General features: G+C 37.6%; 16 protein-coding genes, 2 long non-coding RNA genes and 1 other non-coding gene across 24 annotated transcripts in view; 9 read left to right on the forward strand and 10 right to left on the reverse strand.

Moving 5' to 3' along the window:
* nsd1a (nuclear receptor binding SET domain protein 1a) overlaps positions 1-3,824 on the reverse strand; it is a 23,205-nt gene extending 19,381 nt beyond the window's left edge. The window contains exons 1-3 of the mRNA XM_056262419.1: positions 3,477-3,824; positions 1,833-2,716; positions 1-90 (exon numbers count right to left, since the gene is read on the reverse strand). The exon at positions 1-90 is cut by the window's left edge and continues 52 nt beyond it. Coding sequence (XP_056118394.1) covers positions 1-90; positions 1,833-2,699 — 957 coding nt within the window. The 5' untranslated portion in view covers positions 2,700-2,716; positions 3,477-3,824. The remainder of the gene's footprint in view (positions 91-1,832; positions 2,717-3,476) is intronic.
* A 1,799-nt stretch (positions 3,825-5,623) lies between these two features.
* Positions 5,624-7,854, reverse strand: si:ch1073-44g3.1 (uncharacterized protein LOC797133 homolog). The gene is made up of 2 exons (XM_056262422.1): positions 7,606-7,854; positions 5,624-7,101 (listed from the first exon to the last, which is right to left on the reverse strand). The coding sequence occupies exons 1-2, from the start codon at positions 7,645-7,647 to the stop codon at positions 6,496-6,498; spliced, it is 648 nt and encodes a 215-aa protein (XP_056118397.1). The 5' UTR covers positions 7,648-7,854; the 3' UTR covers positions 5,624-6,495.
* An 884-nt stretch (positions 7,855-8,738) lies between these two features.
* ppp2caa (protein phosphatase 2 catalytic subunit alpha a) lies at positions 8,739-13,255 on the forward strand. The gene is made up of 7 exons (XM_056262423.1): positions 8,739-9,139; positions 10,395-10,604; positions 10,711-10,884; positions 11,020-11,109; positions 11,227-11,388; positions 12,240-12,358; positions 12,445-13,255. The coding sequence occupies exons 1-7, from the start codon at positions 9,038-9,040 to the stop codon at positions 12,515-12,517; spliced, it is 930 nt and encodes a 309-aa protein (XP_056118398.1). The 5' UTR covers positions 8,739-9,037; the 3' UTR covers positions 12,518-13,255.
* A 1,365-nt stretch (positions 13,256-14,620) lies between these two features.
* sfxn1 (sideroflexin 1) lies at positions 14,621-22,062 on the forward strand. The gene is made up of 11 exons (XM_056262427.1): positions 14,621-14,721; positions 17,684-17,853; positions 17,973-18,143; positions 18,294-18,392; positions 18,497-18,572; positions 18,885-18,970; positions 19,300-19,427; positions 21,295-21,344; positions 21,532-21,581; positions 21,685-21,732; positions 21,856-22,062. Exons 2-11 carry the CDS (start codon positions 17,690-17,692, stop codon positions 21,950-21,952), a joined length of 969 nt encoding a protein of 322 aa, XP_056118402.1. The 5' UTR covers positions 14,621-14,721; positions 17,684-17,689; the 3' UTR covers positions 21,953-22,062.
* Positions 22,063-25,044: 2,982 nt separating this feature from the next.
* septin8b (septin 8b) lies at positions 25,045-32,638 on the forward strand. 2 transcript variants are annotated; one of them, XM_056262426.1, is made up of 9 exons: positions 25,045-25,148; positions 27,147-27,261; positions 27,343-27,538; positions 27,638-27,824; positions 29,234-29,395; positions 29,491-29,587; positions 30,704-30,872; positions 31,069-31,201; positions 31,799-32,371. In XM_056262426.1, the coding sequence occupies exons 1-9, from the start codon at positions 25,119-25,121 to the stop codon at positions 31,979-31,981; spliced, it is 1,272 nt and encodes a 423-aa protein (XP_056118401.1). In that variant the 5' UTR covers positions 25,045-25,118; the 3' UTR covers positions 31,982-32,371. The 2 variants fall into 2 exon arrangements, with proteins under 2 accessions (XP_056118401.1, XP_056118400.1); XM_056262425.1 differs by lacking the exon at positions 25,045-25,148 and adding an exon at positions 32,424-32,638 and having other exon boundaries at positions 27,114-27,261; positions 31,799-31,977.
* A 2,733-nt stretch (positions 32,639-35,371) lies between these two features.
* zdhhc5b (zinc finger DHHC-type palmitoyltransferase 5b) lies at positions 35,372-44,364 on the reverse strand. 2 transcript variants are annotated; one of them, XR_008808146.1, is made up of 12 exons: positions 43,637-44,364; positions 43,433-43,554; positions 42,539-42,696; positions 42,241-42,413; positions 42,044-42,146; positions 41,825-41,916; positions 41,610-41,724; positions 40,739-40,847; positions 40,535-40,641; positions 38,876-39,624; positions 37,037-37,809; positions 35,372-37,004 (listed from the first exon to the last, which is right to left on the reverse strand). XR_008808146.1 is itself a non-coding variant. In XM_056262424.1 (11 exons), exons 1-11 carry the CDS (start codon positions 43,771-43,773, stop codon positions 37,698-37,700), a joined length of 1,977 nt encoding a protein of 658 aa, XP_056118399.1. In that variant the 5' UTR covers positions 43,774-44,364; the 3' UTR covers positions 35,372-37,697. The 2 variants fall into 2 exon arrangements, 1 of the variants encoding a protein (XP_056118399.1); XM_056262424.1 differs by having other exon boundaries at positions 35,372-37,809.
* A 2,436-nt stretch (positions 44,365-46,800) lies between these two features.
* clp1 (cleavage factor polyribonucleotide kinase subunit 1) lies at positions 46,801-54,052 on the reverse strand. 3 transcript variants are annotated; one of them, XM_056262428.1, is made up of 6 exons: positions 54,005-54,052; positions 53,402-53,679; positions 53,209-53,316; positions 52,038-52,157; positions 51,802-51,939; positions 46,801-47,656 (listed from the first exon to the last, which is right to left on the reverse strand). In XM_056262428.1, exons 1-6 carry the CDS (start codon positions 54,045-54,047, stop codon positions 46,961-46,963), a joined length of 1,383 nt encoding a protein of 460 aa, XP_056118403.1. In that variant the 5' UTR covers positions 54,048-54,052; the 3' UTR covers positions 46,801-46,960. The 3 variants fall into 3 exon arrangements, with proteins under 3 accessions (XP_056118403.1, XP_056118405.1, XP_056118404.1); XM_056262430.1 differs by having other exon boundaries at positions 53,402-53,696; positions 53,768-54,047; XM_056262429.1 differs by having other exon boundaries at positions 53,768-54,046.
* A 2,200-nt stretch (positions 54,053-56,252) lies between these two features.
* On the forward strand, positions 56,253-58,153 carry selenoh (selenoprotein H). Its single transcript, XM_056262535.1, has 5 exons — positions 56,253-56,363; positions 56,921-57,047; positions 57,372-57,514; positions 57,654-57,777; positions 57,882-58,153. Exons 1-4 carry the CDS (start codon positions 56,342-56,344, stop codon positions 57,758-57,760), a joined length of 399 nt encoding a protein of 132 aa, XP_056118510.1. The 5' UTR covers positions 56,253-56,341; the 3' UTR covers positions 57,761-57,777; positions 57,882-58,153.
* A 398-nt stretch (positions 58,154-58,551) lies between these two features.
* On the reverse strand, positions 58,552-59,981 carry mif (macrophage migration inhibitory factor). The gene is made up of 3 exons (XM_056262536.1): positions 59,771-59,981; positions 58,993-59,165; positions 58,552-58,770 (listed from the first exon to the last, which is right to left on the reverse strand). Exons 1-3 carry the CDS (start codon positions 59,876-59,878, stop codon positions 58,704-58,706), a joined length of 348 nt encoding a protein of 115 aa, XP_056118511.1. The 5' UTR covers positions 59,879-59,981; the 3' UTR covers positions 58,552-58,703.
* A 427-nt stretch (positions 59,982-60,408) lies between these two features.
* si:dkeyp-121d2.7 (zinc finger protein 696) lies at positions 60,409-64,368 on the forward strand. The gene is made up of 4 exons (XM_056262431.1): positions 60,409-61,176; positions 61,369-61,553; positions 62,204-62,300; positions 62,926-64,368. The coding sequence occupies exons 1-4, from the start codon at positions 60,882-60,884 to the stop codon at positions 63,771-63,773; spliced, it is 1,425 nt and encodes a 474-aa protein (XP_056118406.1). The 5' UTR covers positions 60,409-60,881; the 3' UTR covers positions 63,774-64,368.
* Positions 64,369-65,124: 756 nt separating this feature from the next.
* scocb (short coiled-coil protein b) lies at positions 65,125-67,576 on the forward strand. The gene is made up of 4 exons (XM_056262432.1): positions 65,125-65,217; positions 65,631-65,732; positions 66,313-66,393; positions 66,486-67,576. Exons 2-4 carry the CDS (start codon positions 65,714-65,716, stop codon positions 66,626-66,628), a joined length of 243 nt encoding a protein of 80 aa, XP_056118407.1. The 5' UTR covers positions 65,125-65,217; positions 65,631-65,713; the 3' UTR covers positions 66,629-67,576.
* Positions 67,577-68,399: 823 nt separating this feature from the next.
* On the reverse strand, positions 68,400-85,307 carry zgc:154054 (Alpha-1,3-mannosyl-glycoprotein 4-beta-N-acetylglucosaminyltransferase B-like). Its single transcript, XM_056262434.1, has 15 exons — positions 85,220-85,307; positions 81,603-81,755; positions 81,399-81,530; positions 80,503-80,636; positions 79,138-79,184; positions 78,925-79,038; positions 78,757-78,832; positions 78,549-78,663; positions 77,916-78,046; positions 77,722-77,829; positions 74,741-74,937; positions 73,841-73,919; positions 72,894-72,969; positions 70,602-70,714; positions 68,400-68,472 (listed from the first exon to the last, which is right to left on the reverse strand). The coding sequence occupies exons 1-15, from the start codon at positions 85,305-85,307 to the stop codon at positions 68,455-68,457; spliced, it is 1,581 nt and encodes a 526-aa protein (XP_056118409.1). The 3' UTR covers positions 68,400-68,454.
* LOC130095686 (uncharacterized) lies at positions 85,297-94,834 on the forward strand. Of its 2 annotated transcripts, none has more exons than XR_008808149.1 (4): positions 85,297-85,382; positions 89,656-89,778; positions 90,964-91,084; positions 94,751-94,834. It is a non-coding gene; the product is annotated as an uncharacterized LOC130095686 (long non-coding RNA). The 2 variants fall into 2 exon arrangements; XR_008808148.1 differs by having other exon boundaries at positions 90,964-91,090; positions 94,751-94,830.
* LOC130095685 (saxitoxin and tetrodotoxin-binding protein 2) lies at positions 87,474-88,508 on the reverse strand. The gene is made up of 5 exons (XM_056262435.1): positions 88,344-88,508; positions 88,102-88,250; positions 87,954-88,018; positions 87,758-87,868; positions 87,474-87,664 (listed from the first exon to the last, which is right to left on the reverse strand). The coding sequence occupies exons 1-5, from the start codon at positions 88,458-88,460 to the stop codon at positions 87,507-87,509; spliced, it is 600 nt and encodes a 199-aa protein (XP_056118410.1). The 5' UTR covers positions 88,461-88,508; the 3' UTR covers positions 87,474-87,506.
* mmp17b (matrix metallopeptidase 17b) lies at positions 88,804-98,239 on the reverse strand. The gene is made up of 12 exons (XM_056262433.1): positions 98,080-98,239; positions 96,414-96,697; positions 95,520-95,652; positions 95,283-95,436; positions 95,001-95,109; positions 94,720-94,891; positions 92,140-92,316; positions 91,863-91,989; positions 91,283-91,353; positions 90,924-91,073; positions 89,931-90,200; positions 88,804-89,825 (listed from the first exon to the last, which is right to left on the reverse strand). Exons 2-12 carry the CDS (start codon positions 96,576-96,578, stop codon positions 89,491-89,493), a joined length of 1,863 nt encoding a protein of 620 aa, XP_056118408.1. The 5' UTR covers positions 96,579-96,697; positions 98,080-98,239; the 3' UTR covers positions 88,804-89,490.
* A 5,883-nt stretch (positions 98,240-104,122) lies between these two features.
* trnaa-ugc (transfer RNA alanine (anticodon UGC)) lies at positions 104,123-104,194 on the reverse strand. The gene has a single exon. It is a non-coding gene; the product is annotated as a tRNA-Ala (tRNA).
* A 265-nt stretch (positions 104,195-104,459) lies between these two features.
* Positions 104,460-112,896, forward strand: simc1 (SUMO interacting motifs containing 1). Its single transcript, XM_056262437.1, has 10 exons — positions 104,460-104,779; positions 106,134-107,429; positions 109,166-109,419; positions 109,702-109,771; positions 109,867-110,030; positions 110,143-110,235; positions 111,909-112,040; positions 112,140-112,296; positions 112,395-112,479; positions 112,633-112,896. The coding sequence occupies exons 1-10, from the start codon at positions 104,651-104,653 to the stop codon at positions 112,854-112,856; spliced, it is 2,604 nt and encodes an 867-aa protein (XP_056118412.1). The 5' UTR covers positions 104,460-104,650; the 3' UTR covers positions 112,857-112,896.
* Positions 112,897-113,770: 874 nt separating this feature from the next.
* On the forward strand, positions 113,771-133,601 carry cnot6b (CCR4-NOT transcription complex, subunit 6b). The gene is made up of 12 exons (XM_056262436.1): positions 113,771-113,928; positions 118,823-118,944; positions 122,938-123,124; positions 125,818-125,903; positions 125,995-126,099; positions 130,406-130,474; positions 130,561-130,718; positions 131,108-131,262; positions 131,378-131,526; positions 132,090-132,323; positions 132,691-132,893; positions 133,254-133,601. The coding sequence occupies exons 2-12, from the start codon at positions 118,833-118,835 to the stop codon at positions 133,464-133,466; spliced, it is 1,671 nt and encodes a 556-aa protein (XP_056118411.1). The 5' UTR covers positions 113,771-113,928; positions 118,823-118,832; the 3' UTR covers positions 133,467-133,601.
* On the reverse strand, positions 114,995-115,802 carry LOC130095689 (uncharacterized). The gene is made up of 2 exons (XR_008808150.1): positions 115,745-115,802; positions 114,995-115,619 (listed from the first exon to the last, which is right to left on the reverse strand). It is a non-coding gene; the product is annotated as an uncharacterized LOC130095689 (long non-coding RNA).
* Positions 133,602-139,599: the final 5,998 nt, after the last annotated feature.

Genomic DNA, 139,599 nt, shown 5'->3' on the forward strand with positions numbered 1-139,599 from the left:
CCACCAGGGTCTGCGGTTGAATTTGGCCCACACAACATCTCCATCAGAGTACTTTACACCTGGGAGCTGCTTCTTCTTTGGGCTGTTGGACTTTGGGTTAAAATAAAAAAATAAAAATTTCAATCATCATTCATTAAACATCAATCACATGAGACAAGGCTGCTTAAATTGTTTGTTTAGGCTACTCTTTTAGTATTTAAGATACTCTCACCTTTGAAAAAGAGCAGTTTGTGGGTGACAACTTAACTGCAACCCACACGAATAAGTAAAATACAGGTCTAGTGCATACACGGCCTTTGTCCTAACTGTGACAAAGATCGAGGCCAAATAAAGTAAAAAAAATAAGTATCAGCCAACAAGCGCTGGGGAAAAAAATTAAGTTGAGCTACTAGTCAACAATTCAATGCAATTTTGTGGTTCAGCTTAAGGTAAGGTAATACAAATGACTTCTGTCTATGACAACTTGCAATTTAAAAACAACTGGGCAATACCAAGTAAAAATAAACATACCTCAGCAGCCTACACGTAGCAAATGTGCTGAGGCCAAGTTATATATAGTCAATATAGAATTGCAAAAATAATGAATAATAATTGAAAAAAAAAAAAATGTTTGTTTTCAAACAAGTGACCTACACACTCCCACTGTGTGCTACTGGTCAAATATTCACACTATTGGTTCAGACAATTTTGCAGTGGCAAAGCAATGTTGGATAAAGCCATTGTCAACACTTTTAAACATTTTAATGATAGACTAACAAATTGGAAAATTAATTTTTTTTAATTATCTGCATTAGCCTGTTACTGCAGTTAATTGACAGAAGTTTTTCTGACTGGTGTCGGTTTAAAAATTTATTGAGATTTGTTATACTGCACATTGGGTTTTCTGAAATATTTGTGTCAATAGTGTGCAAATTAAGTTTAATGCAATTTAAATAAGTAATGCATACAGTGGGGTCCAAAACTACCAGTGGAATTGTTTCTATTCAGCATTTTTCTGATTGCATACAATTATTTTTTTTTGTCAATTATAAACTAACTTTATTTTGGTTTAGTAACAGCAGCACTCAAGGTGCCCCAAACATTTGTGTAAAACCTGATGATCAAGATCATGTTCTTCAGCATGATTTGAGATGATCTTAAAAAGTGTCATAACATTTCTTTGAATTTAATGTTTATTTCAAGGTTTAAATATAATTTTGAAACACATTTTTAGTGTGGTTTCAGACCTTTGGATCCCACTATGTGTGCATGAATATGTATAAATACACACTGCATACATTTTAGGGGTGCACCGAAATTTCAGCTATTCAATGTCCACAAACTCGTAAATGTAGAGAAGAGCATTTTGCTAAATATCTGCACTACATGTTCATTTTATTTTTACTAGTGATGTCTTCATTATTTAATATATGTTGGAATAAATCAGTCATGAAAACAAGTTATTACAGTTTACTGCCATTTAAATGTTTATATTTCACCAAGAACCTGAGAAGTAATTCTGTTATTTGATATAAAAACTGCCTTGTGTGCAATTTAAATGTTTTTACAACTGAGTTTTAGCTATTTGAACGTTGACTGTTAAATAACTTTGATTAATTAATTGATTCATTATTTTCGGCTTCGGTTGCATCCTGAATTTTCGGTTTTGGCCCAGGATTTTCATTCTGGTGCATCCCTTTGGTGCATATATTTATAAATGGATTTCCTTTTACTAAACAGCAGCATAATCTTAAGTGGAAACTCTTTAACAAAATATCGCTGTTGTACACCTGTTAGGGCAAAACCACAATCAAGACAACAAACCAAGTCAGCTGAATATAAAAACATCTTACAGGATTTGAATGGGAGTCACTAGGTGAATTTGCTCTTTTAGAGAGACCAGAGTTAAATATTGAAGCGCTGTTCCCAGTGCTGGGTAGATCACAGTCACTGTCTGAATAATCATCCATACTATCAAAATCCTCCATCATGACCTCAACAGGCAAATGCGATGGACTAGCAGGAGGGTCAGACTTCACTGTATTTTTAGCAACAAGGTTACAACTTCCATGTTTGTTTGTACTTAGGTCTAGCCTGTGGCTACTTTGAGACTTTGTATTTGCCAGATTTCGTTTCTGGCATTTCTTTGACGCGTCTTTAAACTTTGCCACTGCTTCTCCCCCAACATCCACATCCTCGTCATTATCCTTGCTGTCCCCACTGTCAAACAGTGTTGACTCAAAATGCAAAAATCCATTTGGGATGGATGGAAAGTGTTCCAAGCTATCAGAGCTTACTGGTGAGAAACCATTTTTGTCCAGATCCTGAATAGTAGTCCTGTCAGTGTTTCCTTGCGAATTGGACGTGTGATAAAGGCCTATTCCGAACTCACTGGCACCGATGGGATTGTGCATGAGCAATTTATTTCGCCCGTGAAAATCCTTGTCCTGCAAACTCATGTCCGCATGGTTCACCATAGTGGTCAGGTCCTGAAGTTTCCTCAGCGGGCTGTAGTTGGAGGTGGATTCTCTCTGATTGTACGCGAACGGTGATGCGGAGAGCTTGTAGCCAGAGTTCAAGAAATGCATGGCAGACCCCTGGTCCCCCTGTCGCTTTGTGCTCTGGTGTCCACAGGAGCGGCTATCAAGTGCCTTGGACTCCTGTGGATTGCCACGACACTCCGAGCCATCCCTGCCAGCCACTTTGTAGGACTGATTCATGTTGTCATGGCTCCATCCTGTAACAAAATAAACAGGAGATGTATAATAAAAAACCCGTAGAATTATAACTCAGGGTTTTCTGAACTTCTAAGGGGTTTGTCGCAACTGGCCGCAGAACACTATTGAGTTGTGCATTAAAACAAATGTTTCAAAACAATTAAGCACCAAAGATGATTTCACATTAATGACATTTCTTAAAAGCAAAAACTCTAATACTGTAATATTGCAAAACACCAGCATGCAAATTCCTGCTGAAAATACAGCTGAAGCTGTTAGCTGGAGCGAGTTGGAAGACCACCTCAGACCAGCAATAAACCAGATGCCAGTTTAAGGTGGTCAAGATGGTTTATTGGAGCATGGTAGCCGGTCGACCTGCTACTGACAATCTTACACCGGATAGAAACCAGCTATCATGTTAAAGTGTATCATCACAGCTAGCATCTTAAAGTGGATTTTGTAACAGGGTACTCGGGTTTAAGCCGCAACCCTCGTAGGCCGTCTTGTCAAGAATCCATCAAGACAAAGATAAGAATGCTTGAAAAACTCAACATGAATCGCTATGTCGAAGACACTTTGATATGCCCATACTGGACTGTTTAAAGATGACCTCTGCCGCGATTTCAGTGTGAAAACGCTGGTAAAGTATGTATGTTACATTATCATCATGTGCATCAACAGTTCCCATACAGTCGTACAGCAGTAAAGTCACCCACGACGGTAAGATAAAAAAACGCAACAAATACAGAAGGTACAGGAGAGAAATCGCCGGTTTCTTACCATTTACGACTCGGTCACGACAAAATCACTGGAAAGCCCTTCAAATTCGAGCATGTAGCGTTACTTTTGGTCAATTTGTGAAAGCGGATCTGCAAAATCCCAGCAGCATTTGCACCAGTAGGCCCGGCCTCGGCACTCATTTCTCTCCAACATCAAAAATGGAGATGAATAAATAAACGAGACTGAAACTGAGCGCCTGTCACTTTCCCCCGAAGCACCACGTCAATACATCGAAAGCACGTTTCTCAGCGGCCACGATTTCTATTGAAATACATGATTGTTTGCCTCGCTTGCCGAGTGCCCCTGGTTGTATGTGTGTGTGTGTGTGTGTGTGTTAAAACAAGCCCTGACTGACTGCCTGTATGTGTGTGTGTGCTGGTGAGAGCGACCAATCGGCACAGCACACCCAACCCCCAGTCAGTATACATTCACATCCACTTAACCCGATTCACTATTTCCCAGGTACATCTCTCTCACACGATGTTTAAATGCATGTGGACAATGTGCAAGCAAACGCAAGTTTAACTTTGTCCAAAACGCGTCATGCATACAGTCATAGTCGACGCGGTGCTTGATGGGTGCATGGAACGATACAACAGTGAACATTTGCTTTTTAACCCTCACGCCATTTGTTTCCTTGTGCTAACAAAGGCGTAACTTCCTCCATTTTAGAGAGACGGTCCGTGCTTTGCAAGGTAGCCGAGCACACGAAGTCATGTGAGGAGAAAACACTATTTATTGGTCTCGATTAAAATACACAAGCTCCAGCATGCTTAATTTTCTAAGTTTTCTTTGCGCATTTTGTGGGTGGTTGGAAATTAGGCCATGCCACGCATAAGTGTAATATGTCAGACAGTTATGGCAAGCGGGATTAACATTTAAGGGTACCTTTCTACTAGTAACTATTGTTGCCTTCACGAGCTAGCGGAAATCTCTTACTTCCCACTTCTGAAGTCATGATTAGAGCTCATCACATCCGAATTTTGAATTTAGCCATTCATATTCATGTGCAATTTTTTTAAACTACTTATAATAATTCCGATAGAGCGTGAAGGCAGCATTACGACCTTTTAATGTTATTACTTATTTGTACTGTTATATGCCTAGTTATTAGTCTATGTTCCAACTGTATGCATTATTACTAGTAATATTTTTAATTACTATAAATTAGCTGGGCTGACATATGGCAAGTAAATAGTTAGATAAGAAATATTACTTCTATAGAAAATGGTGTCTCATAGGTAGGCTACTAATATCCTATTTTTAAATACTAATAAACCTGAATTAGATAGGGAAACTGCAAAGCATACTAGTGAATTGTCCCCACAGCATTCAATGGCAAAACAAATTGTAGCCTAATTAATTTCTGTAACAATAGAATAGTTGTCAGTATTAGAATAGTAGCAAATAAATAAATGTTGGTATCCAGTGAATAAATAATATCTCATTCAAATTAAAATAAATTAAAAATGATAAATAAAAAGATCAAATAAAAAACTATAGCCTATTAATCGTTACTGGATTAGTCAATTGTAATTAAAAAACGCTACTGTGTACTACTAACATAGAAACCGATGGCAGTTAGATTAAGGGAATAATGTTAAAATGGCTTGCCACAGACATCAGTCAACCTCTATTGTGTCATGAGATAAAATCCAACTCATTTTTAGACCTATTACCGTACGAAATACGGTAGAAATAGAAGTGGCAATATATTTCCACTAAAAAAACTATAGCCTACTAATTTGTCAACTTTCCCTTTTTCAGAATTTGGTCGTTATAGCTTATCCGCAGTCAGTGTTTGTAAAGACACTGATTTAAAACCAGAACAAAGACAGTAGGAGAGAACCCATAATTTGGCTGCTGTTTCCATAAAATTTTAGTAAATTGAACAAGAATGTAAAAACATGATTGATTAACGTTTTAGGCAGTAGTTATGTGTTTTGTCTTAGAATATTTTTTGAATAGTTTCCTATCCAGCCAATGCAATTTTAAAAAAAATTGTCTACATATATTTTATTATTGAAACAGTTAGTCATACATTAATACTAGAGTCACATCATAAAAGAGAAATTTTAATACCAACTCAATTGGTATTTAAAAATTTTGTAAATCATCTTTTTTTGTTCAGCAGTTTTTCCACACAATTTATATTTTTGGAGTGATAATTGTTTATTTTTATCAGATCAGGTGTATTCAATTACACAAAACTGAGACTTGTTTTATCCCAGTGATTAAAAAAACAACAACATTAACATGGTATTTTAAATTGGATTAATAATCAGCAAAACAATTTTGGGTGGAACAGTGGACACTGGCTGATATAAACTCACAGTTATATTTACAAGAGCACGTGTAAAGGTTATGCCATTGCTGAAATCTGTCATTTGACTTTTTATCAAAAAGCCACATCATCCTCTGTCTTAAAAGGGCACCAGACAGTTCATAAATACAACAACAACAACAACAAAAAAGATAAACATATTGTTAGACATTACAAACAGAGCACTTTCACATACACATCAGGGGAACAGAGGAATTATTACTGCTGATCAGATTTTTCAAGTCAAATGCTATGCATGTCCTAAAATCTAGAGTGAAACAAACCAGGTGTGATGAAGACTGTACCTTTACATCAAAACCTTTATGGAAAAGGTAAAGTTAAATGTAAAACAACACAATTGAAGTTCCTCTACATTTCACTTGAGCAAAGTCTAAGGACCAAAAAGATTAATATGTGTGCAATACTGTAACTTTATTTCACAATACTACCGTCATGCACATCTGTACAATAGGATAACGTACGTCTAGCGAGAAAGGTAATGCTAATGGTCTTTGGAAAAAGATACACAAAAGGATAACACTGCACATACACATGAGTTTAGGTATCAAAATCCATCTTTTTTTTTCTTCTTTTTTTGTTCCTTGCAAGAGTTTGACATTGCAAACACAATTCACTGTGACTTTGGACATGCACCCACATCCCTAGTCCCTCCTTGCAATAAATAAAAAACGGTTTTCACTCTGTAGTGTCTTTCTCTTTCACAGCGGCTTCGCACAAGGCCCTCTTCTGCATCATGGTGTAAGGGAACGGTGCACCATTGCAGGCGCCATAGTCCAGTTTATTAAGCCTTGATAGTGTTTTGATGCTGCCTGGAGGCCTACCTGGGCTCACCTTGTAGCCTGCCGCTTTGGTAGTGCCCAGTGGCCTTCCTGGGCTGGTTTTAAAACCTGCTGCTCTGGTGGTCCCAGGCGGTCGTCCCGTACTTGTCCTGTAGCCTGCAGACTTAGTGGTACCCGAGGGCCTGCCTCGTCGTCCGGACTTCCCAAGGCCCTTCTTTTTCTTAGAGCTCTCTGGAGCATCTGCACCCCTCATTCGAACGGTTTGGGAGTGAAATTCATTCTGGGAGTCTTGCATCTGGCAAGACATGGGCTTGATCATGCTCTGTGGCAAGGGGGGCAAGTTTGGGAGTGGCAGTTGTAGCGAGGGAGGTGGGACAGTGGGGTAAAATTTGTTGGACTGTGAACTGCACAACTCAAAATGACTGGCTGGGTGTTGCCCATCATCCCCAATGCTACCCAGACCATAGTCGTTGCTGTTGCTGGCTACTTGGTGCATCATTTTCTGTTCAAATAAAATATTTTAAAACGTTAGATTGGAAAAAGATACAGTGGTTAGTAAAATGTTTATTTGTATTGTAAAATAGCAACCGAATATAGAAGTATTGCAATTTATACTTTCCAAACATCTTACAACGAGCGCGCGCATCGCAACTGAGTGATTGACGACGTCAATCAAAAAGAAAACAACAGGCCTGTTCAATTAACCATGGAAAGTTATGCAGAGAGAGTCGAACTATGGAAATAGTCAAACTATAAGTATGTCACAATGTACAGCTGGATAAGCAAACACAATGTTTTATCACAAAAAGCCAGGGACCGCAGAATATCTCTTATGCAAGTCCATCGTTGTCCTGTCATTCTGCACGTTTGGTATCTTTTTTTTCCCGGCGCTATTCGGTTGTTAATATATAATAGTCTTTCAATTGCTGTAAATAAAATAAAATGAAATGTAATATAAATTAGATGCAATTTTGCGTTAAATAATGCAATGAAGAAAGTACTTTACCTCATCTGGAACGCGGATCACGGAATGTAATGGGTTAAACATGAAACAGATCTATCTTCCATTCTTGAAAGCAAAAGTATCATTTTATTAACGCAGTAATATGCACATTCTTGAAGCGCAAGATGCTTCTTTCCGAACGATCGTGCAGATTCTGGTTTAAGGGATGGATATTTTTTTCCCTGAACCGCTGAGGTTTAAAGCTGAAAGGCAGCCATTTTCACTAGAAAAAATAATAAAATAGTATGAATAGCTTATACGCATGCGTCAGCTGCTGATGGGAATTTTTTACTGTTCTTCAGCAAATACCAGAAGGCCCTGGTGTCAGCTCACGCGCCACTTTTGTCCTCGATATTTATTCATTTATATACATTTATTTGGTGCTGACATTTGAAAATATCACCATGCACATTGTCTTATGTGTTTTGTTGTGGATCTTTTAAAAATTATTATTTCGATTAATTTAAGTCAGATTTGTGTTTAATGAAAAGCTCATTTATTGCGAGAGCTTACAGAGAAGAAAGCGCAGTCAGTTCGCCGTCACAGAAATAAAACATAGATATATGAGAAAATATATATATTTTAACATAACCACATTAATTATATGGATATCATTAAAATAATTTAATGATAGGATATCATTAAATCAGTATATGAATAATAAAGTGTAAATAAAGAATGTTTAAGAAAAACTATAATAGCTGCTTCACTTTCCAGCAACAGAGCATAACATTATTATTATTGTTATAAATTAAAGAAAGATCCTTCAATTTCCAGCAACTAGCATAATAATAATAATAATACATTATTATGATTATTTAAACCAGACAAACCAGTTATCAAATTACTGTCATTCCCCTTGTACATCAGTTGGCGGCACTAAACGCACAAGAGACAAAACAATAGATCTGCGACAAATGCTACTATGGCGAAAACTGACCTGGTCAATATTAATAAGGTCAGGCTGACGTTCATTGATAGCCTTCCTATCGCGAACGCCTAATTTATAAATATGAATTAGGTCATAAAGATGCGGCATCGTAATCTACCAATGGAACAGGCTTGACTGCTTAATATTAAGAATCAAGCCTTCGCGGTAGTAGGATTCGTCATTTTGAATGCGGATTAGGTGACGTCAAGCTACATGAGCGGATTCTTCGTCGCTGCTGCGCATCATAACCAGAGTCTGACAGAATTCAAAGGAGCTTTCAGGCTGTAGTTTTAATCGTTTGCTGCTTACAAAGAGTTGCAATCATCGTTTTATTCTTGAGGGAGTAAAAGTTTCAGGCCATTTGCAAGTAATCAAGGGGTCGACAGCTTCATTTTAAACTGGGATTGATTACTTTGACGCATGACGCCAAACCCATATAAAGCATTTTGACTCGTTTCACCTTATTTTTTAACATTACTTGCATGCTTTAAGGAAGTGTCGAGAATGGACGAGAAGGTATTCACGAAAGAACTGGACCAATGGATCGAGCAACTGAACGAGTGCAAACAACTATCGGAAAACCAAGTGAAAATTTTATGCGAGAAGGTGAGTGACGATCATCGTCACCTGTGTCAGTGTTGCATTGTATGTTAAGGTTGGTTAAAACACGTGTTATGACAGGCGGCCCGTGGGTGCAGTAGCAGACTATCTAAATTTGTTATCGGCGGCTCAGATACAGTTGCAGTGCGCCCTTCCCACTGGCAATCCGAAGATGGCGGTGCCGAATTATTCTATTATTGGCCGTCTGTGCGCCATGAATGTGACTATTGGTTGTCGGCTGTGCAGCGCAGTTAGCAACCAGAGCTCTTCAGGTTATGCCCACTTTTGTTATTCGTTGTCAGGCAGAGTTTGGGGTTTGTCTTTGCTTTCTAAGCCAACATGGGAGGGACGGTAAAGGTTCAGATACCTCAGTGGGGGAAACAAAAAAAACAACAAAAAAAACTAATTTTGTGTTGTATGTAACTTATGTTGTTTTAATGTGTTGAAAACAAAGCCATATTCTTGTTGCTTAGCAATATTATAATTGCCCTTTATTTCATTAGTCCACATGCATTAATCAGTATGTCCTTATTCTGTTAAACCATTTTTTATGTTCTGCTATAAGTTTTCCCCCCACAATGTAAAAAAAATGAAAATGCACACTTGTTTCCTTAAATAGTTGACCTAAAAATGAAATTCTGTCGTCAAGTACTCACCCACACAATGTTCCAAACCTGCATGATTTTTTTTTTCTGTGAAGCACAAAGGGAGATCTGCCATAGTTTGTATTCTGGAAATAAAATCTATATTTTCATGTTAAAATAAATGAATAACGATATCAGTTATTATAATTACAAATTAATTTAAATACTACTTAAAGCACATTTGGTAACTCTTTATTTTACACATTGTTACCTTGTTACACATTACATAATAGTGACTGTACTATTAACTATAATATATGCATAATTACAAGCAACTAACCCTAAACCAAACCCCAATCTTAACTCTAACCCTTTAGTAAGTACATGTAATTAATTATGAATATTAAGTACTTAAATATATAATTACACTGTAACACAGACACCTTAAAATAAAGTGTCACTGCACATTTTAAGGCTGCTAGACAAACATTGTTTAGTGTATTTACTAGTCCCTCTTAATTTATTTCCAATAACACATGCCATTATTAATAATATAATATAATCACTGATCCGTGTCTACATTGCCTCCCACAGTTTGTTAGAAATTTTAAATGTACTTTAGGTTAATAGTTGAAACCATTTCTTGTTGTCTAAGCTGCTTGTTTTATCTATTGCAGGCTAAAGAAATTTTATCTAAAGAGTCAAACGTCCAGGAAGTGCGTTGCCCTGTCACAGTATGCGGAGATGTACATGGCCAATTTCACGATCTTATGGAACTCTTTAAGATTGGGGGTAAATCACCAGATACTAATTATCTATTTATGGGAGACTACGTGGATAGAGGTTACTATTCAGTCGAGACAGTCTCACTGCTGGTGTCTTTAAAGGTATGTGAATAGACACAGCTTTAACATTGATCTGAAGTTACTAATACAAGAAAATGTGAATTTGCATTGTGTTAATGGCTTGTTTTTGTAACTGTAAATCCTGCAGGTTCGATATCGAGAGAGAATCACCATCCTCCGCGGAAACCATGAAAGCAGACAAATCACACAAGTTTATGGCTTTTATGACGAGTGCCTGAGAAAATATGGAAATGCAAATGTTTGGAAATATTTCACAGACCTTTTTGACTACCTTCCTCTTACAGCCCTCGTGGACACACAGGTAAATTGGTTAGTGATTAACAGTTACAGTATTTCATCCATTGTAATTGTCTTATGACATTTACATCAAAACAAAAAGCTGTTTGCACAGTAATTTGAGTGCGCATAAAGCTTAAACCTAACTCTGTTTGCACAGATTTTCTGTCTCCATGGAGGATTGTCACCTTCAATTGACACACTGGATCACATTCGCGCATTGGACCGGATCCAAGAAGTTCCCCATGAGGTATAAATTCCACCTGTGAATATCAGAAAGATGTATAGTGTTTCTTTCATATTCAACATTATTAAGAGTCCCAGCTGTGAATACTACTCACAGAAGCTTATGAAATCTTGTTGGCAGGGTCCCATGTGTGATTTGCTGTGGTCCGATCCAGATGACCGTGGAGGTTGGGGGATTTCCCCCAGGGGGGCTGGGTACACGTTTGGCCAGGACATCTCGGAAACATTTAACCATGCCAACTGCTTGACTCTGGTCTCAAGAGCCCACCAGTTAGTGATGGAGGTAAAAGAGAGGTTGATTACCAATGTTTATGTATTGTTTATATAAGAGAAATACATAAACATTACAATACAATCTAATATTTGTCTGTGTACAGTACTGTGCAAAAGTCTTAGGCAAGGGGTTTTAAACCAGTTATTTATATATTTTGCTTTAGTGTGTAAGTGGGAAATTTCAGTTTACATTTCCAAACATTCATTTTGCCATTAATTGCAATAATCCAGTGAGATTTTTGTATGCGTAAAGAGTCCGACTGCTCCGCACGGAGATCTGGTCTCACCATCATATATATATATATATAGAGAGAGAGATAGAGAGAGAGAGAGAGAAAGACAGAAAGCAGCATTATTATATTATATAGAGATACTACATGAACTATATAGACATACTATTATAGTTTTTATTTTTAGATTTTCCAGTTTAATTATTATACAATTGAATTATTTTTAGTTAAAATGTTAGTAATTTTGTTGTATGTTTTTGACATTTTTATTGTCATTTATTGACATTTTTATTTCAGTTTTAATTGTAGTTATTTTAGTTCATTAAGTTAAACTAAATGAAAGTAAGAAATATTGGCTTGGCAGTTATCTGAAATAAAATACGTTTATATATATATATATATATATATATATATATATATATATATATATATATATATATATATATATATATATATATTTAATTTTATTTCAGTTAACGACATATTTTTTTATGGTTTTGGTTTAAGTTAACTATAATAACCCTGGGACAAAGTTATTACATTTTTTGAATTTGTAGCACATGGATAATAATAGACCTACTATTTGTTGATAAGCTACAGGCTAATATATTTTTTAAAAACATTTTCACAGGGTTATAACTGGTGTCATGAACGTAATGTGGTAACGATCTTCAGCGCACCCAATTATTGCTACCGATGTGGTAACCAGGCTGCGATCATGGAACTTGATGACACGCTGAAGTACTCCTTGTATGTATATGACAAACAAAGCATATTTTTTTTATTGATGATTTTACAATTATAAACATTTATATTAACAGAATGATTTCCTTTAGTTTACAGTTTGACCCGGCACCACGTAGAGGAGAGCCTCATGTCACTCGTCGCACTCCAGATTATTTTCTGTAAAATGGGAAGGCTTTTTTTAAATTACAGTATTGCAGCACTATCAGTGGACTATCATACTACCAGTGGACAATGATTATTCATAGAAGACATGCTCATCTGTTAAAATTTTCTAACACAAACCCCTGTCCTTGGACCAAAACGTGCCATATCTAGTACAGCAACAAGCTAAATGCAGTAATCTCAACAAACACACAAAATGCAACAGTACTCTCTCATCTCCATCATGTACTTTTCTCTCTTCTGTACTAAAAACAGTTGTGTTTTTGATCAGGATGTAAGGGTTTCATCAGACTAAGGGGTTTTTGTGCATTCTTCTGAAGCGCTGTGTTTTGGAATAACAATATTTGAATTTACACACTAAATGCTTATGACTGGATAATGTACACGTTGTGATGAGCTTAAAATAGTGCTGTGTATTATAGCTGCATTTTCATGCTGCATGGCCTCGGGTTCACAATGAGCTGTCATCTGGCAAATGTCCGATTGCTGTTTTAACTGATTGCCTACTGCAATGTTTGTTGCAGGTTGGTATGAAACACTTTAGGTTTAGTCTCTTTTCAATGTCCTCTAAGCACTTTTTCAATACAGTATTTGTTATTGTACTTAGTTTACAGAGCAGTAGTTTTGTTTGTTTCTGCTTTTGTATGTTACTGCATTATTTCCCAATACTTTGTAATTTAATCAGAGCACAATTAAATAGGGATTTGAACAGCAATAAAAACTCATGCTATTTATCTATGTTAAGTCTGTTTCTTTTTAGAAAACAGCTGTAATGTTTGTCCTCTGTTGTAGGATACTGCAAAATGTTATCAGTGTTGCTGATTGATTTTAATTGTTAGGTCATTCCTGTTATGCAGTACAGTTGAGCACTGTAACTATAATTTATTTTTCTTTCTTTTTTTAAATGTATTGGAATTTAAGGAAGGTTATAATACAATACAGCAGACTTTCAAATAATGCTCTGGCCAAGCTCAGGTAACAATAAATGAATAAGATGGGACCTAATGGGAAGGGAATAAAGTGCTAAAGTTAACCATTACTAAGTGAGAGTTTGCTAACATTACGGTGGAATATTTTTGAAATTTAATAGCATGCCATTTTCAATAATTTTATTTTATAGGATAGAACATTTTAAAGGAAGACTTAATATAATCTAGTGCCGTTTAACTTTCAAACGAAAAATATCTCAAAAAAATATTTATTAAAAATATTTTTTATTTAAAATTCACACCTATGTTCACTTAATTTCGATTAAAAAGCAATATTTACATGTTAAAAATGTGTGAGTTTAATACTTAACATTCCAGACATGCCGACATGACAATGCAATACATAACAGGAATGACTTGGTTGGTGTTTAATATCCGCTAGATGGAGCTATTTTCTTAAATCTAACTCTTGTTAATTATTGTCATTAGACGGGTTTTGCTTAGCTAAAAAGCTTTACATGGCTCCAAGTTAATGGCATTTCGAAAATATTTTTTGAAAGGAATTAAATTCGTCTCTTTCTGCAGAGAATCGATCCATAAATTGACACTAGGTTAAAGTGTTAATTAATTGTCATCATTCTGTATTACATAGAAATGTAACGTTACTTGTAAATTGAGTTAAGAAATGTCAAATGGTAGTTAACTTAGTGCATTTACTTCGGTATGAGTGTCTATTTACACAGATTTAAACTAAGTGCAAATAGCCCGTTATTTTGGTGAATACAACATTCATAAAAAGATGAATGATTTACGTTTTAGTTTTAGACAGACAACCAACAGTTAAAAATTAATGAAATAAAAAATTACTTGCCCAAGGCTTATTAGACCTAATATTGCGTGTTTGAAGATATTACATTTCATAATCAAAATATTTTATATCATTAGATTTCATAGTAAACGTCCTTACGTCGACTGACTAATGTATTGTATTTAACTCGGTAAACGTAAGAAACTAAAATTCCGTTGCTCACTGTTTATTTTTTTTTACCAATGTCTTGGATCACGACATAAATGTAAGAATCTCATGTTACAAATATTTCCCAAGATATTTGAAACTTTTATTTTGAAATATCAGCAGCGCCGCTGGTGGGTGGTGCTTTTACTGCAGCGTACTTCACATTCATTCGTAAATACCAAATTAGCCTCGGTGCGCGAGACTGATATCTGCAGCGGAGAGCTCGTGGTGTGATTTTGTCTGACGGCGGGCTTTGCACTGTAAGTAACAGGACCTTTCGCATTTTTTTCCACGGATGTCATTTTCAAGATATATTTCTTCTTCTTCTTTTTTTTTTTACTGGATGCATTAGAATGTAAAACCTTATGCTGCCAGTAAGGGGATTTGTGATGTGGCATCCAGAGGTTGATAAAGAGGTGCACAGCTGGAGTTGTACAGATGGTTTTAAAGATAAAACTAAAACGTATTAAGATATTTATCATATGGAGCAACCCTCCAATATTTATTTTACCATAATATTTAAACATATTATAATTCATATTTAGGACATATTGAAAGCCCCAATGGAAGCCACCCAACCGGTACCGACTGGTTTTGAACCATTCTTTGCCAATGGGCTACAATGATGATATTCTAACAATTGATTTCAAAACAAGACACAATTTAAATCATTCCATTTATCCCATGTTTTGCTCTTTAAAGAGCATCAATGTTTTAACACATCAAATAAAGCATTAAGATGAGTGAATGCATATTATTTCTAGATTGTTGAAATAATACACAGTAATAATACAGTCATGAAAGCACACTATTGGGCAACAAATGGGTTGTTTAGGGAAAGTGTCATAAACGTCTCTGTTCAAAGTTCATTTCGGATCAAGAGGCCCGTGTATCGGTCAGTATCTTATCTGTCCAATCCATAGTGTGGACTAAATGTTTTCATGTTTGGAAAGCACGATATGAATTTTTGCTTTGCAGCGATGTCCGATTCGTGAATGAATTGTTCTTTTGAGTCGGATCTTTACTTAATGAATCGGTTGCACAAGCAGTCAGAACAATTTGTTCACGAAATTGACTGAACGATTCGTTTACGATTCAGTCCGAATCAACGAGAATCGTCCCTTTTAATTTGTAATGAGACGTAAAACGACAGAATGAGCATTCGCGTAGACAAGCGGAGCAGAAAGTAACTTACTTCATTGGCAAAAGCAGAAATATTACAAATAAAATGTTTACAATTTAAGAGAATTGTTTTGATCAGTAGTACGCATATGAAATTGAGTTGGTTTTCTAAATTGCTTGAAATTTTAAACCACATCATTATTTAAAAAAAAAAAAAAAAGTAATTAAAAAAGCTATGTATGCCTAGTTGGCTACAAACCAAACGTTTCTGAACCTGATGTCAGTGACCACGTGATGGCGTATCGCTGAATCCCTGAAATGTTTTGAACTGGTTCTTTGAAACGAACTGTTCAAAAGAACCGATTAGCGAAAATGAGTCAGACTTTCTTTCACTAGTGAAAAACGCGTTTTAAAAGGGAAGCAGCGCAAACCAAAACATCAGGCTCGAGCAGACTCAAGTGATCTCGTGCAAAACACTTGAACCACTATTTGATTTAAAGAGACACAGACCCACTTTTGTAGCCGTGTTTAAGTGAAACGCGTGATTTATTGTCCTCCCTTTATCTGTCTTTGGTGTCTTCAAAACACTCTATTTTCAAAATAAAATTTCACCACGCTGTACATTTAGAGCGTGTGGTTTATTTAATTGATTTAATTTGGCCTTTGTGAATGCCTATTCTTGGAATATGCTCATGCAAATAAATGGTTAAATCTTGTTTATGCCTGTTTAAGTTAACAATCGCAAGGACAGTAAAATCCCCCCCAAAATACTACCCTCGTATAATTTAAAACCCTTATAGCTTTCTTTCTTCAGTACAAAACAAAAAGTCTTGCAGTACAGTAATCTTCACTTTCATTGTATGGAAAATGATGCAATGAAAGTGAAGGATGACTGAGACTGTCAGTTCTTCACAGTCTGCTGTTATTTTATTTATCTTCCACATAAGAAAGTCATAGAGAGCTAAATTGTGAAAGATTTTTTTGAGTGCACTCCCCTTTTAAATTCATCAACCCCCTCTCCTGTGACTAAATGTCTAATCTTATACTTTTTAGAATTGTTTATAGAAACACAGGCCATATATACACATAGGTGCTGCTTTACATGGGGACTAGCAGAACCAAATGTAATTTTCAGAGTGACTGATGTTCCAGCCTTTCTTTGCTTGGCTGGTCCGCTGTGTCTTTAGAAACTACATGCTGATTCAGCGGTAGCCTAATCAGGGGGAGGAATGTCATGTGCAAGCATTATTCAGGTTTTTTTTTTTTCTTGCTGGAAAAACGTACAGTGTTTTCTCCATATAAGAAATAAAAACTTACTGTTCACCAAGAAATTAAAATTCTCTTTTTACATTTTCTATCAAAAGTCTGGGGGCAAGTAATTATTATTATTATTATTTTGGGAGAAATCAATACTTTTATTCAGCAAGGATGCATAAAATTGATTAAAAGGTAAAAACATTTATAGTGTTATAAGTGATTACCATTTCAAATTAATGCTGTTCTTTTGATCTTTCCATTTATCAAAGAATACTAGAATAAAGTATCACAGTGTCCACAAAAATATTAAGCAGCACAACTGGTTTCAACATTGATAACAAGAAATGTTTCTTGAGCACCAAAGCAAAATGATTTCTGAAGGATCATGTGACACTGAAGACTGGAGTAATGATGCTGAAAATTCAGTTTTGCCATCACAGGAATAAATTACAATTAATAAATTAGATTTTAAAATATATTAAAATAGAAAATAGCTGTTTTACTTTTAAATGGTAATACCATTTGACCATATTAACGTTCTTACTGTATTTTTGAGCAAATAAATGCAGCCTTTGAGACTTCTTTCAAAAACATTTAAAAAAATCGTTGAACGTTTGAACGTTAGTGTACTCGCCATTATTCCAAACCTGCATGTTGTAATTCTTCTGTGGAACAGAACAGAAGTAGTTTTTTTAAGAATCTTTCTTCGGCTTCTTGCTATACCAGTCATGGTACCACCATAATGTTTTAAAAATAACTTGTTTTCAAAGACATTTACACTGTTGTGTGTTAAAAGATTAAGTGAAGTCTATCCAAGGTTTTAACAGTGTAATATGTTCACAGTGTACCATGGCAGCCGTGCTCTCCACCTCCATAAACATTAAAGAGCCACGCTGGGATCAGGGAACATTTGTGGGTCGCGCAAAGCATTTCTTCACTGTCACAGACCCTAGAAACATCCTCCTGTCGAATGAACAATTAGAAAATGCACGTCAGATTATTCAGGATTACAAGTAAGTCTCTACTCTGCATTTATTTACAGCATGTGCTTTTGTATAGGATTCATTGTTACATATGCTGAGTTTGCCAGATACCAAGTGCGCCATCATTTTCCATTCTCTTATCCCTGAAGAAAAGGGGTGGTATCACCGGGTCTCACAGAAGATGAGCTATGGAGGGCGAAGTATGTTTTTGACTCGGCATTCCATCCAGACACAGGCGAGAAAATGCTCCTGATTGGTCGCATGTCTGCTCAGGTTCCTATGAACATGACCATCACTGGATGCATGATGACGTTCTACAGGTAAATCATGCTGGGTTTTGCTGTATAATCCATTATTATAGTGGCTACAGTGTAGCTATAAGACTTGGTGGATTTTCTCTGGATAATAAACCATTTCACCACATATAATGCTGAATATTTATACTCTCTCTCTCTCTCTCTTGCTTTTAGAACGACTCCAGCAGTTCTGTTTTGGCAGTGGATCAATCAGTCTTTCAATGCAATAGTCAATTACACCAACAGGAGTGGAGACGCTCCCATCACAGTAAAGTGAGAGGATTTAGATCATGCATATGAATATTTGTTTCACTTTATGCATTTCTTCTTTCAACTAATTTGCAATATCCCTAAATTCCTAATATATGTCCTTGCAGCCAGCTTGGCACAGCATATGTATCAGCCACCACAGGGGCCGTGGCTACTGCTTTAGGACTAAATGCATTAGCAAAGGTAATGGTCTGTCATCGCCAGTGCTCGAAGTGGACCAGTACCGGCACTTCTATATTTAAACCTGTAGCGTACCCTCACTTTTTCTTGTGTACCGGCACTTCTCACATGTTGCCGGTACTCTGACCGCCCTGCCTCCAGAACGCGATTTAAACCCTCAGGAGTAATGCCACTTTTTTCCCCCCACTTCGATCACTGGTTATCGCTTACTAATAAGTTTTAACTCTTTCACATCAAAGTATTAAATATTATGCTCAGTGCTCACTATGTGTTCATGTAATAATTAGTAATTATGTTTAATTTTCTGTCTTTCAGCATGTGTCCCCACTCATAGGACGCTTTGTGCCATTCGCTGCTGTAGCTGCTGCTAACTGTATCAATATTCCACTCATGAGACAACGGTAAATAATTATCTAGAGCAAATCGTTTGCATAAAGAGGTTTGACCTGATTTTACTCTGAATTGGTTGTTCGGTAGTCATGGAATTTTGTAATCACAAAAAGATTCTCAATGCATATTTTGTAACATTATAAATTGTCTACTGTCACTATTGATCAATTTAATGCATCCTGGCTGAATAAAATTATTTCCTTAAAAAAAGAAAATCGACTGACCCCAAACCGTCAGCAGTGGTTCAAAACAGTAATGTAATATTGTGTGTTGCTGTTCATTTATAATAGACATGAAGTGAGTATATCATATGGAGCGCATCTTTCCTTTTGTTTCTCAGGGAACTCAAACATGGCATTCCAGTAACAGATGAGAATGACAATCGGTTAGGAGAATCTTCAAATGCAGCTCAACAGGCCATTACACAAGTGGTGGTTTCCAGAATCCTCATGGCCTCTCCGGGAATGGGTTTGTTTACTCTAAAAGTCTTGAGATTGTCTTTTATTAATTAAGATGACTTTTCACCTATGCTCATTAAAGGTGCAGTTAGTGATTTCTGGATTGAAAGTAGATCTGACTAAAACACACTTGTAGCCAATCAGCAGTATACAGTATACACTCATGATAGGGGAGGAGAGAGAGAGTGAGCAAGAGGGAGCTTTGAAAAAAGACTGTAGAAAGAGAGATGGCTGAGAGACATTACAAAGGAGAAAAGGTTAGAGGAATATTACTGGAAAAAGAAGGGTTATGATGAGAGCTTTAGGACCTATCCTGCGTAGTGTTGTCAAAATATTCGGTACTTCGGTACCAAGTCGGTACTAAAAAAATTTAAACGTCACGGTACCAAGTACCGGTGGTACCGAGTACCCTGTCAAACCCGGTTCTGGATGCGCATACATGCACGAAGGGTGTGAAGTTGCGTCCGCTTCATGAAAGCGCTGAGACATGGCGACCGGCGGCGCTGCTGATGTGGTGTCTGTGTATATTACACTGCAAAAAGACTATTTAAATATTTTCCCTGCATGTTTTGCTTGTCTCTGTGTGAATGAACGCGCGGTTTCATTTAACGTTACCTCACACACACACACACACACACACACACACACACTAAAGCACGAGTGACATTCACGCTGTTTTCAGTCTCTGCTGCCTCACGATATGATGACATGATTCAATTCATCTCCGAGAGTCACTTCATGAGCATTTTACCGTTTCATTTGAGAAAAACTATCGTCATATCATACACGCACAGAAACTCAAAGGTCTTCACGGCAACCCGTCAAAATAAAAGTTCGGTTTAACTTAAAGAAATTGACAGAAATAATTATATTAGGCCACTGTACAATAGATTTAACTACGTCTCCATTAATTAAAAATACTACTACTAATAATAATAATGTGTGCATAGAAGGTTGCTTATTTTTCACTTGATTTTTTTTATAAGCAATATTTCTCAATATCATCAATATTTTCGTTTAATCAGCATGTAGCCTTCAATGCTTTCATACATTTACCGTCATAAATAACAAAGTCATTGAATTGAATTGAATTTTTTTTTTCAAATAGTTAAATTGGAAAAATAGTTCAAACTGGTTTTGCTGTGGTACCGAAATTGGTACCGAGAACCGTAAAATTTTAATGGTATCGGTACCGACTAATGGAATTTTGGTACCGTGACATCCCTGCGTTAATATTGAAAAAGTTTGCTAGCGCTGGAGAGACATTAGAGAACGGGAAGACTTGAAAATAGATGCTGAGGTTGCTTTGTATCTACTTCATATGTGAGTAACATTGGTTTTGCTATGTTTCACAGAACAAAGATATGCTGTTGTAGTAAATATTAGCTAGTAACAGGACAGTTTTCAATGTCATTGTTTGTCTTGAGCTGCTGTGCTGCTGGCGACTAACAACCAACTCTTGTTTGTATATACTATTGTTTACTGTATGTAAAAATAAAATAAAAATGTATGTACATTTTTTTTGTATTTTTGTCCATTCGTCATCTTCGCTTTATTTTCCGCGAAGCATTATTTTGCTTCACTCCACTCATGTTTGTGCATTTTGGGGGTGGAGCAATAAAGGAGGGTGTGTGTTTGTTTGGGTTGATTTCAAATATCAAATATGTTTCTCAAAAATTGCTTACTGCACCTTTAAACCCAGAAATTAAGTCTAAGGATTTTATATAATAAAATATATGATATTAAAAATATCAGGTTTTTCACGATTTTCTCAAACTTTCATCCCCACTGTCTTATGCAGACGCAATGTTGCATATCTGGTTATGGGACAGTGTAATTGCAAGCAAGAAATATAACTAATTGTTTTCGTCCTGTAGCAATCCCTCCATTTTTAATGAACTCTTTGGAAAAGAAGGCCTTCCTCAAGGTAATTTCAAAATTGCATTATAAATGTTTTGTTTACATGACTGAAAATCTTAATGAAAATTGTTCAGCCTTAACACATACCCGTCTACAGTGTCCAGTCTGCTTGAATGCTCTATCCCTTACAATGGCCCCATAGAATCATGGGCTTTGTTGCCAGGTTGATTCCCCCCCCCTCTTTATTTTTTCAGAGGTTTCCGTGGATGAGTGCACCCATTCAAGTTGGCTTGGTTGGGTTTTGGTGAGTTGCCAAAGATAGATTTATGGTCTAATAAACTGTTATCTTCTGAAAGACATTCAAGAATTTGTGACCCATTCTTTTGTACTTTCTTTCTTCTTCTTAGCCTTGTGTTTGCAACCCCATTGTGTTGTGCGTTATTCCCACAAAAGAGGTGAGAACGTTCTCAAAACTAAATGCCTGTATGATTTTGGAATCTTTTGAATCATTTCAGAATGACTCATTTTGCTTTGTAAATCATTCTGTTGCACTTCATAATTCCAATTTGTTCATACAGCTCTATGGCAGTGAGCCGCTTGGAACCAGAACTGCAGGAGAAGATTCGAGCCAGTCATCCTGGAATAGAGACGGTCTACTTCAACAAAGGACTGTAAAGACAAACGTTGGTGAATCTCCTCTCTACTGTAATGGTTTCACGTACCATCTTAAACATCTTTTGTGTGCCAAAGTTCACCCGTTCCTCTCCAGGACATACCAACTCAGTCATTTTAATTGTTTTTAAGCTAAATCCTTATTGTCGTTGCCAATTTGTGCCGGTCTTTTGTCTGACATGTGTATATACTCACTACTGTATATACATTTAGTATTTTTTTTTAATTTCTGAAATAATTCAGTTTGCTGCCAGATTATTGAAATTTATTATTCCATGTGCCACTCAATGTCATTTTCAGTAAGGATCAAAGATGGCAGATGTTGACCTTGTTTTTTTTATTAGTCTGCATTGCATTGTTGTCAGTATTTCGTGTTTATCTCTTCATGATGGTTGCAGTTTATACAGTACTGCCAAATTTAATTTAATTTCAGTTACAAGAAAAGTCAAGGGACGTCTTTATGACAATAGTGCAATCCGTTTAAAACGTTGCCAAATACAAACCTCTGCTGCAAATTTCCTTAGATGCAGGTTTAATAAACCGATAAACTACAGCATGAGTTTTAAGAAGAGTTTTATCTATTTTACTATCCTCAGTATTTGAGTTTCACTCTTAGGGTGTTATACAAGAATAGTGCGTATGTTCATATAATTTCTTCTGCCTGTCGACGGTGCATGAACAAACTTTTTGTAAGTGAAAATAGTGTGAGGTTAAAGTTCAACGTATTCTCATTGACTGTTCCAAAGTCTATTCCTCTAGCAGTTCAAGGAAATGCATTGTTTTTCTACACAATCCTGTCAAACCTCACCTGTTTTCTGTTTAATGAATGGCCATTTACTTTGGTTCACCCTCGAAAAATTCTCATGTGCCATATTTTGTTACATATGTTAAAGTCCTCACACAAAACAATCTACATGAAACCTTGTAGAACAACTAATAGAATGCTAATGTACTAGTCTAATTTTCTGTATCCTTTCCCACCAATTTTGAGAAAGGACACAATCCATATAGCGATTTTATATATATAAAAAAATCTAGTGTAAATTTTCCATTTATGAAGTGCACCATTGCCTTTCCATAAATCCTGTTCCTATTTTCCATCTACACTACATGGCCAAAAGTTTGTGGACAGCTCCTCGAATGAACAGGTTTGCCATTTCAGTAATTTCTGAGGCCAAATCTTAATGCAACTGCATACAGTGACATTCTAGAGAACTGTATTTTAATCTTTATGCCCAAGATCCATAAAGAACTGACTTACCATTTTTTGAACTATGTTGATTGGTCTGCAAAAATCACTGTTCTTTAGGATGAATTGTAACACCGACTGTGAGCCCTGTCCCATCGATGGATCAAACACACTCGTAGAAAGCCTTCCTAGATGAGTGAAATGTGGTATATTAGCAAACGGATCAGTTAATGTTTCATATTTTGAAATTAGGAGTTTAAAAATTGCGTATTGTGTACGGGTGTCCATATACTTTTGGCTATGTTATATATTTTTAGAATTAATGATGTTAATCTTTGTGAACTTTCCATTAAATTGACTAAGTCTTCATGTGTTGAGGTATTTAAATATGTTTAATGTTTAATACGTAGCATACTAAGAGAGTGTAACAGCCTATGGATAGCTGTGTGTTGAGCGCTCGGATTATTGTTGTTGTGAGACTGTTTTTGTGCTACATTTGTTCAGTTCATGAATGTAGTGTTGGCAGTAATGAAATCAAACTAAGAGCACATGCCATTTCTGTGAATATGCTGGTGGTTATATTGGTAACCACTATTTGTTTTTGTTCTAATTGTGAAAAACAGTCCTTGTTCTTGTTCTGATTTGACATAAAACTGCTCAAGGACTGCTGGTTTGTTCAGGAGAATCACTTTAGACAGTAAATTACAGCACACCTTCTTTTTTAACTTTATGAGGTTGTTGACTTTATTAATTATATATTAAGTGAAATGCAAATTAATACGTTCCCTTGTGCATTAAACACAGCATACCACTGTTTATTTCCTGATCCCATCATCAATAACTTAATTCAAGGCGTCTGCATACTTGGAACAAAACGGAATACTCTGGGGTGGCAGGTGTGACTCAAGCCTACTCTTTAAATGAACAAGTTGCTCTGATTCGTACAATAATTTGTTTACAGTGAATGAGATGGGTGTAAGATTTTCAAGATGAATATTTAAAAAATGTTTCTTATTTTACAGTGAATTGGGAAATTGTACTGTGAAGACTACACTGTACTGTGTGGATTACCTAAATAAAGAGTATTATAAAGCAATGGATCGTTTTTGCAGGTTGTCCTTATTTAGTTCACCTTTTAGTGTAACGTTATCACACTAATTAGATTTTAGAGCTGTGTCTTTTCTTGCAGTTTTTCAACAATATTAATGAACAGATACTATTAGTTCACTTACCGTCAGTTGGCTGTGGTGCGATTCAAAATGTATGAATGTCATTTAAAAGTTATAAAAAATAATGTTAAAAAACTGACTTATAAATCGTACTCTAAAATCACCTTAAAAGTAGCTATTTGTGGTATGTCAAGTCCGTTCTAAGAAAAGCTAATACCGGTATATTTATATATATATATATTGCAGGTGTCACTTGATCAAATATTTTGTTTTGAAATTTTATTATTTTTTAAACGTTCCATCCTGAGTGTCCAAATATCTCCTCCTAGTGGCTGATTGACATTGTAGGTAAGGTGTAAATAAAACGGATAAAGGGCGACACCTGCTGGACGTGTTTGAACGTCAAATTGCGTCCACTTAATGTGGTTTACTTACACTAAAGTTGCTAAACTATACAGATAATTATTTAATACATAAATAAATTAAGTCATTTTGAAGCCAATGGGTTTTTCATTTTAGTTGTCTCCTGGTAGGTTAGCTAGCAATAGGGATCTGTGGAGTATCTTGACCAGCACTGATAATTGGACACTTGAGAGAAAAATAAACAAGTCTTTTCTGAAACAAGTGCGTTTGTAAGTGCAGTAGAGTGTAGAGAGTTAACGTGGGGCAACACGGACAGCATTTTAATTCAGCCGAGGGGTGTTTCCATCAAGTGCCCATGTTGGAAAGAGAGAGAGAGAGAGAGAGAGAGAGAGAGAGAGAGAGAGAGCAATAATTGAGAGCATACTGTCAGTGTCAGTAGCCTATCTGCATGGCTGCCACAGATGTAAACATCTATTCTGTAAGTTATTTACATCTTTTATTTACGGCACATATTATTCACAGTTTAACATGCATGTTTACTTTTTGATAAAGTTGCAATGTGTGCATCGAGAGGTATGACGACTGGATTAGTTGGTCAAGAATATTTAACTTTTTGCACATTTCATAATTTCCCTATGTTTATGTGCTAATATGTGCAAGATGTTGTTATATGCAACGTGTTAAGATGTTGGTTGCAATGGAGAAAAGCGTGAGCTTGAATTTTATTCGAGTTGGACTTCATCCTCAAATTTGGTCCTACTCTAAATCACTGTTGTGATTCTTCACAATGCATGTCTGTTATAGGCTACTATTAAAAAAGCATTCATATGCTTGTAGTTTATATTTATAGTTTAACATTAGGGTCTAAATCCATTGTCAAAGTCATTTAAAGCTGATTAGTTCTTGTAAGCAGATCAGCATTGCCGCTTCAGTCAGCATGTATCCCAATGTCCCTTATGAAGTTTGTGATGTTTTTACATTTGTGCTAGAGTATCATCCTACTACTGTTCATTTATGCTTTTAAAATAAATAATATGTTTTTAACCCTGCACTTAAAGGATGTTTCTCAGGGCAATGGCAGTGGAAACCTTCAGTATGCTGAGAAACACAGGCTGCATAAAGAGCCCTTTGTGCCCCAGTGTGTGTGTTAAGAAAACTGGGGCAGTGGAACAGATGAAGGCTGTGTGAAACACTTCCTTGTGTTTGTACAGAGTGAGGATCTCTGAATACCTCAGCATGCTGCTTTTCTCTGTGATCGAGACTCAAACCCTGGTCCATGCATACCAATATGCTTAGTTACAAAATGACATGGGTCTGCGTCTCCGCTTTGATCACTATCTCCATATATTAATAGAAATATTAGGGAGAACAATTCAAAAGCGGGCCAGTATTTGCCTGTGATGGAGCGCTGATAATATTGTGAGATATTATTCAATTTAAAATAACTGTTTTTATTTTAAAACATTTTAAAATGAAATTTATTCCTGTGAGGGCAAAGCTGAATTTTCAGCATCATTACTCCAGTCTCCAGTGTTACATGACCCTTCAGAAATCCTTCTGATATTCTGATTTACTGCTGTAGCAAACAGTTGTGCTGCTTACTATTTTTGTGGAGACCGTGACACATTATTTCAGGATTATTTAGTAAGTGAGTAAGTAAGAAAACTTTATAATTCCCTCCCTGTAAGGGGAAACTCATTCGCCACCATTGCACATTACAGACACCACAAACAAATAAACATTAAAAAACAACAACAATCGCTACAAGAAATTACACAAATTCATTAAACAACCTAACTGCATTCGGAATAAAAGACCTTCTAAATCGCTCTGTAGAACACAGAGGCATTACCAATCTTCCACTAAATGAGCTCCTAAGTCCACTAAAGGTACAATGTAGTGGATGACCTTTGTAACACATAATAATTTTTAATTTTGCCCTTGTTCTCTTTTCCACAGTAATCTCAATTGAATCAATCATTTGATGAGTAGAAAATACAATACAAAAGAACAGTATTTATTTGACAGAAATTGTTTGTAACAAATGTCTTTACGGTCACTATAGTTTTGATCAATTTAATCAATTGCTTAATAAAAGTAATATATAATACAAATATTATATTTTATTATTATAATATATAATAATAAAAGTCTTTCTTACCCCAACTATATGCAAATGTATTATTACATTTACTTGTATCTTACTTGTATTACTTGTAATAAACGTCTATACATTATAGAACATTATATTAGTATTAATTTACAGATTAATTGATTATTAAACCATTATTATTATTGAAGAAAACAATAAACGTTTTGTTAGATGTTATTAGCTTGATTACATTCACTCTAATGTCATTTTGCGTTTTTTTTTTTTTTTTTTTTACAAAGACTTTTGTGCCAATTATTCATCATGTTACTATCAATGTTTTCCTGGTATGTCATGTCAAACTTTCTTGATGTTGTAATTTCTCAGTGTGAGGAGATGAGGACTCTCTCTCTCAGCGGTCATGTCGGTTTTGACAGTCTTCCTGATCAGCTGGTCAGCAAATCAGTGAGCCAAGGATTCAGCTTCAACATCCTCTGCGTAGGTGAGGAAGAAGTGCTTTTAAAACCAGGCAGAGCTGGCATTTAAATATTAAGATTGTTGCAAGATTGCTTCGTTTCTACAGGTGAAACTGGGATAGGCAAATCCACTTTAATGAACACACTTTTTAACACATCGTTCGAAAATGAAGAGGCGAGCCACTTCCAGAACGGCGTGCATTTACGCCCCAGAACGTACAACCTACAGGAAAGCAATGTGGATTTGCAGCTGACCATTGTAGACACTGTGGGATTTGGTGACCAGATTAATAAAGAAGAAAGGTAATGCTTATATGCACTGAAAGGTATATGAATGATATATATAATGAAATGTCAGGAGGATCAAATCAAAATCTTAGACCTTTCATTGTTTCTCTGCAGTTATAAACCTATTGTGGACTACATTGATGCCCAGTTTGAAAACTTCCTTGAAGAAGAGCTTAAAATTAAACGTTCCCTTTATAACTATCATGATTCACGCATCCATATCTGCCTCTACTTTATTGCTCCCACTGGACATTCACTGAAATCTCTGGACTTAGTCACCATGAAGAAACTGGACAGCAAGGTATCGTATTCAGAACGTGTTTGTCATTTATTGCCTTTTAATAATGGGCTATAAATTGTGCATTTATTGTATATATATATAATGTATATATATATATATATATATATATATATATATATACACTCACCTAAAGGATTATAGGAACACCATACTAACACTGTGTTTGACCCCCTTTCGCCTTCAGAACTGCCTTAATTCTACGTGGCATTGATTCAACAAGGTGCTGAAAGCATTCTTTAGAAATGTTGCCCCATATTGATAGGGATAGCATCTTGCAGTTGATGGAGATTTGTGGGATGCACATCCAGGGCACGAAGCTCCCGTTCCACCACATCCCAAAGATGCTCTATTGGGTTAAGATCTGGTGACTGTGGGGGCCATTTTAGTACAGTGAACTCATTGTCATGTTCAAGAAACCAATTTGAAATGATTCGAGCTTTGTGACATGGTGCATTATCCTGCTGGAAGTAGCCATCAGAGGATGGGTACATGTTGGCCATAAAGGGATTATGGACATGGTCAGAAACAATGCTCAGGTAGGCCATGGCATTTAAACGATGCCCAATTGGCACTAAGGGGCCTAAAGTGTGCCAAGAAAACATCCCCCACACCATTACACCACCACCACCAGCCTGCACAGTGGTAACAAGGCATGATGGATCCATGTTCTCATTCTGTTTACGCCAAATTCTGACTCCACCATCTGAATGTCTCAACAGAAATCGAGACTCATCAGACCAGGCAACATTTTTCCAGTCTTCAACTGTCCAATTTTGGTGAGCTCTTGCAAATTGTAGCCTCTTTTTCCTATTTGTAGTGGAATATCAGTGGTACCCGGTGGGGTCTTCTGCTGTTGTAGCCCATCCGCCTCAAGGTTGTGCGTGTTTTGGCTTCACAAATGCTTTGCTGCATACCTCGGTTGTAACGAGTGGTTATTTCAGTCAAAGTTGCTCTTCTATCAGCTTGAATCAGTCGGCCCATTCTCCTCTGACCTCTAGCATCAACAAGGCATTTTCGCCCACAGGACTGCCACATACTGGATGTTTTTCCCTTTAAACACCATTCTTTGTAAACCCTAGAAATGGTTGTGCGTGAAAATCCCAGTAACTGAGCAGATTGTGAAATACTCAGACCGGCCCGTCTGGCACCAACAACCATGCCACGCTCAAAATTGCTTAAATCACCTTTCTTTCCCATTCTGACATTCAGTTTGGAGTTCAGGAGATTGTCTTGACCAGGACCACACCCCTAAATGCATTGAAGCAACTGCCATGTGATTGGTTGATTAGATAATTGCATTAATGAGAAATTGAACAGGTGTTCCTAATAATCCTTTAGGTGAGTGTATATATACATTTTAAAGAGAATTATATTATTCATGTATATCCATATATTTCCTTCCCAACCAGGTCAACATTATTCCCATCATTGCAAAGGCAGACACTATTTCCAAGAGTGAGCTTCAAAAATTTAAGATCAAGATCATGAGTGAACTGGTCAGCAATGGTGTTCAGATCTACCAGTTCCCAACAGATGATGAAGCTGTGACTGAAATAAACTCTTCTATGAATGTAACAGGAACCTGAGAAAATATACATATACAACAGATACAGACTATGTTCCTATAGTGGCACCTTTAATGTTGAGCCAGTGACTTGTGTTGCAGGCGCATCTGCCTTTTGCTGTGATTGGAAGCAGTGAAGAGGTTCAAATTGGGAACAAAATGGTGCGAGCCAGACAGTATCCATGGGGAGTGGTACAGGGTAGGTACTGCTGCTAGCAGATAAAGGTATTATCATTGTCTTACTTTAGGTTAGAAAAAAATTAAAAAATTACATTTTTCTCTCTTTTTTATTTACTGTTAAAAACAGGAAATGTTTTAGTGCAAATGAACAGCAAATGATGCAATTACTTTACTTTGTATATTATGCTTCTTGTCCAGCCACAGGGAATTATGTAGATTTAAAATATATATATATATTAATACATTACTTTTATTCATCAAGGATGCTTTAAATTGATCAAATCTGACAGTAAAGATTAAAGATTTCTATTAATGGCTGACAGTATAACCACAGCTTATCTTAAACATAGTTTGTCAACATTAATGCAAAACAACAAGCAAAGTCTTGATTGCAGAATACATCATGAGAACTACACCAGAGATTATTAAAGTCGGCATGGTAGTTGTGACGTGTATATCAGAGTGAAACGGCTTCTTGTACAAGAAAAAATAAGGCGGGACTTGATTTTGTCTATCAGGAATTGATTGGACCATTGGATGGTTGTGGTTGTGCTATTGGTCGATCTCATGTGAGTGACAGGTTGTCCCGCCCTTACACCGAAAAACACATCAGCTGCATCCGAAATCACATACTCTCTTTTATAGGTACTTCATTTGAATAAGTAATTACTTTGCGACCACTAAAAAAGTATGTTCTGTGTAGTATGAGTGAGTGTAGTATGAATGTAATCTGGACGTACTACATTCGCCATGTTGTCATTATCATGTTACCTACAAGTGTCAGTTACGTCGCTTCTCTGACTGGAAGAATGTCATCGGGTACTTTTTGCCTCCTCTTTTATGAGTACTGTAACTTCAGTCATACTATTCTTGTCACATAGGCCTAACGTTACTGTTTTTCGCTTGCTATAGGCTATAGTAGGCCATTTCAAATGCAGCCATCATCAGAGATGTCACTGCAAGAGGGAGGGGATTTAAAAAAAAAAAGATTACAAGGCAAAATATATTTTAAAAAAAAAGATGTCCACGGATAAATCATTTATAATACTGTAATGTTCCATAAAAAAATAAGGACTGTCAATTTTGATTTCATGGTGACTTTAATGAAATTACGATGTCTGGGCTTTGTCCTCAGTGGAGAACGAGAGTCACTGTGACTTTGTAAAGCTGAGAGAGATGCTAATCCGTGTCAACATGTTGGACCTGAGGGAACAGACCCACGCCAGACACTATGAGCTGTACCGCCGCTGCAAACTGGAGGAGATGGGCTTTAAAGACACGGACCCTGACAGCGAACCCTTCAGGTACTGACACTTCTACAACGAATTGCTAACTTGTACTAGTTAGTCTTAGTCTTGCTGTAAAAAAAATCAGTAAATTGATTTAAGACGCATACTATGATCATGGAAACATTACATACATTACATACACATTCATTGCATCAAGTGCAATGAAATGTCTGTTAATGCTTCTCTTCTTACTATCTGTCCTCACAATCAGTCTACAGGAGACATACGTGGCCAAGAGGAGAGAATTTATCGGCGAGCTACAACTCAAGGAGGAGCAGATGAGACAGATGTTTGTCAACAAAGTGAAGGAGACAGAAGCAGAGCTAAAAGAGAAGGAGAGAGAGGTATAAACCACTGGTTTTAACTGGAAAACATGTTAAATTTTTTTTGCCATAATTTCAGGAGAGTATTATATGTGTACTAGTGTTAGTTTAATATAAATGGTCATGTAAAACTACATTTTAACTGCTTTTGGTGCAGACACTGCCTTAGAGTAGAATAAATAATGAAATAAATCACTTTTTATAAAATAATAAAATAAGCATAAGATTCTAAATACTTCAAATTAAATCATAAAATAAAATCTTTAAATGCTTTTCACCTTTTAAATATAAAAAAAATATTTTTATTAAATAAAATAAAGTCTTTAAATAATAGTAACTTTTTATTAAATCATACAATATCTAAATACATGTCAACATTTATATTTATAGAATAAAACAACCTTTTCATAAACTTAAATAAAAAAATACAAAACTAAAAAAAATATAAATAAAACAAAATTGCGAGCATCTCAGCACTGAACTAGGCGTGTTAATCTATTAAACATTAACAGAATTATTTAAATGATACGCTCATAATAAACAATTTAATTTATTGCAAAAATGAAATAAAATAAAAGCGAGTATCTCATTAAATGAACTTTTGTTTTGTATTCCCAGCTTCATGAAAGATTTGAGATGCTGAAACGCACACATCAGGAGGAGAAGAGGAACCTGGAGGAGAAGCGTAGAGATTTAGAAGAGGAGATGAACACCTTCAACAGGAGGAAAGTGGCTGCAGAAACCCTACAGTCTCTTCAAGGCTCCTCTGGCATGAAAAAAGACAAAGAGAAGAAAACGTAAGCCTTCTCCTCCTCCCTCTGAGACTATCTGTTCCCATCTCTGGTAGTCACCGTCTGTGAATGAGCCTGATCTGTGTCTGCATTCACAAGCCTCTGAGGTCTTTTTGTTTGTCTGTGTTGGCTGGGCTCTGATGCCAGGGCAGAGGATTCTGGGATAGGAGAGCTTCAATGCTGTAATATTGGAGCACACTGGCAGATGGGGTTTTGGCATGTTTAAGGATAGAGAGACAGATGATGACACTAGTTGCCTGGTACTGCCAGCTGCGGGATCAGCATGCATTTACGCCCCATGATTAAGTGTGTTTGCCACTTTTTGCATGCACTCTGAATAAAATGAGTGCTTGATCCCTGAAATATGTGTTAGTGCTCTGTTTTTTGGCTGGTTAAACATGCATTTTTAATCTAGCTGATATTATTAATGTCTATAAATATTTTCTTTTCAGTTGATTGGCGACCCAAGAAAGCATCAGCATCATCACTGCTCAGTAACTATGTGATGATCCACTGATGTGTACCTGATTCTTCTGGAATTTACATTTTTATTAAAGGGATAGTTCACCTAAAATGTCAATTTTGTCATCATTTATCATTCCAAACCTACCCTCTTTTGTGGAACATGAGATATTTTTGTTCATACAATGGAAGTCAATGGTAACCATAACTGTTTGGTTACCAACATTCTTCAAAATATATATATTTTTTGTGAGCCATGCACAGAAGAAGAAAAAAAAAGGCATACAGGTTTGGAACATCAGCAAGGTGAGATAATTTATATTTTTGGGTCAATTAACCTTTTAAAGTAAACATGAAGCTGTTTAACTTTGAATTGGTTTGATTAAAACCAGTTAACTTTGTCATTGTCTTATATTCATACAGAACTGGACTGTTAACATATCATTTAGAGTACTGTACTGTACTGTTTTATTATTAAGCAGCATAATGATGATATTTTTAAATGTTAAATATCTCTACTGATGTTATGGCTTACCTCTTCTACACAAATGCAACTGCATATTTTTGAATTTTGAAATAAAAAAAATACTTTTAGTTTTTGATCTTTATTTTATTACTCGCCTCTCTATAAGAATGGAGATAAATATAGAAAAAATATATTTTATTTTATTTAAATAAAAATAAAGAGAAATCAATGCACAAATAAATAAAATATAAAGTTAAAAATAAAAATAACATTAAAATAAATACAAAAAAGTAATACAATAATTAATTCAGGACTAAACTTGGTATTGTAATTGTATTCATTTTATCAAGTCATATATTCCTTTATTTATTTTCCTATTATCACACTTAATTATTTTTAATTTGTTCAGGTTTGGGACTCCATATACAGGTCCTTCTCAAAAAATTAGCATATTGTGATAAAGTTCATTATTTTCCATAATGTAATGATAAAAATTAAACTTTCATATATTTTAGATTCATTGCACACCAACTGAAACATTTCAGGTCTTTTATTGTTTTAATACTGATGATTTTGGCATACAGCTCATGAAAACCCAAAATTCCTGTCTCAAAAAATTAGTATATTTCATCCGAAAAATATATATATATTTCAAAAAAAAAAAGTCAACCTTCAAATAATTATGTTCAGTTATGCACTCAATAGTCAATACTTGGTCGGGAATCCTTTTGCAGAAATGACTGCTTCAATGCGGCGTGGCATGGAGGCAATCAGCCTGTGGCACTGCTGAGGTGTTATGGAGGCCCAGGATGCTTCGATAGCGGCCTTAAGCTCATCCAGAGTGTTGGGTCTTGCGTCTCTCAACTTTCTCTTCTCAATACCCCACAGATTCTCTATGGGGTTCAGGTCAGGAGAGTTGGCAGGCCAATTGAGCACAGTAAAACCATGGTCAGTAAACCATTTACCAGTGGTTTTGGCACTGTGAGCAGGTGCCAGGTCGTGCTGAAAAATGAAATCTTCATCTCCATAAAGCTTTTCAGCAGATGGAAGCATGAAGTTCTCTAAAATCTCCCGATAGCTAGCTGCATTGACCCTGCCCTTGATAAAACACAGTGGACCAACACCAGCAGCTGACATGGCACCCCAGACCATCACTGACTGTGGGTACTTGACACTGGACTTCAGGCATTTGGGCATTTCCTTCTCCCCAGTCTTCCTCCAGACTCTGGCACCTTGATTTCCGAATGACATGCAAAACTGAGCAACAGTCCAGTGCTGCTTCTCTGTAGCCCAGGTCAGGCGCTTCTGCCGCTGTTTCTGGTTCAAAAGTGGCTTGACCTGGGGAGTGCGGCACCTGTAGCCCTGGCTCTGGATGTTTCTACTCCAGACTCAGTCCACTGCTTCCGCAGGTCCCCCAAGGTCTGGAATCGGTCCTTCTCCACAATCTTCCTCAGGGTCCGGTCACCTCTTCTCGTTGTGCAGCGTTTTTTGCCACACTTTTTCCTTCCCACAGACTTCCCACTGAGGTGCCTTGATACAGCACTCTGGGAACAGCCTATTTGTTCAGAAATGTCTTTCTGTCTTACCCTCTTGCTTGAGGGTGTCAATGATGGCCTTCTGGACAGCAGTCAGGTCGGCAGTCTTACCCATGATTGCGGTTTTGAGTAATGAAACAGGCTGGGAGTTTTTAAAAGCCTCAGGAATCTTTTGCAGGTGTTTAGAGTTAATTAGTTGATTCAGATGATTAGGTTAATAGCTCCTTTAGAGACCCTTTTCATGATATGCTAATTTTTTGAGACAGGAATTTTGGGTTTTCATGAGCTGTATGCCAAAATCATCAGTATTAAAACAATAAAAGACCTGAAATATTTCAGTTGGTGTGCAATGAATCTAAAATATATAAAAGTTTAATTTTTATCATTACATTATGGAAAATAATGAACTTGATCACAATATGCTAATTTTTTGAGAAGGACCTGTACAAGAACCACTCAATAATAAATATAAAGAAAATGTTTTATTTTATGCACGACCAATTCAATTAAGAGTAAACTACAAGGCTTTTCTTCGAGAGAATTTGAAAAAAATATTAGTTTTGATTGGTGCCTGCTGCTGCCACAAAGTTTGGAGTCCTTCCTTTAATTTCCTTTAGTCAATTTTTTTTTAGCTTATTTAGTCTTCCGTCTGCATATTCTCTGACCTTAGAAAGGTATTGAACTAGAAGATTTGTGTCAGCCTTAGTGGCTTTTGCTAAAGGATTACCACGTGTACTTAACCAAATCCCAAAAGCACTTAAACCACCAGTTACTTGCTGAATTCTCCGGAGCAAGAGATGCATTTCCAGATGGTGTTTGTTATTAGTGAAGCAGGTGTCTGAACTGATTCTTTACACCTCAATCACCTACTGATATGCATTATACATCATGACAAAATGGTATAAAAACATTGCAATGTAAAATGAGGAAACTTAGCTTATGTTCACTCTTGAATCATTTATTGTTCTGTTGAAAATGTGTTGCTCATATGACTCAGAGTCAGCGGCATTAAAGGAATACAGAAGGGTTAAAAAGAGTCTGCATTCTTCCCCAAAACTCAACACAACAATCTAACCGTCATCTCAGATCCAGTATACAGACTGAAATACCCTTGATAACAGTTAAAAAGGCATCATAAGGCCATGGTGGAAATGACAAAAGATTAAAAAAACCTTGCATGTGTCTCTGCATAAGCGGCTTTTATATCTTACACTGACCGGCCGCTGGTCCTCAGACCTCAAAAGCCAGACAAAAGACGTGAATGACCTCTGATCTGAACCAAAAGGATAGCTGGAATGTGCTCTTGTACAACAGTCAGGTAAGTTAAACTAAAATTTCACACTCATTCTCTCACATAGACGAATACAATCAAACTTATACATCTATGAGGAAATAACTGGACTCTGGTTGTTTATTTTAACCAATGTCCAGTTTAAAAAAAACCCAACTAAAAACATAAAAGAATGAAATTTCAAAATCAATGTCCCCATCCATATGATGGTGCATCCAGCATGTACTTGCACTGGCCTCCTCTGGCTGAATAAATAAACTCTCTTGTGATTGGCTGACCATGTGTCAAGAGAGTATCTCCCTTGATTGGTGGACACGCTGACACAAAGTTACGATTTGCATACAATATCTTCAGTACTTAATCTAAATGACCTTTCGATTAAAATGTTGTGCTCTAGTAACTTGTGTCTTTACAGATACATTCGCTCCTACTTGCCGAGTGTGCTATCTGTCATCTAGGAGTCTCTTTGGCTGAGAATTTCATCTGGCTGATGCAGCCATATAAATCTGACAAACACCTTCCCACCTGAAACAAACAATCATACATCATATATGCCTGCATTTTAATATTATCTTCTTTTTCAAACGTAATACTTATAATATACATCTGTACCTGTATAAAATAACAAACAAAGAAAAGAACTAAGAAATAAATTAAAGGAATAGTTCACCCAAAAATTACAATTCTGTGATAAGCACACATGCACATTTCAAATGTCAACACCAATAAATGCAATTCTTGCATTTTGTGCTCGAAGTTTGAATATGCATATGCGAAAATTCAATTTGAGAGTTGTGACTGATGGCAGAATTTGCAGTTAATAATGACTTTTGTGAGGAACAGATTTATTCCTAGGGATGCACCGATATAAAAACTTTGGGCAATACCGATAATTCTTTATATTTGAGAGCCGATAACCGATATATTGGCCGATAAATCTAAATCCAAATTTTTATATAATTTTTGAGAGCCTGATTACAAAAACAAAAGTCTCACCATTAAAATACATGTCCCAAGCACACAATTATAATGTTCTCATTATAATTGTATGTAGCCTATATGACAGGCAGTTTGTTGCACTTAACTGTATTTTCCTTTTTTGAAGTGATTCCAATCATATTTCAAGCAATTCAAAACCATCTTGGCGAACTGAAGTGTCTCAGCTGAAGGGGGAAAAAATCCATTATTTATAGGCTTTAATATATCTGCCAAATTTTATTATCGGGCCGATAACGATGACATTAACAATGAACGTATATATATGATATATCGTGCATCCCTACTTATCACTTTAGAACTCGTATGGACCACCTTTATGGTGCTCTTTTTGTATTTGCTGACACTGGACACATTTGTCTGGAAAAGAGCATTTGTTAAAATATCTTTTTATGTGTTCCACAGAAAATAGAAAGTCAAACTGGCTTGAAACAACATGAGGTTGTTAAAGGATGACAGAGTTTTAATTTTTAGGTGAACTATCCCTTCAAGGGTTTGAAACTGTGGAATATGCACGATTGAACAGTGATTCATGTCCTAAATGTTTCAAATGCTTATTGGCTGACTGCTGAGAGGTTTGTGGTTTCTGTTGACGTCATTCTGGGCGAGACAGCAGTGTGTCTCACATGGTCCCGCCTACTAAGGCTGAATGTCCAGTGTTCATGTGTACAAATCGATAGGTAATACATTGAAGTACCAAATGATTCTTTAAATAACTATGAAAGTCTGTGTTATTTGTGTACCATATTGATATTCAAAAAAACAAACGCTGTAAGACCCGTCTTCACTGGTCCACGTTCTCAGTGTATGTCCTCCACAGTGACTGATGAAGTTTGACTGGGAAACACTTACGATTTGTGTTTGTAGTCCTTTATATGCTTTTTTGCATGTGTGGTTGAGCAGCTTTACACATATCTGATCGAGGCTCAGGGGGCAAAAACCGCAGACTGAATCCTGATTCTTTCTTGTCAGTAGTTCATACTGAAATCTCATAGGTTGTTCCTCCAACACCAGTCACTTTCTTCACCCCTCCTGCAGGTTTGTGTGAGTGGGCGTGATGATTGGCCACGTTTTGTTTAAAAGTCGAGCTGAATGGTTGGTGGGAGGGGGAAAAAAAGAGAGAAATGTAAAAAAAATTAGATAGGATGCATGTGGAAAAGGTAATAATTAAGCCAAAAACACCTTAGATGCACTGAAAGTGTTGTAGGAATATATGTATTAAATGCAACAGAGACAAAGCAAGCAAGACACATTCACAAACAAGGTTTCAAGTCAATATTAAATCACAAGCCAATTTTTACCATAATAGCTTAATGGTGACGTTGAAGTCACGTGACCATGGTGTAGTTCATTTACAGTCTACGTTTAGCCTTTTACTTCTGGCGATTGTATTATTTAGGCTTAAAAATTCATAAAAGTTGTGCTCATTTGTGAAGATTATCATGATGAACAAAATGTGTATGAATCAGAAACCTTTGTTGTACACAGCTTATTTCTGCAATAATCCAAAAGCCAATGAAAAATTCCTATTGTGTTTTTGGCAAGGGAACCAGGGTGACACTAACTTCCGTGCTGCCTACAAAAATACATCATCCCTGCAGAACTCTATATTATATAATATTCAGAAATTGCTGCATTAAAAATGTAATGCTGCGTTTGGGCATTTTAGAAAAGCTATTTGAACTACAACAGCAGTCTAATCCGCCTTGGTAATGTCAGGCAAAAAGGAAGTTGGTTCAGAGGTAGAAATGTTAAATATTACGGTTTTCCAATATGTTGACTTTTAAGACATAAAAATGAGCAAAATAAGACGAACCTTAGCACAGAGACATAGTCATCCTTATGGCCACAAGGCAGGAGGAGGGAGGGCAGAGGAGAGCAGACGAACGTAAAGAAAGAGAACAGAGAAGGAAAAAGGACAGAGAAAGATGGAGGGTGCGTACAGAAATTCGAGGGACAGTAGAGTGGCCATGGGTTGCAGGAAGAAAGAGACAGTGTTACTGAACAAAGAGAAGAAGAGAGACCAAACCAAATGAATACAATCACGAACACTGGACCTCAATGTTCTACTTGACCATCACACACACAGGCGTGCAGGTTTTTTTGAGGGGCGGGGAAAGAGAGAGACGGCTAAAATCTGCAGGCATTACTCACTTCGGCATCGGAGTCCCGCCCCCTGATGTCGAGGGGCGGTGCTGTAATTCGGCGCCACCTCCGTAGGACAGTGATTTGCCCAGAGGTGTATGGCCAGGGGCAGGGCCAGGAGGAGGGGAGCCCAATGAGCGAGCGCGAGGAGAAAGGGGTGGAGCTCGAGAAGGGGGTGAGCTTGTTGGGCGCAGGAAAGCTCTGTTGGGGGAGGGTCTTAGGGGGGCAGGGCAGGCCTGGAGAGAGCCCTCCCTCTGCTGAGCAGACAGGAAAGGGGACGTGTACCCCAAAATAGGCGGGGGCCCCGGTACTGTGCTAAGAGAGTTCGGAGGGTGCGGTCTGGGTGGGGACAGCTCATGAGCAGCAGACTCAAACTCTGGACTTTCGGAGGGCGTCAGCAGGCTTTCGTATGACAAGCTGCCGTTGCGCGTCTGATTGGCTAAACTCTTGTAGCTAGTGGAGGTCGTACCCTCAGAGATGAGGGGCCCAAGGGCATTGTGGGCCGTTTGGGCAGAGCGAAGGCTTGAGGAGCAAGAGGCTGCTGCTGATTGGAGGAGGGTGTCTGTAAAAGAAGGGTAAGATCGCCCGCCAAACGCAGAGGCCCCACCCAGCCCCCCAGAGCCTGCTCTACCCCCCTCCCCTCCCCCACGGCACCCTGCACCCCCTCGGCTTGACAAACTGGGGTCAGAGAGGTAGCTGGGCTGCCCAGTGGTGACGGGGATAGAGGGAGACTCGGTCATACTGTTCCCTCGACTCATCTGAGAGGAAATAGAAAGACAGAAAGTGTACACCAAACGTTCCTGACAGCTGAAGCATCACCGAAGAGATGAAGGATTACACACAACTGAAAGTTTGAGCAAACCACACTGTATAAAAGGGACGTACGGAGCCCCTAAAGGGACATTGGAGATTGTAGAAAAAAATCTATTTAAATGCTTTTACATTTGCTTGAAAAAACTTTTGCATTCTTGTGCAAAGTTTTACGTTCGACCACATTGAAAAGCATAGAAAAACTATATTTCAGAGCTTTTGAGAACAGACCGTTAATCTCAAAATAAATCAATTTACTTAATTAAACAGACTGGGGCAAAATACTGTCACTGCAAGTTTAAAATACTCAAAATAGCACATTATAAAATGCAAAAGTTTTGCCAGCGAATGCAAAGTGTCTCAGCAAAATGCAAAGGTTTTTGTGAGCGAACGCAGAAGTGCTGAAAAGGTTTTTCTTCCCATCACCATGTCCCCTTGGGGGCTCCGTAGGATCGTATGGAGGCACAAGAATTATGTTTAAAACATCAAGGAGAATTTGACACTAGATTCATGCCATTTTTTACAGAATGGATGAAGGAAAGGAGTCAAGTTATGCTTAAGAATGAGGAAAACGGCAACAGGAAAGAGTCCAGCTTGAATAAAACGCAACAACTGCAGAGTCAAAATGACAAAACACAAGAGCAAGGTGCAAAACACACCATAACAACAGACGACTCACATCTAAACTTACTCGCTCACTGACTGCCAGTGATTTCAGATAATCAAGAAAAATAATAAAAGAAAGGATTATCAAAAAAGGGGGAAAATGCAATCCAAAGTGCATCATGGTTGTCTTAAACTAAAAAAATATTTGACAGTTTCTGTACCTGAACTTATGTGTACTCCACTTAGACTTACCTTGCTGGAATGTGTGGAGGCCGTGTGGTTTTTTCCTGGGCTGCTGTAGGCCGGCCTATATTTATACAATGAAGGTGTTTGTGGAGTCTCATTCAGCAAGCTGCACTCTGATTGAAAGAAAAGATTGTTATAAAAATATCTTATTTTTTCCTTTTATCTTTACTTGACCTCATGATCTGACATCTATGATGCATGTGCACTAACCTTCATTTTGTGTGTGAGGCAGCCCAGGGTATCTGTGCTCTGGTTTGGGTGGTGGAGGTGGATCAGCATCAGTGGACTGACTCTCCATTATCTCCAGACTACTTTTAGACTGAAGTACACACACACACAGAGCAACTCTTATCAAAAATAGCCTGTTAGTCTAAAGGGTTTTTATGAACCTACTCTAAACAGAGATCTTTAGCATTGTACGTCAATTACTTTTAAAAGCAAGTTGATCATTTCAGCTGTAGTGATAGCTGAAACGAAAACACCAGAGCATGACAAATACTAAATAGTGTCAAGTTTGGAGGTAAGAATGGAAAAGGGTGACTGATATTGATTTTTTAATATATTATTTTTGTGTTTAAATGTTAGAAGAGCAGAACCAATATTTAATATTTTTGTATTCATGATTTTTTTTTTTGCACAGCAGTATCCAAATAATTACTAGGCTACAACAATTACATATCAAATTCATTGTGAATATTTTAATTATTATAATGCATTAAATAAGCAATTTAACGACCACTTATTGGCGGTCCAACAATAATAAAAACAACTAATTTAATATAAAAGTTCAAATATGGCTCAAAAACACTGCTCAAATTATTATCAATCAATGTCTAATTATGTTTCGCTTTATGTTTTGAACCTACAACCTTTCTGTTACCAGCACAAATCTCTAAGTTGATCTATTATAGTTTATCTATTATATTATATTTATTACATTATCTTTATGTATTTACTGAATCAATTTACACTGCGCAAAAACAAAAAACTACCATTACAGACCTACTCCATTTGGAAAGCACTGCAGCTGCAAACCATGAATGTTAGCATGATGAAAAAAGGTATGATAAGATGTTTGTACCTGCTGGATGCCATTATCCAGGACTTTAGCAGCTAGCTGGGCTTCAGATAGAGGTGGCCGCAAAAATGGTGGCTGGACCTGAACAGAACGAGGCTTTCGTAAGCGACCAAGATACCTGCCCCAAAAAAAAAACATTTACATACAATTAGAACTTCATTTTCAACAAAATCTGCAAAACACATTTTTATTTTTGTAAGGAAACACGATTTTTTAACCTGGGAGCCTGCGAACTACACAGCACGTATGCAATGTTTTTCAAACATCCGTTTGTGAAGGGGTTAACGCCACCTCTGAACTTCCCGGTCACCTGAGGGTGAAGAGAGGAATATTGAAAACTCGCCCATGGAAATCAGGCAGAAAAATAACATCATTCTGTTCGACTAAACACATACAATGTGGACAAAAGACACACCCGAACACACACACAGACACACCTGTTCATTGGTCGTTCTCCCTCTGGCTACAAGAACAACATGGAACCCAGTGAGTCCCGCAACCGGGACAAAAAACAGACCAGCTACACACATCACTGCCATACTGAGTAGCGTGTTAAGGATACCAACAGAACAGAACAGGTTTATGTGTATTTATGTGCACATGCATATGTGAGTGCATTATGTGTAAAGGATACGTGACTCCAGCGTGGACCTGGTCCAGTTGTTTAGTGTGATGGAGGATGTATAGCAGACTGAAGCCAAACACATCCATAATGTGAATAGTGAGCGAGAACAGGAACAGAAAGAAATAACGATAGTTCCGCCTCCCAATGCAGTTATTCACCCATGGGCAGTGATGGTCAAACTCCTAAACACAGACACACATGCATACACACATTTAGACAATAAAAAAGAAAAAGAAAAAAAAGTCAAGACCATAACCGAAACACTGAAGACTTTGTTTAGTGTGAAACTACACGAATATGTGGGTACCTCCACACAGTTGTCACACACGGAGCAGTGTGAACAGCGCGGTGGTCTGTAAAAGCGGCACGTGGAGCACCACTTCATCCGCACCTGAATGCCCCTCACCTCCACCGTCTTATAAAGTGGAGCCCGGAAATCATCCTCTTTATCCTCATCTTCCTCAGCTGTAAGACATGTGCGCACACTTCACAGGTCAAACACAATAAATACTGTCCAGGTCATATTTTCCCATTTTGCTTATGACACATGATATTATATATATATATATATATATATCAGCCACCATATTGGTATCGGCCTATATATGTTCATTTTTAATGTTATAATTATCAGCCCGATAAGACATTTTGGCCGATATATTAAAGCCGATTATTTCCTTCAGCTGAGACACTTTAGATGTGTGCGCACTGTTCGCCATGATGGTTTTGAATTGCTTGAAATATGATTGGAATGGCTACATAAAATTATCATGAGAAAATTATAATTGTGTGCTTGGGACATGGCCTTTAATGGTGAGACTTTTGTTTTCGTAATCAGGCTCTCAAAAATTCAATAAAAATTTGGATTTAGATTTATCGGCCAATATATCGGTTATCGGCTTTCAATTATAAATAATTATCGGTTATCGGTGTCGATATTTTCATATCGGTGCATGCCTAGTTAAAAGCTTGGGGTAATAAGAATTTGTTAAATGTTTTTGAAAGAAGTCTTACCAAGACTGCATTTATTTAATTAAAAATACAGTAACAACAGTAATATTGTTAAATATTTAGCCCCAACCCCTTTAATCGTGAAAGTGAAAGTGCCCTTTTGGTCTTATTGAGGTGCCCCTTATATCCAGATCCACCCACCTTCACACAACTTAATGTAAATTACATACAAATAAACTGAAGTGCGTACCTCTAGGAAAGATGCCAGGGTCCATGAATGTGGCCATACAGAAATTGGCCAGTGTGAAGAGGAAGACCACAGCATTATAGAGCGGAATGGTGGAGGAGATCCGCTCTGACAGCCACGGACACCTGCACAGAGATTTCTCTCATTACACGTACAGTAATACTGAGACACTGAGTTTCTGTATTAATGCATTTAGGTTCTACTTACGTGAAACAGAGAAACAGTGTAGTGGCCCCCACAAGGAAGGCGGTTGCTGCGGACACAGGCACATAACGACTGGGGCGGAATGGGCGGGATGGGGAGGGGTCTCCAAGAGCCCCGCCCACACTGAGACCCACAGGCATTTGGAGGAGTAAAAAAAAAAAACTGGGGAACAGGGGAAGCTGTCAGAGAGAGAAGAAAGCCTGTCTCTCACCTGAGTGAAGATGGTGTGTAGCTATGGCCATAATAACTTTAGTGAAACTGATATAAACAGAATTATGTTCTCACAAACCAAGGTGCATTCCTTTCCTAAATCAAATGTTAACGTAAAATAGTGCTGATGCTTTTTTGTATACGTCTGTGCTGACACATAAAAAATAGACTCAATTCATATACACATAATTTGCGATACTACGACTACTGTAATACAAAAATAGCTCTAGTTTAATCAAAAATAAGTTCATATGGCTTGAATGTAACAAGATTTGGTCATTAAAAGGAAAATCAAGTGACAGCAAAGCTCTTTTAGTGCAAATCTCTGGTAAGCCTCATGTTACACCAAAAAGAGCTCAAAGGAAGCAGCAATTTGAGTTCAGCCATTCATACAGTATATCGCTCAGAGACCAATCTCATATTTCTTAAAGCATCACAGCATATGAGCGCATGCGAGTATGATGTCAGACTACAGAAAGGAAAAAAGTTTTGGTGGGAGGTATACAATGAAACAAAAAGTATAAGGAAAAAAAATATATACTACAAGAAAGAAAAAAAAGACTTTCTTTCTACAATCTCAATGGGAGTCTGGATTCCCCCTGGAGCAGTCCGTCTAAGAAAAGATTGTAATTACTGGGAAAACAGAGCTCTTGATGTCTTGTGCCCTAAATGAGAGCTCATTCTCCACTTTTCTGGGGTGATCTATTCTCACACTTCGATAAGAGACAAACTGGCCGAAAAGCGAGCAGAAACACACAGTTTCCCAGGTCGCAATCACACGAATCTTGCAAGTTTAGATATCCACATGATAACGTGGCAGAGTTGTTTTTCAGAGGTTCATATGAAAAAAAGCAACGCCCGCAGCTGAGTGCGTGTCCACCACAGCAATTGCACGCAATCCGTATATGTCCAGGGTTGAAAACTCCAAGTCTTGGTGACGTGAGTGTGCAAAACCATTTTACCACTGCATAGTGTCCCATGAGGCCTTTCTTTCCTCACATGGATGACACTGATGAGTCTAGAATGCTGCCCTGCTCCTTTCTGATTCCTTAACAGGCCTGAGCGGTATCTATAAGAAGAGGAGATAATAAAACACGTAAGATGTGAACTCATAACCAGATCTTACAGATTCTTGACAGTCTCCATACCGGTTCCATTTCATTTACAAGCAGCCCGTATCTCCATTTAATTTATAAGCAGCTTGTATCAAACGAATGATCACATGAACAAAGCGAAACATAAAGCAATGAATTGTGAAACCTACATGTGTACACACATCGTGTTGAAACCTGATCATGCTTTTGCTGCTCTGTGTCACAACTTCTGACTCACCAGGAAAGGGTGTGCCTCTTTTTTCCTGTATTCTCCACCAGGTTTTTTGTATACAATTCCCCCCAAACCCATCCCCCTTTTACAATCCCCTTTTTCCTTGGCTTTGCTGTCCCACTGACCACGCAGTGACCTTGAGCCTTGCAAACACAAGCCTTATTACACGACTCATAATCTTCTTTTCTTGCAGCTACTTCTGCTTGTCTTCATTCACAGTAACACCTGAAAACTGATTCAGTTCAGAATCATATGGGAATTATATCTTGATTTGATTAATTAATAAACATGTTAGATCATATCTGACCATCAACTTTTAATCAATAATGAACTGGATGATGGATGTCAGATTATATCTGACCAGACCACATAATCAATAATTAACTGGAAAATTATATTAGGATGTCACTGACCTACAACGGTCAGTTTAACAATTAAATAGTATTGTAGAACACAGTGACTACAATGGTTTTTCACCGGCTAGCTGTAATGTTTACAAGACAGGTCCAGTTTACTATAGACGCACTTTGAGGAAGAGAAAATCTACATTTAAAATAGTTTTGAGCTGTCCATCTACCTATACATTTCTTGGCTTTATATTGCACACGTTTGAATAGAACTATAAAGCATAAAAACGCTGTCTAGGTAGGCAACTCATTAGCGGACGCAGTCATTCACTACAGCAAAAACACAAACCAAACTGGTGAATTGAGTCCCAATATTACTTGAATATCAAAACAAACAATTTCAAACATAAAAGCAAAATTCAGAGTAAAACCCCCTACGGTTTTGTCCCGTGTTCGTAAGCTTATCACCCCAGCTAAGAATATAGTCTTTCACCAAAATACTACCTTACACAGTAAAACAAGACTTCAAAACACAGAACGAATGCATATTGATTAAGTAGTAGCACAAATAACTTATAAACCACAGTAAAATACGATCATTTAACTTTTCACATCGTGTTTTGCCTTCTGTTTAACTAGGCCGCAAAGTCAAGCCTGGGACTCCATTTGTTACAGTCTCGACTGAAGGAAACTGAAACGCGGTGCTATTGAACCGATTTCAAAACAGAGCAAAAGCAAATAGCAACTTGAGCCTAAACGCTTTTAAATAAATAACACATCTATTATGAATGACATCCACTGGTATGTACTCACTCTGTGTCGTATATCCCCACTTTAAGTACTTTAAATGGATGGCGTTTATTCACACATCCTGTGATTTGTAGATTCGGTTTCTCTTCGGCATCCTGGCCCGGGTTAGTGGTAATATCTGATGGTAGAGGAGCTTCAGCTCTCTCTATCCGCTCTCTCCCTTAATCTCCGTGTCTTTCTACGGCCGGGGAAACGGCTTTTGATCTGTGTATACGCCCGGGGCTGAAAACTCCCCAAGTCGTTTATCCGATGCAGAGTCTGATAAGCCAAAAAGAAAACCCTTAACAAGGCATCATCATCATCATCTTCGTCCCCAGCATCATTTCGGGACAACGGCATAGGACATCCAGACTGAGATCTGGAAGAGATTCGTGTCTACACACTATGTAGCATGTCAAAATAATAATTGCTCAATTTGTTTGCTCAAAGGATGTAATTTCACAGAAGAAAAAAATGGCATGCAGAATAACGTAGTCAAACTGGTTTGGGTTTGTTTTATTGTATGTTCAGAAGGACATATAAAATTGCAATTGAATTTATTAAAAAATAAAATAACAGCATCTTTTACAAATGTACAAAAATATTAAAATTAGCCCTTTGAAAACCAAACATTGCTACAAATACTTGTATGCTTCTATTTAAGGTCTATGAAGCGAATGTCCATGATGAGCAGAGTGTGTCGTGGCAGCGGTCTGGGCGCCGGTGAGAGTACCGTCATCACTTGAGCTTGTGTGTCCACCGCTGTCACCACTATAAAGCCACACACCGGACTCTCTAGAATCCCTCTGCTCTGACCCGCACCCACCTCGGTTTCATCCTCCACCGAACTCACACTCAGCACGTGGTGGGTCAAATCCCTGCCGGGGCTGACTGGGACGAGTTTGAGCTGGGTGTCGTCCTGAGACATACCCAGGGGGAGACAGGAGTCTGGGATAGAGGGCGCACCAATCTTGTAAATGCGCACATCTGAAAAGCGCACATCAAAGGCGTGAGGGTAAAAAGAAGTTCCACGGAAACCATAGAAGTATTCCCGGATCTTTTCGTCCCGTGACTCTCGCCGGCAGTCCTTGGAGCGTTCCACCACGCCACCAGATTTTGGCAGAAGGACGACACGTACAAAGTGTGGCAGGTCACGTTTAAGCTCATTGTAGAGACGCTCCTGGTCCAGGACTAGAACAACATCCACCTGGAAGGCTGAAGCACAGTGGACCAGTGCCTGGTAGCCTGAACCTTTGACCCAGCCACATGTGTTGATTATACAGCCACCCACACTAGCTTTGCGGTTCACTTCGCAGCGCTGGGAAAACACTTCTGCAAGGCTTGAAGTCAGCTACACACAAAGAGAAAAAGAGAGACATTCATTATAACACATTCTTTTCATTTGTCTGGATGATGCATAGTGAAGTCAACATGAAACAGCATTCACAACCTGTTACTTCAGTAATCTGACATACACTGTCCATTTTGGGGTCTGTAAGATTTTTTTATGTTTTTGAAAGAACTCTCTAATGCTCACACAGACTGAATATTATAACATAACTATTAATTAAATATTTATTCCTGTGATGGCATAGCTGAATTTTCAGCATCATTACTCCAGTCTTCAGTGTCACACGATCCTTCAGATATCATTTTAATATGCTGATTTTCTGCTCAAGAAACATATCTTACTATTATAAATGTTGAAAACAGTAGTGCTGGTTAATATTTTTGTGGAAACAGTGATACATTTGTCTGGATTCTTTAATAAATATAAAGAAAGGTTTTAGAAAGAATAGAATAGAAAAAATAGGGGGAAAAAAAGGTTTTTGCAAACATGTAAAAGTCCCGTGTCAATTTTGATCAATTGAATGCATCCTTGCTAAATAAAAATAATATGCTAAATATAATAATTTCTTTAAATAAAAAACATTACTGACCCCAAACTTTTGAACAGTACTGGATTACAATCAGACAGTATTTAATAGGGGTGCACGATTCAGAAAATGTCACGATTCGATACCGATTTTTTGTCTCAAGATTCGATTCAAAATCGATTTTCGATTCAAAAACGATTCTCGATTCAAAAAACGATTCGCAGTATATAAATGTAGTTTACTTTTTCCTATGTGATTGATTGCAGTAGACACAATTTAAAAGAAAAAACAACAACAAATTAAATGTAGTTTGATATTACTTTATATGTTTTCATACAAAAATAAAAACTTTTGCAACTAAAAAGTGCAAAGTGCCAAGCTTTGGCCAGCTTTCAAGTACATTTAATTCAAGTTTAAAATAAAACTTAAATAAAAAGCTTTTACATTTAGCTTTAAAGTGCTGTAGTCAGATTGTTGCTAAATGTGGTTTAAGGACTACTTTAGCTACCAGGCTGACTGTTGAAATGTGAACTCGACTGGGCACATTGAACTTCCTAAAAATATATACTAATGTCATAAAACCCTTGCGAAATTATTTTAAATAGATTTTAAAAAGCCACCGCTACTGGTAACATCTATGGTTAGATTGATTTGTTTAGATCCAGTGAAGTCGTTCATAGGCGTAATTTGCGGGTATCTCCAGTTAACTAGCAGAGCATTCATTTAGTTCGCTATTAAATAAGAGATCTGTTGTTTTTGAAATCAAGCTGCGCGCTCGTTGCCGCTGCTATGTGTCATGAGCCCCTTTCACACAGCGCTTTGAACCCGGCAAATTGCCAGAGTGCCTTCTGTGTGAACGCAAACACGACCCGGGATTGATGCCGGGATCGATGCCGGGTTGGGGACCTAGTAACATTGCCGTGTTCAGACCCGGAACGCGCGCTGTGTGAACAAAAGCCAGAACCAATGCCGTATAAGGGGTGTGTCGTAGTGAGGATTCACGAGCCTTTGCAATGACGTAGTTATCGTGCGGCTCAGTTACTCTAGAAGAAAGTTTGTGTTCGTCAACGATACAAGAAAGAACGAAAAAATGTCTGCAAACTGGACTGAAGTAGAGACCCGTCACATCCAACGTCACGCGTCTTTCCGGAACATACACGGGTTGTGTGTGAATTCCGGCAAATCACTGGCAGTGTAAATAAAGCAAAATCAAACAAACCCGGGTCAAATCCCGGGTCACTTTATCCGTGTATTTTCCGGAATCTCTGTGTGAAAGGGGCTATGGATACAGTGTTCTCTGTGGCTCGCGCAGTCTTCACTCGGACACGCGCTTCAATCTATCGCCGTTGTGGAGACTCCGGTGAAATCACAAAATAAAATGCACACAAACGTGATGAACATATTGGGTTTTGATGAGAGAAAAAACTATACGAGTGCGGTTTAGAACCCGTAACCTCTGACACGCTTGGCAAAAGATCTACAGAACTCAAACATAAGATCTGCGGATCGATGCATTTATTTACGGGTTCAGCAGAGAGGCTGCAGTTTGACCAGCGGGCGGCAAGAACTTGCAATGTAACTATTTATCAGACCGGCCCTCGCGGCCTCGAAACACTACCGGACCACCGGTAAAAGTCCTGACTCACCCGATTGCCACTCCGCCCGTGCACGCCATTAAAAAAAATATATATGAATCGATTTTTGGAATTCTATGAATCGATTCTGAATCGGTAAAGATTGAATCGCGATTCAAATGTGAATCGATTTTTTTGCACACCCCTAGTATTTAACAAGAAAAATATCACACAAATATATTAATACAAATATTTAAAAAAGAGAAAGAAACAGAAACAGATGGACCAAGCACCATAAACAAGGAATGTACATTAAACAAGTTAATGGGTTAACCATTTGATTTCATGTTTTCTTTAACAGTCCTACTACTCAAAGCTAAGATGATTCTTTTAACTAAACTCTTTCACCCTAGTAATACTGACACTGTTTCTCTGAAATAATTTTTAAAATGAGCACAATGTCACAATGCAAGCAATGAGTACAACTTTTCCCTCAGTTACTGCTACAAAAACTGTTTTTGCTGTTTCTGCATCAACAATTACAGAAGAAGAGTGAGACTTTATAGCTGCGTTTAAGTGAAAGATAAATGCATTTCTTCTCGTTATTATTGATTAAACAGTGCCAGGATAGTTTGGGGCCAAGATCAATCTGCTCCAATAATTTATGGCCCAAAGCTCAGTGTATCACTGAAGTATAAAGACAAAACGTCCCTTAAGTGCAACTTTGCCATTACCAGTGTTGAGCATGTTACTTAAAAAAAGTAATTAGTTATAGTTACTAGTTACTTCTCCCAAATAGTAACTGAGTTACATCATTATAAAAGTAACTAATTACCAGAGAAAGTAACTATTCCGTTACTTAAAAAAAAAAAAAATTTTAAATAGGCCTATGTCAAATAATTTGGATGCCCCCAGTATTAAATATGTTAAATTAATGAAATGGACACTTAATAGTGTAGATTAGTGTTTAATGTTTTATAATAATAATTTATTCTATTGCTGTGGGACAATGTGAGAGACGCCTATTAAATTCAATATATTATTCTAAATATTAGCTTTACTATAGTAGAACAATAAAACATTATAGATGGTTTATACTTAATATCGCAGAATCGCACAGACCCCAACTGGCCAACAAATAAGTTTAAAAATAAATTATGCTTCTTAAGAAATGTACCAAAAATGAATAAATAATAATAAAAAATATACATACTCTTTGCGCATATTAAAATGATAAAACTGTTACACAACTTCACAACTAGACATACTGTAGCCTAAGTATTTTCTTCCTAACAAAAGTAAACAGTTTAACAAGTGCTCTCTCAATATAATACTGAACAATTTAGCAAAAAAATGTATAATACTAAAATATAATATTTTGGGGGTTTATTTTTATAACCTATAGCGAACGTCATCATCAGAGGTTATTTAAGCCAAATTCTAGACATTTTGCCGCACGTGTTTACAACCGGTCAAACAAAGATGTTTTCTGTGAATGTTCCCTGCAGGTTATTTTCGGGTTTATTTTATAACCTAAACAGAACGTTCCCTGAAGGTAATTTTTTAGATTATATTTGTATAACCATATAAATAAATGACACATATCTGCAACGTTAATTAATTTACAAACAAACTATATAATGCTCGGACACCCTCGGTCTCTCTTGCGCAACTGTTGAGCGCGCTCTCGGACACATTCGGTCTCTCTCGCGCATTGAGCGCGCTCGCGCCGTTCGCTTCGCTTTTGTCCACTCCGGAGCCTCATAAACACACACACACACACACACACACACACACACACACACACACACACACACACACAGAGAAAAAAACTTTGCAGGTCATATGGCGGAGAGAGAGCCTATTCGGATGAAAACCGCTTCAGTGAGTTCAATTATAGTAACGCCACATTTTTTTGTCAGTAACGGTAACTGTGTTGTAACGGGGGAAACAGTAATTCGTTTGATTACTCGTTACTGAAAAAGATAACGCCGTTAGTAACGCCGTTTATTTATAACGCCGTTATTCCCATCACTGGCCATTACCTTGTTGTAAAGTTTGATGTTCGTTCCTGGTGTGGTGGAGCCAAAGTGAAAGACAAGCGGAGCCTGTACAGAGAAGCCTTCTTCTACATCAGCAGGACGCTCAATGCACAGAGCTGCCATAGTTCCAGGCACAGAGACCTAAAGACAAGAACAATTAAACATGCAAGCGTTTCATTTCTTACAATTCTGTAATGTTTAGCAGATCTGCATTGATCCTTCAGGCATCCTTTACTCACGCTGCTCTGGCCGACATCCAATTCTACCAGCGTAGGTCTTCGTCCCAGCCGCACAGCACAGTTCAACAACACTCGACATACTGTTGTCTTTCCCACATCAGTTGGTCCGACTACCATTACCTATGACAACAAACCCTGTTTAACCACAACATAAATACATATATAGTCACACAGTGGGAAAAAAGGAAATCCTGTATAGAAAATAAAACATGCATCCAGATGCATTGATTACCGTTTTATCATTATCACATTGCAGCCCTCTGAATCGTAATTGTAATCCAATCAAATTGCGAGGTACCTAAATATTCCCACCCCTAATATATACACTACAATTGTAGTGCCTTTGTCGCCTTTGGCTTGCTTAGTTGGGGACAGTTAATATTCAACTATATTTTTGATCTGCCTGCACTGACACCATTATATGAGAACTGAACTGGACGATGACATCACTGTTTTCTCCAGAGTGCTATATAAGAAGTATTATGAACTAAATTAATAAAAAAAAATGACAACAAAAATTAACCATCACTGAACTGACTTAAGCTGGACTACGATGCTATTTTCTTCTAGATCTGCTGTGCAGTCGAAACAGACTTTGTTGCATTATTTTCCTGTTATCACTGTAAAGCTGCTTTGAAACAATCTGTATTGTAAAAAGCGCTATATAAATAAAGGTGACTTAACTATTCAAAAGAGGTTTTTTTTATTTAAATATATTTTTGAAAAAGTCTCTTTTCTTTATTTGATCAAAAATACAGAAAAACAGAAACATTGTGAAATATTATTACAATTAAAAAAAAAACTGTTTTCTGTGATGCAAAGCTGAATTTTCAGCATAATTACTCCAGTCTTCAGTGTCACATGATCCTTCAGAAATCATTCTAATATACTGATTTGTTGCTCAAGAAACATTTATTATTATCATCGATGTTGAAAACAGCTGTACTGCTTATTATTTTTGTGGAAACTGTGATACTTTTTTTTTTTAGGATTTTCTGATGAACTGTTTTCAAAAGAAAATCATTCATTTGAAATATAAATCTTTGGTAACATTGACTTTACTGTAATTTTTGATCAATTTAATTATTTTTTGCTGAGTAAAAGTATTAATTTCTTTCAAATAAAACCTTACTGACCCCAAACTTTTGAAATAAATTGCCTGTTAACATACCCGAGGGCCTCTCTCATTGTCTTTCTCCGCTTGACGTCTCATCTGCTCTAGAGCTGCATGGGTGTTGAGATACAGCATCATGGGTGTATCTTTGGACACATAAGCCACCTATATTTATGGAAGACAGACATGTTTGAATTGATTCTTAGTTCCTTGCCATTATAGCCTCTGACATCATGTTAACCTCTCTCACCTCTGTCTTGCCTGAAAGTGCCACAGTGCAGCCATGCCAGGTGAACACAGCAATCTTAGAGCCTGGCCCGAACGTGTACCTCTTATTTCGGTTCAGCTCGGATCCGAACACCTCTGCCATACCGGAAAACAGCTCGAGTTGGACTCGTTCTCCTGCTTCGACCTCAAAACGCAATTCTGTTTCTCTCTCCAAGTCGAATCGTGTGCCTGAAATCCCAGCACTGCCCGACGAGCTCAGGCCCTCCTCGGCTGACTTTTCTGGGGCTTCTGCAGTCATGGCTGTGACAGAGAAAGAACTAGAATGTTTAACATTTGCGAGCTACTTGTATTCTTAAACCTGAGAAGATAAGAAATTATTGTGCTATACCTGTGTGAATTCGTCTCCTCTGTGAAATATTTAGGCAAAAACCGTGTTTTATTTGAATTATGTCACACTGAATTAGCTTGTCACCGTTAGCCCGTTGGGCTTTTGCAAATACTATTTTTAATATATCGTAACGTGTCTACACTATTCCAAACGCCCACTGTTCAAACTACAATTCGTTATTTACAAATACTCCCTTATATCTTCTCTGCAGACCAGAGTGTTGTCAAACCAACATACCACACTGATGAAGCCGTGCCGTGTCGCGTGTAGATGATGTCATGCGATGATTGACCAATGACCAACATTCTCACTGCACAGATTATTTACTGACCAGTAATGTTTTACAGTCTATGATTTTGACTTAATTTTTTAATTATATGACTGTGTTCCGTAAATTTCATATAAATAAAGAATAGAAAAATCGGACTATTCTAAAACACGTGTTCAGTATGCTTCCATTTACAAGGAATTGACATGGTGATAGAAGTAAAAAAAAAAGAAAAAAAAAAGTAAAACATAATGGGCAATTTGTCTCTGGTGATTTTAACGTGCCTTTTGTATACAGGATTAAAATAAAAAAGATTGGTTGCTGGTGGTTCGTCACTGTATGCTACTGAGGATTTATTAATTAATATGTGTCAGAATTAAAGTGGTCCTGATAACGGTTTTCTTTTACTGTTTACAAGATAGTTTACATCCTTGGTTATTCCAGATTCTACTAAACTTCTAATCCCACATAAAACGTCAATCTAAACAAAAAACAAAATAAAAAAATTGGACCATTTTAGAATAAAAATAGCAAAATAATCTAAAATGTAAAAAACAACAACAACAAAAAACAGTCTAAACAAAAAAAAGATAGAAAGAAAAACAAACTCAGAAAGACTGTAAGAATTGTTTAATTAATGTAGCCCAATGACCAAATGTAATTTCTTAATTTAATTTGCATTATTTATAGTCTTAATGTATTTGGTTGATACTAATTATAAATTCCCTATACTTTGTCTTTTACTGCGTTATGACGTGTGTCAGTTTAGAATGCTCAATTTAGAACCAGCGCGCGCGTTCTATAATAACAGAATTTGCTGCTGCGAAGATCAAGTGCTTTAAGTAGGCTAGTTCTCCCAAACGACAACATTAGAAAGTCTTTACACAGATTTATTTATACGTTCTTCTTCTTATTTGTTTTAGGTATTTTATCTCTAGGCTAATTATAGCCCATTGGCCTATTGTATTTTTAAATTTGGGATCGCCAGTTAACAGCTGGATTTGAAGATGGACCTCAACAGGATATTTGCTGGTACGAAATTACATACCACCCAACTTAGACAATACATTTATAACAATTATATTTTCAAGCGAACAGACTGTAAATTAGGTTCAAATGTCAGTTTTTAAAAAAAATTAATCTTTGATACTCGACTGAGAACAGTTACCAAAACATTGGTAATACTGTGCTGATTTTTATACACACCACCAAGACATTTTAAACGAATAAACTCCAGATAAACTCAAGACTTGAATGAAGCACAGGTAAAGATAATAATTTCAGCTATTAGTTAGGCGATGTTGTCATGTTGACCTCTGCTGGTGATCTGAAGTAACTTTGCTTAAAATGTATCTTAAAGGGATACTCCACTTTTTTTGGAAATAGGCTCATTTTACAACTATACTCTCATTCCTGCGTAATAATCAAGAAACTTCACTGCCGTACCATGAGTGCAGCAGGCGTAATGATATGACGCAGCGCCTGAAAATAGGCCACCTTCCGTCAACACAACGGAACTATTTTCAGGCGCTGCGTCATATCGTTACGCCTGCTGCTCTCATGGTACGGCAGTGAAGTTTCTTGATTATTACGCAGGAATGAGAGTATAGTTCCTAGCCATATCAGCCTAGAAAATCGCAACTTTACATTTTCCGTCGGTCTTAGTGCACGATGTAACTACAGAAGAGTCAAGTTTTAAATAGGAAAAATATCGAAACTCTTGATGTATGCTAAGCTATGCTAAAAGTCGTACCGCCAGAACCGGAGATCGGCTGAATGGATTCAAAAACGGTAAAACTCAACAGTTTAACTCTGGGGGAGTTGTAAAATGAGCCTATTTCCAAAAAAAGTGGAGTATCCCTTTAACAGTGACATTGTGTGGTTTCTTTCAAATAATTAATGATGATCAAAGCTGACAAATATACGAAATTTGTGGCAGCTTATTTGATGTGTTCTATTGTAAAATCTGAAGTTTGACATGTGATGTTCATTGTCCATCATCATCATTGTGTGCAAGCCAAGGATGCCACTGGTAAATAAATTGTATATATATATATATATATATATATATATATATATATAATGAATCCTATATAACACATGACACCCTTTTACCGGGACATTTTCAATGTTTTTAAGCACCAACTTCAAAAAATACCTCGACTGCACGACTGTCAAGACTTTCCACACCAAAAGGCGGCACTGTCCGTCTAACTTTCACAGAATTATTCAACACTTTTTCTGCAACAACATACAACCCCGACCCGCCAAACTCTTCAGTCTTCACATGTTGCAGGCTAGCGGCAATGGCGACTCGGGCCAAATCAGGTGCGTAACACTGAAAACGTTTAAATGTGGTCTTGAAACTAGAACAGATTACTTAAATATTTTGTGCAGCGCTTCACATTAGCAGGTTATGAGTTTTCGTGTTTGTCAGGTTCTGTATTTTGAGTAGGAGTCAAGGTGGTTAGTGTGAGGTCACGTGAGGCTATCTCTTATACAATCCCTCAAATTTAAGATCGGCTAATTAACTTGCGAAAGAATATGAATGCATATCTTGTATAACCCAAGAACTAGCATAGGTTGACTGCTTGGTTTGTTCACAACTGATGGGATGCAGATTTAAATGTCCTAAGTTACCTATATCCAGAACAGCTTGTTAAATCGCTTTATTTTTTAAACCGTTATAGTTTACAACTATTATATAAATTAGTATTATATGTAATGTTTTAATGACAATAAGTAGTATGCATAGTGGGTTTGTGATCAAAATGGTCACAAATAAATTTTTTGTCTTTGTTTAGGCTCAATTTTATATATAACCTTGATTTCCAGTTTATTATGATGTGCAAACTAAAAACACTGTGATCCACCTAAATATGCAGGTCGTGGTCGGAAGCGTAAGACTGATGTAGATTCAGAAGCAGCTGCAGTGGAAGAGAAAAAAGAAAAGCTTGATGGAGTAGAGAAAAAAGATGAAGAAACAGGACAAAGGGTAGTCATCGAGCATTGGTGAGAACACATGGCTAGTTATTTAAAATTACTTCATGCTGTTTACACTGTGTGATAATATTTTGTGCGTTATTTACAGGTGCTTTGTTTTGCTACTTTGATTTTATAGCCATATAAAAAGAATAAATATATTCAATCAATTGTAGGGTTTTACATATATTGTTTGTGTCCTCTTATTGTTAGAAAAAAGAAACTCCCTCAAAAAGGTCAAATTGACCCTTAAAAATGACTTGCAGGTGGCAGATATTGCCCTTTAATAATTAAAAAAGAAGTTCTTACACCGTTATATATGAGTCATGTGTTTATATTCTTGCTGTTTTACAGTAAAAGCTGACGAGTCTACGGGCGGAATGCGGAAGGTGTGCGTGAGGCACTTGCGGCTTCGCACCCTGAACTTCACGTGGTCCTCAATCCAGAGAAACCTCGGCGGAACAGCTTTGAGGTCACACTGATGGAGGGAGATAAAGGTAAGACTGCCAACCAGTATCCATACATGTCTTTTTCTGATTCTGATGCCATTGAGTAACAAGATTGTACAGCCACAATCTATGGATGTCCAAAGAATTATTTACACATGCTACCTCTGTATTTCTTTCTCCTGAACAGAGATTGTTTTGTGGTCTGGCATTAAGAAGGGTCCTCCACGCAAACTGAAGTTCCCCGATCCTGCTGAAGTGGTGTCTGCCCTTAAAGAAGTGCTGAAGAGCAAGTAGAAGTTATAAGGAGACAGGTCAGAAGATGCCAATTTTTTTTGCTATTAACTTGTTTTTAACATATTCTAGCTTTGTAAATAACAATAAAGTGATCTTTTCCTAATTTATTTTCTCCCTCTAGTCAGTCGTCTTTGTTCCTGGACATTGGATGCATAATGATGTTAATGGACTAATGGGAAAATCTCCCCGTCTGTTTTCTGATGATCAGCTCTTTTGTTCTGACTGGATAATTGACCTTGCCTGGTTTCCTCTGTTAAGCTCTTAAACTCTTCTTCATGTTCTGTTTTGACATGACTAGTTTCTAGATTGCTTTTACCTGTCTCTCTATAGACTTTTTTTGTTCTCTTTCTTTCTTTTTTACTGTTTGAATACAAATAAATCTTGCTTGATCTCCCTTTAATCTGCATCATCATTATGTTAATCCACATTGGGGAAAGTTACTTTTAAAGAAATGTTACAATATTGCATTACTCCCTAAAAAAGTAACTAGTTACTTTTTATGAAAAAATAATGCATTACATTACTAGTAACTAATACTAATAACAGAACTAATGAGTACTAATAAGTTATTTTTTTAGCAAATGTTAAGGCCCTTTCACACCAAAAGTGAAATGAATAAGCCTCAGGCTGAAGGAAATGTCAATCACAATCTGGACCTAGTTTTAGAAAAATATATTGTATTTAAAGATTTTTATCTGGACCATAACTTATACAATGCCTTTATCAGCATTATGACATCCTGAGCATTTGTGCTTTCAAGAAGCATGTATAACAAAAACACAGCATCTCAATACAGTTTAAAGAGAACTTTATTGTCAAAAGATGGTGTCTGCTGTAAGTTAAGACTAAATCGACTAAAGACATTATGCTCCCAACTGCTCCTCTCCCAAGTAAAGCTGGAGTAGAAACCGCAGCCTTATATCAAGCCATACATCCCTTTTCTTTATCCGAAGGTGGTGCTGTTCCAAGCCACGTTGGCTCCATCCATATCAACGAAGTTTATATAGATCCTGAAAAGCAATAGTTTCATTAAACAAACAAACACTACACTAAATTTGACATGTACTAATCATTCACAATATGAAGAGCAGATATTAAATTGAATATATTGAATTGAATATAACAAAAATTAATTTGAAGTTTGGAAGCTAAAGTTTTATTTTTGCACAACATTATGTTGAATGTTCTTCTGGTAAAAGAGAGACCGCTATATTGTGTGGATTTACAGGTACCTGTCAGGTGAAATGCCAAGGTGTTTGTTGAGCAAGCCCATAAGAAGTTTGGAGTATTGCTTATTTTGCACACCCCCAATCTTTCCAATGCTGGTGAGGGAGCAGAGCGCGCACGGATCTCCTTTTCCACCGAACATCATCATCTGATCTGGGATGATGTGTATGGCAATATACTATCACATATCAATACGAAGACAGACAAGATTAAACAGTTAATAATTCAGTTCTTTTGAAAAAAATGAAATACTTTTAGTATCATGTGATTTAAATGCATATTTGGTTTATTATAATGTTGCAGCAAAACACTGAACTGAAATACACAGTAATTTAATACGAGGGATCGTATTAGTAAATCTTGATAAACAGCTAAAAGTGCCAACAAATGGATTTATTGGAACTTTTTAGATTCATGATGTGATGTCACTGAGGTAACGCGATGCGTCATGACGTAAAAGAATCACTGAATCGGGTTGTTTGAACTGGTTCTTTGAAACGTTCGACAGTATGATTTAAGGAAATGAGTCTGACCCATCACTATACTAGCTTTAATCTAAACAATCAATAATGATACATAGGCTGGCTACATATCTTTAGGGTTAAAACAATTTTAATCCAATGACATGAGTTACAGCTAAGAGGATAACAGAGTCTCGTCTATGTTTCGTTGACTCGTAACAGTATTTAGTCCCTCATTCCATGCAGACTGATATACAAAGTCAATGCATATGCGATATGTTTTTTGTTTTGTTTTTTAACGAGAAAAATGCAGTCTGCTCACCTGCGCGGGTTTGCCCATCGCTTTGGCGAGCTCTTGCGTGGCCTCCGACAGCAGCTCAGCAGGAACCGAGTCCTTTGCTACATTTGTGTTCACCACAAACATCGGCATGACTGCAACGGAGAGAAGGCAGCACGTACTGCTAAATAGTGCAAGGTAGAAGGACCAACGCCTTCGGGAATGTGTCCAGATGTGAGCTCTGGATGAATACAACAAGTAACCACGATGCCAGTACTTCTTACGCTACCGTAAAACACCGTATGACACTGTGTAGATCCGTTGCATTCCTCATCTTTTCTTTTTGGGTATAATTAAAAGTTTAAAATAACTTTTTATTTATCAATTTTATTTATTGTTTATATTTTTATCAAATGCTGAAACATCTGTTTTAATAATAATAAACTTTATTTTTAATAGCATATTTTATACTAGGAATGCAGATCAAAGTGCTTTGCAAAAAAAGGGACAATTTTCAGTATTTCAGTTTTTTCTCTTTTATGTGTTTTAATGTTGTATGCATAATTGTCAATATGTTTATTCAATGTAGAAAAAAGACTACTAGCAGGGGCTATAGCTGCCAAAGCTAACCAGCCATACCTTGACCCTTCGTTGGTCCATTTTTTTCGGGTAATTACGGTAGCTCTGTACATGCGCAGAACGCGACATCCGGAAATAATAATTGTAGGCGAGAATTAAAACCTCTTGAGTTGAGAGGGGTGGTCGCGACTGGGTGAAATTGTCCCGCTGATAGCGCATAAACACCGGTAAAACATGAACACAGATCTTTTTTAGCCGACCACGATATTTGTGCGGTCATCTGGAGTGGAATTTCATCTTTGAGGGTTTGATTTGTGTGGTCGCTGGCTTAAAGAAAGAGGAACAGGGTTCATTCCATTGGCTGTGTACAAAGTTACGGGTGACAGCCGTTGCCACTGTTGATGTCGGATTATTTTAACTACATGCGCATTTAAATTAAGTGTTGTTGTTGTTGTAAAGCGGATGTTTAAAAACATGAAGTATAACTGGTGCTGATATATGGCGTAACAGGGATTCGTTGATAGTTTTTTGGGCTCAACTTTATTTATTATATGTGCGACTGAACACTAGTAAAGCTATGGCGGAATCGGTCAAGACCTTTCAAGCACATCTGACCGCTGTCATGGACAGTTTGGTCCGCGCATCCGTGTGCGAGATCACCAAACTCTTCCAGGACACGGTGAACGACTACCTGGTGGAAATCTCTCTTAACAGAAAAGAGAACGAAGCGCTGAAATTGAGACTGAGGCTGACAGAGAATAAATTGAGAAACGAACGCAAATATGGCATGGGCTGGGCGGCCAGTCGGCGCGCGTCTGGTCTGCTTGGCGCTGACGACACCGTGCGCAAAGCGCGAAGAACGGATCTCCAAAGTAAGCGCACTGGCCAACTCGGATTCATTGGGCAACTCACTGTTTTATCGTGCTTTAAGAGAGAAACCATAATGGCGTCCTGCTCCGCAGTTCTCAGCTTTCTTTCTCCTCCCTCTCCTCCTCTTTTGGATTCCTCCCTCCCCCTCCTGTCCTCCTCTCTCCTCTCTTCCCCCTCCCATCTTTCTCTCTCAGGAGGCAAGCAAGGGAAGGAGTGGAGTGCTAATGCGTGGGATGAGGGGACTGGAGGAGTGAGGGATGAGAGGAGGGACGTGTTCCGTGTCCATCTGCCAACTGAAGGAGGTGGGGAGGAGGAGGAGGAGGAGGAGAGGATATGCGTCACTGGGGAGAGGAAGGAGGTGTCCGGCATTAAAGAGGAGGTGAGTAGCCAATCAAATGTTAGGAATGAGCTGCAGGGAGTGGAGGAGAGAGAGGAGATGCAGAGGGCTACGGACAAGAGAAGGATCTGAAGAGAACAATCCCATTTTGCAAACTCAAACTAATTTCAATCAAAGTATATTTTCAAGTCCAAAAACTGTCCAAAGATATAACCCATCATTGTTGACAACAATTATAGAAACTGAAATTCACTTTTTCCAGTGCTGATGTCACTGTCTTTCCCTCTAGATTGAGATCATGTTATTTATGTGTAATTCATATTCCCAAAATATGCAAAGACTGCTAGATAGATCAGAACAAAATTGGACAATGTTAATTACTAGTGTAAATAGGGTTCATGCATTTTATCATCTTGTTGCTGAAACCACAAGTGGACTATCGGAGGTTGTCAGAAAAGCATATGACAGCCTCTTCAGGACCGCCCACTTACCTGCCAATCAAACTAAAATGCCGTCATTGCACTAAAACAATTTTAAATGTTAAAATAACAGCACATAAGTAACACGGTTACTCCCACCTCAGATGTGTGTTTATTATCAGTTTTAAAAGAGATGCATTATAATGAGCAAAGGGAATTTATTTCACACCTTGCGTTTTCGCTCTTTCTGCTTCTGTGGGATGATGGATAAAGGTGGAAGGCTACAGATCAGACTCCCTGAGGCTGTTGCAAGAGGCTCTACAGATGAACCACAGTGAAACCAGCCCTCCCTCCCCCAGTCCCACCCACGGTAAGCACTCCAATGCTTTGCTTGTGAAAACGGTTATTATTGTTGTTGTTTTTTTGTGATTGCGAGCATGAACAGTTGAAGGAATAGTTTACTTGAAGATCACAATTCTGTCATTGGTTACTCCATTTTTACGTTTTAAATCTGTGTGCTTATTTTGTGAAACAAAAGGAGAAAATACACTACACTTACAATATACATGTACACTCTTTCTCTATACATTAACAGTATATAGGGACCATGGCTGTCATGTTTTTTGGTTTTTGGAGCTAGTTGACAGTCGTGGGCACCGTGAATTGCTGTTGTATAGAAAAGTGTGTAAATTCTTCAGAAGTTCCTCATTTGTGTTCTGTTGGGGAAAAAAACAATAGCATACAGGTTTGGAACAACATGATGGGTGATTAAATACACACACACACACACACACACACACACACACACACACACACACACACAAAAAGGTTTTATTTTAAAAAAAATGGCGTCGTAAGTTTTTTTTAAAGTTTTTTTTTTTTTAAAGAAATGAATATTTTTGTTCAGCAATGATGTATTAAATAGATCAAATGTAGATCCTTAGGTCCTTAATGTGCAAAATAAAATGTACTAAAATTAGTATTTGTGTCTGCAGGAGAAATGGGCCCCGCCTCTACTGGCCCTGAATCCACCCCTGCTGAAGTGTGGGAGGGGCAAGCGGCGGAAACGATGACTGTTGGAGACGAGCTCAGTGGACTGGAGACGGCCCTAAAAGCGGAGCGTGAACGCGAGGAGGCAGAGTCCGGCCTGGGTAGCCCGTCTCAGGAGGCGTGTGGATCCGAAGGTGTGGCGTTCATCGGACTAGACGGTTTATGCAGCTCTCAGCAGGGTATGTCGTCCTCCTCACATAGGGCAGACCCTACATCAGCCCCTACGAACAAGGAAGAAGAGTCGGGAGGAGAGAGCGGGGACATGCTGCATTTCTGCGCACGGTGCGGCAGCGGCTTCAACTCCACGTCTGACCTCATGAAGCACTCGTGCCCTGCGGCCGAGGATCGGCCTTATCAGTGCTCTGTGTGCGGGAGAGCGTTCGGCCATGCCTGGAGCCTTAAGAACCACGAATGTGTGCAGGCGGGAGAGCAGCCGCACTACTGCGAACTCTGTGGCAAACGCTTCACGCACTCGCGGTCCCTCGAACGCCATCAGCTTGTTCACACAGGTGAGCGTCCCCACAGGTGCCCGCAGTGTGGCCGCAGCTTCAGTCGTCTCGGCAACCTGGAGAGGCACCAGCGCATCCACACGGGTGAAAGGCCGTACGAGTGCGGGGCGTGTGGGAAACGATTCAGTCGAGTGGAATACCTTAAACGGCATCAGCACATCCACATTGGAGATGCAACTGTGAAACTCCCACCACTGCAAAACTCCCACCACTGCTCTCAGTGCAACCAGACATTCAGCGATACTGAGCAGTTCAAGCAGCATCAATGTCTGTATAACAGTTAATGTTATTCACTGTTCGTGAGAATCTTACACAATACTAGACCTTAACTAGTCAAATCTGCAGCGCTCAAAAGACCTTTTTCTTCATATTTCTATTCATTTTCTGTATTTCTAATTTTTCTATTTGCATCTTACCACATGCTTCTTCCTTTAATTACCCCAAACATGATCTCATTACTTTCTGACTTGTACACAAACCCTAAACCTCAAAACAAAGCACACTTAACCTAGTGCAATGACAATATCTCAAAGTGGATTTTCTTATTTATTATTATTATTCAAAAACTGTTTACTCATTATTCACAATTAGAGTATATATTGCAACATAACAAGCACCTTTGTTCCAAATCCAAAAATGCAAACAACTATTCTGTTATGTCAAGTAACTTATAACAGGCTGTGAAATATTATTTGTGAACATGGACATTTTTAAAAAACTTGTTTCTTATTAATAACCAATTGTGTTATTCATGCATTCTTAAGTATTTTTTTGTGTTGTTTTTAATTCAGAAGTGAAATATTTGTTGTGATGATAACAGTATTGCTTTAGGTCTTGTAATTAAAGGAATAGTTCACCCAAAAATGTTTTTTCAAAACATTTCGTCATCATTTACCCTCATGTTGTTCCAACCCTGTATGAGTTTCTTTCCTCTGTTGAACACAAAAGAAAATATTTTAAAAAATGCTGGTAAGTTTAAAATATTTTATTTTGTGTTCAAACAAATCATGACCAGCAACCAAGAGTCAAAGGTAATATTCCATTTACTAGAGATAAACGTTACTCAAGATTCGGATGAATAGCTCAACATTTTATACCTTCAACACCTCATGAAATGCACCTTGCTTATTTGCCTGTGATTTTTAAGTAATTTCCCCCTCAAGTTTAACAGATGAAACGCGTTTGTAAATGCTTGATGATATTGTTTGCACGTGGATTTTCAGTGTTTGAAAATCCTTCCCTCAAAACGCACCGTAAGGCGTAACCAGCTCTTAACGTTTCTTAGAAGAATTGGGCCGAACGATTTGTTCCCTTTTTATATTTAATCAGTCCGAGCAGTTTTCGAGTCAACCAGTTTTGAAGCAATTCTTTGAAATGAACACTAGTTTAACGAAGTCATAACGATTTTGTTTGTTTGTTTGTTTTATTGCGAGAAAACGAGCATGAGCATACAGTAAAAATACTGTACGAATTAACATCACACAATAATAATAAAATAACACAAATAAATGAGTGTCAATGTAGTACAAAAATTGTCATTGACCACAGTTTTCGTTGAATCTTTATTTGCATTAGTTAATGTAACATTTGCTTAGGAAAATAATTACCTTTATAATAAAAGATTTTTGTTGTGGAATCTAAAGGGTTAATACCATGACGTCAGACTCCAGAAGACATCGCTGTGGTAGTGAGACACCTCTTCATCCGGTCTAATTGTACATTTCAAAGGTTTGGATACAATTTACATAATTTATTTTAATGTTGTAGATTTAGATGAGTATATATTTAAGCGAAGGATATAAATTGTGCTTCAGAGGGGACTGTAATGGGCAGTGTCTTGGTTTGTTTACCTCATCAGCTGTGTGTCAGCTAACCGCAGCTAAACTGAGTAGCAGCAGTTTTATAATATGATATAAAACCAATTTGGACTTTATTTTGTGCATTTTGACATGGGCCATCTATAAAAAATATATAGGCTACTATTATGTTACATAAAATAGACATACACAATGCGCATGCATGCTATTTAGATATGTAGCGCCTAGCATTGCAGCATCAATGAATAAGACACCGTCCATATCTATGATTGAATGTCTTTTCAAACTCCTGGTCTATTATTATTATTATTATTTTTTTTACAGTTTCCATCAGGCCTTGTGCTCATCCTGAAGTGTCCACTCAAGTCGCAGCCCTGCATTTCAAAACAGAAGACGAGTATTTCGCCATGAATTCTGACATGGATGGTAAGATCCAATGTGGAATGTGGATAAATCTTGGCATTTGTTTGTTTTGTTTTATAGAAAGTATCACACAGAGCAACAGATTGTCAAGAGTTAATTTTTTTCATATACTTTATTTTATTAAGGTATCAAATGAATGTCAAATTGAAACAGTTGACAATAAACAGAAAAAAATATGAAAAATGATCTTTTTTTCAAATGTAAATTCTAATCAATACATGTATAAAGTATTAGGGGCATTATATTGTTAAAAATTCTCCATTAAATTGTAATAGTTCCATTTTTTGTTAATAATAAGCATTAAGGATTTTCTCGGTGCAAGGTATTTAAAGTCGGCATGAAACAGACGTATATCTGAATGAAACAGCTTTTCTAACAAGAAAAAATCTAGGACAGGACTTGATTTTGTCCATCGGGAATTGATTGTATGGTTGTAGTTTGCTATTGCTGTGATGTCATGTGAGTGACAGGTTGTTTCGCCATAGCGCTATTAAACACGTCATCAGAGAAGTGAAGAAATGTCGCTGCAAGAGGAAGGGGAACTTATTTTGATGGTGACTTTAGTTCTAAATTTGTCTTCCAGGGGACATAGAAAACCAGGTGGAACTGGAGGAGAAGACCAGACTTATAAACCAGGTCCTTGAGTTGCAGAATACTCTTGAAGGCAAGTAACCAGCTCCACTTGCTTGTTGCTAGCACTTTTCAACCTTATATTAAATAACAAGCTTTATGTCTTTCTCTCTCTTGTTTTGATAGATCTCTCAGCTCGGGTGGACGCAGTAAAAGAAGAAAATCTGAAGTTAAAATCAGAAAATCAGGTTCTTGGGCAGTACATTGAGAACCTCATGTCGGCATCTAGCGTGTTTCAGACCACTGACTCCAAAAGCAAACGGAAGTAAGAGAGCATCCCTCTCTCCCAGACCCACAACCCCACGCAGATAAACCCTTCCACTAGACTAATTTTATCCCTATGTCACTAAAATGGTAAATGTTTACATTTGTTTTATTTATCAGTATTAATGTTTGTTTACATTTCATTTTCAATGGCTTTGTTCAACATGCTAAAAATCCTTTTTAGTTAGGTTGTTTTTTTGTAGTTTTTTATGTTCAGACAGGGTATGATATTAATTAGTAATATTTTAAATTGTTTTTAAAATATGTATTTTGTATTTCACACTTTTGTTTTGTAGTTGAGAGTGCAGTTGTGATGGCATGACAGTTGCTCTCTCTGTATCAGCACTGATTATACTCAAGTCGAGAGAAAACATTTCAGGTCATTCTGATCAGGGAATGAAATTTAGACCCTTTTCTTGGTGCTATCAACAGAAGGGAGTTCTCTGGCATGCATTACACCTGTGCCTCCTCTGAATATCTTTATGCATTTGTTGTGTTTGTATGTGTAGAATCTTACCATTGTGTGGCATTGCAAATGCCTGTTTTAATTAAAAAATAATAATAATAATTTGCTGTGCTGTGAGTGAGTCCTTCTGTTTAGGTTCTGTAGGCCCCTGTGGTTGTTTGCTTCTCGTTCAGTCACCTCACTTCATCTGGGATTCAAGTCTACACATATTCCACCAGAGTTTGGAGGACTATAGTCTCTGGTACCCATCTGCTCTCATCAGAGGAGTGAGGAACTGAGTCTCATAGAGTAGCATTATTATCCACACGCCTTCCTCTCCTTCACCCTTGCTCTCAATCGTGAATATGCATCTGAATGTGTGTCTTCATCTTTCACAGGGTCACCAAAGGTGTTCGGAAGGACAAACAGTCTAGTGTTTAACTATGCAGTAACCAATATGTTGGAATGATAACCTACAGCAAGACCAAGATTAAAACTGAAAACTGTATATTTCAGTTTCCCAGTTTGATTAATTTCTGTTATCTGAAATGATATATAAATATGATTTGCAAAAACTTAAACTTAACAAATTAGAAATGTTGCCTTGGCAATAAACTGAAACAAGTTTAAGCTGAAGCACAAAAATAAAATATTAAACCTAAATAGCAGGGGGAAAAAATACAGAAAATTTGTAAAGAAAATTACAAAAGCACAAAAATTTAACTAAAATTGAAAACTAAAAATATACAAATTAAAGCTAATTCAAAATATTGATAAAACTACAATAAAATTAAAATAACACTGTTAGTGCAATCAATCACCCAATTAGTCTGATACAGGACTATGCTTAACTGACCAATGGAAGATGGGGAATTTAAAAAAATAATTATTTTCTTATTTTTGCAATTCCACTTGATGCAGGTGAGGTGGAAATAAAAAATGAAATAAGCAAGAATATTATATCAGCAGAAAAGCTGAAATTAAAAGTTGAAAACGGTTGTTGTTACTGCCATTTATTGACAATTTAAATTCAATAGAATATAAAATATGGTCAGATACCTTGTGTTGTGTGGTCTCTTCAAGTTGTTTTTGCATCACAAAGTAATGAATATAAAAACTAAAATAATTTAGACAGAAATAAAATAAATCAAACAAACAAAACCACAGACCACAATAAACAAACAACAGTGTAAAAACTTTGCTCACATAGATGAGGGAAACATCCTGTAATTCAGTATTTACGTTGGACCTCAAGATGGCACACAATCACAATCGTTCAAGCATAGGGAGGTTCCTTTCCCGACCAGCAGCGTGCGCTGTGGTCCACGGCACAGGGGGTATTACACGTTACCATGCGGCTCACATTTCTCCTCTCTCCTCAACTCATCAAACTTTAATAAAGATCTGTCAAAGAGAGAGAGACGTGACTTTTAAGCAAACCTTAGATACTGTGTCACAGCTGAAAACAAGGCTATTGTAACTGCCAGAGACTTTCTCAAAAAGGCTTTTATCTAAAGACAAGATTTAAATGACTTGCTACAAGTTACACAGAACTAAAATGTCAATAAAATGGTGAATAATAGTGACTAAAATGGAGAATTTTCTAATAAATCATCTTTAGAATGATTTAAATCCACCTGTGATGATTTATACTGTGAATGAATTTGCAAGAATTTTGCAAAACGTATGCAAATTACAGAGTACAGAGAACTGATGACAGAGATGGTCATTGTTTCATTGTTGTTGATCTCTTAACTAAAAAAGTAGACAAATACATTTTCTGTTTTAGAGAAAATATTGTACTCTTGGTTAAATTACACACGTGCTAATTTTAAGTGCAGAGATGTTAAAAGAAACTCTGCAAATATCAAACTAAAAACCAACATATATTTGTCAATTTAACCCTTAAAAGCATACCTTGGGTCTTTAGTGACCTAGGACATCATTCACTACCCTCCTCCTCATTCATTTTTTAAAGTTAGACAAGTGTAAGTATATGTTTTTCTGCACAACATTAATTGAATCTTTGATGGCTGAATAAGTGCAATTCACCTTTATTCCACAAAGTGGCAATGTCTGATACACCATGATAAAGTGATGTTTCACTCATTATTACCGCAGGCAGAAAACAAAAGAATATTAAGTATCATCAGCAAAACTTGAAATGGCTCAGTAATTTACTGCAAAGCAAATACTGAACGCAATCAAATATTAGTGTCACTGTCCCTTCATGGTGGATCTGGTGAAGAAGCTGTCAGCGATCAAAATGATTTTGAAGATGTTGAAAATGATAGTTTTGACTATATGTTTGAGATTGCGAATATGAGCCAGATGCTGAATGTACTGGGAAATGAGCTCCGATGAGGACAGTGATGATGGTATAAAACATCTGGTCAAACTGAACCTTTCCGAGCTTTTATATTTGATATATAGTTTTATATTATAGCGACAGGTAAAGATTGATCCATGTTAGATATAGATCCGGGTCGCTAAAGACCCGAATATGTAATAATGATTGGCGAAACATTCATGCATTTGAGGGTTTAGTTGCACCTTTGTTGTTAACAAATTTAATTAAAAAAAATGTTTTATTAACCGATAAAGGCCTGGTTTCACAGACAGGGCTTAGATTAAGCCAGTATTAGGCCTTAGTTCAAAAAGGACATTTAAGTAGCTTTCATAAACGTGTCTTAGAAAGAAACATAACTGGGGTGTGCATCTTGAGACAAAACAATGGCACTGACATATTTTAAGATATCTCAGTGCAAGTTGCTTTCAGTTAAAAGAGCTCAAACATGCATTTTAGTCTGGGACTAGACTTGAAACTTGTCTGTAAAACCAGGGGTATAATGCAAATTTAGCATGAGGACAATTTGACTTAATTCAAGCTTTTGTGGTTATACAAAGGCAAAAAATGAAAGAATATTGAAAGAAATATGTCAAAATTCTAAAGGGAATTAGCAAAATCGAGCATGAAGTGAAGTTCCTAAACATAATTTTGGGAGGAGCGAATCCACAATTGTGGCCATTTCTGCCAAAGTGATAATGATAATGATAATCTACTGAAAGATACCATATTAAGAGTCCTTAGTTTCTAATGATATGAAATTTTAAGATATAATTTTCCACTTTTCTAGTCTTTTGAAGTGATGAGTTGGAGAATGCTAACCTAGCTTAGCATTACATTTGAATGAAAGACCCAATAAACCGCCCTGACAAGCCCTACGAGTACTTGACTGGATTTGTTTGTCACACAGATGATTTGTGACCTTCCTTACTTTCATTTGATTTTACTGTAAGGTACAAAAACCTTACATACATATATGTCCTAACAAGCCATTGTGTATTTCCATTGTGTATTTCCCTGGTGAAATGTCAACAAAATTGGGTTGGGTCTGCATTTCGGTGTAATAGAGTTACGCAATACACATGTGAGCATGCCTTTCTCTGAATTAAGTGACCGTTCTCTCAAGCCCTTCCCAAATTAGTGAGGCATGTTTCTAAAGGTTATAGATGATACGAATGTGGTTCACCTCACTGAGAAGAACCCAGACATCAGAATCAGAGTGAACCAGGAGTCTCATGGCCGCTATTTCTGCTAAAGCTCCATTCACTTCTCCCTCGGCCACTCCATTCTTGAAAGAATCTACAAACACAAACATTGTTAACATCTCATCACAAAGTACACGGAAACCGCTGCCTCTTTCAATTTACATTGCATGAAAAGCGCTTGATCCCAGACATTGGCCTCACATTTTTACATAACCAGTTTTTGTTCTCACATTTCTTATTGTGGTTTGTCCAGAGGGATGGAATCGAAGTGGGTGTGTGTATTACAGACATGCACATTCATACTCGCTCATGTTTCCGACCAGTTATTAACCAATAGTGTCTGATAACCTTGTTTGATCATTAACAGTCGTAAAATACAATGTCATGGCTGTTACATCGTTAAATTTGATCCACAAACCAATAACCCCTGTTGTCATGAAACCAATATTTCAGTAGTAAATCAAGAAATCTAGCTGGTTCTTAATAAATGTAATAAAATTTAAATTCCAGATACTTGATGCTTCCATTAATAATCCTATACAGTCTTTTAGAGAACAAAAATATTGACCAATTTAAGTCTCACAAGCTTCAAGTACATGTACACTATACTGTTAAAAAGTTTGGGGTCGGTAAGATTTCTGAATGTTTCTGAATGTTGTCTCTTTATGGTCACCAAGGATGCAAATATACAGAAATTTTTTTTTTATATTGTGAAATATAATTAAAAAAAGTGTTTTCTATTTGAATACATTTTAAAATGTAATTTATTCCTGTGATGGCAATTCTGAATTTTCAGCATCATTACTCCTGTCTTCAGTGTCACATGATCCTTCACAAATCATTCTAATCTGCTGATTTGCTGCTCAAGAAGCATCTCTTATTCTCATGGTTGAAATTATTTGTGCTGCTAAATATTCTTTTTGGAAACAGCAATACTAGGGTTCTTTGATTAATCGAAAGTTCAGCATTTATTTGAAATAAAAAGCTATTTTTAATATTATAAAAGTTTAACCGTCATTTTTGATCAATTTAATGCATCCTTGCTGAATAAATATAGATTCCGATAGATTCAGGAAATACACTGTCATAGCTTCACTGTAAAAAATTATCGTGATTTTAACGGTAAAACACTGTAAAAATGCTACAGTGAAAAACTGTTAATTAGTTAACAGAAAGTTTCCTTACTATAAACGGTAAATAACTGTGATATATATAATGGTACATTTAATTTAACTTTACTGTAAAATACCGTTAAATTTACAGTTTTTGGAAGTGAAAAAGAACAAGTCATTGTATAATTTACAGTGAAAAAAATGTAAATTGACATTCCCACAATTCCCTGCGTGACACTTCACATTTGATGTATTTTGTTTTTAAATCACTGTTTCTTCATAATTTTCTTAGTTTTTTTCTAATCAGTTATGTACATTAGGGTTTTATGTTACATTTAATGTTGTTAAATTAATGCTTATTGCATTTTTTAAATTTCAACATGTTACCATGATGGTGTTTAATGTTTGTGTGAATGAAACTGTGCAGCTTCTGTATATTAGTATTAACTCTCTTGTGGAAGAGTTGCTTATGATGAGCTTTGGTTGACCATTTGACTCTCATCACTGCTGTGATTGTTGACTGTCAGTGTATTACAATGGAAAAAACAGATATTAATACTTCCAAAAGGTCAGTATATTAACATTATATCAGATAATGAAATACGGTTTATCGCTGTAAAATTATATACGGTTTAAAGTTGTAAAACCCAAAACGTTGCTACCGTATTTTTAACAGGAAAACTCTGGTAACCACAGCTGCCAGGGTTTTCCTGTAAATTTAACAGGGTTTTTTTTTTACAGTGTTCAGTACACTCAGTTCCAGAGCTCAGTGCACTAGGAGAAATAATGCAGACGTTCAAGAACTGTTAATGAAACAGGACGTCATAAAAATCATTCAGCACTATTACGAAAAAAGGAAGAAAACAAACAAACCAACTGAACCAGTTCTGAATAAGAACCGGTTCTTGATACCTACAGACTTCACTTGCTGGGCCAAATCTTTCAGGAGTTTCCTGTAATAATCATAATTATCATCACAGCTAGCTTGATGATACTCATATCTGACTAGTATCATCACTTTTTTTTTATTACTTGGTAAATTACTTTAACAAATGAGTGAACTGCTTGAATTTATGCAAACTTTTACAATTGAGGGACAGAAAAAAAAGAAAAGAAAAGAAAAGAAAAGAAAGAAACAGGAAATCAATAATGGTTGTGTACCTATCTCGACAAAGCCATCGGGTGAGGGTTTACAGCAGGATAATTCTCCTCTCTCCACCTTCTCTTTCACAGAGTTCTGTAAAACAGACAGACATGCACTTTTCAGCACTTTGTACTTGGGTGCAAATGAATAAAAAAAGGATGTCCGTAACATATCAGGAAGTATGTCCTAAAATCCTAGTCTAGCAGGTTTGAGATAAAGTTTGAGTGATGCAAAGCTACAAATTTGGTTATGGGTGTCAGCTTTCTGTTGGTTTAGATGGATGACTAACAAGAAAATGAGCAAGGCATTATCACTGCAAGCAAATGAAGACAAATGTACAGAGAGATAAAGGGTGTAGTACTAGTCACATACGTCCCAATGTACAATGCAACGTCTAAAGCTACTGTATGACAATACCTACATATCTTACACAAACAACAGAGACTAAACACAAACAACAGAGACTAAACACAAACTGAAAACCGCCCATTTTTCTGAGGAATTAGTTCTGGCAAGGGATTTCAAAGAAATTGAGGGATTTCAAAAAACTTTTCAATAAATACTCAGGAAGCAAACCAACCAGCCAGATGAACGGCAAAAAAAAAAAAAAAAGTATAATAATAAAACTGTATGCTTAACATCTTTTATGAGAAAATTAACTACAGTCCCATGAATCACAGTAAATAATGTAATCAAATAAAACAACACAATGTAAAACTATTGTAGGAAGACTCAATTATGTCATGTACAATGTTAATAATGTTTAATAATATTTCACAATATTACTGTTCTTACTGCATTTTGATCATATAAATGCCACCTTGGTGAGCGTAAGAAATTTTGTTGTTGTTGTTGTTGTTTAAGTTAGTTTTTCTTCCAGAACCCAACACTTTCAGCTCTATTTGCTGAAAGCAGATCTTTTGAGTGTTACTTTGACAAGAAAAAGTGTTGGCATGATACTTACATTAGTAGGGAGCACCTCCACTGTTGTGTTGTAAAACCGGTCACCATTTGTCTCAATATTGCCAGATCGAAAAAGGTACCTGGAAGTAAGTGGAAAATATATATACACAAGTTAAATCAGTCAATGGAAGTTTCATTGTAAGTCCATTTGTGTTACACTGTGTTTTTGTTTTCGGAGTCGAAATGTTTCTCCTTCCACAGATGCTGTTGTTAGAGTTAAAAGTTTGAGCTTGTATTTAACCCGGAAGATACCTTTAAACTTCACTGATGACTGGTTTAGGAGGTTATGTGTAGTCAAGTTATGTGTACAAATTAAAACAATCCATTGTTTCTCTGTCTTTTGTATTCGTTTAAACAGCCAGGAATTTCCCTGGGCTCATTACGGCACTCTTTGTCAAGTGACAGATGCACCCATTACTTACAATTTCTCTGGTACTGAGAAAGTTCAGATTTCTTTACAAGGCCATCGCCAAAAAGCAACTAAATTTTAGATCCTAACTTGATGCCATTTTAGAGCTTCCTAAAACTCTTTTGTGTGTGCTTAAGGGGGATTTAAAAAGATTGCTGTCACAGTGTATTCAGCTCCTGAACAAACATGGGCTATATAGAATTTCGTGCTCAAAAGGAGATTATACTGAAGCCACTGGTTCACATTTTTTCAGCAGGGCAAACGTACTTAAATATAAAAGCACTCGAGCAGACAGCTGGGTACATTTACACTGCTGCTGGGCTTTTACTTCTAAATACATCCAAATAAAGAGATATTTACAATGCACACAGATGAAGGGATAGTCTACCCAGAAATGTACCTGTAAGACAAACTAGAACTTTAGCAAGATTGACTGTACCAGTTTAAACTTATGTATACTCATCACATAAATGTCATTTGCTGGTGTCTCACCCTTTGACAGCTTGAGGTGTGGAAAAAGTGAAGAGAATATAATCTCCTCTTTTGGGTGTGAGGCCCCAGAAGAAGTCCTCTCCGTTGTAAGCTCTCTCCAGAGAGTGAGACTGATATTTCTCCAGACTGCTGCTGATTTCTGCAGATGGGTTATTATTGTGGCCTTTATACAGCACCTGATTCCCAAAATTTTTATCCTGCATATGACACATAAATACAGACAAACACATAAGCTCTGATCCAAAACCTAGCGAGTTTCCTTGCTGTATATTGTCAACACAAGCAGCTGCCTTCTAAGGCAGCATCCTAACTGAAATGTAATCGAATTAGTGAGTGATTTAGAACGCTCTCTCAATAGGCATCATGTGAAGCACACAGTACAAGCTAGTAATTCATTTTTGACTGAGTTTCCCATCTTTTCTGGACATGTTTAAAACGTTGTATTGCTGCACCTTTAATGGTACAGTCTCTTTAAAGGTGAAGTGTGTAATTCTTTTTGACGTTATAATCAGCAGTCTCCAATCTTGTTCAAGGGGACCCATTGTCCTAAGTGTCCTAAACAAACACACCTGAACCAGTTAATCAAGCTTTTCAGGATGGTTTGAAAATCACATGCAGATGAGCTGAAGCAGATTTGATATAAACTTTGTAAGACAATGGATCAAAATCACCCCCTATACCCTTAAATAGAGCACAATTTGAAGGGACAGTCATTTGTAGTGATGTCGTAAACCACAGTAGGCATTATCGAGTGCACTCATTCAATCAGGTTAACAGTCTGACTCTCTAACCATTAGTCCACGACTGCCCCCACGGAATAAATGTTTTCATTACTACTGGAGCTGCTAGTTTGCTAAGTTTAAAATGATTATTCAACAGAAAGCACAAACTATGCAAAAGCCCTTCCAGCACACTCAGTGTCTGAGTTCGCTCACTCGGTTTCATTCACTCCTTCAAGCGACTATATTACTGGACTAATGTAGGGGATGGTGAATGAGGGTATGGGGTCGATTTTGAACACAGCTCAGGAGAAGGCTTGAAGACGTCTGGTTAAAATGCTTCCTCCTACCCCAATTTATTTTCCATAGAGAACTACATCAGCGCTGCATTTGACACTGTCGATCACAACATACTTCTTGACAGGCTGGAAAACTGGGTGGGGCTTTCTGGGATAGTCCTGAAATGGTTCAGGTCATACTTAGAAGGGAGAGGTTATTATGTGAGTATAGGAGACCATAAGTCTGAGTGGACATCCATGACATGTGGAGTCCCTCAAGGCTCAATTCTTGCACCACTCCTATTCAACCTGTATATGCTCCCAATGAGCCAAATAATGAGAAAGAACAAAATCTCTTACCACAGCTATGCAGACGACACACAGCTCTACTTATCCCTATCGCCTAACGATTACAGCCCCATTGACTCCCTGTGCCAATGCATTGATGAAGTAAACAGTTGGATGTGCCAAAACTTTCTTCAGTTAAACAAAGACAAAACTGAAGTCATTGCGTTTGGAAACAAAGATGAAGTTCTCAAGGTGAATGCACTCTAGGGGTCTAACAACTAAAAATCAAGTCAGGAATCTTGGTGTGTCTCTAGAGTCAGACCTTAGTTTCAGTAGTCATGTCAAATCAATAACTAAATCAGCATACTATCATCTGAAAAATATTGCAAGAATTAGATGCTTTGTTTCCAATCAAGACTTAGAGAAACTTGTGCATGCTTTCATCACCAGCAGGGTGGATTACTGTAATGGACTCCTCACTGGCCTTCCTAAAAAGACCATAAGACAGTTGCAGCTCATACAGAACGCTGCTGCCAGGCTCCTGAGCAGAACTAGAAAATATGAACACATCACACCAGTCCTCAGGTCTTTACACTGGCTCCCAGTTACATTTAGGATTGATTTTAAAGTATTATTACTGGTATATAAATCATTTAATGGCCTAGGACCTAAATACATTGCAGATATGCTCACTGAATATAAACCCAACAGATCACTCAGATCATTAGGATCACATCAGCTAGAAATACCAAGGGTTCACTCTAAGCAAGGAGAGTCTGCTTTTAGCTACTATGCCAGCCGCAGCTGGAACCAGCTTCCAGAGGAGATCAGATGTGCTCCTACAGTAGTCACATTCAAATCCAGACTCAAAACACATCTGTTTAGCTATGCATTTACTGAATGAGCACTGTGCCACTGTGTCCGACTGTTTGTACTGTATTTTATTTAATTTTTTATTCTAAACTGTTTTAATTATTCTTATTTCTTTTGATTATTTTAATCTCTTTATTCTTAACTGTTTTAATTATTCCTATTTCTTTTGATTTTTCTATGTAAAGCACCTTGAATTACCATTGTGTATGAAATGTGCTATATAAATAAACTTGCCTTGCCTTGCCTTGCCTTGCCTTGCCTTGCCTTGCCTTGCCTTGCCTACATGTAACCCATTTGTTGGGTGACTTCCCAAAATAGATAACAAAACAAATGATGAAAAATAATAAAAACCATCATAATGCATTGGCACAGCAGAAAAAACACACTTCACCTTTAAGATGAATCACTTGAGTTGTGTTATTCCGAATTTGTAAGTCACTATGGAAAAACGTGCCAATATAAATTATGTAAATGTCATGTTTGCAATGTAGATAAGCTGTTGTCTAAGCCTACAGACCTATACTACTGTTGGATGGTTTAGTAGGTAGCCACTATTCTACAGGTAATGCTTCTTATATTATGCTACTATAGTTTTTAATACTATTTCTAATTTGTTTTTTTATTTATATTTTCTATTTACTTGGCAACTAGCTTAAATAAAATACGTTTTTTTCATTGATTGTATTTTTTATTTTATTTTTATTTTAGCAAAAATGTTTTTTTATGGTTTAAGTTTTAGTTTTAATTTACTGAAACTAAACCCTAGCATATACAGTATACACATATGAACAGCTTCATACAAGGAAGTGGACATTTAAATTACCTTTAGGTTTTGTATTTTACCGGGCAGCGAGGAATGCAAACCAACATGCTGAAACAAGGAGGGCTTGTAAGCTCTCTTCAGTCGGGCCTTCTCATCACTGCAGTGTTTCTAAGTGCAAAGAATTATAATGATAAACAATGATATGCCTTACATCAATCTCACTGAAAAACAAACAAAATTATACCCAAACTTACTGAGTCTTTCTCTGGGTTACACAGTTTAACCCACAGGATGTGATCAAGCAGCCAATCGATCGGCTTGTCTTTGTGGAACATCAGGATGAACTCCACAATCATTGGCAGATCTGATGAGCGAAAAAGCTTGCCTAGAACATGAAAAATCAGCGATATGCTTAAATTCATGCTAGGACACACATAGCATCACAGATTTGGTCATAGTAAATAGTATACATGAAGCTGAGACACTAACAATGTTCCTTCAAATATGAATAAACCTGGGGTACGTTTCCCAAAGCCAACTACAAACAAAGCCCAATAGAGTTCAATGGAACTTGCGACCAAAGTTGGCTAACGATGCTTTTGGGAAACGCACCCTTGGTTGATTTAAGAAACTATTTAAATAATTGAGAGCATGTGAACTGAATTGTTCTTTTAAGTGCAAATACGTCCATAAGCAAATTCTAGCAATAGATGTGTTTGTTTTAAAACCAAGAGGGCTTATATTTCCTTTCCACTTCTGGAACTGACACTGACTGTTATGTTCAAATAACAAAACGGTGCATGAATGAAATAACTGAACAAACAGAAATGGTGGGAGAGAAGAGAACAGGATAGGACATTAATTAACGGAGAGGACAACACACTGACCAATAAATCCCAGCTGGGAAAACTCCAGGAAAAGCCACTCCTCGAAAAGCACCAGTTCTATGTATTTTTTCATGGACTCAAAGAATCCTTGCTTTGCTACAATATCATCTTCTAGCTGAAACACATATGCAAAAATACAGACTGATTATAAAAACAATGAAACATAGAGCTATCAACAATGAGTTGTATGGCGTTGTCTTGGCATTACCTGGAGATAGTAAGTGCCCTTAAACTGCGCATACAGCATGAGGAAACTGTAGTCAAGGTTCTGCTTGGTCCTCCATCTGTGACCAATAAAACAAACGGATCACATTAATAAACTATCTATTTCCAATTACCTACAGTATTTGCACAACAGCACAAGCGAATCTCTAACCTGACTCGCTCCTTAGGGTCTCCAAAAGTTTCCTTCAGTTTACTGAAGTCTGGGTAAAAGTGAGGAGATGGAGAGATCACCTCAATCAATCCAGAACTGACAGCATTTGGGAGACTACACAGAGTGAAATTGTGATCAGTTACTTGCACAGCCAGCTTACAGAAAGATGAAACATTTCATATGGAACACATGAGTTGATAATGAAACACTCACTTGGTCTGTACACTCTGTACAACAGCATTCACAAAAGTTGCATTTGTCTAAGAGAAGAATGAAAATACATATCAATGAAAAGAACAATAAAATAGTACCATTCGAAAGAAATTATACGAATGCATGAAACTGATCAAAAAGTAACAGTAAAGACATTTATAATGTTACAAAAGATTTCTATTTCAAATAAATGTTGTCCTTTTTAACTTTCTATTCATCAAAAAACAAACAAAATATTAAACAGCACAACTGCTTTCAACATTGATAATAATAAGAAATGCTTCTTGAGCACAAAGTCATCATTAGAATGATTTCTGAAGGATCATGTGACACTGGAGCAATGATGCTGAAAAATTCAGCTTTGCATCACAGGAATAAATTGCATTTTTAAATATTTGAAAATAGAAATGACTTATTTTAAATTGTACAAATATTTCAATGTTTTACTGTATTTCTTATCAAACAAATGCAGCCTTGGTGAACAGAAGAGACTTCTTACAAAATTTACTGAATGCTAGTGTATTGTAAATAATTATTATGTGTACTAATTCTAATTCTAATAATTCTAATTCTAAAGTTTAAAATAAAATCTAAAATAAAGATTCAACAAACCAATTAACATATTTAATAAACAAGTAAAAAGTGCACCAAAAAGGAGAAGAGATTAGATATAAGAAAAAGAAAATTAAGCAGAAAATGTTATGTAGCACATTTAACAAATTTTTAGCACAGCTACAACATTTATTATTAATTGTGCCAACAAATTCTCATTAGTTCAGCTCAGCCAAGTCTGACTTTTATAACTTTTTTTGTAAACAATTTTGCTGATGTATACATCACCAAAATGCTTGGTTACAAAATCATATAGGATTCATCTCTATTGGAGCAGAAAGTAAGGCCAAAGACCCCATTCCTCTTTTTTTTTGGCCAATAGCCATTCATTTATGTGAACCATGGTTTCCTACGTGCTATTGGTAGTCAGGGGCAGGTGGTATTTTGGTAGGGGTATTCTCCTTCTAGAGAGCAAGAGATTGGACAGAAATTTGGAAACAGTGCAAGATTTGATCAAATCTTTTCCGAAAAGAGCAATACTGTCAATTAAGAAATTTACTAGCATATAGATAGCCTCAAAGCTAACGGCCAAAGAACTATCTTTGGGGTCTTCTTCATTCACAGCTCAAAAACCCATATATAATGTTTGTCAAAACAGAAAACAGAAAAACAACATAAAACCAAATGAAACAGAGAGGTTAAGAGGAATGAGATAATGTAATACCATAAAGTTGAATGCAGCCTTACCAGAGCAATAAAACAGATAAAGCTAGGAGAGATATAAGAGTACAAAGAGCAAATGTCAAGGGTTACCTCGGCAACCAAGACTACAATGACAATATCTTTCCTCTCTGCAGTTGAAAGGTCATATAGGAGAGATTGGAGTGTGTTCACTAGATAACTCTGTTTCTGCCTGTACACGGTGGGCACTCCTAACACCAGAGACACTGCAAAAACAGTTAAACACTGTGTCAGCTTATGTCAGCCTATGGTGAATGCATTACAGTGATAAAACATTTATTGTGTATGTGTTCTAAAACCATTAGAAACAACATAACTGAAAAAGTCAAAAGAAACATAAAAGCACATGTTAAAAAATTTAATAATTTTTTTTTTAAATACAATACAGGACATTAGGTTTGTAGGGCTTGCTAGGCAGAAAAAAAAGTGTTCAAGTTTCAGCCAAGCTTAGGTTTTGATTACAAATGAAAGGCTGCAACAGAGATGCTTTGCTGCTTTCATAACACTAAACAAGCATCAGGAAGTTAAAAAATGCATAAACACCATCTGCAGCGTAACAGCAGCTATAGGTCATTAAAAAGATGTACAAAAGAGCAATAAAAAATTTAAATAAGGATATTTAAGTAGCTTTTATAAACATTACTGGTGTGCATCTTGAGACAAAACAATGGCACTGACATATTTTAAGATATCCCAGTGCAAGTTGATTTCAGTTAAAGGGATAGCTCACCCAAAAATGAAAATTCTGTCATCATGGGTAAGGGTAACCAAAGGGTAACCAAAATGACATCATTTTCATTTTTGGGTGAACTATCCCTTTAAGACAGCTCAAACATGCATTTTAGTCTGGGACTAGGCTTAAGCCTCGTCTGTGAAACCGGGCATAAGACATTGTTTAAATCTAATTCAATTGCAAATTGCAAGCACTGCAATTATACAATCGCAAAAAGCTATAATGGGAGACAGACCTCCAGTGCGTCGCTGCCCCAGGTGAACGATGGGTTTCAGACTGTCCTTGTGCTCTTTCAGATGAGGCAAGTAGATGAGGGCATTAGGCTGTGAAGGCAACACGTGCGGAATGACTCTCTTTTCTAATATAGCTGAAAGGCAGATAAAATAGTGAATAACCAAACAGACACAAATATTACAGAAGGAAAAGTGCTTGGACTCACCTGAGGAGTTGCTGATTGTGAGATTAGATAGAGCAATGCTGCGGTTTTGTAGGTGGCCCAGGACATTAAGCAGCTCTTGTGATAAGACCTCCCCGCGCTGTTCTGCCCGCAGTAACCTCGCATAGACCAAACGCAGCTGCAATGGCAAGTTCTCTGGAGAATAGAACACCAATCATCTCTGGATGTGAATTGAAGGGATGTTGGGCCCAAAACAAGTTAACCCTTTAGCTGTCACCCCCCTTTTTGAGAATTGATGTGAAAATGCACTACCCAAACTTAAACGGTTGTAATTCATGAAGCCTTTGTACTAAAGACTTGCGGTTGGTCTCTTTTAAAAGAAGACTCTTGGCAGATTATTGCTGAAGTGGAATAAATTAATAGAATTAAATTATTTAAAAGTTATTGAAGTTTAAGTTTATTGTTATGAAAATATAATAAAATATTTATTTTTCTTTTATTAAAAATATATATAAATTAATATAGGTTTCAGCCTAAAAATGACAGAAAGTCAAAGCCATATATCTAACCAAGTTGTGTTCCAAATTTGAAGTTGATATCACAAACATTGAAGTTCCCATGAGATTTTGTTTAGGCGTAATACCAAAAATACCCACCGGGTGCCATTGCATTCCATTGCATTCCATTGAATTTAATTGTATGCATTCTGCCATAACAAATTAATAAATTTCTATCCAAATATCACTTCTGTCACTAAATATGGAACCTTGAGACTCAGACCTTTCTGACAATATGTGTTTTGTCAAGATTAGAACATTTTTGATAATAAATTTTGAAAGATGATGCCCAAAAGGGGAGGGGCCTAATAAAAAAAATACTGTTTCTATGGTAACGCAACGTCCAATTTCAAAACGGTTTTCACAGGATGAATTCTGAGTTCGTAGGCTTTCAAATGATACCTAATTTATGATAACTACTAAAATATGTGATATAATAATAATTAAAAAAAAATATATATATATAATAATTATTATACTTTTTAGAGGACTTTTTACTTTACTTTTTAAAATATAATTTTATCTTTTTTTATTGACAAATACTAGATTATGTTTTATTATGAACTTTTAGCATTAAAAACCAAGTTTCAATTATTAAAAGTGTGTGCGTCAACTTTTTGTGACAAAGGTCAGAAACTCCTGTAATGACGTAGATTTTTTGAGGCGCACTCTTGTCATAAATTCATATATTACTATTCATATATAATTTGTAAGAAAAAAACAGCGCTAAAATATCTATTAAGGAGTCTTAGACCTTTCCAACGATATATAGTTTGTCATGACTAGATAAGGATTTAATAGTAATATAGTGAAGTAAATTTAGGTTGCCCGTATACGGGCAGGTGACAGTTAAGTTAAGCTTGCTTTATCAACAGCATTTGTTGAATTCACAATGTTGAATTCACAGAAAATAATTAGTTCCTAAAAATATGGGGGGGATCATGGTACATAAAGGACATTATAATAGAAATAAATGTGACCAAAAAAAAACCTGTGCATATGATGGAGGCCCATAATATACAATTTATATCAAACATCATGTTTAAGTTCTGCCTACAGACACCCCAAGCAGCATGCTTCCTTTGGCTTTCTGCAGACAAAAAACAAACAAAAACTATGCCATATAACTTTATCTTTTAAGGAAGTCTGCAGTTTTGAATAACTGCTGTTACAGATGGTAGAAATACCCATCTCTGTTAATGAGCTCCAGAAATTCCTCTTTGCTTTGCTGCACTTTGTTGTTGTGGTTGTTGTTTGGCATTTCAATATATATGATTTGATATATGTGCATTGTGAATACACATACGATTTGATCAGGGCTAGTCAATTACGTTACAAGTCCGTTCCGACATAATTAGATCACTATATATAGAGATTCTCTGAGTTCACTCATCCACCGGAACTAGACTCGCGTACGGCCGTTACCGAAAGCAGGATTATAAAGTTATAAATAGGCTATGTATATTTTTCTTACAAAAATGTATTGCTTCGCTTCAGAAGGCCTTTATTAACCCCCTGGAGCCGTATGGATTACTTTTATGATGGATTTTTTGGGCTACAAAATCTCAGGTACTATATAGGCCTACTCCCATTAGAAAGCTTGGAAAAGCCAGGATATATTTTTTAATATAACTCTGATTATGTTTGGCTGAAAGAAGAAAGTCATATACATCAAGGATGACTTGAGTGAGTAAATCATGGTATCATTTTCATTTTGGGGTGAACTACCCTTTAAAGGGTAACTAAACACTGAAACAACTTTTTTTAGTTAATGATCTGTAAGAATGGAGCTTCATAAATGCTGTTCTTTGATTCGAGTACATTTTTTGACATTTGGGTAAATGAAAAGCTACAAACACCATCATTTAAGCCCCGTTCAAACCCCGTTCACTACACGTGACCAAGCGACGCGATACCATTCATTTCAATGGTGAGTGGGCGACTTCCGGCGACACGCGCGACAGCGACCGTTGGCGACCGGATGGGGCGTGTCTGGCGACGCGACAAAGTTGAGATCGGTTTAACTTTATGCAAATGGGGAGCGACTTTCGGGAGCGACAACCAATAGGAGCGGAGCGCGTATGATCCTTCTCCACATCATTGGATGTCATTCATAAAGGCAACCAGTAGTGGGAACTCCCACTAGCGACCTCATCGCCAGCCACTGGCGACATGCAGCGACAAAGTCGCTTGTAGTGTGAACGGGGCTTTAGGGTTAAAATAACTGTCCCCAAACATGCTAGAAACATAATAATCCTCACACCAATAATGATCCGGTCATAGACTTAAATCCAAACAGCGACTTTTTTTTTTTTTGGTCGGGCAGTGTATACACACACATTGACACATACACGATGTCACAATGCAATTTATTAACGTGTTAAACACATTATTTGTCTAATTGAGTGTTTAGAATCTTACTTTCAAAATCACATTTTTCAAAATATTTTTCCATCTTGGAAAGGGCTGGACAACTTACAAGAAATTCCTGCAATGCGGGTGTGTCTGGCGAACGGGAACGGGACGCTGACGTTCATTCCACCACGTCCTCATCATTTGGCAACAAGTGTATCTTACTAGAGCTATTAGTAAAAGCTATTTCAGTTGTGGTGTCTGGTTATAGCTCTAAACCAGGGGTGATCATCTTCCCGCACAGTTTCGATTCAAACTTATAGGCTAATGTAACATCTAGCTCATGGGTTCTTTAAAACGAGCAGGATTGGATCTCTCTATTAAAAAGCCCAAGATTGCTTCTCTCTTTCTTTCTTTTTTTTTACCCTCACTCCACAAATAAATTAAAATATAAATATAAAATATCATAATTTTAAATAAATGTATAGGCTATATTTCTGTTTACAACTTTCAAAGTTGACGTATCTATCTATGACAATTAAGGTTTCCGTCTCTCAAAAAGTATCAATTACTTATAATTGGCATTGATTTACACCTCAATCAGACTGTCAATTCAGAGAAATTGACAAACATATAGTAAAAAAAGAAAAAGAAAAAAAAAGTGTTAATTTAAAGATTAAATGACTAATATCTAATCCGAATAATTTAGAGGCCATCCACACAGGAACATTATAAGATGATGACACTAACCTGATTTTGACGTGTGCCAGGAGGTTAACATCAACACACATAGTACAAAACCCGCGAGGAAGAAAAGTTTGCCATGACAGGGCCTCATCTCATCCCAGGAATACAGGAACACTGCTCGTACGCTCTTAGGAAGGCAAAATCCTCAAGATACCACTAAGAACAGGTTAGCTGCCGTTTCTTCCCCGTCTGGTTTAACTGGAATAATGTTTCATTAAAAGTCATTTTAAAAGGACTCCTACTTTGTCCAACCCGGGTCAGCTACATTCATTGTCGCAAAACGAGCTGCCAACTGATGTTATAATATTGCACGAGGAACTAGTAAAAAAATATAATAATCCGTTCACACCTTTAAACGTGCACGGATCCGCACCTGTTCAGCTCATGAATATTCATCCAGTCGATGCATATTCATGAGGACGCTGCTGCTGCTAGTGGGGTACTGTTAATTTTAACCTATTTTGCTTAAATGCCTATATTTCTATCTGTATTAGATTTTGATATTGGAATATTACGTGTATCTGCTTGAATTTAAAGTAGCTAGTTTAGAAAATAATTAAAATTATTATAACGATCCCGTCTATAGGCCTACTGTGTAAATGAATGTCAAGACCAAAGAGTTTTGTTTACCATACATAAATAGCCTATAGAGAAATATGGACATTTTACTTGTTAAACATATTTCATTTACAAATAATATTATGATTTGCCTAACTACCAGATCTATCTATAACTAACCAGAAACAATGATTTTTCCAGTCACAGTCAGACATGCCTCAGACAAGTTGGCTTAAAGATGGTTTACAAGTCTCTCAAAGCTGTTCTTCAGGGTGGTCTAACCGGACTTCCAGTCTGACTGGTCTGTTTGTAAGGTTTGGACATTTATAGGAGTGACCTGGAGAGTTCGGATTCCATGGAGGATTATATGGGGGGAAAGTGACACCTAGTGGTGAGGTAATTGGGTTACTAATTATTTGCACCCAACATTGATGGTAGTCTCTAACAACACGGAAAACGTAAACCTGTTACTAGATTTGATGTCATTGATTTGCTTTGACGTGTAAATAGTTGCTCTCGCAGCTTCAGGCATTTTTTGTATCCAAATGCAAGACCAGATGTGTTAAATAATTTAAGCAAAATTCATATCAACATTCTTCTTTATCATGAGCAGGATGTTAGTTTCACCTGGAAAGCATCTTCTGTATTTTATACTTGCACAGAATGTCTGTTTCTCTAACATGCCTGCCACATAGTACTTCTCTATCTTTTCTGAAGTGATGCAACAGGTTCTGTGAATTGGAATCAATTGAGTGCATAAAACTGTGGGCAAGTCCTTGTCAGAAAGACCATGCGCCTTTAGAAAGGAGGACAATCCCAAAAGATATAATCTTACCCACAGTCACATTTATATACACTACCGTACCGTTCAAAAGTTTGGGGTCAGTGAGAATTTTATTTTTATTTTTTGGAGGAAAGAAATCAATACTTTTATTTATCAAGGACAGTAAAGACATTTATAATGTTACAAAAGATTCTATTTCAAACAAATGCTGTTCTTTTGAACTTCCTATTCATCAAAGAATCCAAAAAAAAAAAAAAAAAACTGTACAACTGACAGACCAACAACTGTTTCAACATTAATAATAATAATAAATGTTTCTTGAGCATCAAATCCTCATATTATACTGATTTGTGAAGGATCATTTGACACTGAAGACACTGACACTGGTGATGCTGAAAATTCAGCTTTGATCACAGGAATAAATTACACTTTACTATATATTCACACAGAAAACAGCTGATTTACACTGGAATAATATTTAATACTATAACTGATTTTTGTTGTATTTTTAATCAAATAAGCGCAGCCATGGTTAGCAGAAGAGAATTCTTTTAAAAGTATTTCAAATCGTACCGACCCCAAACTTTTGAACGGTAGTGTATATTTTTTTCTGATAAAGTTTTATGAGGTACGAATGTGACCCTTTTTTATCCCGGTTTATTAAAAATGCACACCAAGATGAATAACAGACACGTTGTTCTTTAGTGGTTCTTACATTTTATTTATTTTGTGCAGCAAAAAAGAAAATGTCAATTTACAGTGTGCATTGTATATGTAAATAATTGCATATCAATTCATTATGATTTCTTTTTGATTTGGGAGTTAAATTATGATCTTGACATATCATGAGTTAAAATTAAACTGAATGTTTTATACAGATTTAGTAGGCCTATGCAAGAAGTGATGTTGAATCTCACCTGACCAGGATCTAATTTCTCTACATCAGAACTAAAATCGGAGGTTTTCAATGAAAACTACAAGTGCTTGAAACCCAAACTGACCTGTTACACCATCATAGGAGTACTGGGCTTCTCTTTTGAATCCAAGACACTCAGCTTGCTTCCAGTACATGTCCATGTCAGACTCGGTTGGGTTGCTCTCTCTCTCTGCAACGAGGAAAACATCACACACAATTTGTCATGAAATGCAGTACTGTAACCTTATGTAATGTCTACATCTATATGGATTTTGTGACTTACTGAAAAAGTACAGCGTTTTTATGGTCTCATTTTTGAATTGGCTGACGAAGCTCATGGTGAGACACTCTGGACAGGACGGCAAGAATTTTCCCTCTGATATTGCGTCAGTCTCTGTGGATCAAACAACAGTATAACATTCTTTAGTGCTCGGAAGTCATGAGTTTGGACTGAAATGAATCCGCTTTTGTTAACTTACCATTGGCATAAAAGGTACTGTCTTTAAGAACTGTGTTGATGGTGCTAAACTCACATTTTCCTTTCCTGAGGGGGAGAGTGATCGGATTCAGAATTCTGGTCATAATGAAATGTATTTAAAAACATGTTTAAAAACAGGACAATCTTACAGCATGTTCCCTTGACTGAGAGATAACGTGTTTGCAAGTGTAAGAGTGCTTGGGCCAAACTCCATCCATGAGCTGTTCACAGTCTTCAATATATCTGTAAAGAAGTGGTGATCAGCTATGCCTTCAAGGAAGATCCATTTCCCCATGATCTGTTTGGAAGAAAATAGAAGCTGTGAAATTTAAGTGCCTTATTGTCTTATTTAAACTGCTGTAGTGTTTGTTTACTTTGAAAGAATACTTACAATTTTGGAGTCATCCTCCAACGTTAGTGGCGTTGTGAGCTCCTCACAGCCTGGCAGAGTGGCCTGATTTAAACTAAACAGGCCCAGAAAAGCAGACAAAACCACCAAAGACAACATTGTAGAACTTCAGAAAGTTATGCTGCATCGCCTGGGGAACAAGTACTTTAAATAGAACTGCTTATCACACATTATCATCTGGTTTTTCTGAAGTGACGCAACAGTTGTTTGTGATGCTATAGCACCACTAAACCGAAATTATTAAAGTGGGAAAAACTTTGGACTTTAGGGACCAGGAAATTCCCGAGGTAACAGAGCATTCCAGTATTTAATAAATAATGCTCCTATTTCTCTCTTTTTTTCCATAGTTTTTGGGTACATAAAAAAAAAAAAAAAAAAAAGAATAAAGAAATGTAATATTTATAAAATATATTATTGATAAAAGTAGATTCCATAAAATATTTTACAACAAATGTACATATCATTTTTATTTAGATTTTATTATATAATTATTTGATCATCCATCCCACAGTAATAAATTATTTTGAAAAAGTACATTGGTATTTACCAGTAGTATGACAAACACAGTCATTTTTTCTTTGCACTTTATCTTTAATCTAAATTCTCACACTATTTTAATAAGGAGAAATCATGAATAAATCACATTTTGGAACCCAATGGATGCTCTCTGCATCTTCATGATCAAAATATGTATAATATCATCATGCTTTTAAACTCTAAAGCTTCTGAAGGAGGCGTATAGTATTGTGCTTATTTGCCTCCTTCACAAGCTTTAGTGAACTGACAGACTCTGAACTGTAATTCATTAACATCAGGCATTTTGTTGATGTTTGTTTTATACTTTTTTGGTTGATGATATGAACAAGAATGTGCTGCAGTATAACTAACCTAACTTGATAATTCTAAGGAGGTTTAGCAACTGAAACTAGAATTAACAGAGAAATAAGACCAGCGTTTCGGTTAGGAGTTATTGTACGTACAACAACAGAAAAACACGTTTTGATTTTTAACTCATCTTGCCAACTATTTCCATATGTCTTCCTTTGGTCAGAGATTAAAAGTCAAGGAAAATATAAGTCATTTTTGGGTATGATTGTGAACTTGAAAGTGGAAAAAATTAAAGTGACGGTTAACAAATCACAGTGATCAGAAATAAAACGGGCAGAAGTAAAATCGGTCCAGTTTGAGTCACTGCACTGTTTAGACATGGACAGTCCCAGCTATGAGGTTTATCTCTTGTTTTGTCTTTGTGCCTGATCTGGTCGATTATTCTTTGCCCTTTCTGCTCACGAAGCTCCCGTTGACCATAGTGGGAGATCAAAGAGATGTCACCGGGGCTGTAAGAGGACGGCTGAGGGCAGTCCAACCAATCGGCGGCCAGAGGTCGGGGGTATCCTTCTTCAGGGGCTGAGCCTGGGTGAGTAAATTTCCAATAGGAGTTGCCTTTGAAAACGTAGGTCGAACCTGATTGACGTAGAGGATAAAAAAAGTCAGTAGTGTTGTGAAACACTGTTACACATACCTCCGCATACAATGCTGTATTGTATAAATATTCTAAAAGCAACACACCCTTGAAGTCTCCAGCCCTTTCTCTCTCGTCATCATTCTCAGTGATGATTCCATTCACTCCTCCTTCAGTAAGATCTCTCCAGACTTTGCTTTCCTCTGAGCTTTCTCCTTTTTCTCCGTCCTCTCTCAAAGGCCCCCACACCACACCCTGAGTAGGGTCCCAGTGCAATCCTTGCCACAGTCCCTCTGAGTCCTCCAGAGCCAGAGTAGACAGAGGCTGAGGGAAACCGTCTTGGAGTGACAGATCCTTGAACAGCCAAACCTGGGAACCTGCACATGTGTGTTAAATAAAAGTAGCAGGGGTTTAGGAACCATCTAAAAAGTGTGTTTTCATTTTATGCGGATATATCAGCCTGTCTATATAAGTTATATTTTTACAGAGTGGCAATTTACAAATAGACACTCTTGCAAATAGCCCATCTTGTTGGCAAAAGCTATTTACACTGACTCCGCCCACCATTGTCTGTTTGAGCCAGGCCAAATTACAAAAGAAATCCATGTTGTAACAAGAACAGTGGCATGGTGAGTAATTATAGAGGATTTAGCTTTGACACAACCAAATCCGCCTTTTTCTGCTGCCATTCTTCATCCTTTTCCCCATTGCATTTCAGTTCGGAAAAGCATTTATTTTAAATAAAAATTTAAGAAAATATTCGAAAAGTGGAAATAGGTGTAGAGTTGTGCTTTAGGGATAGGGACAAGTAAGGTCCCAAAAAGGCAGCATCCATTTATGATTATAATAAATATAATCATGTACACTGAATATGTTGTTGTTATTGCATACTGTTTTATAATGTACAACACTATTTACACTTAAAAATACTGCTATTTACACTTAGTGTAAAAATTATTTAATGCTATTTGCACTTAACCATATTTTTATTCTTTGCACTGAGACAAGTAAAATAAATCTTTATTCTTTAAATTAAATAAATGAACTCACAAAAGTGGGGTTGAAATCAGCACAAAAATGTGGGTTTGTGGGAAACTGACCACTGATAAAGATGATGGCATGATCTGTGTGTCTCTCCAGAACCGCTCGCAGTGGAGGCAGTGAAGAAGGAAGAGCCGACCAAAGTCTCTGTACAGGAACAGCCCTGACTGACACGAGACCACCTCTGCTCACTCTCCACATGTTCTGCCCTGCAAAATGTGTGAGGGTAAGAGAGATATTTAAAAAGGGAGAAATAAGAATAAATTATTTTTACTGTATATGGTGACACTGAATGAATGGATAAAGTCTCTGGTAGACCAATAACAAGATGAAAACACAAAGTGGAGGAAGTGGTTTTTTTTAATACTCCAAACTCTATAAATTAGCCCTAAATTATTTAAATACTTCAAATATCTACCTTTGAAGAAGAAAATCTCTCCTCGAATCTTGGCAACTGCATCAAAACTGGTGTTACAGCGATCCACAGAACTTGATTGAGACAAAGTGAGACATTTCAAAATATTTTTCTCTTCAATAAAATACATTTGAACAAACTAACAAACATTTTTCCAAGAAAAGTTTCCAAGATATTTAAATATTCAAATTTAGATTCATGTCTTTAAAATCAGCATAAAACAGTGTTCAGGACACATTATAGTTCTGTAATGTGATGTATCTAGTTAAGGCAGGAATACATCACACAACTTTTGCCCAAATGCACCATGCATCCCTCCTAAGAATTTTTTTTTTTTTTACTAATAAGTCTGGTATAGTGTATGATGTCGTTTAGTGTATTTCCTAGTGTTTTTATTTTGTAAAACATACTCCAATAATATAACATTTAATTTTAGATACAATACAAAATACAATTTAAAATCTTTTCATATTATATTTGTAGTAGTATTCCAGCATTAGGCACAATAAAGAATATGCATTAGTAAATAGGCTCAATTTTGATTTGACGTTCAATTCAAAAAGTTTTATTGATCCTCTCTTACCTGTCCAACTGACTGTGTGCATGCCTGTACATGTGTGTGAGTCTGTGTATTCCTCCATGCCGATGACGCAATTGAGCTTCCGTCACAAGAAGAGGCCTGTCTGTTGGAATATGGTCACCCCTCTTACCTGAATTCATAAACACACACACACACACACACACACACATGCAGAATAGATTATTTGAGTCTCATGTACATGATATTCAGATTTCACATGAATCCCATGAGCTATAACTGCCGAACAGAGATTCCAATCGAGGAGTTTAATGACAGTTACCATAAAGGGCTGTGATGTGTTGAAGGTCGTGATGTCCCAGGCTAAAGTGGAGTGGGTCTCCCAGGGGCCCTTGGTAGTATGGACGCATTACAGATTGCCGTGCTGATGAATGGGTCAGTCCGAGGGCATGACCAAGCTCATGCACCAGCACCGTGAACAGATCTGTGCCCTCAATTGCTGTGTGTAAATATTAAGAGCACATTGAGCTTTTCGGAAGGAGGGGCTTCTTATGCCCTGTCCCAAATGGCACACTTCATATGCACTTACGTTCTTGTGGACTTACAATGGCTGCCGCATGCGTGTGTCCGTTAAGTCCATGAGACCGTAGGGTGTCCCATTTGTCATTTTAGGTTTCAGAAGGGTGCTTGCGAGCGCCCCTTTTGCGGTCGATATGCGCCCTCGATTCTCTTTTTTGCCGAGCCCGCACTGATGCAAGCTCCGCAGTACACTTCTTCCCGAAAGTCAAAGTGGTGTTATGTCACGAAAGTGCGGACTCGTAGGAAGACCGCGAGTGTTTAGGGTGCCATTTGGGACAGGGCCATAGAGACAGGAACTAAAAAGAGCGTTACTGACAGACTAGGAAGAGAGGTGCTGCCAAAAAGTAAGATATGTGAAACAATTTGGTGTTTTTTTATACATTCAAGCATGAAAACCTATTCTAGTAGACCCCAAAAACAAAATCAAGACTGTAAAAGGGCATTAACCTATATGCCAATTTTAAGTCACTATCAATACTGGATATACACTCACCTAAAGGATTATTAGGAACACCATACTAATACTGTGTTTGACCCCCTTTCGCCTTCAGAACTGCCTTAATTCTACGTGGCATTGATTCAACAAGGTGCTGAAAGCATTCTTTAGAAATGTTGGCCCATATTGATAGGATAGCATCTTGCAGTTGATGGAGATTTGTGGGATGCACATCCAGGGCACGAAGCTCCCGTTCCACCACATCCCAAAGATGCTCTATTGGGTTAAGATCTGGTGACTGTGGGGGCCATTTTAGTACAGTGAACTCATTGTCATGTTCAAGAAACCAATTTGAAATGATTCGAGCTTTGTGACATGGTGCATTATCCTGCTGGAAGTAGCCATCACAGGATGGGTACATGGTGGCCATAAAGGGATGGGCATGGTCAGAAACAATGCTCAGGTAGGCCGTGGCATTTAAACGATGCCCAATTGGCACTAAGGGGCCTAAAGTGTGCCAAGAAAACATTTCCCACACCATTACACCACCACCACCAGCCTGCACAGTGGTAACAAGGCATGATGGATCCATGTTCTCATTCTGTTTACGCCAAATTCTGACTCTACCATCTGAATGTCTCAACAGAAATCAAGACTCATCAGACAAGGCAACATTTTTCCAGTCTTCAACTGTCCAATTTTGGTGAGCTCTTGCAAATTGTAGCCTCTTTTTCCTATTTGTAGTGGAGATGAGTGGTACCCGGTGGGGTCTTCTGCTGTTGTAGCCCATCCGCCTCAAGGTTGTGCGTGTTGTGGCTTCACAAATGCTTTGCTACATACCTCGGTTGTAATGAGTGGTTATTTTAGTCAAAGTTGCTCTTCTATCAGCTTGAATCAGTCGGCCCATTCTCCTCTGACCTCTAGCATCAACAAGGCATTTTCGCCCACAGGACTGCCGCATCATGGATGTTTTTCCCTTTTCACTCCATTCTTTGTAAACCCTAGAAATGGTTGTGCGTGAAAATCCCAGTAACTGAGCAGATTGTGAAATACTCAGACCTGCCTGTCTGGCACCAACAACCATGCCAAGCTCAAAACTGCTTAAATCCCCTTTCTTTCCCATTCTGACATTCAGTTTGGAGTTCAGGAGATTGTCTTGACCAGGACAGCACCCCTAAATGCATTGAAGCAACTGCCATGTTATTGGTTGATTAGATAATTGCATTAATGAGAAATTGAACAGGTGTTCTTAATAATCCTTTAGATGAGTGTATATATATATATATATATATATATATATGTAAATGAAGTATATTGGATACTTCATTGTGGATATTTAATTACTAATTTCCTCCTATTTTTACATTTAGATTAAAGGTGCGTTCACGCCATGTCGTAGGCACTGTAATTATGAGAATACGATTTGTAAAAAGCGTTCACAACCTCGAAATTACAACTTGTAAAATGGGAATTTTCGGAGAGCTCCAACTTGTACTGTGACCGCTGTGCCACCTGACCACTTTAGAGAAGTGCATAATTCAGAGGACGTAGACAGCTCTGAGTAGAACATCATGTGTTATTGCGTACAATTACAACATGGCGTGAAAACAAAACTTAAGCAAGTGTGAGATGGGGAGGCTAATCTCTAAAAACAACAATTATTTAATAGCTGTTAAAATATTTAGCAAATCTCATATTTGATAGAAAATATTTGTTTGTCATATTGCCCATTATAAGTTTGTGACGCTTAAATTCGCTTGTAGCAAAATGATTGCTTTTATTTTTGGCTATTACATGAAAATTATTGGTCATTATATTAATATCAGTGGATAATGTACTGATATACCCTGATGGGTTTTATTTTGGCTTTGTGTTTTGCAGAATTACCTCTGAAAGCCCATTCCTCCTCTGCATCCAGGTGAACTCCACCTGCCCTGTCTGGGTCTGATGGAAAGAAGGCATGGCCAACAGATCCACCTGCTCCATCAAAGGGATATCCATCTCCATGGGGACCATGCAAGAAATCTATTTGGAGATCTGCTCCCTCTGGTCCTCGCACCTATTCAAAATAGTTCAACATGTATTTACATGAACCCATAAAAACAGGAACATTGTTAAGGTCAGAAACACAGTGCTAATTTTTTTGTTTTAAAAAGTATAGCCATAACCTCATGAAACTCAAGCAATGTTGGATCGGCCCAAACTCGGAGGGCATAGTACACAAGGGAGCGAATCATTTCACGGGACAGTTTAGAAGATGCAGGGTAAGAGCGCAACCTGAGAAATAAGAGAGTTGGACCAAGAACAAACATTTTGTTTGCACGTGCTTATGTGTTTTTAATCTTTTTCTTCAGTCTTTACTTTAATGTGATCCTGTAAACTAACTATCAAGTAAGTTAAGGTAGAAAAAGCAGGAAGAAAAACACAACTGGTAAAATAATCAGTCTAACCTCCAGTTGATATTTCTTCTCGTCCAGGTAGAAACTGCTCTTTTCATCCTTTGATTTTCAATATCACCGTGTAATGCTGAAAGCTGGATGGTTTGATCATCATCATCCGGAAGTGAACAACGGGGTGTCTGCATCAACTGAACAGTCGCTTCATCTGTGACAGGAAGGTGAGGGAATTAAGGAAGGCATCCAATAAGACTGAGATTTCAAAAGAGTGGGGGAAAGTGTTGTTCATACCTAAGACTCCTGTGTCATCCAAACCAGCAAACCTCTGCATTTCCTTCACTGCTTGAGTAACAGCTGTCCAGGCCTGTAACTGACCTGTAGAGGGATCAGGGGGTGGGAGGTATCCATACTTCGTGAGCCAATCCTGCCAAACAAAACAACATTTTTGAAAGAAAGAAATACTTTTATTCCGCAAGGATGCATTCAATTGATCAGTAAAGACTTTTACATTGTTACAATAGATTTTTATTTAAAATAATACTGAAAAAATGAATCCTGAAAAAAAAAGATAGTTTCCATAAAAACATAAAGCGGCAGAACTGTTCATCATTGATAATAATTGATAACTGTTTTTATTGTATTTGATTATCTAATAAATGCAGCCTTGGTGAGGAGAAGAGACTTAAAAACACACGCAAAAAACAAACAAAATTAATGACCCCAAACTTGCCATAATTGCTAATTATGCATTGTTAATCATTTATGGGAATTGAACTAAATAATGTGGGAAAACATACACCAATGGATCAGGCACAATAAGTCTAGAAAGGTACATTAAGGATAAGGAAAATAAAGAAATGGGTAAGAAAATAGGGTCATTTTCATGTTGACTTTTAATGAAACACTTCAACAAAGAAAAATCGGTAACGCTTCCTTTTACAGTCCTGTTACCCATGTACTTACTATGTACTTATTATAGTAATTATAATTACTGGGTAATAACTATAGGTACTAACCCTGAACCTACCCCTAAACCTACCCCTAATCCATGTACTTACCTTATATTAGCCAGTACTTTCTAGGTAAGTACACTGTAAGTACACGTAAGTACTGTACTGTAAAAGGAAGCGTTACAGAAAAATCTTTTCCAACTGAATCGTGTATAAGTTCAAGACACATTCTCACCACAAGTTTAATGCTCTCATCTTCTGTGGGTATGACAGTGGGTAAAGTGGTAGATGTAACTGTTCTTGCCAGACTGGTTGGCAGTACATCTTTATCAGCCGTTCCATAAACGTCCACTGTACGTCCACACATGTAGAAAACAACTGCTGTCCAAAACATCGCCATAATACCAATGTTACACAATGTCAATCCTCCTCAGTCAACTGATTTCAATGACGTCATCTTCGCTGAAACTGAGATGGTGGCCTCTCTTGTGTTGAGGATGTGTAGGATTGATGCCAGCACTGTAAATGTAGAGTTTGGAGATAATTTAGTAATGATTATTCAAGATTGTGTTCTATTCTAAAGGACAACAACAACTTCCTAAAAGAATGTAAATTAAATCAGTTGTGCAATCTCATTACAAGGGATTGCTTAACTTAGGACCTCTTTCAGTCCTAAAATAATTTATACTACTACACTGCTGACTGCTTTGGTTGTTAAGCTGCATGATTGAATTGCAGATGGCAAGTATCAAAGAATGAAGGATGAAAAGGCGGCAGAGGTTTTATGTGTTTCATTTTAAAAGAAAAGAGGACAAGCATAGCGGATGTGGGGCTTTAATTAAATTGGCAGGTGTCATTTCATTAAAGAAATGAGACCATGTGGGAGAGGACGGGTTGTTAGAGTAGAGGAGGGACGGGGGAACGGGGCACGGAAAAGAAGAGTTATGGAATAATGGAATTAAAGGAAAACACTGCCAGTCTCAGGGGACAAGGACAGAGGACAGTGTAAGAAAGAGAGGGAGACTGACAGGAAACAAAGGGCAGAGACACATGTATGCATGTAAATGTGTATAAAATCACAAGTGTCTGACTCAGTCAAAGAAAGACAGTTGAAAGAAAGACAGAACCTGCATAAATGCGCTCAATAAATACAATAGCATATTGCACAATGCATCCGCATGTGTCATTTACGATCGGCAATTCAATCTCTCAACCTTGTCACAAAATCTCTGACAGTTTCAGATGTGTGTGTGTAGAGGACAGTGTAAAAACTTATAAACTTATAAAACTTTTAGGGTCATATTTTCATTTAATTTAACATGTATTTGTCATTTATCATATGCTGCCATTACAATAATGCAGACTAAATTATAGAAAAGAAACCTCAACCTTTGTGTACTTCAAGTTGAACTGTTTCTGACTGCTAACATATGAAAGCATATTTCAAAGCTTTATAGGCTAAAAATATATTTATTTTTTAAAGTCTTGTGCCAATTTGTATATTAGAAGTATTTTCTGGGTGTGTGGATTCAAAGCTTTAAGCTAAACATTTTCCGAAAATATGAGAAAAAATGAAAAAGTGTTACACTTGTGCTCTACCACAATCTGTTTGAAAATCTGTTGACATAGGGATCAAGGTGTGGTAATAAATTCTCAGACAGAGATTTTAGCTTTATGTAATCCTTGAGTTAGCATTCATTTAAAGCCATAATTTACGCCACGATAAAGAGAAAAATATTTATGAGACATAACAATGAATCCATTATCATTTTAATCTAATTTAAAAAGCTCAAAATATTCAGACGACATCAAAGAAAAGTTACAATTACAGTTTTATGCAAAGTCGAAGTTAATGCAAGAAATTATCTCATTCAAAATAGAAAGAATTGGGACATGCTTACCGTCCCAACAACTTCTTTCTCTTTCTCCCTTTGCACTCGAGTGCTCTGTCGTGCTTGCCCTCCTTCTCTGTTCCTGAACAGATGTGTTCCTCACATCTCCTCACCCCCACCACCCTTTCTCTCCTTCTGCCTCTGCACTTGCACAATGGACTCCTAATACCCCACTCAGTAACGTTCCCACCCACCCCTGCTAAGTGCATCGGGCATTTGCTCACTCTCTCTCTGTGTTTGGAAGATACTACTGTAAAAAAAGCCTCTTTATATCCAGTGAGGAGATTTAGAGACATGCTTAGTTGCACATGTTTGCCCTCTATGTTTGTCCACTCTTTGCCAAATTTCCTATACTTTATATTTAAAACTCAAATGTCTCATAGATTCCATCACATGCCATTAAATAATGGATAAAAAACCAATGAACACAGTATGAACATTTACATATGGATCCTTTTATGTGAGATCTGAGTCAACTGCCGGATTAGGGTTACACTTTATCTTTGGGCTTGTGTGTAGTTGTGGATATGTCTGGATTAAATCCTCTTAACGGAAGGATTAAAAAAAATTAAAAACTAAGATTTGAACAGATCTAGCTAAATGCATTGTTGCTGTTTGGTCTACGACATTACAGAGTGAGATGCACAACTTCTTTGTTACAATTTCTGCATTTAAGAAATGTAAACATTTGTCGGCGCACAGAAAATGAATAAAATCCAGTAAAAAAATCAAATAAAATAAAACTGGGATTTCAGTGCAGGGGTTAACTTTAGTTTGTGTATCATGGCAGAAAGCAAGAGCGAAAGCACATTTCCAGATGGGCTATCTGTCTTTTTCGCTGAATAATACTGTGCGAGTCCCAGGGGAATATCCGGATTGGAAAAGCATACTTACATGGGCAATAGAGGCGTGTGCTGAATGTTTATAGTGTATAACTTGACCTCCTGATCTGTTAAACTTCTCAGAGTATAACCTGTCAAAAGGGCCAGAAACCTTATCACCTCAGTGCTCGATCTTATTGAGATATTACAGCTTTTAATAGCTTTAAAATGGCACGTGCTATACTGGAAATTTGAGCTATTTTACAAACAACTTTCCAGAGAGAGAGAGGGAGCGGAATAAGCAAAGAGTGCATTAATGCCTTGTTGTCCTAGTGATGATTTTGACCCACAGGTCAAAGTGCGCCGGCCAGAAGGGCAGATGTGGTCATCGTATTTTTAGAAAGATGCACAAGGCAGGAAGTTTATGTGTGAATGGATGTGTGTGTTCAAAAAGAGAGTGATCAAGCCACAAAAGGCCAAGTGAACTTCCTTGTCTCCAAGACAACTGGGATCCCTTTAGAGGAACTCCGCAATACAGATTTTCATTGTGCACCCAGGACATGGGCCTTAACATTGCTCTCACAAGGGGCGGCTCTGATTAATACCTAACCCGATGCAGACTCCCAGTGAGTCACTCATGCTCCTGTTTAGGCAAAAGTATTGTGCTTGATATAAATATATCAAAAACATTAAAAAATGTAATTATTACAAACTTTTGAACAAAGTATTTATGCACAGTAAAAACAGTATGAAATTATGAAATATTATATTATTGCAATTGAAAATAACTGTTTTCTATTATATATATATATATATATATATATATATATATATATATATATATATATATATATATATATATATATATATATATATATATATATCATTTAAAAATATATATATATATATATATATTTTAAATGTATTCATGTGGTGGCAAAGCTGAATTTTCAGCAGCCATTACTCCAGTCTTCAGAAATCATTGTAATATGCTGATTTGGCTCAATTATTATTGGTGCTCAATTGATAATGGTTCTTATTATTATCAATGTTGAAAACAGCTTTTGCTGCTAAATATTTTTGTGTAAATCGTGAAACTTTTTTCAAGATTTATGCATTTCAATTAATATTCAAAATTCTTAATGTATAATATTCATTCATTTTTCATTTTGGCTCCTGCGATGGGTGGGGGGGGGGGCGTCCCATCCCTGTGCGTTGAGCCGACTAGATGAACCAGTTGTTTCCAGTGCTGACGGTCTTGTGCCAGCAGCTCTGCATCCTCCACAGCAACTCCATGTTGTTGGAGGTCGCTCGCAAGGACGTCGAGCCATCGGGTGCAGGGTTTACCTCGTGGTCGTCTCCAGTCTGTGGCCCTCGGATCAAACTGGAGAATGGCTCTCGTCGGATGGTCAGGAGGGAGACGGAGGACATGGCCGAGCCAGCGGGTGCGACGTTGCGCAGCCAGGCAGGATGCTCTGGGCTGGCACGTGCGGGCTCTAAGCACTTGATTGGAAACCCGCTGGGGCCACCTGATGTTCTCGATGGTCCTGAGGGCCCTGCTATCAAAGCCATCTAATCTCGCAGTCAGTGTCTTATTTAAGGGCCAAGTCTCCGAGCCATAAAGCAGGATGGAGAGTACTGCCGAGTTGTAAATCCGGAGCTTCGTCTTGCGTGAGATGGTCTGATGCCGCCAGAGTGGTTTCCAGAGAGACTGCAGGGCTGACGCAGCCAGGGCTCTTCTGCGGGTAATCTCTGGTTTTAGCTCCCCATTGTCTGTCACTAAGGATCACAGATACACAAAGTTCTTGACAGGCTCTACAATGTAATTGCCAAGCCGCAGGGAAGTTGGATGCGGTCCGTCACCGACATACATGAACTTGGTTTTTGTCCAGCTCACCTGAAGGCCAAGCTTCTCAGCCTCTTCGCTGTATATGCCCAGAGCATCTCTCAGCTGGTTGTAGGACGTGCTGAGCAGGATGGTGTCGTCAGCGTACTCCAGGTCAGTCAGGTGGTAACTGCCGAAGGACACTCTGGGGACCCGCTCACACACCCTAGACATCAGATGGTCAATGATGCAGTTGAAGAGGTCAGGAGCAGCCACGCAGCCCTGGGGAACGCCACTGGAGATGGAAAACCAGTCTGAGTCTCTGCCGTTGATGCGGACACAGCTCTGAGCATTGCTATAAAGCAGCTTGAACAAGGCAACGATCTTGGGTGGTGCTCCAAGGGCGTGTAGGATACTCCACAGTGAAGTGTGGCAAACGGTGTCAAAGGCAGCCTTCAGATCTATGAACCCGATGTAAAGATGGCGATCTTTACGGAATTCATAGGTCTTCTCTATCAGCAAGCGAACGGCGGAGATTTGGTCTGTTGTGGAGCGGTTAGGCATGAAGCCAGCCTGCTGGGGACGGTGGCTGCTTCTGATGGCTGGGAGAGCACGAGTGAGCAAGATCCTGGTAAAGAGCTTTCCGGGGATGGAGAGAAGGGTAATGCCTCTGTGGTTGCCGCAGACTAACCTGTCGCCCTTACGTTTCCAGAAGGGCAAAATGACTCCTCTGGTCCAGTCGCTGGGAAGCCTCTCTGTCTCCCACACCTCATTGAATATGTGGGTGAGCCACTCGATGATGGTTTCACCGCCGGATTTTAGCATCTCAGCGGTTATTGCACAGATGCCGGGGGCTTTCCTGTTGTTAAGTTTTTCCAGAGCGGCTCTGACTTACTCAGGTGTGACAGGGTCTGTACTGCAGACAGCACTAAGGACTGCAGCATTAGCGGCCGATGAGATGGTGGTATCGGCTGGGGAGGTACCGTGCTGCAGAAGGAGGCTGAAGTGCTCTTTCCAGCGTTCGAGGCAGTTTGCTTCAGTTGCTATAAGGTTGCCATCGGAATCTTTCACCAGGGCTGTCTTGATGCATGGACCATTACGGGGTTGCGGCAGCAGACTGAAGACCCGGCTCATATTGTTGTTATTGGCCGCGGACTCTAGGTGTTTAGCTTCTGCTTGCCAGAACTTCTCCCTATCCTCGGCTATAGCCACATTGCGCTGGCGGTTCAGTCGCTGATACTCCGCCATGTCGCCTCGGAGCCGGGCCTCACGGCGCCGGTCAATGATGTGGAGTGTCCTCTCCGATATCCAAGGCTTTTTCGGGGAAGGTCGAAAGCATCCGAAGACTTTGTGAGCTGACTGGATGACACTTTCCTTGAAGGTCTGCCAGTCGTTCACCTTGTCGATAGTCAGGTTATCAAAGGTGCGGCGGATGGCGCAACTGAATTCTGTGGCGATGTTTGGATCACTGAGTAGGGAGGAGTTGAGGCGAGGCTGAGTCTTAGTGTGCTGGTTGGCTCGCAGCTTTAACTTGAGCTGGGCCACCAGCAAGCGATGGTCTGTGTTGCCAAGCTCTGCTCCTCGGTACACGCGGCAGTTGGTGACAAACGGCTTCCAGCGTCGAGAGATGAGGATATGGTCCAGCGCTTTCCTGGTTCTGCCATCTGGGCTGTACCATGTCCAGTGATGGATAAGCTTCCGGGGAAACCAGGTATCAGCAACTAAAAGGTTGTTGTGATGCCAGAGAAGGAGAAGGCGGTTACCATTGTCGTTTGTGGACCTGTCAGCAAAGGTTGTGCCGACTGGTGAGCCTGTGGACCGATCACTGCTAGACAGAGAGGTGTTGGCATCGGTGAGGATGATGGTGATGTCGTGTGGTGAGGCTTGGCCAACAGCCTGATGGAGTTGGTCAAAGAAGGCGTCCTTTGCATCCTCATCAGCGACATCGGTGGGGGCATAAGCAACGATTACTGTCATCTTGCCATGTTGGTGGAGAAAGCGGGCTGACAGTAATCTGTCGCTCAGGGGTGTCCAGTTGATGAGGGATTTGCAGAGGGCCTTTGGGATGGCAAGTGCCACGCCATAAAGGCCTGTCCGTCTCTCGGGGCCACTCCAGAAATAGCAATGGTCGCCTGCTGTTGTTTCGCCATTGCCGTGCCATCGAACTTCACAGAGCCCTGCCAAGGAGATGTTATAGCGGCAGAGCTCTCTGGACAGCAGGGTGGCAGCTCCTGGGCGAAGAAGTGTCTGGACATTCCATGTGGCGACTCGGGCACTGCGGCAAAGGTTTAACCGTACTCGTTGGTCGGGGGCAGGCAGGGGTCCGTTACCGTGTTGGGCTGTCCGGCTACTTTCTCTGATTGGTTTCGTAACAAAATAGTTTCTCCTGGGTGGGTTGTTAGCCCTCCGCAGGATAGTCGGTTGGTGGGGCTGCCACCTTGCAGCATACCGACATGCTGGGGTCTTTGTTTGTCTGGAACCTACCCTGGAGACCGGGCCGCCTAGGGTGACCCTACCAGGAGCGAGCTCCCGACGGTATCGCTCTCCAGGGTCACTGGAACATGCAAGCCCCCTCGCCACGTCAAGGCCAGACCCGAGAGAGGGAATGTATAATATAAATAATAATATTATTCAATTTGATGGAATTTTACTGCGTAAAAAGAACTAGAGCTTAATAAAACATTTTGTATAAATCTTAAACTTAAATTGAAACATATTTTCTTTTTTTAATTTATGAATACAAATCGCATAAATTAAATGGTCCATTCCCTTGTTCCATTGAGATTTATACAAAATGTTTTATTAAGCTCTAGTTCTTTTTTACACATTTAAGATTCTTAATTCATAATACGAATATGTATTATTCAATTAAATTTGATTGAATTAACTGAAATGCGTAAATCTGGAAAAAATGCTCTTTTCTTTTAGTGTAAGAACAGCATTTATTTGAAATATATTTTTATAACATTATAACATAACATTATAAATGTCTTTACTTTTGATCAATTTAATGCATCATTGTTGAATAAAAGTATTCATTTCTTTCTTTCTTTTTTTTAATCTTGGGCTACCACAAACTTTTGAATCTTAGTCTGGTTTCCACAAAAATATTTAGCAGCAAAACGTTTTCAACCATAATTGGACATAAACATAATAAATAATTGGATGATAAAATGTTTCTCGAGATTCAAATCAACATATTAGAATAAAAGAGGTTATGTGACTCTGAAGATGGAGTAAATGGCTGCTTAGAATTCAGCTTTGCCATCACAGGAATAAATGACATTTTACAATATTTTAAATAGAATCCATTATTGTAAATTTTGCGTTTATTATAAATACGCGACTTTGACAACAGTCCAAGTTATATTCTAGAGTAGACAACAACAAGAAAGTAGATAAAAAGTGGAGATGCCGGGGATTGAACCCGGGGCCTCATACATGCAAAGCATGCGCTCTACCACTGAGCTACATCCCCGCTTCTCTTAATGATAAGATTATGTGTACTTCACGTCAAACTTGCTGATAGATAGAACTACATTCTATGAAGTTGGAATTTCATATACATATGGAATGTGACAAACGGGTATTTATGGTGGTGGCGTACAGCGCAACTAAAAGCATACCGATACAGACAAGTATAAATAAATCACTCCGGTCCGTAAATCCACTAACCCAAACACACTTCCGCATAACCGACACTTGCGGAAGTTCCACCTTCATCAAATCCTGCAATAGTGAAACCAAAACATTTAGGTGACACTAGTATTGACATTTACCTGCGTGACTTCTTTGTTTTTGTGGAGGTTTGTTTGACAACAGTAACTATCAACTCTTAGAGCACTATTCATGCTCTCTCCTGGATCCACTATTTTTGTTGTTCAAGACATCTGTCGGTATAAACATGACTGATGGGACAGGGTGAGGCACAATTATGGAGGATATTATTTGTGTCAGCTCGGGCAGCGACGACGACTCTGATTTAGAGGTTATAAGTAGTTACAACGAAGACAAAGAAGATGGAGTTCCGTTCATCCGAACAGAATGGCTCCCAGTCACACCTGTAAGTTTACTATTTGCAGTTTATCAGAGTCTCAATGTCTTGCTTGATTTTGTCCGCTTGAGCTTTTATGGATTTCTACGCAGAACAGTATCTTTCACGTAGATTACACATGCAAATAGGAGATTTGTTCAGGGTGTGCGTGAATTTACACTTGTTTCCAACCGCACGTGCTTTTCGCTTTCTATACATAGCGTGCGGTACGCGCGCAAATGACGTCACTGAGTATTTAAGAGATTTTGGTAGGCTTTCAGAACACAACAACCTTCAAGTGCAAAATAAAATTAAATAATTATAATTTATATTATGTATGTAAAAATAAATATTTTTGTTTTATTCATTGTATTTATTTATTTATTATATAATATAATAAATCGGCTGATATTTGGCATTGCCCTTTTGTTATAGAAATAAATACCATATTTGGTAAATATGTTTAGTAAATTTCGAGCATTGTGTGAAACAGTTTAATTTAAGCGTATGAATGTGTGTACATCATTTGCTGTTTTATTACGCGGAATAAGTGATTCTGATTGGTCAAACCAGAGCTCACTGGGAAATCGTTTGATAGCTGTGCAGAATGCAGATCGTGATCTTTCGCTCTACGTACCTTCTGTGCAAGTAAGCTAATACAACTATTTAAACTTTAATAAATATATAGCCATGTATTTATTTATTTGGTTAAGTAGCAGTATAAGTTGGATGAAGGCCCGTTTACAACAAGGACGATAACTATAAAGATATTGTTTTAAAAGTCGTTTCAGATGTTAAAGAACAGCACAATTATAACGACATATTATAACTTAATTATAACAACGATAACGGCGCAGATAAACATTTTTTAACAACGATTTCCCCCCAGCTACGGATAAAAACATCGACAGCATTGAGCATATAACTAAGTTAGCGGCTGACGGCATAACTGCAGTGCACGGTTATTACAAACAAAACGATATTCTGCGTTGTTGTGGATGCTAATATAGTTGTGGTGTTAACCCTAACCCTTTCCCTTTCAGTGATATTTTGTGATGGCAATCAACTGGCCATTACTAGCCACCTGGGGCTGGTTGCATTAACTGCTAAGACTAGTCTTACAAGTCAGTCATCACATTTCTTTTTTTAAGACTGTTCAGAACTGTTTTAAGTCAGTAACATAAAAACGTAGATTCGCCTGATTCCCCCTTGGCTAACCGCTAGTTGGTCATACTAGTACTTAAGTCGGAGTCTTAATGGCTATGTTTATGCTACTGGCCCCTGTTCTGTAGTTGCCAATAATGGTGGTAAGCCATTGAAAAGTCCAATTACCACTATATTTCTCCTAATTTCTCCTACTTTCTTCATTGTTTGTTTGTCTCAGGTCCTCATTGATATCACAGACCACAAGTTAACCCCTTCAAGGCAAAGATGCTCAAGAAGAGATACTTGCTCCTCCTTAGAAGTTATAGATTTAAGTGAAGACGATCCTCCTGATGATGGCGACGTCCAGCTTCAGAATCCGTCACCCACTCTACCGTCAGCAGAAAGCAAAGACAAGAAAGTGCATGTAACACTGGCATCTTTTGGAAAACCTCTAGAATCACAATCTCGAACAAGTGTTGGAAAAGATGTAGCTAATTCAGGGTGTTTTGTAGGGAACAGTGTGCAGTCTGTCGTCTCTAAGTCACTCGCTCAGGAGAACGCTCTCACAGACGTGCTCCAAAGAACAGAAAATCATTTGCATGAGGACACAAATTGTAATTCAAGCTTGTCGTCTGAGCAGTTGAGCTGGGACAAGTGTTTGGAACGTTGCAGCTCCAATGATACAAGTAAAAATTATTTCAAAAATGTATCTGAAGTATTAAAGAACTCTATTGCAGATATATCGCAGAACACTAAAGACACACAGCTTAATACACCAGCTGTCTGCAGCATAGACACAGACCGAGAAAACAAAGAAAATGTTGACTCATCACAGAAATGGGAAGGCAGTGTTCGCTCTTCTTACAGTCTTGACAGTCCATATTACTGTCCGAGTGAGGTAGATGCTTATATATTTTCTGACTCATCCAATAAATCTGAAGATAAGGATCAGCCATTTACAACATACAACTTTCAACTGTCACCTCAAACCTTTGAGCTTCCTTCTGATACTTATACTCCATCAATGTCCAATGCACTTTCTTTGAATGATAACAATGAAACGATGAATATCTGCGAAAATGAGGGCCTACATACTCCGGTTCGGCCAGCACATTCTTCCCCCTCCATACCTACCTCATCTAGGGCCTCGCCCCACTGGAGCCTTGAACTTAGATCTATCCATAGTAAACCCTGCAGTCCCACTTCCACAGAGATTCTTGCCAGCGACACAGCGGCACATTCCCCTGATCTGTCTACGCTGAGCTCACCAAGTAGCACCTTCAGCCTCCTCTTCTCGCAGCCCTCCCCGCCAATCTTTTCAGAGAGAGCAGAGCTAAGGAGAAATGATTTAGATGCACTATCCACACAAAGCCCTTCCATCAGGCTTTGGGAGACAAGCAGCGATGACAATGAAAATGTGCCGGATAATGTGGGTTCAGATCTCTCTGAAAACAACTCCCAAGATGGACAACATATTTGTCTGGCTCAGTACAGAAAATTAAGTCAGTGCATGGGTGGAATGGTTCCACAGATGGTAAGATGTTTTGATGTGCACATTTTTTAATAGGTACATTTAATAGTCAAAATAATGATATTGTTGTCTCCTTATTTTTATTCTGTATGTACTGTAAATCTTAATCTTAAATCACATTTAAGGCCTGTCAAGATTCTTCATTAATCACAATTATTTGAGAAAACCGCAATAATTGTGCAGTTTAAATTTCAGTCGAATTTTGCCAAAGAATATATAAAACACAAAAGACTTCCCTCATATTCAATTCAATTCACATTTATTTGTAATTTCATATGAAATGAGGGTTTGTGGGTTTAATCAGACTGCATTATATTATATTATATTAAATTAATTATATTATATAAATATCATCACAACATCAAAGTAAATCATAAGGACCTATTTTTTACTTTTATTATTATATATGATTCCAATAAAAGTTATTTGACAATTAATAGTCAGCACAAAATTCATGATTGTGACAGGCCTAGCCATGTTAGCTCATTTTAACACAAATCATAGTGTAAACTCTTATTACTTTAGCTCTTAAAGGGATACTCCACTTTTTTGGGAAATAGGCTCATTTTACAACTCCCCCAGAGTTAAACTGTTGAGTTTTACCGTTTTTGAATCCATTCAGCCGATCTCCGGTTCTGGCGGTACCACTTTTAGCATAGCTTAGCATACATCATTGAAGTGTACAAGACCATTAGCATTTCTAAAAAAAAAATGACCAAAGAGTTTCGATATTTTTCCTATTTAAAACTCGACTCTTCTGTAGTTACATCGTGGACTAAGACCGACGGAAAATGTAAAGTTGCGATTTTCTAGGCTGATATGGCTAGGAACTATACTCTCATTCCTGCGTAATAATCAAGAAACTTCACTGCCGTACCATGAGTGCAGCAGGCGTAATGATATGACGCAGCGCCTGAAAATAGGCCACCTTCCGTCAACACAACGGAACTATTTTCAGGCGCTGCGTCATATCATTACGCCTGCTGCTCTCATGGTACGGCCAAAGCCCGACATTCTCTGGTACGGCAGTGAAGTTTCTTGATTATTACGCAGGAATGAGAGTATAGTTCCTAGCCATATCAGCCTAGAAAATCGCAACTTTACATTTTCTGTCGGTCTTAGTGCACAATGTAAATACAGAAGAGTCAAGTTTTAAATAGGAAAAATATCGAAACTCTTTGGTCATTTTTTTTTTGAGAAATGCTAATGGTCTTGTCCACTTCAATGATGTATGCTAAGCTATGCTAAAAGTGGTACCGCCAGAACCGGAGATCGGCTGAATGGATTCAAAAACGGTAAAACTCAACAGTTTAACTCTGGGGGAGTTGTAAAATGAGCCTATTTCCCAAAAAAGTGGAGTATCCCTTTAAGGTACGATCACATTAAAAATTTTGCAATCGTCAAAAGTGTTGCAATGTATGAAGCAGCAAACCAAGCAGCTTTTATATATTATTTATATATTTTATATATTTTATATATATATTCATTAAATATTATATAGATTTATAAGACTATATTTTGCATTATATTACCTTGGCATTTCATTTCAGAAAACTAGTTAACGCTGCTGTGTAAGTGTTTCTAATACAATGACTGAGGGAGTGGTGGCAGATTTTACAGGAACGATAAATGTGACCGCAACCAGACACCCTTGTCTGCCAAAACTTTTGTGAAAATCAGTATTTGTACAGTATTCCTAGTGAAATACATTTCAGTCAGTCACTTTTCGTTTTTAACAGCATGATGATGAGGAGGAAGGTGAACACTATGGTCCCGCTGAGCCCCTGTGCCGACAGAGCCTTAGTTTGGTTAACAGCACCATTGAGGAGAATTACCCAGAGGGCACTCTTCAGCTGCTCTCTGACTTCATTCAGCCTCGGTTTTACCCACCGGTGGACATTACGAAACATCTGCTCAGGGAGATTTTCTTGGACCCACAGAGCACTGATGTCCTAGTCGTAGAGGCCTATAATCTATTGATGAAGACTCAGAGGTGGGTGGGATCACATCTGCAACTACTTTGAGTTTTTTCCCCATTTAAAACAGTTTTGTGAAACTATTTTAACTGAACATTTGACATTTTCATGAAAAAGTCATGAGTAAGTCAGAGATGTACCCTGGTAGGTAGTGTATGTGCTCCAACATGTGATACTACCTGCCCTTCCTGTTCAATGAAAATGGAATATCCACCCACCCCCAAATCCCCCCCAAAAATTCAGGTGTTAAACGTACAATTTATGTTAATAAATAATTTCAGTTTGTTTTGTATGTTCAGATACCACCCTGTGGATGCTTCTACAGTCCCATGGGATTGGGAACTGATGAAGACGGCTATGAAGGATCAGGTAGGTACTTTTTAGCACATTTTAAATACTTATATTTATAAGTAATGCTCAAATTTTCTTAAATGTTCCACTCTCTTAATTCTTCCTGTCGTAAGGAGGACACTAGGAGGTTGCGGATGATGGTCCGGTACATGCTCCTGCAATATGTGTTGCAGGTTTTAGAAGATGACTTTCATTTTAAACTCAGGACTCAATGTCTTCAACACTCTGTTGCAAAGAAGATGCTTTCATGTGGCCCTGAAACGTTTGGGCAAGTCAGGTGAGTTTAAGCCCCAATTTTTGCAATCGGCTTTACTTTACTTTGCATACAGTAATAAATAATGAACTGTCATATCATATTATGTGTGCAATTATGTGATTCTTGTTCTTAGGGATCTAATAAATTGGATGATTAATGCTGCTAAGGAGTCGGTGAACAACTCAAAAGATGTGGAATATCCAAAGAAAGAGGACAACTGTCTTAAGTATATGAAGTGCTCATTTTGTTATCATTATACACTAATGTTTAAATATTTGGGGTCTAAGATTTTTTTTGTGTGAAATTAATACTTCTATTCAGCAGGTATGCATTAAATTGATCAAAAGTGATAATAAAGACGCTTATAATGTTTAAAAAAATCTAATTGAATTTTTTTGTCATCTTGAACTTTATATTAATCAAATAAGCCTGAATAAAAATGTATCAAATTGACACACATATGAAGCAGCACAACTGGTTTCAACATGGATAATAATAAGAAATGTTTCTTGAGCAGCAAATCAGCATATCAGAAAGTTTTTTAAAGATGTGACACTGAAGACAGCAGAGTATTGACTGCTGAAAATTCAGGTTTAAATAAATTACAATTAAAAATATAAACAGTTATTTTAAATTGACAACAGAAAATCATACAGACCCCAAACTTTGAACAGTAGTATAAAATCACGGAGCCCCTAAAGGGACGTGGTGGTGGAAAAAAAATTAGGATGGGAGAATTTATTTTTTTCAAATTTTTGCGTTCCCTCGCAATACTTTTGCGTTCCCCGAGAAACTTTGCGTTCCCTCGCGAATATATTTGCGTTCCCACGCAAAACCTGTTGTGAGCTCAGACATACACTTCCTGTTTAATGTCCCGCTGGCAGTGTTTCAGAGCTCCGTACGTTAATGGAGCGTTTCATAGTGTTTGAACTTGGACTCAAATATAAAGAAATGCAGTCAGTGCTTAACTCAAGGAGTTCAGTGAAGTTGGCAATATATTCACATAGGCTATTCGAACTTCCCGGATCAATATTCTTGAGCTAAACGTTGTTAAAACACAAACGACACCTATTTACAATCATAGTAACCTAGACAACGAGCTACAACCCAATTCTCCTCAAAACGAGCTTTATAATATAGGCTAAATGGATCTTTATGAGCAGGCGGCTCAAGTCCGAAGGGACCATCTGCAAAGTGAAATATAACCAAAAAAACCACTACAGCATCAATAACTTCACTGTAACACCAAATTTAGTTCAAATTTAGTTTAGTTTTGGGATTTGCACTTTGCAGACGGCCCCTTATTTGGACTTTGAATAAAATTTGGACTTTCAGAATCACCCTTAAATCGGCTGGTTAGAGACACATTTATATTATAAAGCTCGTTTTGAGGAGAATTGGGTTGTAGCTCGTTGTCTAGGTTACTGTGATTGTAAATGTGTCGTTTGTGTTTTAACAACGTTTAGCTCACGAATAGTGATCCGGGAAGCTCGAATAGCCTATGTGAATATATATTGCCAACTTCACTGACCTCCTTGAGTTAAGCACTGACCGCATTTCTTTATATTGAGTCCATTAAACATTAAACAGGAAGTGTCGGTCCGAGCTCACAACAGGTTTTGCGTGGGAACGCAAATAACTTTGCTAAAGGAAACGCAAACATCTTTGCGAGGGAACGCAAAGTTTCTCGGGAGAATGCAAAAGTTTTGCGAGGGAACGCAAAAGATTAAAAAAAAAATGTTTCCACCACCACGTCCCTTTAGGGGCTCTGTATAAAATAACACATTCTTAGGGAAATATATTTTGCCACACAACAACAGTCTACGGAAAACAGTTTGGATTGTACTTACTTTCCTTCTTTTCTTTGCAAAAGAGAAACTTTGACTTTTTTTGTTACAGGATTGTATTATCTCTTCAGAGGATGTTATCATTGGCCCTAGAGGTGGACAAGGACCCCACCTACAATTCAGACAAACTTTCAGAAGAGCTCTTCAGTTGTCTTAACAGAATGTGTTCTTGCAGGAAGATAAGGTGAACAATAAAAAAATAAAAAAAGATAATCAATATAATTAGATGTTGCACAGAGCTGTGTTGAATGTTGAGTTTTTGCTGCCCTTTGTATTGTTTTAGACTCTTATTGTTGAGTACTCTGGAGAGCAAGCTGCTGAGATGCAAGTTGTTGAAGCTGCTGCTGGATGAGGCTTGTTCTCAGAAGACACGCTTGCCCATGTCTCTAAGCTTGCTGCTACACTACCTTAAGAGCTCCACACTGACTTCAGAACCCTCAGTAAGAGATCATTACAGTGTTTTATTCCAGATTAACATTTTGCATTGTTATTCTGCATAACAGCTGAACTGATATGATCTCCCTGCACGGTGTGACAGGATGGAGCAGAGAAATGGAGAAAATGGGATGAACTTCTTCAGCTTCTGTGGATGTTGATGCTCAGCTATGAAGAAGTGGTGACAGGTGACAAACTAGTGCTATCACAGCTCTTTTAAGTGTATACATAATAAGGCAAATAAAAAAGAGAATTAAGCATTTGCAAGAAATTTTAAGTGATAAAACAAGGTGATCATAATAGTTTTTCTCTTTACCCTTCTTTCAATCTTTGTTCCCCAGGTCACCTACACTCTCCCATCACAAAGCGCTTTGATAGGATGCATGCTCCGATTTGGACACGGGATGATCAGGTGAAATGCTCAGCAGTTCAAGAGGCAGCAGACACCTTCCTGTCACGAGCAGCGGATGACATCGGCCACGCTCTCCCAATGGAAATGCAGGAATTACTATGCCAACTACAAGAACACATTACTGACATGTCCAGTGTTACTTCAAGTCATTAAACCTTTTTAATAACTTTGTTTGACAGTGTTTTTTTTTTTTTTTTTAATAAATTAATTTTTTATACAATTTGAGTGTTTGTTCATTACACATACCAACCAAGAGCAAATGATAATAATAAATATAGCCACAACCACACGCGCTAATTATCGGGGTATATAAGGGTGTGTTTCAAAAGATTCTAAGCATTCTGTTGACAATTTTAGGCAAAATGGATAAAATGCCATGAGTAGAAATTTGAATTATGCCTTGTGCTCGAAGCCCTAGTAATGCTGTTCTCATGGAAATGCACGATTTACTAAATCAACAACAGAATAGTAAATCCTATTACTTGAAGTAATTAAACCTTTAATAAAAACTTGGCTTTAAAAAAAAAGAAAGTATTTTAATACAATTTGTTTCACTACGCATACCAAACAAGAGTAAATAATATATTATTATTATTATACTTTTCAATATCAGGCATAAAATAACAACTTTATTTGGTTTTGTGTGCGAAAAGGAATAGCAATAGCAAATTTATTTCTATAGCACAGTTAAAACAACACAAGTTGACCAAAGTGCTTTACAATGTAAAACAGAACACAGAAAGAGAAAAAGATCTAGTTTTTCCAAATTCGCTACCCAGATCACAATTTATTTTCTCTCGTGTTATCAGTATAAGAATGTTTTTGTGAATTATTCTTTTAATGTCAAAATAATTGCTCAAACCTGCGTCACAGTATTTTCCTGCACATTCCCTACAAATGATCTCCATGAAAATGTTTGATAAAATCCGTCACGCTAAGTTCAGAAATTTGACTGTCTCAAATGCTATTGAGCTGCATACCTAGTCATAGACAGCATGTTTGAGCACCACATGTGCGTTCTAGGTAGGCAGCTCATTAGGGGTTGAGAGACTTGAGCATGATATGGACACATGGACCCTTGTTTTGGAGAGCAGCACAACAGCTGCACAAAATCCTCCGCCATGATGCTGCGCTGCTTCCCGTAGCTGCACAGCCGACACGAACGAATGAATTAAAGCTTCAGTGAGACAAACAACTGACTTCAGGAGTTGGTATGCTATTGGAGGTAATTCTGAAAGATAATTTGCAAAGATTTGCTGCTCCGAGTCCCGGTTTGGGCTTGTTTCCAAATTAGCTATATAGCTACAGTAGTTAGCTACTCTTTGTTCATATAACGTTAAAGGGAATATCATTTGATAAAAGTGTCATTATTTTAAAAACAAAAGTGCACAGTATTTCCTAAATATCAGTTTATTTAACACATGTTAGAGAAATATATATATATATTTTGGAGTGTTGAACCAAGTATGGCTAATGCTGATAGAGAACCAGGTTAGCTGTGGTAAATGTTTTTTTTTTTTTTTTTTTTTACAGAGGCATTGGATGCGTATTATTTTAAACGTGTGTGATTAACACGATATTTCATGTTATGTCACTCTGTGGAGGCTGCGGTTTAAAATATTGATGAGTTTAATTGGGGCATTAATATAGCATCGAGCTAGTTGTTTGTTAGCTTGCGTTCTTTGTTGCATGTCTTCATTTTGTCTTCTTTGACATGCACGAAATTGTCTAATTATGACGATTAAATATTATTAGACATGTTGCTAATCTAATTAGTGTTGTAGCGTGTGTAACAGGTGTGTTTTGTTCTTGTAGCTAGGCTAGTTGTTGACAAGTTGCGTTTGTTTGGACAGTTAGCGATGTCATTTAGCTGCTTGTTTATTACTTTTTAATTATTACCTAAACATAGGTAAGAAGAAAATTTGTGGAAAACAAAATACTGTACTTAACCTTTTGAGCTGTCTAATTTCTTAGGCTGCTGTCATATGATGCAGTCTAGATCGGCAGCTCGTAAAGTTTTGAGACAAACAAAATGTTTGGTCTTATCTGAATTATTGAATCTTTAAGTCGTTATCTAATCTTATTTCATATAGCCTTTAAAGTCTAATTATATTTACAGACAAGTTGTGTGCATATATATACAGCGAGGAATATAAGTATTTGAACACCCAGCTATTTTGCAAGTTCTCCCACTTAGAAATCATGGAGGGGTCTGAAATTGTCATCGTAGGTGCATGTTCACTGTGAGAGACATAGTCTAAAAAAAAAAAATATCCAGAATTCACAATATATGATTTTTTAACTATTTATTTGTATGATACAGCTGCAAATAAGTATTTGAACACCTGAGAAAATCAATGTTAATATTTGGTACAGTAGCCTTTGTTTGCAATTTCAGAGGTCAAACGTTTCCTGTAGTTTTTCACCAGGTTTGCACACACTGCTCTGCAGGAGGGATTTTGGCCCACTCTTCCACACAGATCTTCTCTAGATCAGTCAGGTTTCTGGGCTGTCGCTGAGAAACACGGAGTTTGAGCTCCCTCCAAAGATTCTCTATTGGGTTTAGGTCTGGAGCCACGCCAGAACCTTGATATGCTTCTTACAGAGCCACTCCTTGGTTATCCTGGCTGTGTGCTTCGGGTCATTGTCATGTTGGAAGACCCAGCCTCGACCCATCTTCAATGCTCTAACTGAGGGAAGGAGGTTGTTCCCCAAAATCTCGCAATACATGGCCCCGGTCATCCTCTCCTTAATACAGTGCAGTTGCCCTGTCCCATGTGCAGAAAAACACCCCCAAAGCATGATGCTACCACCCCCATGCTTCACAGTTGGGATGGTGTTCTTGGGATGGTACTCATCATTCTTCTTCCTCCAAACACGGCGAGTGGAATTATGACCAAAAAGTTCTATTTTGGTCTCATCTGACCACATGACTTTCTCCCATCTGACCACATGACTTTCTCCCATCTGACCACATGACTTTCTCCCATCTGACCACATGACTTTCTCCCATCTGACCACATGACTTTCTCCCATCTGACCACATGACTTTCTCCCATGACTCCTCTGGATCATCCAAATGGTCATTGGCAAACTTAAAGGGATAGTTCGGCCAAAAATGATATTTAACCCATGCATTACTCACTCTCAAGCCGTTCGAGATGCATATGTCAATCTTGTTTCAGACGAACACATTTTCAGTTATTTTAGAAAATGTCTTAGACCCTTCAGTGGATATAATGTGAAGCAATGGGGTCCACCTCCTTCAAGTCCCAAAATGTGCATATATCCTTCACAAAAGTAATCCATCCGGCTCCAGGGGGATAAACGAAGGCCTTCTGAGGGTAATCTGTGCGGTTTTGTCGTAAAAATATACATATTTAAAACTTTATAAATGAAAATATCTGACTTCCGGCAACGATGGACGCGCGTCCACGGGTGATGGAAGTCGGCGTACGAGGTAGGACGTAGCGTCGTGACGTAGAACGAACGCGCCCGCGCAGCCAGAGAGCTATCCAGAGAGCAGAGCAAAACATCACCCGTGAACGCGCGTCGATCGTTGCCGGAAGTCAGATATTTTCATTTATAAAGTTTTAAATATGTATATTTTTAAGACAAAACCGCACGGATTACCCTCATAAGGCCTTCGTTTATCCCCCTGGAGCCGGATGGATTACTTCTGTGACGGATATATGCACATTTTGGGACTTAAAGGAGGTGGACCCCATTGCTTCACATTATAACCACTGAAGGGTCTAAGACATTTTCTAAAATAACTGAAAATGTGTTCGTCTGAAACAAGATTGACATATGCATCTCGAACGGCTTGAGGGTGAGTAATGCGTGGTTTAAATATCATTTTTGGCCGAACTATCCCTTTAAGACGGGACTTGACGTGCTGGTTTAAGCAGGGGAACCTTCCGTGCCATGCATGATTTCAAACCATGACGTCTTAGTGTATTACCAACAGTAACCTTGGAAACGGTGGTCCCAGCTCTTTTCAGGTCATTGACCAGCTCCTCCCGTGTAGTTCTGGGCTAATTTCTCACCTTTCTTAGGATCAATGGCCCTCATTTATCATTCCTGCGTAGAAACGGGCGTATATGTTGGCGTAAGATTATGCTTACACTCCTCTCACCGCCTGATTTATGAAGCTGTGCGTATCTTTGAAATCCAGGTGTACGCAATACCTGCCCTTGATAAATCCTGCGGCTGAAAACGATCGTCATTAGAATAACACGCCCCTATATATTCAAGTCTCCGCTTCCCCCACGCCCTGATTTTACGCCATGTACACATGGAAGACGGCACAGAAGAGAAACTTCACTGACGTGGAGCCGAAATGTCCTATCACAATGCATTATTTTACAGCACGTCTTTTGAAACAATTAGCATTCAATTTCGAATCACGTTACATGTTTTGGGGTGTACAATAGTGATGATGATGATGTGGAGTACCATTCATTCACATTAATAATTGCATGACAATTTGTAATATTCTTCTTCTTATTATGATTTTTATTATTAATGACGCTTATTGTTATTTAGAAGAAGAACGTCGTTATTATTATTTGTATTATTATTTGTATTATTATTTAAAAGAAGAAGAATGTATTTTTTATTATTTTGTCAGTCTGAATTATTTTTGGTCATTGAAAGCCTTTCATTACCGAACCCAGTCCGTGCGCACCTGCCGGGCCAAACCATGAAACGTCAGGGTAAAGCGCACAGGCTCGCAACTGAAGGAATACATATGGCTACAAATCAAATGCTTTGGTAAAGTCACACAAATTAAACATTGAAGTCCATGTTGCACAAAAATAAACACTGAAGTTTATAATTACTATGTTGTTGTTGTTGGTCATAATATATCATATCTTTTAGTTTGTCAGTGCGTATTGTGGTGTTAGGAATTGTTTTTCTGCGCATTTCCGCACTAACTCAAAACGTGCGTACACACCCTCCTGAGCTGGCGTAGGATTTGAGCGTGCCGTACGCCAACGTCCGTATTGATAAATCTCAAAGTCACCGTGGTTTTGTGTGTAAGCCAGGTGTACGCTGGAAATTTGGTGTACGCACTTTTGATAAATGAGGGCCATTGAGACCCCACGAGGTGAGATCTTGCATGGAGCCCCAGTCCGAGGGAGATCCATTTTTCTAATGATTGCTCCAATAGTGGACCTTTTTTCACCAAGCTGCTTGGCAATTTCCCCGTAGCCCTTTCCAGCCTTGTGGAGGTGTACAATTTTGTCTCTAGTGTCTTTAGACAGCTCTTTGGTCTTGGCCATGTTAGTAGTTGGATTCTTACTGATTGTATGGGGTGGACAGGTGTCTTTATGCAGCTAACGACCTCAAACAGGTGCATCTAATTTAGGATAATAGTTTTTCCTACAGCGTTTTAAAAAAAAATCCCCTCCACACATGCTCGGTCTCCGTGTACATGAAAACGCAAAAACACGCAATCAAGCGCGGTCAAGAGCATGCCACGCCAGCAGGCTGCGATATAAACCTTAACCCTAAAGCCACGTTGGCCAATCAGAAGCGCAAATCTGATGTCAAACACAGCGGATAACGGCGCACACTCTGACGTCGCAAGGCAAAAACCCCGGTTTCACTGTCTACACGACAACACTGTAACCGGCGTTTCTGAAAATCCTCACCCTGGCAGGGGTTTTCAAAAATGTTCGGTTTCAGTGCGTTTTCGTGTGGACGAACGGCCGAACCGCGTAAAAGTCACGGTGTCCGTGTGGACAGGGCCTAACAGGTCTTTGAAGATCAGAATTCTAGCTGATAGACAGCTGTTCAAATACTTATTTGCAGCTGTATCATACAAATAAATAGTTAAAAAATATATATTTTTAGATTGTCTCTCACAGTGGACATGCACCTACGATGACAATTTCAGACCCCTCCATGATTTCCAAGTGGGAGAACTTGCAAAATAGCAGGGTGTTCAAATACTTATTTTCCTCACTGTGTGTATGTATATATATATATATATATATATATATATATATATATATATATATATATATATATATATAATATAAATAACAGGCATTAAGATGGCATATTTATTTCTTGTTATATAAATCTGATTATGTATTTGTCCCACACAGTGCTCTAGGGATGCCCAAGGAGAAATATGACCCGCTTGATTCCAGGCGGATGTACACTATCATGTCCAGTGAGGAGGCAAACAGTGGGAAAAAATCCATTTGGGATGGGCTTGAAATAACTGGTACGTGTCTTGAATTAAATCCTCTGATTGATTGATATCTATTTAGATTAACTAACTTCAGATCTAGGGATGCGCGGTATACCGGTACTGCAAAAATACCGGTATATATTAAATTTCAAACGGTACAATATCATAATTTTGTTCAATTCGGTATTTGATGCGCTGCTGTTTTGAAGTTCAACGCTAGGCGGCAGTGCGCTACCTAAACTGACGCGGGTCACGCGAAACCGGCAAACGGTGACAACAGAGGAACACGGTGGATCAAACGAAGCTCATTCGAATTTCTACACGCCCGAAATTAATAAACAGAGAGAGCAGTATGAGTGAAATAAGGCATTACTTTGCCAACAAAAGTAATGAGAAAAGTAAAGAAACAGATCTCAATGCACCACTCTGCAAACGGGGAGGCTGAACACATCAAATCTGCCGAAGCACTTGACTTATCAGTTGCTCATCTTGACTTGTTCAAAGAGTTCAGAGATCGACAGGTTAGTCCATCATTCAACTGATTTAATTTAGACTTTTATTGAACACTGAACAGCGCACATACATAAGAGCTTATCAATTATATATCATACGGTAAACACGAAGGCTCAAATCTGCTTGCATGACACGCTAGAACCAATTCAGTTTAGGTCTCATCATTTTTGCACTTTCAAACCAGGGACGTGCACAGGGGGGTTGCTCAGGTTGCCCGGGCAACTGCCCATATGCCCTTCTCGACTCAGGTTGCCCTTCCGAGAAAGAAAAAAATCGTACAATGGATGCAGAATTTCACGTAGGCCTATATTAAAATAATAATAAAAAAATAAAAAAAATCGCAAAGCCTCATTCACTTCCATTCGGGCACCGAAAGTGAAAGTCAGTAAGGGAAGGGCAAACTGTTTACATGGCTGTAGCGCTGCACGCGACCATAGACTGCACGCGACCGGCGTAGGGCCACGCAAATTACTTAAGGCCCCGCCTCCATCTCGTGTCATAGCGCGTCAATTAATGTGTACAACATCCATGACAAAATGAAGCGACACTATCCTTCTGGTCACGAAAAGAGGAAGAAGAAAAAACCATTAGAGTGAATTGCGGGAACAACAATCAGGTAAACTTGTGTTCTCTGCTCTCTAAGTTTGATGTCAGCAAAGTTTGATGTTTTTCGGTCTTGCTAACCTAGCTGGGCAGGCAGTGCATCTCTTGCATCACTTTGTGCCTGACAAAAGTGAGAGTAAAATACAATTATTTATTACGTTTGTTTTTGATAAACGACAAAGTGCAACGGTGTTTGTTTACTGCAGCTCAGAAAACATAACCACGTCGTGTGTATTATCGTGCGTTCAAATGCACGTGCACGAAATGAAACGCGCATTTTTCAAGCAGAAATATGTGGAGACCAGACATACTGTACAATATATGCACGTGAATGATGGCACTCCCAATCAAAGTACACATTATACTTTTAAAACAAGACACTGATTATCTAGTCTCAGTGTTAAAAACTCTAAACAACTACTACACTAATTATGCAAGATAGAAAGCAATGACAATTTGACATTGATTGACTATTGATTTATAGGCTATATTGAATTTAAAATGTTGATTAGCTGGACATACTGGTCAATATGGATGCACATCCCTCAGTAAATAATAACCATAAATCAAGAATTGCTTCAACATGCATAATAATAAATAAAAAAATCATACTGATGCCGAAAATGCCCAGGCTGTAGAGAGAACCAAAGTTAATCCCAAAAGCCAAAGCTCAGGGTTATAATTTATTATTTTCTTCTTATTTATGTTTACGTTAATATTCACTTACTTAATAATATTCACTTGTTATCTTAACATTCTATAGAAAATACTCTATTCAATAAATATTGTTTGTTTGAACCTCATTCTGTTCTATACTATTGTTGTACTTATTCTTTGACTGTTTTGTTTAAAGGAGGGAGGATTGTATTGGGAGCACTGAAGTGTCAGGTGCGACTGTGGCAATGGCAAATGGTTTACATAGCTCATGACATCACGGGTCAGGTAGAGGCCCATTAGCAGAATTTTGCTTAGGGCCCCAGGGAGGTCAGGATCGGCACTGGGTTTAGCAGTCGATTCTGTTCCCGACCGGAATTCCTGTTCCCTTTACGCAATCATACTACAAATCATGCGTAGTTGCCCAGTTACCATACGTACCATCAGAACTGAATTCGAGCAAAAAGCACAATTGAATGTACGGGAAGCCAAAAGGTTAAAAAAGGATTGTATTTTTTCCCGAAATCTAAGCGTTTTTTTTTTATTATTAGAAGCGAGTTTTTCCCCATCTGTCAATTCAATCCAGATTATTTATTTTCAAATTAAAAAATAAATAAATAATAATAATTTAAAAAGACAATAAACAATAATATGAGGAACTCTTTTTCTCATGTGTATTTTGGTGACATTTAACATATTGTTAATACATTTTGTATACTGTTTACAAAGTTGTATATCATAAACCTGTCATCTCTGACGTTTTGCAATCTTTATAAATAATAATAAGACCATAATATGAGGCATTGCGTTTGGACATAAACACGATCAGATAAGGCAATTTGTATGGGCAAAATTCAATTTAATATATTCCTTCATATAGCCCGTGAGGTTTTTTTGGGGGGGGGGGGGTGCCCCTTTTTCAGGTCAGAGCAACTGCCCCACAAAATTACTGTGCACGTCCCTGAATTAAGCTACATTTGTCAACATTCATTAGGTAACCTGACCTAACAGTAATATAGCATTTATTAATCTATATCAATCAGTAATTAAAATTACCTAGAAAATTATATTTACTAATACATGTTTTTAGCATGTTAACATTACTTTATGCAATGCATTAAACTAATATGAACCCAAACAGTAACCAAACCAAGATGAATAAATGCAATAAATGTTGATAAATCTCTGTTGATGCATGACAGCTAATGGTTTACATGTCATTTAATTATTCTATTATTATTATTATTATATGTGGATCTGTTATTATAGATATTAACCTATTTTAATTGTATAATTTCAGTGATTTTTTTTTTGTCAAAATCAAAATTTAACCTGCTGTATGTTCCCTGACTGATTTTTTTTTTTTTTTTTTTTTTTTTACAATTTGATACATTTTCTTTGCACATTTGGTAGTGGAGAATTTCAAGCAGTGTTTAAGTGTCACTTAAATTTTGAGACTGTTTTTTTAAAACCTGTGGTATCGATTTAGTATCGATACCGAGGTATTAGGTTCTGGTATCGTACCGAAGCCAAAATTGTGGTATCGAGCCATCCCTATTCAGATCACTAACAGGTGCGTTCACTACTGCGAAGATGGCGAGTCTGCATCGTCAAATTTATCAACTTTATCAACAATTCAAATATTTCATGCATAATCATTACTTTCGCCGGTTCTTTGTGGCAAGCTTTATTTCAGGTGTTGCGTGATATCTCTGCGCCCAAGTAGCAGTGCTTCCCCCCCAACATAGTCCCAAATCAATCTCTGCCTAGGAAATCACCTAGTCTTAATCTCCATTGCTATTTGTACTCGTTGTGAATAAGCAGGCCACAAGAAGTAATTTTTTTTTATTCTTTTTATTTTTTTTATCACTTTTACTCACTACATGCTACCTGGCAACATAGGATTCCATTCATTAAGCTAAGCTAGCGGCGGCGCTGCCAGACTAAGACAATGCATGCACTGAGACAAAAATGCGTTTGCCCACCTATCTAAATGTAGGGGAGACAGTGAATAACCCCAATTTCAAAAAACGGTGGAGTGTTCCTTTAATAGATTCCCTGGGTTATGCCGAAAACATAGATCTCAATTTTGCCATAGTCAGCCAAACTTCCTGTCCGCCAGGAACATTTTATTTTTATTTAAAACCTACTTTTTCTAACTCCTCCTAGACCTTTTGTCAGATTTTCACAAAAATTGAATCCTATCATCTCCAGACAGTGCCGCCTAAATGGAATTTATATCTGTTTCTGTCTCAGGTAATGTTCGGAGTCTCAGCTCGGGCCTTTGGTCACTCACACACCTCACTGCTTTGCACCTTGGTGACAACTCCCTGTCACGCGTCCCACCTGAAATTGCCAAGCTGCACAACCTTGTGTTCTTGGACCTGTCATCCAATAAAATCAGGAGCCTGCCAGCAGAGCTTGGCAACATGGTGTCTCTCAGGTGAACTACTTGGAGCAAAAGCTGTGTTATTCTCTCCATGGATCATTTGTTCCATTTAATGTGTTTGCAATACAGAGGAAAGAAAGGAAAAACGTTCTTATGACCGCACTTGATGAAACTAGATCACTCCTAACACGGTTTCCACAGCCAGGAAAGTTTAATGTCAATAGTGAATTTGAGTATCAGTTATTAAAAATATAAATATATATTTTTTCAATGTTAGTTATTTTATTAATGTTAACAAATTTGACCTTATTGTAAAGTGTTTAGGGATGTCAACGATTAATCGATGATCGATTAATTGTCGATAACACGTTTAATCGATAAACCTTATCAATCATCGATTAAGCAGGTTCATGCGCGTGCGTGCTGCTCAACCGCGAAACATGTAAGCGAGCGCGCCGGAGTTATGTTTGGGACTATTTTACACCTTCATCATGACTATAAGTTTGCGTGTGCATTCGCTGCCTTTTGTTTTGTGCAAATGTAAGTTGTAATAGTTTATTTTGTGTGTGCCTATCTATATCTGATTTATCTCATATTGGATGCATTTGGTTAAGAATTGACGCAGCGTGATCTTTAGCGCGCGCAGCTCAAATGGCAATGCACGACTAATAACGACTATTGGGACTGTCATATTATATAACATTATAAAGAGAACAATATTGTAATAAAACATTGTGAATTATTTGGGTTTAGTTGCCGTGTCGCGTTGTTCCAGGAAGAGCGCGTCCACAACATGAGTCATTCTGAATGGCACGTAACTTAGTTCAAGTTCACTTGTGCATTCACGTCATTTTGTGCAGATATTATTTGTAATATTATGTTTATTTTGTATATATCTGATTAATCTCATAAGATGCGTTTCTTTGAGTTAAATAACGTGCTAGCAAAGTGCTCAACGGTTAAGTTATTTATTCAGCGCGCGCCGCTCAAGCAGAATGCACGACTAATAACGAGGATTAATTTGGGACTGTCATATTACATAACATGAGAACACTATTTTATTAAATCGGTGTGAATTCATTGGGTTTAGTTGCCGTTTTAAGTGCGTTGTTCCAGGAAGAGCACGCGTCCACAAGTCACACATTCTGACAAGCGCATCTGAGGCGGCGTTGGTGACACGTTGTATTAGTCGTTATATTTGATTATTAAATATTTAATTTAATTCAGGGCCTGAATTTCGTTTTGGAAAATGGGGGGGAAATCCCCCCTTAGATGATTCTCATGGGGGGATTTTTTTTTTGAGGGGGAGAAGGGCGGGGGGCATTTTTTCCAAACAAAAATTACATTTATCTTGCCTAAATGTTTGCGCTCATTGCATTTTTACAATGGGGTCATATTGTTGTTAAGAGTTTACACAACACAAGGAAGCTTGATTTAAATTGTTTAATTAAATTGAAAAAAGTAGCACAAATAAATACAATAGAATAAAGATACAAATAAAGACAAATAAAGAGAAAAGTTTTTCAATGCGGGTCTAACTTCATATAGGCCTACAGAAACTGAATAAAGTAATCAAATGGAAAATAACACTGGGTAGTATTTTAGTCCTGAATAAATTAAATATATATAGGCTATTAATCCTGATTCCTTTAACTTAAAGCTATATTTTGTTTTGACAACTAAATTAATGAGCTAGTGCACGGACCCTGTGTTCATTATACTGGCATGCGTTTTATGCTTATTAAAAGACAAAACCGACTATGTTTAGAGTATACTCACGAAGACCGAAATTGACACAATTTTGCGTGTTAAAGCAATATAATCCGCGAAAAATAACTTTTGTTACTGGCCAGCTGTTTTTGAGGCGGATTTTCTATGAATGTGCGCATAGAAAATCATCTCAGAGAGCGCGAGCACTGATTAGTTTCAAATCGCTTAAATGTTTAAACTGGTAAGACTTAAAAAGACGTGCAAATGGTAAACTTTAGTCACGATGCACTGCTGGCCCGATTGTGCAAGTGAATATTCCGTCATGTCCCGACTCCTAAACGCGAGTGTGTATTATCGCCGCAGCGCTTGATGCTTGCCTTGCACAACACATTTTGAGAGAAGAGAGATAGAAGACGCGGCACGCTGAACACTCACGCTGTTTGTGAAATTGCGCCTGGCAGATAGTTGTTAAAAGAATGATTTGATTTTATAATCTGTGTGGATTACGATTGCGGGAATTTCCTGCATTATAAATGGGAGACCTGTGGGAATTATTAGAATTATGCGCCATACCCGCAATCCCGCGCCGAAATTCGAGCCCTGAAATTTAATTATCAATCACATCGAAACATTTTACAATCCTACTAGCCCTTTATTTAGATTAAAACCATTCTCATTAATTTGGTGAGGAACATAGCGGTTTGAGCAGCATTTGCACACGCTGTCATGCTGTTGGCCATATGCACTGCAGCAGACGCATATTGCAGTATTAAGGCTAACGATTAATCGATTAATTGATCGTTAATTTAAACGACGATCGATCATGGGAATTTGTGAAAATTGACATCCCTAAAAGTGTTATCAATGATAAAAATAAAATTTAAAAAATTGGTTGACATATGACATGAAAATCATGGAATACATTGGTCAATAGGTTTTATTCAGAAGTTTTTATTGTTGTTGTGTTTTTAATCTAGCATTAAGCGCACAGCTGATTAGTTTATTCGTCGTTAACATTCTTTTTGTGTTTTCCACAGGGAACTGCTTTTAAATAACAACCATTTGCGGGTTCTGCCTTTTGAATTGGGGAAACTGTTTCAGTTACAAACACTGGGGTTGAAAGGTGAGTGTCATTGTTCTGGGGATTGCAACATCTTGAGATCATCACTTTGTAGTGAATGTTTCCTACTGACTGTTTGTATGTGTCTCTGCAGGCAATCCACTCACTCAAGAGATTATGAGCCTCTACCAAGAGCCAGATGGCACCCGGCGACTGCTGAACTACCTTTTGGACAATCTAGCTGGTGCTATTAAGCGCAGTAGGTGACTCGGACAAAATAACTGTTTAAGATCTGTAGGTCTGGTCCGAATACCATTTTTTGAGCTTCGAAGCTTCGGTAGTACCGTATTTTCCGCACTATAAGGCGCACTTAAAGGAGCTGTATGTAAGAAATTTATTTCAATTAATCATAAAATGGCCCTGATATATCACTAGACATTAAGAAATCATGTACATTTCAAATACTTATATCACTGACAACAGTAGTCCGGCCAGGATATTGTCATTTAAAAAGTGCAGTTGCAGCCCTCAACTGATGTTGATGTTGTCATGTTGTGTTTTGGTCTGATGCTCCACCCTCCACCTATCTACCAATCACGAAGTCAGTAGTGTTGCGGCATCCGGGTTGCCAGCTCTGCTCTAGTTACCACAGCTGCAGCTCGTCACGTTCCTGCTGGATCCTACAGCCGATCTGGCAACCTTGAGTCAGGGGGGAGGGGGAGGGGATACACCACTCTACAGTAATTTGAAAGTGATTGCAGTACCAGTTTTGGCCACAATCTTACATACAGCTCCTTTAAATGCCTTTAATTTTCTCAAAAAACGACAGTCCGCCTTATAATCCGGAGCGCCTTATATATGGATGGTGAACACACGTTCACCAAGACGGGGAGACAGCGCCGGGCGACTTACGCCACTATCTGCCAATGGATCGTGGATGCCTGGGCTGATATATCAGTCTCAACTGTGATCCGAGCTTTCACGAAGGCAGGAATAATCTCTTTATTCAACCGGCTCACACACCCGTATTCACACCCGAAGTCCACAGTGGTTGATTGTCGAGTTCGCGCGCGCGATCAAACCTCCTCCGTGTGTTCAACATCTGATTCGGATGAACTATCCAAACTATCCATTTGAGCTGATATTCTCAGAACACCACACAGTACCGTCATCGGCTGACAGCTGACAGTCTGAGTCTCCACTGTTGCTTAGTTACCAATGATCGCGCACGCACTCGACAATCGCCTACTGTGGACTTCGACCGAAAACAGGAAGAAAATACGGGTATGTGAGCTGGCTGAATAAACATCATTTTTATTCATATCTTTCGCATTTACTGCAATCAGATTCACCGTATTCACTCACATGGCTGTGCACTTGTAATGACACATTAAGGTTGTTAAGAGGCTAAAAGCAGGTTTAAAACTTGTCCCGTTTAAGTCAACAGGGTGCAAATTTTAAAAAGAGGATAACACGGTGTAGGCAACACCGTTTTTTGTCGTTGTTATCTGTACTGACAGCACTCCAAATTTACAAAAAATGAGCTCAATGTTAAAATTGACCGGAGTTTTCATTTAACGTTTGAACAACGTTACCATGGGAGTGAACGACTTGTCAGAACGCTTAATAAAGTTTGACTTTATCTGACTGTTTTGTTGACATTTGTTGACATCTAGTGGATGCATAACGCAAACCCAGTCAAATGTTTGACTGCAGTATCTTATGCGCCTTATAGACCTAAAAATTTTTTTTAGGTCATTCATTGAAATGCACCTTCAATGAATGACCTAAAAAAAATAGGTCATTCATTGAAGGTGCGCCTTATAATCCGGTGCGCCGTATAGTGCGGAAAATACGGTAATCAACACCGAATATTCGAAGCTTCGGAGAGAAATAAAAAAATGAACGAGGCTCAAACATCCATTTCATAACAGACATGCGTGTTTATTTGAAACAATGAAACAACACACTAAAGCATTGAAATAAATATCAGTAAATAATGGTAACTTAAATAATATAATAGTTAAATGTTTAAAAAATATTTGTTTTATATTTCCACCCAAAGACGCGTGATATAGCCTAAGCCTACCGTTCTGCGCTTTGAGAGGGATGTGGGAGCAGGAAAGAGACTGCATAAAATTGAAGAGCAAATTTTATCTTCCACAAGGGCAAGACATTTAGGCTGAATTTAGGCTGTGACACTAGAATCACCCGCGCGTGTGAAACACGCTTTACAAATAAACTTGACCTGCCTTACCAAGTCTAATAACAAGCAAAAACTGTGTTAATTTTCTTACGTGCAAGTAAAAAGTTAGACTATCTGTCCTACAGCATTTTTTCTACTTTACCACAGTAAAGAATGCGAATATAATAGGCCTAATTAAACACGAACCAAAGGAAGAAACGTTTATAATCCCCTGTGAAAACGGGTGAGACGTGAGTGAAGATTTGGGAAAAGAAACAAGAGATTCCATGTCCAGTGGAATAACTAATGGAATATTCGTTCGGGTCACATGACGTCACTGTAGCTTTGCGCCGCCATCTTTACGACCGACGGTCTCAGTAATGCCTGCAATAACAGCCGATTTTGGTATTTTATTCTATACCAAAAGAAAAGGATAGAAGAAAGAAGTGGTTAGCTGTCATTCGAAGAGATCATATTGTATCATGTCTCGTCTTTCTGTGCCCGACCCGAAGCGTGCAGCCATAGACCCCTATACAGCGCGTGAGTAAGGAATTGAGCTCTGTTTCGTGTCTGAATGGACAAAAACACACAACATTGTTTAAATTTTGTTTTGGAGAGTATTCACGTAAAATAAGTCGGTTATGTCTTTAACAGAGTTGTCATCCAGTCTCTTTGGTAGAGAGAGAGCGAGAGAGACGAGGAAAACAAACAAGCATGCAAATGGAAATTATCGCGGCCGGAAAAATTATCGAGCTCATTTTTTTTATCGTGCGATTAAATGATTTATTGACTATCGCGACAGGCCTAATCCAGATTAATGACAGCTAGCTGTGAGCCGTGGCTAACAACTCGCTACCTAGTCAGAGCAAACTACCACCAAAATCATACATTTGAATTTTTTTTTAATAATACCCATTACATTTCCCATGATTAAATATAAATCCTTGGTGGCCAGGTGCCGCACTTTTACGTCTTTTACCCATCCAGCCACAGCATATATGCATCTGTAGTCTTGAAAGCCTTCAAGCGATCCCCACTGTATGGGGAGGGGTTATGCACAAGATATATATATATATACCATGGAAGGCAAATTGGAGCAAGTCTGGGGCAAGTCTGGATAAAAGAAAACTGGGGGTAACAAATAAGGATCGGAGGCTAAAATTGAAATTTTCTCCTGGTATCTCTGTCTGTCTCTCTCATTAAAATGGGCAGTTTGGGCGGCCATACCGGGCTAGATGGGTCGTAAATATGGCGGCGTTCTATTTGGAGTGACGTAGGTGGCATCTATGAATTGTTAAAATCACTGATAATCGGGAGACCAGATCGCAAAATAGAAAGCCGACAAAGCTTAAATTTATGGGCTCACCCACAACTCTCATTCGTCATGAATCCAAATGTTTCCATGGCTGTGCTGTAACATTTAATTGCTAACCTATTATTTATTTTGTAAACAAAGCTTTGCTTCACTCGTGGCATAATATTCATGTAAAACAGTTAAACAGCATTCAAAAAATGCCCAAAATTTTAAATTGAGTACTAACCCACTGAACGAATATTCGGGTCCAGCCCTAAAGATCTGTCCATGTCTGTTTTTTCCCCTCTACATTTCCTCTAAAATTACTGTAGTGTCATGGGCTGTTGTCCATGTTTCACAGTATTCACTGTTAGTGCTGGGCGATTATATCAAATATTCACAATATCTTCATGAAGCTGTTGATGATTTAATGCACAATCAAAAAGTCTAAATATAAAAATACTATTACAATGTAAAATAACTGATTTAAATTAATATATTTTAAAATGTAATTTATTCCTGTAATGGCAAAGCTGAATTTTCAGCATCATTTCTTCAGTGTCACATGATCCTTCAGAAATCATTTTAATATGCTGATTTGGTGCTCAAGAATCATTTCCTCTTATCAATGTTGATAACAGGATTCTTTGATTAATAGGAAGTACAAAATAGCAGCATTTATCATTGAATTGTTTTGTAACAATGTAAAAATCTTTAATGTCACTCTTGGATTGCTTTAATGAGTCCTTGCTGAATAATATATATATATATATATATATATATATATAATTATACTGCTTTCAAACATATAAACTAGTGTATCTATCAGTATTAGAGCATTTAGGCTGGTGTTTTAAAAACTCAAGTAATTTCTGTTCTGATTCAATTTCAAATTCTGATTCAGCTTTTTGCACAGCAGTTATTTTGTTTTAAGCCCGTTTAAATGCTGATACACAATTCATCTCTAAATTGAGATTCAACTGAAAAATTGAAAAACATTGTAGAATTTCACAGCTGTTTTTTTTTTAACCTTTTCAGATTAAATTCAAATTATTGTCCTGAAATGCATATACTTTGCCTTCACAGTCCCAACAGAGGAACCTCCATCCAGATCCTGGATTGTGCTGCAGGAGCCTGAAAGGACGAGACCAACAGGTAGATGTTTCTTGAAAACCGTAGAAACATAATTCGAAACTTGAGGACACTTTGCCTGATATTTGCTCTCCTCTTTGCTTCACCAGCCCTGTTAACTGTAATGTGCTACAACGTGCTGTGTGATAAGTACGCCACACGCCAGCTTTATGGCTACTGCCCGTCCTGGGCCCTTAATTGGAGCTACAGGAAAAAGTCCATTATGCAGGAGATCCTCAGCTGCAATGCAGATATTATCAGCTTACAGGTATAAAGAACTTATGCAAGCCCAGTGGTATTCAAATTACATAACTTGTGATTGCTTTTTAGTTTTAGAGAACAATGTGCAGTAAATTACAGCAATGTCTCAGAACAGACAAAAATGCAGTATTTAAAATTGTATCTTACCTGTCTTTTTTTTTTTTTTATTCAAATATTCAATACTTGCATTTGCTTCACATAATAATCCACTGATAACATTCTGGTGTATTTGAGAATGCCTGTCCTAATAGATGAAGTGTTCTCCTTGTGTTTTGTTTCTTTAAAGGTCACTTTTTTTTAGCTCAGTGATGCACAACAGGTAGCTCTGAATAGTCAATGGGTTTACCCCTACAGCACTGTTTGTCAGAGTCACTTAGTCTGCTGTTTCATGCACAGGAAGTGGAGACGGAACAGTATTATAATTACTTCCTTGTGGAGCTAAGTAAACAGGGATATGATGGATTCTTCAGCCCAAAATCCCGGGCCAGAACCATGTCAGAATCGGACAGGAAACATGTAGATGGATGTGCAATATTCTACAAGACTGAAAAGTGAGTAAAGTAACATTGTTGAGAAGTGTGGTGTAAGACTCTGTCTGACAGATTTGTTTCAATGTTGACATGAATGAAAACATGGAACCAGATTTTGTTGTTTTTTTGCTTTTAGGTTCAGCATGGTGCAGAAACACACAGTAGAGTTTAACCAGCTGGCTATGGCCAATTCAGAGGGCTCGGAGGCTATGCTTAATCGGGTCATGACCAAGGACAACATTGGGGTGGCCGCATTGCTAGAGCTAAAGAATGAGTTAATGGAGAGTGAGTTAATTCTCATGTGAGAATTTGCACGATAAAACTTTTCCCCCATTGTGACTATTTATGACAATTGAGCAACCTCTTTCCCACATAAATGGAATTTAAAAATAATAATATTGCCTTTAAATGGTACTATAATACAGTAAAAAAAAAAAATTAAGGAAATGAATACTGTTACACAAAAGTTTCAAAAGAGACATTAAAGATTTTTTACATTGTTGCAAAAAAATGTTTTTTAAATTAATGCTGTTCCTGAACTTTCTTTTCGTCAAAGAAAGCGCTTTCCAAAAAAAATTAACTGTTTTCAACATTGAAAATAATAATGGTTTCGAAATATTTCAAATCATGTATCACTGAAGACTGAAAATTCAGCTTGGCCACTTATAGGATTAAATTACATAACTTTTCTATTTCATTTTTTTTTTTTAGCTTAAATTGTAATATTTCACTATTACTGTTCTTTAAAGTTTTTACAATTCAAAATAATGAAATGTTAATTTCTTTATGCAAAATATAATGTCCTATTTCCACATTTCACAAACAGCCTTTTCCCCCCCTTCCTACAGCAGGTAAGTCTATCCATGCTATGGAGAAACAGCTCCTACTAGTGGCTAATGCTCACATGCACTGGGACCCAGAATACTCTGACGTGAAGCTGGTGCAGACCATGATGTTCCTGTCAGAGGTGAAGAATATCATAGACAAGGCCTCCCACAGTCTGAAGCTCTCCTCTGTGTCTGGAGAAACCAACACCATCCCTTTAGTGCTGTGTGCTGACCTCAACTCACTTCCTGACTCGGGTAAGCCTTCTTAAAGCCACAGTCTCATTTTCTCTTGTGTTGTTAAAAGTGTGTTTTTGAGTCCTATAATAAAGGATTGACTGATGTGAGTTTGACAAAGTTATGTACAAATGCTATAAAAAATGTTCTTGCTCTGAAACTACTTCTCTACTAAGATAACCAAGAGCATGTCACACAGAGGCAGAGAACTTTGATGAAAGATAAGGAAAACAAACTTCCTTTAGAAAGTACAAGCACTGATGAATTATGCAAAATAAGACCAATGACAAAGTAAATCAGATTGATTTTGATTTCATGTTGTCCTTAAACCATCTGTTTAATAGTTACGTCTGTTGACATGTTTAATAAGTTTCGGTTCTGATTGTAGGTGTTGTGGAGTACCTGAGCACAGGTGGGGTGGACTGCACACACAAAGACTTCAAGGAGCTGCGCTACTGCGACAGTCTGACCAACTTCAACTGCAACGGCAAGATCAGTACATCTAGCGAAAGGATCACGCATGGTTTCAAGTTGAAGAGTGCCTACGAGAATGGGCTCATGCCTTACACCAATTACACTTTTGACTTCAAGGTAAGTACAGTGAGCTAAATAAAGTGACCGCCATTGTTCCGAGTTTATAACTAGTTATGTCAAAAGTGTCAACACTAGTATGATTTTTACAACTTTTTCTTTTTAAACTGTCATTAGCACCCGTTTCTGTATCTGAAACTCTAGGTCCAAAATCTCACTCTTCAAACAGGGATGGATGTATTGATATTGACCATGCATGTCAAGTTAACTAAATGAAACGCTAGTGTCATGTCGTGCTATTTCTTGCTCTGCCATGTGCGGTAACATGACAGATGAACAGCAGAAAGAATGAAAACAGCTCTTGTTGTGTGCTTCAAGTGTGTGTGCTCACAACTCCCTTTTTTTTAAAACCCAATTTAGGGTGTCATTGACTACATCTTCTACTCCAGGCCACAACTGAGCTTGCTGGGTGTCCTTGGGCCTTTGGACACAAACTGGCTCTTGGATAACAATATCAGTGGTTGCCCACACCCTCATATCCCCTCAGATCACTTCTCCCTGTTTGCACAACTGGAGTTGGTCCTGCCTTATTCTCCCCCTCTTAATGGGATCCACTTACCTGGACACAGGTAGTGAGCCCTCCCGGCCACTGGTGGCGCTGCAGAGTCCCAACTCTTATACGTTTTTTGAAAACGATAAAACCTCTAAGCTGTTTCTTTTTTATATATATGTATATATATGTATGTGTGGTGTATATACATATATTTTTTTCTCTTGTACCTTTATTCATTTTTAGGGTCCAACATGTTCCAATTTGTCAGGGACATTTGTTTCTATTTGTTAAGCTGTAGATATTTTTTATTTTTTTGAATCAATCCCTCCCATAGGCTGATATATTATCATAATTTTTTTTTAAATTGTTGGACATAGCTTGTGTGCATGCAATGTATCAATTGTAAGATGAGGCTAAGACTTGGTCACACATTCAAAGGGATTGCAGATTGTTTTAGTTCCTTTATGATCAGATATTAATACTATAACCAGCCATTATTGTAATTCAGCAAATAAGCATAACCAATATCTTCATGAATTCAGCCTCAATTTAAACAATTTTTTTTTTTTAGTTGACATTCCACTGAACAGAGACATTGCTAGCAGTTGAATTTAATTTCAGACACACTTACATAATGCACCTTTGGATGAGTGACCAATGTTTTGTGCAGACCAAACTCAGTAAGTAAAATTTGTCCCCAACCGGGAAAGAGAATGGAAACTCAAAAGCTTTTCCACTTGCGCGGTGCTGAAACTCGCTCTACATCGGTACATCTCCTGATGTCTTAATCTTCCATCAATGGTGCAATATTCAGAACGCGCTGTACGTTCTAAGCGAGTGCACTGTTACGGAATGTTTTTACACGCTTATATAATGTAAAAAAAAAAGCACTTATTTGTCTTTCTCTCTCCCTCAGATGGGAGTTGGAATGGTTTGAGCTTAATATGTGAACCAAATTATTTTAGATGTCTCGATTCAGCGGCACTGCTTCTTGCGCACTATTGTTTTAACCAGTTATATGGGGGGCAGGCTCTTTGTTTCTTTGTACGACAGGCTATGTGAATAATCTAAACTGCGCTTGATATCACTGTGGTTATAAACGGGAGGTTTTTATTAGAAAGGGAGGTTTTATATATAGGGAGTCTTTTAACCAGCGATTTGTCACTATATTAGGTTGAAAAGGATTTCCCATACCTTTTTATCCTCTCATTACACACGTCTTCGAAAGATCTGTAGCACTGTTCTTGAGGCTAGTAATGTTCCGACCTAGCCATTACCACCCCCTACATTGTATCAGAGGGGTTCTTCCAGGTCTTTGTACAAAATGTAATTGAATATATTAACAGAAAAAATTAGGCTTGACTTGATTGTATATGAGCCACATTCACTTTTTTTTTTTTTTAATTTTATTAAATGTTCTTTTGTACTAAGAATAAATTATGATCCAAATTCAGAAAAATAAGATTGTGTTGTAAGCTACATTTTTATAAAAATGAATCAAACTTACCAGCTTGTATAAAAGACAGAGGTTGTTCCTGGTTCTCGCTGCCATACTTTTGCACTCATTGCTCATTTTGCACTTTTTTTTTTTACTATAGTTATTTATTTTCTTTTGTAACTTTCAGAGTACATGCTTTTCTTGTCCATTCAATCATTCATCTCAAACTGTTTTTTCACTGTGTCTTGTTGCTGTATATGTAAAGGGAGGGGAGTCCCGAAGCTCCGTAACATGCCATCTGTCTATGTGAAGTCAAGTCAGTAACACTTCTGCCATTCCTTTATCTATAGTGCAACTTTGTTACTGTTTTGCACACTCTTCAGAGAGCAACTCCACCTGCAACCACCTGTCTGAAAAAAGAAAAAAAAAACCTTTACTGTTGTTGTGGTGGAAATTTTATGTAGTTTATTTTTTGGATTGCATTATGCTATCAGTGCATCTTCATCTTCTTGAGGTCTAAGAGTCTCAAGAAATCAGGTATAGGACATTTATTTTTGCATCAAGAATGTTTTGAATGCTAAAGTGAACTTTAGCATTTCTGAACTCATGATTTCTTGCAACCCAGATTTTAAATTCAAGACTGTGTATATATTTCCATATTTACATCTGTCTAGAATCGGTTTTAAATGGCCATAATCTTTCCGGTTTCGTGCCAGCTTGATGCATTCTTCTGAAGCCAATTGTAAAAGTTAGATAATCCTCTTATGGTACTTCACGAGGCATTTTTAATTTTGAAACTATCTTCCTAACCTAGTTCTGAGCCTTTGGACCAAATTATCATCTCTAAGACTGGTCTGATTGTGGTTAGATGTTTAGCACTTAATATATTTTGTTCCACTAAACTGATGTCAGCATGACCATCACATGTTCAACATGTAACAAATCAGTTTCTTTCAACTGTGCAGCAGTATCGCTTTTACATCTTGCTTTGTTTTAGCAGTAAGAACCAGAGCAGTCTTCTGTTATTCGGGGCCTCTTCACAATATTCTTTAGCATTTTGTTTTGTCTTAAGTGACCATGAATTGTTAATGGAATTATAGTAGAAATGAGATTAGTTTTTTGTAAAATGTGAATAAAATGTGTATTGAATATTTCCTTTTTACAAAACAAATGAGTTGTGTTGTCTGTGTATATATATAATGTATTCTCCTCTATTTTTGGTGTCTCTTTTTAATGATCTGTTTCGCATCGCTTATTGGTCCTATAAAAAATTTGCTCATCTGACTGAAGTAGGTGCCCAAAGATGGATAATGTTAAATCTGTAGGGCATCCTGCTTTGTTAGTAGACTAGTTTTCGTGTAGTTTAATGTCATGATGGTGAGCAGTTTGACGTCAGTGGCCAGCTGCATAAACTTAGCCAGACTTAAGACTGTGTCTTAAGAACTAATTTGACACCCTAGCAATTAGTCAAAAGGTAATCAGTTTTACTTTTCTGATTCAAATTAGACCAATCGACCTCTTTATGTAACCGATATTAAAAATTTAGGACCAGTTTTGAACAAAATAAAACAAGATGACTATCTTTTAAGACTAGTCTAAGCAGTTTATGCAACCGGCCCCAGGTGTTATCTGAGATGGTGTCTCGCTTACATTAAACTGTATGGTAAAGTATTAGACTTCTCAAATATCGGTGCATTTCAATCAGTGATAAGTGTTTGTACCTGACATTGCCGCTGAAATTGATCAAAGTAACAATAGGTAATGGAGACTAAATTGAAAGACCCATGTTAAATTGATTTGTTTTTAATTCATCTTTCCCAAACAAAGTCCTTTTAAATGTCAATGTATTTTCTTAATTTCAGTATCCAACATCTACGCTTAAACTAGTGAGAAAATGCAAATAATAATCAAATCTTTCTTTACTGTCCTCTCTTTTATTTTTCATTACCTCTTGCTTTTTTCCTGCTTTACCCTTTATATTATAACAGATCTTTTCCAGCCTTTGTTTTTGATACTAAAAACCTGCTGCAATAAAATTGATAGATTAGCTGGGCCGTTTTAATTACTGTGCGTTTCATAGAGGCCAATGGCCTTTTATTGTAGTTTCTCTTTGACTAACACTGTACTTACTGTCATGAGCCATTCTGTAGTACATGGAATCAACTCTTGTTTACCATTCAAGATAATGCCAGCAGAGATACACTCGTAAAAAAAGAAAAGCTTTCATGATATTCAATGAATGTTCGGTCTCTAATAAAACCCAAGAAAGGCAGCTCTTAAAAAAAAATCTCTGGAAAAGAATGGTAAGCAACTATTTTCTGTCCGTTCTCTTTATTCTTAGTTTAAGAGATCTGTACATAGAAATTCCTTTACAGTAATGTATTTTCCTATCTATGGTTGATAATAAATTCTTTCTGCTTCATGACCTGTTGTATTTTCTTTAAATCTGCCACTTTGTACCTTTTGTGGAATGTGTAAAATGTGATAATATAGAATTACAGTGTTCAGTATGCTACTTTTAGCTTAATGCTTTAATTATATATTTGTTTCTTTCTGGCACTTTTAGTAGTGACTTTTAGGTTTTTTTCTCTTTAAGAGGCTTAATGAGGTATTATCCACAAGGTGGTGCCATGTGAACAGATGGACTGTAATAGGCCACAACCACACATCCAAGAGTTGCAAATATGAGCTGAGAACACAAAACGGTCTTTAGGGTTTAACAACTAAATGGCTCTTAGCAACACTGATGCTGATTCATGAACATCTTTTCTCAGTGGTCCGTTGCTTATTCTTGTAAACATTACTTTTGGACAGAATGTTAACACTGAAGTCAGAACAGTGGAGGATTTCTTAGCAATAATCTTGTGCAGTGTTCATTTTTATAGCATTTTTCTTTTGTAGTCATAGTCTTGATGTTCTTTGAATGTAGTCAGTTTTCCTTAATTTCATATTGTCCATTTTACTTTTACAGAAATATAAGTTTTGCCAATAATTATTTTAATCAAAATATTGTGCTGAATGACAAAAATGTGTCAGACTGTAATAGTCTAAAACAAAATTAATTTATTACTTTCAATTTTAAATGCATGTTTTGTAACAACATTCTTTTTGAAAACCTATCCTCCTGAAATCTCATTTAAAGGGGTCCTATTATGCCCTTTTACGAAGTCTTTGTTTTTGGGGATTCTAGAATGTTTTCATGCTTGATTTTTCACATATTTTACATATTACAGCTCTTCTCTCCCCAGTCTGAACTTCGTTTTCGATGAAGCCCCTCCTTCCGAATACAAAATGTGCTGTGATTGGTTAGCTGGCAAGGGTTTTTTTTTTCTTTGAAGTTTACCATATACTGTACCCAGGGATGTAGTGGAGGCTAAATGCACGTAAACGCCGTTTACGCACCTCCCAATATTCGAAAATAGCGTTTACCCACCTCCAAAGTGCGTTTATCCACCTCTAAATAGCTATAAATTAAGCTTATGTCGTTTTAGTTTCATATTGTTCATTATTAGTTTCATAGGTTGTTAAACCTAAGACGAACTCTTTCATATTGCGCTGCATTACTGTCAGTGTTGTTGACTATTACTGACGCTTCTGTTGCGCTGTTGGCGCTCGCGCAGCCTCTGGAGGAGAAATCTACACAAATGAGCGCACACACACACTCAGTTAACAACATACTGCCTATAAAAAATCTAAATGTGGAGTTTTTATATTTTTAACACATGTTAGCAACCTCAATTATTTTTCCTGAACACCATCACGATTGAAAATGTGACATTGATTTCCTACAACAGTTCAATAAACAGTTAAATTAAGTCAAAATTAAGTCACTTACATTTTAGATGCAATATTGGCTGTTTTTGTTCTGTTTCAGCAGCGAAAATAGTTCCAAACAAAAATCACAGCAGAACCACGGCGCATCTCACAGGAACACTCGACCTGTTTTCATTACTGAATGATTCAGCATTTTGAACAAATCGATTGAGTCAAAGATTCAATGACCCATTCATAAACATCTGTCTCATTCTTGAATGAATTAGCCGTTTGAACAAATCGTTTGAATGAATGAATCAGTGACTCACTCATTAAGACGGTCGCCTGCCGCCACCTACTGGCGGTTTCGTGTTATGTTTAAAAGTAGATCATTCTTTCCAAAGTTTCTTATTTGTAAATTTAAATCAATTTCATAACATTATTTTATGCAATTGTAATTTTTCAGTGTAAATGATTTAATTTGATCAGCCCTATAGTGTCTTATTATTCGAAATAATTGAATTTATTGATCAAATTTAGGAATTTAAAATGAAAGATGAAGCATACATTTAATAAGATTGGGGGAGGGGATGCCCTTTAAAGGTGCAGATATTACAATATGCCGATTTAAATATCAAAGCTGATTGAACACTGATGAGAATATTGTTTCAGAATAAATTAACAAAAAAAAAAAAAAAAAAATCCGGAAGAGAAACTTTTTTACTCGGACAAGTGAGTGACAGATTAAGCGTATGAAAGGGCTTAATGTCGAGCCCTCCCTATATAGCAATGTCATCAGGAGATACACATACACCGGTAGGCAGTGGCCCACCTTACCGGGTGACCACGTCGTGGTCCACCAGAACTTATAGTTTACCCACCTCTTTTTTTACCACTACACCTCTGACTGTACCAAATTAATCGACATTGAATCTAAATCGAATCTGAATCAAAATCAAATCAAATTTGACAGCCCTAGTGTCAATAAATGTGCTTTTCTTTAATGTGATTTTTGTTTCCCT

Source organism: Rhinichthys klamathensis, unplaced genomic scaffold, assembly GCF_029890125.1.
Source record: "Rhinichthys klamathensis goyatoka isolate OS25496 unplaced genomic scaffold, OSU_Roscu_1.1 h1tg000192l_1, whole genome shotgun sequence".
Lineage (NCBI taxonomy): Eukaryota > Metazoa > Chordata > Actinopteri > Cypriniformes > Leuciscidae > Rhinichthys > Rhinichthys klamathensis.

Excerpts from the sequence above, each read along its gene's own strand:
- septin8b (XM_056262425.1), top strand. The coding sequence starts at position 27,114 with ATGTCAAACTTTCTTGATGTTGTAATTTCTCAGTGTGAGGAGATGAGG. Across the intron at positions 29,396-29,490 it reads AAATAAACTCTTCTATGAAT|GCGCATCTGCCTTTTGCTGT; the intron begins GTAACAGGAACC and ends CTTGTGTTGCAG. Across the intron at positions 31,202-31,798 it reads TAAAAGAGAAGGAGAGAGAG|CTTCATGAAAGATTTGAGAT; the intron begins GTATAAACCACT and ends TTGTATTCCCAG.
- sfxn1 (XM_056262427.1), top strand. The coding sequence starts at position 17,690 with ATGGCAGCCGTGCTCTCCACCTCCATAAACATTAAAGAGCCACGCTGG. Across the intron at positions 19,428-21,294 it reads CATGGCCTCTCCGGGAATGG|CAATCCCTCCATTTTTAATG; the intron begins GTTTGTTTACTC and ends TTCGTCCTGTAG. Across the intron at positions 21,345-21,531 it reads AAAAGAAGGCCTTCCTCAAG|AGGTTTCCGTGGATGAGTGC; the intron begins GTAATTTCAAAA and ends TTATTTTTTCAG.
- scocb (XM_056262432.1), top strand. Across the intron at positions 66,394-66,485 it reads GTTGCAGAATACTCTTGAAG|ATCTCTCAGCTCGGGTGGAC; the intron begins GCAAGTAACCAG and ends TTGTTTTGATAG.
- mmp17b (XM_056262433.1), bottom strand. The coding sequence starts at position 96,578 with ATGGCGATGTTTTGGACAGCAGTTGTTTTCTACATGTGTGGACGTACA. Across the intron at positions 95,653-96,413 it reads ATGAGAGCATTAAACTTGTG|GATTGGCTCACGAAGTATGG; the intron begins GTGAGAATGTGT and ends TTTGTTTGGCAG. Across the intron at positions 95,110-95,282 it reads AGAAGAAATATCAACTGGAG|GTTGCGCTCTTACCCTGCAT; the intron begins GTTAGACTGATT and ends CTTATTTCTCAG.
- zdhhc5b (XM_056262424.1), bottom strand. The coding sequence starts at position 43,773 with ATGCCTGTGGGTCTCAGTGTGGGCGGGGCTCTTGGAGACCCCTCCCCA. Across the intron at positions 42,697-43,432 it reads CCCTGGCATCTTTCCTAGAG|CTGAGGAAGATGAGGATAAA; the intron begins GTACGCACTTCA and ends CATGTCTTACAG. Across the intron at positions 42,147-42,240 it reads CAGGTCCACGCTGGAGTCAC|TATGGCAGTGATGTGTGTAG; the intron begins GTATCCTTTACA and ends CACGCTACTCAG.
- simc1 (XM_056262437.1), top strand. The coding sequence starts at position 104,651 with ATGGAGGATATTATTTGTGTCAGCTCGGGCAGCGACGACGACTCTGAT. Across the intron at positions 112,041-112,139 it reads TGTTCTTGCAGGAAGATAAG|ACTCTTATTGTTGAGTACTC; the intron begins GTGAACAATAAA and ends GTATTGTTTTAG. Across the intron at positions 112,297-112,394 it reads CACTGACTTCAGAACCCTCA|GATGGAGCAGAGAAATGGAG; the intron begins GTAAGAGATCAT and ends ACGGTGTGACAG.
- ppp2caa (XM_056262423.1), top strand. The coding sequence starts at position 9,038 with ATGGACGAGAAGGTATTCACGAAAGAACTGGACCAATGGATCGAGCAA. Across the intron at positions 9,140-10,394 it reads TGAAAATTTTATGCGAGAAG|GCTAAAGAAATTTTATCTAA; the intron begins GTGAGTGACGAT and ends TATCTATTGCAG. Across the intron at positions 10,885-11,019 it reads CAGCCCTCGTGGACACACAG|ATTTTCTGTCTCCATGGAGG; the intron begins GTAAATTGGTTA and ends CTGTTTGCACAG.
- cnot6b (XM_056262436.1), top strand. The coding sequence starts at position 118,833 with ATGCCCAAGGAGAAATATGACCCGCTTGATTCCAGGCGGATGTACACT. Across the intron at positions 125,904-125,994 it reads ACAAACACTGGGGTTGAAAG|GCAATCCACTCACTCAAGAG; the intron begins GTGAGTGTCATT and ends GTGTCTCTGCAG. Across the intron at positions 130,475-130,560 it reads TGAAAGGACGAGACCAACAG|CCCTGTTAACTGTAATGTGC; the intron begins GTAGATGTTTCT and ends TTGCTTCACCAG.
- mif (XM_056262536.1), bottom strand. The coding sequence starts at position 59,878 with ATGCCGATGTTTGTGGTGAACACAAATGTAGCAAAGGACTCGGTTCCT. Across the intron at positions 59,166-59,770 it reads CGATGGGCAAACCCGCGCAG|TATATTGCCATACACATCAT; the intron begins GTGAGCAGACTG and ends GATATGTGATAG. Across the intron at positions 58,771-58,992 it reads CTTGGCATTTCACCTGACAG|GATCTATATAAACTTCGTTG; the intron begins GTACCTGTAAAT and ends ATTGCTTTTCAG.
- si:dkeyp-121d2.7 (XM_056262431.1), top strand. The coding sequence starts at position 60,882 with ATGGCGGAATCGGTCAAGACCTTTCAAGCACATCTGACCGCTGTCATG. Across the intron at positions 61,177-61,368 it reads GCGAAGAACGGATCTCCAAA|GAGGCAAGCAAGGGAAGGAG; the intron begins GTAAGCGCACTG and ends TTTCTCTCTCAG. Across the intron at positions 61,554-62,203 it reads TGTCCGGCATTAAAGAGGAG|GTGGAAGGCTACAGATCAGA; the intron begins GTGAGTAGCCAA and ends TGATGGATAAAG.
- si:ch1073-44g3.1 (XM_056262422.1), bottom strand. The coding sequence starts at position 7,647 with ATGTTTAACCCATTACATTCCGTGATCCGCGTTCCAGATGAG. Across the intron at positions 7,102-7,605 it reads TGATCCGCGTTCCAGATGAG|AAAATGATGCACCAAGTAGC; the intron begins GTAAAGTACTTT and ends TTATTTGAACAG.
- LOC130095685 (XM_056262435.1), bottom strand. The coding sequence starts at position 88,460 with ATGTTGTCTTTGGTGGTTTTGTCTGCTTTTCTGGGCCTGTTTAGTTTA. Across the intron at positions 88,251-88,343 it reads TGGAGGATGACTCCAAAATT|ATCATGGGGAAATGGATCTT; the intron begins GTAAGTATTCTT and ends TCTTCCAAACAG. Across the intron at positions 87,869-87,953 it reads CAGTACCTTTTATGCCAATG|AGACTGACGCAATATCAGAG; the intron begins GTAAGTTAACAA and ends TTTGATCCACAG.
- clp1 (XM_056262428.1), bottom strand. The coding sequence starts at position 54,047 with ATGACATCATCTACACGCGACACGGCACGGCTTCATCAGTGTG. Across the intron at positions 52,158-53,208 it reads ACAATGAGAGAGGCCCTCGG|GTAATGGTAGTCGGACCAAC; the intron begins GTATGTTAACAG and ends TTGTTGTCATAG. Across the intron at positions 47,657-51,801 it reads ACATCAAACTTTACAACAAG|CTGACTTCAAGCCTTGCAGA; the intron begins GTAATGGCCAGT and ends CTTTGTGTGTAG.
- zgc:154054 (XM_056262434.1), bottom strand. The coding sequence starts at position 85,307 with ATGAGGCCCTGTCATGGCAAACTTTTCTTCCTCGCGGGTTTTGTACTA. Across the intron at positions 79,185-80,502 it reads TTGTAGTCTTGGTTGCCGAG|ACAAATGCAACTTTTGTGAA; the intron begins GTAACCCTTGAC and ends TTCTTCTCTTAG. Across the intron at positions 77,830-77,915 it reads GTAACCCAGAGAAAGACTCA|AAACACTGCAGTGATGAGAA; the intron begins GTAAGTTTGGGT and ends CTTTGCACTTAG.